We start from the raw sequence: 140,484 nt of genomic DNA, 5'->3' as shown, positions 1-140,484 counted from the left end.
GAAGAGAAAGAGGAGAGAAAGAGGGAGAGAAGAGAAAGAGGAGAGAAAGAGGAGAGAAGAGAAAGAGGAGAGAAGAGAAAGAGGAGAGAAGAGAAAGAGGAGAGAGGAAAGAGGAGAGAAGAGAAAGAGGAGAGAAGAGAAAGAGGAGGAGAAGAGAAAGAGGAGAGAAGAGAAAGAGGAGAGAAGAGAAAGAGGAGAGAAAGAGGAGAGAAGAGAAAGAGGAGAGAAGAGAAAGAGGAGAGAAGAGAGAAGGAGGAGAGAAGAGAAGAGGAGAGAGTGAGAAAGAGGAGAGAAGAGAAAGAGGAAGAGAAAGAGGAGAGAAAGAGGAGAGAAAGAGGAGAGAAGAGGAGAGAAGAGGAGAGAAAGAGGAGAGAAAGAGGAGAGAAAGTGGAGAGAAAGAGAGAAGAGGAGAGAAAGAGGAGAGAAGAGAAAGAGGAGAGAAAGAGGAGAGAAGAGAAAGAGGAGAGAAGAGAAAGAGGAGAGAAGAGAAAGAGGAGAGAAAGAGGAGAGAAGAGAAAGAGGAGAGAAGAGAAAGAGGAGAGAAGAGAAAGAGGAGAGAAGAGAAAGAGGAGAGAAGAGAAAGAGGAGAGAAGAGAAAGAGGAGAGAAGAGAAAGAGGAGAGAAGAGAAAGAGGAGAGAAGAGAAAGAGGAGAGAAGAGAAAGAGGAGAGAAGAGAAAGAGGAGAGAAGAGAAAGAGGAGAGAAGAGAAAGAGGAGAGAAGAGAAAGAGGAGAGAAGAGAAAGAGGAGAGAAGAGAAAGAGGAGAGAAGAGAAAGAGGAGAGAAGAGAAAGAGGAGAGAAGAGAAAGAGGAGAGAAGAGAAAGAGGAGAGAAGAGAAAGAGGAGAGAAAGAGGAGAGAAAGAGGAGAGAAAGAGGAGAGAAAGAGGAGAGAAAGAGGAGAGAAAGAGGAGAGAAAGAGGAGAGGAGAGAGAATATTTTTTTTGCACCCAGAAAGAAATTCGGGTTAAATCAGTGTTTGCAGGATCCGCCAGAGAAAAAAACGTTACAAGCTCCGTTTTGAAATTTTTGAGGATGGTGACGGACAGCAACTTTTGGCGGATCCTCACAAAAAATGGATGTAACGTACAGCAATCCGTCACGATCCGCCATTAATGCAAGTCAATGGGAAAAAAAACGGATCCTCAAAAAAAAATTGAGGATCCGTTTTTTTTCAAAACCTGGCGGATTGTGACTGATTGTAAAAAACGGAAGTGTGAAAGAGGCCTTAGGCAAAACCAATCCCCCCCTCTTCCTTAGGCCGCTGAAGCGTCTCCAACCTAATACAGGGATGCCTCTTCCTTAGGCCGCTGAAGCGTCTCCAACCTAATACAGGGATGCTGCTTCCCCCATAAAGAGTTGATCTGTTTAAATTTCCCACGAGGTATCCAAATAGGTGCATTGTGAAGTACATATAGTATCTTAGGCATGAGAATCATTTTAATGAGATTGACCCGTCCAACCACTGACAAGTGTAGTTTAGTCCAGGCCCCCACCTTCGCCTTGAGAACCCCCAGTACAAGAGTCAGATTCTTATGCAGATAGTCTGTAAACGGCGTAGAGACCCATATCCCTAAGTACTTAAATTGATCTGCCACTTTAAGCCTGCCCCCGCCTATGGCATCCCTCACCTCATCCACTACATCATCGACCTTAAGTAGAACTGATTTATTCCAGTTTATCACCAGCCCCGACAAGGATCCAAATTCCTCAATAAGCCGCATGGCATTCACCAGAGAAGTGAGTGGATCACCCATGAACAATAGTATATCGTCCGCATAGAGCGCTATCTTTTCCTCTATTGATCCATACGTGAACCCAGACACCCCGGTAGCTGCCGAATCTTTGCTGCCAGCGGTTCCACCGCCAAATCAAACAAAAGAGGGAAGAGTGGACACCCCTGTCTCGTCCCTCTGTGACCTTATAGTTTGGGATAGCTCCCCATTCACCCTGATTTTTGCTAACGGTTGCGCATACAGCAGTTGAACCCATGACAGAAATTGCAGACCAAAGCCCAAGCAGCGCAGAACCTGCCACAAATATCTCCACTCCACGCTATCGAAAGCCTTATGAGCATCTAAGGATGCAATAACCCTCTGACCGCAGTTGTCGGCCCACAGCTGCATATTTATAAAAGCCTTCTCAGGTGAACAGCTGTAGATCTGTCGGGCATAAAGTCGGACTGATCTGGATGTATCAACTTCGAGACACTCGTCAGCTGGTTCGCTAATAACTTGGCCAGAAGCTTAACATCTGTTGTGAGCAAAGAGATTGGGCGATATGACTCAGGCTGCTGTAGATCTTTATCCTCTTGCAGTATTACCACTATTATGGCTTCTCTCATTGAAGCTGGCAAAGTCCCTCTACACTTAGCATCCTCCAGTATCACTCTCAATCTGGGCACTAACACTTCCTCCATACCTTTATAAATTTCAGCTGGTAACCCGTCTAATCCTGGCACCTTCCCCCTTGACATTGACCCTAGTGCCCAGCTCAGCTCCTCGTCCGTGATAGGTGCCTCTAAGCTTTCCCTGTCAGCATCTCCCAATTTAGGCAGCCCAATCCCCTCCAAGAATGCCACAGTGTCTCCCACCGATGCTCCCACCCGAGACTATAAATCCACATAAAAGTCTGTGAAGACCCCTAAAATGTCAGGGGTCTCTGACACCTTCGTGCCATTTCCTGAAACCAATGAATGCACAAACGAGGTACCCCTCTGGGCAGAAGCAATCAGCGACAGCATGTGGCCCACCTGCTCCCCTTCCTGGTAATAAGCCAGTTGCTGAAACTCTCTTTTCCTCTCCACTCTTTCCAAAAGAGTTTTATCCATATTATTCTGAGCTTCCTTTAACCGTTTCCCAGCCTCTCGGGTACCAAGTAAAGCCATCTCATCTTCCGCTGCTCTCAGCCTTTCCGCCACTACTTTCTCTGCGTGTTTTGCCCGCCTCTTTCACCTGCTGATATCCCTAAACAGCAAACCCCTCAAATACACTTTCATGGCCTCCCATATAGTGGCTATATCTGCACTCCCATCATTAAATTCAAAAAACTACTCTACCTCCCGCTGTATACTCTTCTAAATCTACACTATACAACCAATTGGGATGTATTTTCCACTCTCCCCTGCACATGGCTTTTGTCCCTGCCGGCCGTCGCTCCACCTCTGTGATCCGAAACAGCCTGTGGCAGGTACCTCACATCCCCCACCATCGTGTCCATCATTCCTTTGCCGAGCTCCAAATCTATTATAGATAGGGTATCATGGGCAGGTGAATAACAAGAATACCCCTCTCTCCAACATGTCGCACTCTCCACAAATCAATCATGCCAATTTCCCGAACATACAGGGGTTGGACAAAATAATGGAAACACCTGGAAACATCCACAAAAGTTAGTTTAATATGGTGTAGGTCCACGTTTTGCAGCGAATACAGCCTCAATTCTCCAAGGTATGGATTCATACAAGGTGTGAATTGTTTCCAAAGGAATTTTAGCCCATTCTTCAGTTAAAACATCCTCCAGTTCTTTGAGCGACGATGGCTGCGGAAATCGACGTCTAACTTGAATCTCTAAAATCGGCCATAAATGCTCAATAATGTTGAGGTCTGGGGATTGTGGGGGCCAGATGAGATGCTCAACTTCATTAGAATGTTCCTCGTGCCATGCTTTAACGATTCTAGCTGTATGAATTGGTGCATTATCCTGAAAGATGGCGTTCTCCTCCGGGAACAGTGCTTGAACCATAGGATGCACTTGGTCGCCCAAAATGCCTAAATAATCTTGGCTGTTAATTCTTCCATGAAGGGATATCATTGGCCCGGTGGATCTCCACAAAATAGCACCCCAGATCATCACAGAACCTCCGCCATGTTTTAGGGTTGGGAGAAGGCAGTCTGGACAGAATGCTTCTTTCGGCTGTCTCCAAACGTACACTCGGCCGGAGGTCGGAAATAGGGTAAACGATGATTCGTCTGAGAATATCACGTTTCCACTGCTTGAGGGACCAATTCTGGAGGTTTCTACACCACTCTAAATGCTTGGAAACATTTGTCATTGAGAGCAGCAGTTCTCTAATTGCAGCTCTTCCATGGAATCCAGATTTGTGCAGCTCCCGACGAACAGTTTTCGTGGAAACTGGGTTCTGTAGGTGTTCATTGAGCTCAGCAGTGATTTTCGGAGCCGTGGTCTTGCGATCCTCTCTCACAATTCGCTTTAGAGTCCGACGGTCTCTCTCAGTCAACTTCGACTTTCGGCCGGACCTGTGCTTTGCTGCGGACGTTTTTCCTTCTCTTTCGAACGCAGTCATTACTTTGGAGACAGTACCTCTTGACACGCCAAGCATTCGGGCACTTTCTGTTACACTAGCGCCTGCCATACGAGCACCAACAATTTGGCCTCTGAAAATCCGAGAGGTCTGCCATTGGTATCAGGTTCTCATCAATGTCCTTACAATTCTGCAAAACAAACAGTTAATTTACATACACATCACATAACACAAATCAACTACAAAACATTACCATATGTCACGGTTTGTATGTTTATAACATGTTCGAAGATCATGATGCCAAAACGTTGTTTCCATTATTTTGTCCAACCCCTGTATGTACCAAATGCAGTAGCGTGACCTTCGGTCCTACTCAGCGTGTTTTCTTCTTGTCCCTGAAATCATCACAAATATTAAAGGTTCCCAATAATTAAGAGTGGCATCGACCTCCAACGTCCGACCAGCTCTAACACTTCCCTAATTTTCCTTCTGGAATAGGAAGGCGGAATGTACATGGCTGCCACACACATCAACACACCAAACACTCTAAATTTCACCACCACATTGTCCGTCCACATCCCCCTCCTCATATGCCCCCGCAGAGATCAGTACTGACACTCCCCTCTAATACGTAGAAAAGGTAGAATGATATGCTTTTGGTATCCAGTTCCTACGTAAACCGTCAACCTTCTCGTGCACCAAGTGTGTCTCAAGCAGGCATATCATTTAGGTTCACTGATCTCAAGCGTCCTGTAGAACCACCGCTTGTCTGGTCCTGTCTGATAGGCCTCTTACATTCCAACTCAATATTTTAATACGGTCCCCCATCACACCGCTCATCATTTTCCAGACTATCCTCACCCCTTAATACCAGCTGTCTAATCCCCCACCCTTTTGGAACCTTTTCTGAAATGCTTTGCAGCATACACAATGCCCCATGTGTCCATGATGCACCAAGTGCCTGTACTTGGTTTCAACATTCATTCTGCACCATTAGATCCTATATAGGGAATCTGGCTGTAGGCTCAACCCTTCTAAGCAATTGAAATGGGTCTGAATGTCAGACACTTGAGTAGAATCATAACTTGATATCTGCAATCCGATGTTTTATTCCAGAGAAATCCACATTTTTCTTATATGTAAGCAAGTCACTAAGAAGATCTATGGGCTGGACATAGATCTCCAAGAATTTGCCTCTAGAGATTGTAAATGAACATGAGTGTTACCAGTGAGACATGGGGCGGACTGTCAGCCATTACATTGGTAAAGTCCCCTTTTGTTTACAATAAAGCTCTGGAGGCAGATTCTCCTGGAGATCTATGCCTGTCCCATAGATCTAACAGTTCATTTACATGTTAATAAAAACGTGACTTCTCTGGCAGAAGACATCAGATGACCGATATCAAAGCATCATTTTATTTAAGTTCTATAACATGCATGCAATTGTGCATGGTTTAGAAGGGTTGATCTCACAGATTCCCTTTAAAAGGTTGTATGGGATTAGAAAATAATTGCCTTTCTGGGGATTAACATGAAAAATGTAGGACCCTTCTTATGCGTGTATGAGGAAAGAGGGAAAGATTCCAGACACTTCAATAAAGAGTCCAACCTTGTTACAATTTCAGTCTCCGTTGATCTCTGGCGAGAGATGCAGGAACATTTCTTCATGTATTACCACAGTTACCAATCAAGTCACTTCCGTAATTGACAACTTGGGCTTTATAGGAGCCAAAGATGGATGGATAATCATTAGGTGGGAAGGTACACACAACCAATTGGCCATGTGAAGAGTGCACCAGGCACCTGTGCTTGTTTTGCATATTTTTTTTTGTAGTAGCTAGAAAGATCCCAGAGATAAAAGACAATGAGGTGAGAAGAGTATTACTTTGATCACTCGAGCGGATGCCATATAGATGGTTAACCCCTTCACCCCCAAGGGTGGTTTGCACGTTCATGACCGGGCCAATTTTTACAATTCTGACCACTGTACATTTATGAGGTCATAACTCTGGAACGCTTCCATGGATCCCGGTGATTCTGACATTGTTTTCTCGTGACATATTGTACTTCATGATAGTGGTAAAATTTCATTCAAATAACTTGCGTTTATTTGTGAGAAAAACGGAAATTTGGTGAAAATTTTGAAAATTTCGCAATTTTCCAACTTTGAATTTTTATGCCCTTAAATCACAGAGATACAGCACACAAAAAACTTGATAACTAACATTTCCCACATGTTTACTTTACATCAGCACAATTTTGGAACCAAAATTTTTTTTTGTTAGGAAGTTATAAGGGTTAAAAGTTGACCAGCGATTTCTCATTTTTACAACACCATTTTATTTTTAGGACCACATCACATTTGAGGTCACTTTGAGGGGTCTATATGATAGAAAATACCCAAAAGTGACACCATTCTAAAAAACTGCACCCCTTAAGGTGCTCAAAACCACATTCAAGAAGTTTATTAACCCTTTAGGTGCGTCACAGGAATTTTTTTGAATATTTAAAAAAAATGAACATCTAACTTTTTTCACAAAAAAAATACTTCAGGTTCAATTTTTTTTATTTTACCAAGGGTAACAGGAGAAATTGGACTGCAAAAGTTATTGTGCAATTTGTCCTGAGTACGCTGATACCTGATATGTGGGGGGGAACGACTGTTTCGGCGCATGGCAGAGCTCAGAATGGAAGGAGCGCAGTTTGACTTTTTCAATGCAAAATTGGCTGGAATTCAGATCAGACGCCATGTCACGTTTGGAGAGTCCCTGATGTACCTAAACAGTGGAAACCCCCTACAAGTGACCCCATTTTGGAAACTAGACCCCCCAAGGAACTTATCTAGATATGTGGTGAGAACTTTGAACCCACAAGGGCTTTACAGAAGTTTATAACGTACAGCGGTACAATTGAAAAATCACATTTTTTCCACAAAAATGATCTTTTTACCCCAATTTTTATTTTCCCAAGGGTAACAGGACCCTAAAAGTTATTGTGCAATTTGTCCTGAGTACGCTGATACCCCACATGTGGGGGTAAACCACTATTTGGGCGCATGGCAGAGCTCGGAAGGGAAGCAGCGCCATTTGACGTTTTTGGCTGGAATTGAGATCGGACACCATGTCGCGATTGGAAAACCCCTGATGTACCTAAACAGTGGAAACCCCCCACAAATGACACCATTTTGGAAACTAGACCCCCCAAGGAACTTATCTAGATGTGTGGTGAGCACTTTGAACCCCCCCAGTGCTTCACAGAAGTTTATAATGCCCGGGCGTGAAAATAAAAAATTCGTATTTTTTCCACAAACCTGATCAATTAGTCGCCAATTTTTTTTATTTTCCCAAGGGTAACAGGAGAAATTGAACCCCAAAAGTTGTTGTCCAATTTGTCCTGAGTACGCTGACTCCCCATATGTGGGAGAAAACTACTGTATGGACACACGTCGGGGCTCGGAAGGGAAGTAGTGACGTTTTGGAATGCAGACTTTGAGGGAATGTTCTGCGGGTGTCATGTTGCCTTTGGAGAGCCCCTAATGTACCTAAACAGTGGAAATCCCCCACAAATGACACCATTTTGGAAACTAGACCCCCTAAGGAACTTATCTAGATGTGTGGTGAGCACTTTGAACCCCCAAGGGCTTCACAGAAGTTTATAATGCCCGGGCATGAAAATAAAAAAAATCATATTTTTTCCACAAACATGATCAATTAGTCCCCAATTTTTTCATTTTCCCAAGGGTAACAGGAGAAATTGGACCCCAAAAGTTGTTGTCCAATTTGTCATGAGTACGCTGACACCCCATATGTGGGAGAAAACTACTGTATGGACACACGTCGGGGCTCGGAAGGGAAGCAGTGACATTTTGGAATGCAGACTGATGGAATGGTCTGCGGGTGTCATGTGCGTTTGGAGAGCCCCTGATGTACCTAAACTATTGAAACTCCCCACAAGTGACCCCGTTTTCGACACTAGGCCCCCCCCATGGAACTTATCTAGATGTGTGGTGAGCACTTTGAACCCCCAAGTGCTTCACAGAAGTTTATAACGCTCAGGCGTGAAAATAAAAAAATCCTTTTTTTCCACAAAAATGATATTTTTGCCCCCAAATTTTTATTTTCCTAAGGGTAACAGGAGAAATTGGACCCCAAAAATTGTTTTGCAATTTGACCTGAGTAGGCCGATACCCTACATGTGGGGGTAAAACACTGTTTGGGCGCATGGCAGAGCTTGGAAGGGAAGGAGCACCATTTGACTTTTTCAACTCAGAATTGGCTGGAATTGAGATCAGACGCCATGTTGCATTTGGAGAGCCCCTGATGTGCCTAAACAGTGGAAACCCCCCAATTCTAAACTCCAACCCGAACCCCAACACACCCCTAACCCTAATCTCAGCCCTAACCCTAATGGAAATAAATACATTTTTTTTATTTTATTATTTTTCCCTAACTAAGGGGGTGATAACCAGGGCTGTGGAGTCGGTAAGCCACAGTTGCGACTCCGACTCCTGGATTTTATCCGGCTCCTTCATAAATGGCCAATTCATAACAAATTTACTGTTGTAAAATATTAAACATCGTGCTTATTCAGTTTCTCACCATCATATAAGTAATCAGACCACTTAGAGCAAAAACTACATTTATTAGAATACAATTAGAATATAGCAAATAACTTATAAACTTTTCTAAACTGTAAGTAAATATGCAATAAACACTTTTATGCAGTTAATAAGAAGAAATCTATAAATTTGTCCTCAGAAAAAGTATTGCCTCTGTCAGATCCTCCTTCATGGATGCCCTCAAATCTGATCTAATTATTTTGAGAGCAGAGAACAACCTCTCTACACTAACTTGTGTTGGTGGCAAAGCAGTAACCACTCGGGCAACATCTCTGACAATGTCAGGATACAGAGGAATCGCTTGTTGCACTGTTATTTTTGATGAACGGTCAAATTTCTCAATTTCTTTTAGTGCACATGAAAATTTCTGCTGAAATGTACTGGCTGTGTTCCTTGATGGGGATGACTCTTCTTCTATGCGGGAACGCTTTGCACGGTCCTTGTGATCCAAATATTTTTTGAAATTAAATTCTTCATCAGTTGATGATGAGGGTGAAGATGTGGCAGGACGACCAAATTCTTCTTGTTCCTCATGACTGTTCTGCAACCCTTTCATCCTTACTGCTATTTCAAACAGAGCTTCTTTTCCTTTAATTAGCTGTTGATCATCTAGAAGAATCCGATGCATTGGTTCTACATAAACAGCTGCCAAAAGAATGTTATTTTGTAATAGTAGCTCCTCTCTCCGTTTCATTGAGGTAGCAATGCCACTTGCAAATTAACCCTCCTCTTTGGGACAGGCGAAACATCAGGTTCTTCTACTCCTTTAAGAAAATACCTGGAGTTAAGTCCTCTGCTTGTAATTTTTTAGTCACTGTAAATGGGTGCTCTAGCAATTTTTCCAGCTCAGTCACCTGATTCCACTGACTTTCATTTAGCATCAGTTGAGGGTTAGCCATGTCTACAAGAAAGGTTTTCAGTTCAACCAAGCGCTGAATCATTAAGTACTGCCCCATCGTGTGGCTTGATCAATAATTGCCCCTTTTCCAGCACGTCTCTTCAAAATTGAGTCAACTTTAGGGGTTCTGGCAACAGTAGCCAATTTTCTCACCTTGCCAATCAGTGCAGCAGCATGTCCTTCTTGCAGACTGTCTCTTATAGCCAGCTGTAGCGTATGCACAACACAGCGCATGTGATGAATGAAAGAACATATTGACACAGTTCCAACAAGATCTAAACTATCATGTTGCTGTTCATCTGAAGCAACTTCAGTTTGCTCCTCAGTTACAATACTGTGTTCCTCTATTTCAAACATTTCTGTGTCTGTGGACCCAGAATGTTCTTCTAGCTGCTGGTCACCATCGTTACTCTCATTCATTAGCTTAATAGTACTTATCATATTTGAAGCATTGTCAGTTACGACAGAAAGAACTTGCTCTTTTTTAAGTTCATAGTCTTGCAGAACCTTTTCCACCAAGACCTGGAGAAACTCACTGGTGTGATGAGCTTTGGTGTCTTTTACTGCCAATGTCTTGGTAACTATTTCATTTTTGTCACAAACAAATCGGACATTGATGGCAAAATAGTTCACTCTGTGACGTGTGCAGGCATCCATTTTAAGAAACAGAAAGCGTCCCTTGATAGTTTTTTTAAGTTCTTCCTTTTGTTTAAAAGCTTCTTCGATTACTAATTTTCTAATACTCTCTCTCTCTCCAGAGAAACACCAAGCTTGCGGGCCATTTCCCCAGACACATAAAAGCTGGTCGTGAAAATAATGAAATAGGCACACTATCCTTTACAACAAGCTCTATGATCTGTTTTTTAAATGTATCTACTGTCATTGTCACAGTAACTTTGTCACTGACAAAATATCTTGCAACTGATGGCTGCAAAGTTCTCTGCTCCTTTGTTTGGCTGGAAGAGCTGGGCACTGGTTCATTGGTTTGGATGCAGTCTTTCTCATCCACTGCTTTCAGTACTTCTGGATGAAAGCGCTGTAAATGTCTCTTTAGATTAGAAGCTCTGGTAGGAGCATTTTTATCTTTGCCTGAATATGCACTCATCTTGGCTTCACAGCATTTTTCGTCTGGATCATTTGTCATACACTGACAGACATAATGTTTTCTATCTTGAGTGATGGTGAAATGTTCAAATACAACTGATTTAATGTGATGCTTGACATTCTCAGGTTTTTAATTCTGCAATCACAATCCAAATGACAATTGTTTTTCCTAAAAACAATTGTACAAAATTATTGCCAGGTCGTACAACTGATATAGTGGTCAGTAATACTGTTATTATTCCTCATGTACTCACAGTTAACTGATGCAAAGTTTGTTGAAAGGATAATACTTAGTTCTTACAGTCTTCCTCTTCTGAGTAGCAGGCAGCTGTGAGATGCTTGGAAGACGCACACCTAGTATGATCGAGTCTAGAGGAGGAGCTTTACTACTAAGAATTTGCAACACATTTTCACTTTCAGTTTCATACATTGTAAGTAGGGGGGTTGGGGCAGCATGAGGTTAACCAAGTATAAGATTAGATAAGGGCAGTGGAGAACAGTGACACACAAGAAGTAAGAAATGTCTATCTCCAGCAGAACTGCTTATCACTGTTGTTCATAGTTTGATAGAACATATATATTTGAGTAACATTTATAAAATTCATATGAAAGTTCAATTATGAAATATTAATACATTTTTTTTTAAAGCTGGAGTCGGTACATTTCTACCGACTCCGACCAAAACTAACTCCGACTCCACAGCCCTGGTGATAACGGGGGGTTTGATTTACTATTTATGACGGTTTTTGTTTGGCGGCTGTCACACGCTAAAAGACGCTTTTTATTGTAAAAATAGTTTTTGCAACACCACATATTGAGAGCTCTAATTTTTCCGTATTTTGACCCACAGAGTCATGTGAGGTCTTATTTTTTACGGGACGAGTTGACGTTTTTATTGGTACCATTTTCGGGCACGTGACATTTTTTGATCGCTTTTTATTCCGATTTTTGGGACGCAGAATGAACAAAAACCAGCGTTTCATGAATTTCTTTTGAGGGGAGTGCATTTACACCGTTACACGTGCGGTAAAATTGATAAAGCGGTTTTATTCTTCGGGTCAGTACGGTTACAGCGATACCTCATTTAGGTCGTTTTTTTGTGTTTTGGCGCTTTTATGCAATGAAAACTATTTTATATAAAAAAGTCTTAGTTACTCACCGGTTAACGGTATTTTTCGGAGTCCATGACAGCACCACCTGAGAGAGGGGATCCGCCCTTCAGGAACAGGAAACCTACAGATACAAAAGGGCGGCACCTCTCCCACGCATCAGTTGGATTACAGAGCACAAGAGGACCACAATGGTTAATAGCAAAATTTATACACAGTGTTTTTTATACAACTATTCCTTACTAGTGTACATATAAGAGAAAGAAGTGCATATCCAAAATTAAACTACAAAAGGGGGGGAATATACGGGTGCTGTCATGGACTCCGAAAAATACCGTTAACCGGTGAGTAACTAAGACTTTATTCGGTCGTCCATGACAGCACCACCTGAGAGATTTACAGAGAGTAATAACTATTTTAGGGAGGGACTACAGCCTGCAGTACCCTTATACCAAAAGAGAGGTCTGTGGAAGCACCCAAGTCTAGCCTATAATGATTATAAAAGGTGCTCGGAGAGGACCAAGTAGCCGCCTTACGTATCTGGTCAATGGAGACTTCTGATCTCTCGGCCCACGAGGACGCCATGGCTCTGGTGGAATGCGCCCTCAGTTTTGCAGGTGCCGGTCTGCCCTTTGAGGTGTATGCAATTGAAATAGCCTCTCTAATCCACCTAGCTAGTGTATTTTTTGACACTCTACAGCCTTTCCTGGGACCTTGATGGGAGATAAATAGGGCATTCTCCTTTTTCCAGGGGTCAGTAACCGCCAGATATTCTTTAAGGCATTCTCTAACATCTAAGGTGTGTAATTTCTCTTCCTTCTCATTAACTGGATTAGGGAGGAAGGATGGAAGGACTATTTCCTGTGTTCTATGAAAGCTAGAAACTACCTTCGGTAAGTACGCCGGGTCAGGTCTGAGTATTACCCTATCGTCCTTAAACTTTAAATAAGGAGGACGCCTAGATAATGCCTGGATGTCGCTTACTCTACGAGCTGCGGTTAGAGCTACCAGGAAGGCTACCTTGAGGGACAGGTTTTTTATAGCGGCTGATGAGATGGGTTCGAATGGAGCTTCTGTCATGGCTGTGAGGACTAGGTTCAAGTCCCATGGCATGAATCTATCCTTCACCACTGGCCTGGATCTACCTGCTGCCTTGATGAATCTACTGACCCAGTAATTACCCGCGATGTTGCAGCTAAAGAGGGCACCCAAGGCTGAATCTTGTACTTTGAGGGTACTAGTGGAGAGCCCCATTTCTAGACCTTTCTGAAGAAATTCTAAGATTTGATTTATAGGAGCCGAACCCCCAGCGACTACTCTAGAGTTCTTTAGGAATCTCTTCCAAATTCTGACATAGATCTTGGTAGTAGTGATCTTTCTACTTTTAAGTAGAGTGTCAACCAGGTCTGGGGAGAAGCCTTTATCTTTCAGCAGTGTCCGTTCAAACTCCACGCCGTCAGATGTAGGCCAGCCACCTGAGGATGAAAGACTGGGCCCTGGGATAGGAGATCCGGGATCTCCGGCAGGACCCAAGGATCGGACACTGACATGGTCCTGAGGCATGAGAACCAAGCCCTCCTGGGCCAAAACGGAGCGATCACTATAACTTTCGATCTGTCTCTCCTGATTTTCCTCACCACTAGAGGTAATAGCGATAGGGGAGGGAAGGCATATGATAGCCCGAAATCCCACTTTATCAGCAAGGAGTCTACCGCCAGGGGGTCTTCTCTGGGATTTAGTGAGCAAAATTGCCTTACTTTCCTGTTTTCCTTGGTGGCGAAGAGATCTATCTCTGGCAGTCCCCACTTCTGTACAATCAGGTCGAAGATAGAGTTTTTTAGGGACCATTCTCCTTGCCTTAAGAGATTGCGGCTCAGGAAATCTGCCGTGGTGTTTTCTTTCCCCTTTATATGTAGAGCTGTTAATGATAGAAAATGCTGCTCTGCTAGCTGTAACAGCCGTTCTGCTACAATCATCAGGGATTTGGAACGGGTCCCGCCTTGGTGGTTGATATACGCTACGGTGACCAGATTGTCGGAGAACACTCGCACATGATGGCCCTGTAGATACACAAGCAGTTCTTTAGCCGCCAGCTCTACTGCTGTCAATTCTTTCAAGTTGGATGACATCTCTATCTGATGATGCTCCCATAGGCCCTGGACCAGAATTTCCCCCATATGAGCCCCCCAACCGGAAGGGCTAGCATCCGTGGTGATTATGCGGGATATGTCATATTCCCAGGGAACCCCTCTGGATAAATTATTCTCGTCTAGCCACCATTCTAGGGACTCCCTTGTGTTTCGGGACAAGGTTAGCTGGCCCTCTAAGTAACCCCCAAGCATTTTTTGATGCCTTAAGACCTCGCCCTGTAGAGTTCTTGAATGAAACTGGGCCCACTGGACCGCCGGGATACAGGAGGAAAGTGAACCTAAAAGGGACATGGCTTTCCTGAGGGACATGGTCGGGTTATTGGAAGCGTTCAGGACCTGATAGTGTAGGCGAACCAGCTTCTCCGGGGGCAGACGGCATTCCTGTTTTTCAGAATCTAGGATGAGGCCCAAGAATTGTTGGATTCTCATCGGCTGTAACCGAGATTTTTTAATGTTAACCAGCCATCCTAACCGTTCTAGGGCAGACCTTGCCCTTTGTAGCTGTTGCAAACAATGGTTAGCCGTTTTCCCTACAATCAAGAAGTCATCTAAGTAGGGAACTACTAAAATGTCTGATTCACGTAGATGGGCCATAACTTCCGCTACTACTTTAGTAAACACACGGGGAGCGACTGCCACCCCAAAGGGGAGGGCCGCATACTGGAAATGTTGAACTGACCCATCTAACTGTACTGCCACTCTGAGAAAACTCTGATGATCTGCATGAATGGGTATATGGTAGTAGGCATCTTTCAAATCTAACACCACCATGAAGCAGTTTTGAAACAGTAATTTTATTGTTGAATTAATTGTTTCCATCTTAAATGGACGTGTGACCAGGAATTCATTGAGGGATTTAAGATTTATTATGGTCCTAAAGGAACTGTCTGGCTTGCGGACCAGGAACAAAGGGGAGTAGAAACCTTTCCCCCTTTCTTCCTCTGGAACTTTAGTTAGGACCTTTTTATGGCAAAGATCCCGAACTTCAGCTTCCAGGGCAGACTGTTCTGATGAGGATGACCTAAGAGGAGTGACCTTAAAACGATCTTGGGGAACCCGGGAGAATTCTAGTCGTAGGCCCGCAGCTACCACCCCCAGTATCCAGTTGCTATTAGAGATTAATGCCCAGGCCGGGTAGAAGGCAGCTAGTCTCCCCCCTACCAGAGCAACTAGTCATTGGGGCGGCTTTTTAGTGTCCCGTGCTGGACCTTCCTGGCGCCCCCCTCCTCCGAACATGAATCCAGTACCTCTCCTTTTGTCGTCCCATCTGCCCTGATCCCTGGACGGCCTCCTACGGAAATATCCTTTCCTGGTAAAGGGGCGTCTAAAAGGGGTTCGGCAGACTGGGGAACTTCTTTTTATCGTCCCCGGCCTTCTCTAAAAGTTCATCCAGGACGGGCCCAAACAGGTATTCGCCCTCACAAGGAATGGAACAGAGTCGAGATCTGGCCTGGATGTCTCCTGGCCAGCATTTTAACCAGAGAGCCCTTCGAGCTGCGTTGGATAAACCTGCGGTCCTAGCCGCCATCCCCGCAGAATCTGCTGACGCATCAGCCAGAAAAGCAGCAGCACTTTGGATAACTGGTAAAGCTTTTCGAATGTATGCTCTTGAGGTTCCATCCTTCAATTGGGAATCCAGCTGGTCCAGCCAGACCATCAAGGATCTGGCTGTACATGTGGCCGCTACCGCTGGTCTCAAGGCACCCGCTGACATCTCCCATGTTCCTTTCAGAAAAGAATCCGCTTTTTTATCTAGCGGGTCTTTTAAGGAGGCCATGTCATCGAAAGGTATGGAGGACTTTTTGGAGGCTTTGGCCACTGCCGCGTCCAGTTTAGGGGCCTTGTCCCATTTGGTTACCACTGGGTCATCAAACGGGTACCTTCGTTTGAAGGCAGGTGGCAAAGAACCTCTTTTTTCTGGCTTTTCCCATTCTCTATCTATTAGGTTCTGGACTTTATCATTCAACGGGAAGGATCTGCGCTTTCTGGGATCTAGGCCTCCGAACATCACGTCCTGTGCCGAAAGTTCCGGTTTTGTGTCTGCTACCCCCATGGTGGACCTTACTGCTTTAATTAACTTATCCATCTGGTCTAAGGGAAAGCAGAAACGGCTCGAGTCTTCCTCTGAAGATGATGAAGTGGAGGCCGGGGAATCTGAGGAGATATCGATTCCAGGTGCGGCCGAGGACTCTGAACCAGAGAGGTTAACATCTCTTCCCTTAGAGGAGTCTTTTTTAGATAGGGCCTTCATTTCTGTCCTGATTATCTCCCTCAGGCTTGTGGTGAAGTCCGGTGGTGAAGTCCGGTGTTTCTTCCTCCACCTGTATGGACGGGGAAGAGTGTAAGGGCCTGTCAATCTACCCCTAGGGTACCGTCCCCATCCAACCCCTACAGTTTGTCGCACGCATGGCTGACACAACTTTTTAGGGTGGCCGTCTGGCAAAGGGCAATTACAGAGGGCACATTCCCTGTGCTTCTGCTTCCCCGTAGCTTTCCTTGCCTGCGAAAGAACAAAATAAAACACTGCATCAGGGTACACTCACGGAGATCTCTTACCCATGCAGATGAGGCAGGTACCGGGTCACGGAGGGAGGCAGGAGGGTCCTTTAGCCTGGAGGAACTTCTGTGGCTTTGATCGCCCGTCCGTTTCTTCTTCTGCTGGCCACTCGCATGTGAATTCACTGTGGCCTGTTTCTCTGGGCGCTCCTGCGCCTCGTCCTGCTGCTCTGTGGGGGCTTCTGTCGAATCCATTGTTGGGCCTTCAGAAGCACCCCAGCAGCGTCACCTCCTGTGCTTTTAATGCCTCCCACAGAGTCCGGGTCGGCAGGGCTCTGGCGCGGCACCTCCCCCCGGGTCTCCCCCCCCCCCCCCCCCCGCGACTCCCCCCCCCCCCCCCCCCGCGACTCCCCCCATGCTCCATCCCCCCCCCCCCCGGGCACCGCCCCAGACCGCCGAGCACTGGCGGCGCATCCCGGAAAGCCGGCCGGCACCCGACTTCCGGTTTCGGCGTTCCCGGCCCCGCCCCTTCCGCTGCGCGATCAAGACCGCTGGAGCGCGCGGAAGGAGCCGGCACGGCGCCCCCACATGCGCCGACCTGCGCCCGCCGAACAGGCGCGACCGCCAGCCCCCGGCGAGAGAGAGGAGCAAGCGGAGACCGGGTGAATGCAACAGGAGGGGTTCCAGGGGTCATACATACCTTGTGCCGGCCCTATGGAGACGGCTGTCCACCGGACCCTCTGCTCCAACCACTGTCGTGGTGACCTACCCGGCCCCACCGTGGCGCATCCAGGGACCCGAGCTTGACCGAGGTAGGAGACCCCCCCCGCTACCTGGGTCGGTCAGCCGGCCTGGGAATCCCTCGACAACTCCATGATGGACCATCTGTAGGAAGTCCCGTCCTATAGGAACAGGAAACCAACTGATGCGTGGGAGAGGTGCCGCCCTTTTGTATCTGTAGGTTTCCTGTTCCTGAAGGGCGGATCCCCTCTCTCAGGTGGTGCTGTCATGGACGACCGAATAAATTATTTTTGCATCGCTTTATTCTGCGAGCTATAACTTTTTTATTTTTTTGCGGATGATGCTGTATGGCGGCTCATTTTTTGCGGGACAAGATGACGTTTTCAGCGGTACCATGGATATTTATATGCGTCTTTTTGATCGTGCGTTATTACACTTTTTGTTTGGCGGTATGATAAATCTTTTGCTTCGTTTTTTATTTTTATTTTTTAAGGGGTTCACTAAAGGGGTTAACTAGTGGGACAGTTTTATAGGGAGGGTCGTTACGGACGCGGCGATACCTAATGTGTACTTTTATTGTTTGTTTTTTTATTTCTAAAAAATGGATTTATTTGGGGGAATATTTTTTTTTCTTCTAATTTATTTGGCTTTTTTTTTTAATTTAACACATTTTTTTTTTTTTTAACTTTATTAAATAGTCCCAGGTGGGACATCACTGTCCTGTGACAGATCGCTGTCACAGGCACTGCAGAAGGCTTCCTCATGCCTGCGCTTTGCAGGCACTGAGGAAGCCAGCTTCCTGCAGGCCCCCGTCGCCATCTTGGATTCGGGGGCCTGCAGGAAAGGAGCCCCCGGCAGCAGCGCTGCACATTGCGCTGCCGTGGGGGGCTCAGGGAAGCACGGAGGGAGCCCCCTCCCTGCCGATGCTTCCCTTTAACCCCCGGTACACCGCGATCATGTTTGATCGCGGTGTGCAAGGGGTTAACGTGTCGGGGGCGGTTCGTGACTGCCCCTGACACATTGTGCCGGGTGTCAGCTGTGATAATCAGCTGACACCCGGCCGCGATCAGCGGCGCTCACCACGTGGGCGCCGCTGATCGCGGTAGACGTACTATCCCGTCCATGGGCATAGGGGCCCGGGTCCCATGGACGGGATAGTACGTCTCATGTCAGGAAGGGGTTAAAAGGACAACGGTCCCTTTCTAGACATCAGTAGGAAGCTAAATGATTACATAGTGCGTGCTAGTGATCGGCCATCACCGACTGGGTGTTTTTTTTTTTTAATGAATTGGAAAGGTGCAATGTCCTCAGAACATGGAGTATCTTCCCCTTCTCAAACCCTCGCAGCATCAGTTTCCCCAAAACCAGTCAGTGATGATCTCTGACTCGTAGAAGTATGACTATAAGTTGATCTCTTTCATCCATTAACCAGTCGCATTAAACATGAAAAAAAGTACTTTAATAGTTCATTAATATTACATATAAGTTCTAAAAAGGGAACAAAGCGGCAAATGACTTTAAGAAGCCTGGAGGAACTGACTTAAATTATATGTACAACCAGAAAGATCAGTCTGCAGTCAGTGCTATATACAGAATATACAAAATGACACGAGGATCTGTATAAGGAGAAGTCTGTAAAGAACGGATATGGTGGAGATGACACAAGAAAAGTCAAACAAAGTGGCTGAAATTGAACAATAATACGTGCAAAGGGAAACTACATCGACCTGACCGAACTCCTTCCCTACAAGCTCAAGTAGGTGTTAATGGTAGGTTTTAAACACCCCCCCCCTTGAAAACTCTGCACTTTCAGATTGGACACTTAGGGAAACTCACAATGTTTTATGCAGATCTCTGCAAAGAACCTGCATTAAAATAAAATCTACCATTTTTTTGTGCAAGTCTAGAATATTGGTCAAAGTTATTTTTTTTCCTTATAAATTTCTTGCATTGGAAAACAAAAATGCAAAATAAAAAAAATAAACAGTTGACGAGGCAATTTAAGCACACTCTCTCTCTCTCCCCATATGAACAGGAGTTTATAATCTCTCCTATTCCCTGAGGCGACAATACCCAAAAATAACAATACTGCTCTTGGTTTGAGGTATGTAATCAAAACTGCCTTTTAACATGGAGGTGACAAAAAAAAAAAAGTGATGATGAAGCAGTGAATTCATTACATATTACCTGTTGAGAGCAGACATACAATATTGGGCTCATTGCAGGGGGAAAAAACCAAAAAACTTCAGGTTTCAAAATATTTTGCTTCACACTTAAGAGGAGGCAGACATTTTTGGGGCCCAAGCAAATACAAAATTTAACCAAATATATAAATGGCTGGTACAATCTATAGACAGACCCTTTGTTAAAAAAGATAAGTGGACACCTGGTGGTACGTAAAGTACTATGTATATAGCAGCAAAAAGTCTAAGGTGAAGGGACTGCACTCAAGTTCGTAAAAAGAAATCCTATTCAGTTTCATTTAAAAATATCTCCAGAAATAGGAAAAAATACGTCCTGTAACAAGAAAGGCTTCACACCGGAGGCTTAACAAGAACCATCGTGAGGGGGAGACCTCCACCGGCACTGGAGATGTCGGAGAACACAGTTTGAGATCATGCCAAGTTTGTCCTGCATCTCGAATAGCTGGCTTCCCGAATACTTCCCCAACTCTTCTGGAGTAAAAAGTAGCGAAAGAGCATTGATCTGGGCCAAAATATCTGGAGTGGCTGATGCCTCGAGAACAGGTGCTGTAGCCGAAGCCTCTGGTAATTCTAGGATGGTGAGAAGCACAAATAGTGAATTAGTAAAAAAAACCAAAACAAAAAAACAAACACTAATCAATGAGAGGTCTACATTTGGCAACAATGCTTAAAAGGATTGTCAATTTTTCCATGGCATGCAAATGGAAGGATAAACTTAGCCCTTCCTGCCAGTGCAGATCACAGCATAGATCACTGCCGTGACAGGAAGAGAAAACGACCCTTTTTTGGTTACAAGACCACTAAGGCCTGTGATTAGCTACTGCGGAGGCATCTAAAGATGCAACCTCAAGGTTTGCTCGAAAACCAGTCAAAACCAATATGGCCCCTTATATGAAAAGGGTATGATAGTCTGCAGTGGTCATGACACGCCGGGAGCTGTAAATTTCCCCAGGACTGGAGAGCACGGAGGAGCCAGTCAGTCTGAACTCCGTACATCTGGCACATAATAGAGAAGTCTCTTTGATAGGGAATTTAAGATAGTGAGCCCCAATGGGGACAGTGCTAACATCTGTAAAGCGCAGTGGAATTAATGGAGCTATATAAATAAAATAAATACCCGTCTCAGCCTTCTCTTCATCATCAGCAGGTGCAGATTTTTCATCGACACAGTTAAGAGCTTTCTCTGCTTCCTCGAGAGCAGCAAATTCATCAAAACCTTTAGACTTGGTCTAAAAAAATAAATAAAAAAAATACAGAGGTGAGTTTATTCAGGTTCAGGATACGACAAACCAGCCTTCCTACTCACGCCCTGTATAAACCCTTACCTGCTGCTCATGGTAGGTTCGCAGGGCTTTCTTGACTGTAGAAATCTTTGGAGATCGGATTGGCAGAGTTTTTATTTCACATGGGGTTAGAGTACTAAGGTCGCCGATTGTTTTAATGTTTTTAGCACGAATCAGTTGTCCTACACCTCTTGCCCTTCAGAAAAAAAAATAAAGTAGATGTTTACAAGTAACTCCAGCTGAGTCCAGTACATATTCAACATCTCACTAGCAGTCTCAAACCCGTTTTCACGATCTGGAGAGTGGACAGACACATTCAGAGCGGATGCTGCAGTGATCACAGGGCTTAATTAGCTACCAAATTGGCTTAAAAAAATAAATAAATAAAAAAAAAAAAAAAAAAAAAAAAAAAAAAAAGTTTATACTTGCAACCTGGCTGTCCAAAAATTAAAGTTTACCTCCCATTAATCAACCAGAATTAGATAAAGCGCTGCAGTAATTCAAGACTTTTCCTACTTACATACAGAAAAGGACAATGCAGTCTGAGACCAATAACAGTATAGAGCAGAGATGGGAAAAAGTGGGGCCCATGGACTACATGCAGCTTTTTGGTTGCTCCGCTGCAGCCCACCAAATGGTACAGCCAAAGGGCTGAATACAGTGGCATCCTGCAGCATGCGACCGCCACTTGCCAGTCATCCACTTTCTTCCTTAGGGTGCAGACACCAGTGAATGCAGTGATGGAGCAGGAAACCTGCAGCTCCTTGTTCCATCATTCAGCCTCTGAGTCTGCTCAGCGGGTGCTAGAGGCTGGAGAGGTTTTATAAGCATATTCCTGGGGGGCTCAATCTTAGAGATATTGTCCAGTCAAAATCAACAAGTCTGCAGTCACTGTGTGATGCAGTTATGAATCCCCCCAGAGCACGCACTGAGCTGCAAGGATTCACCGGGTACTGGAGGGTTTGTATAGCGTTATACTTACTCCCGCCAAAGGGCGTGGCCTTGCTTCCATATACTTGTATGGAGCGAGGTCATGCCCTCTAGTCTGCCACATCACTAGACAGGGCACAGCCTCACTCGATGCAAGTGTATGGACCAAGACCATGCCCACTAGACAGGCCCTGGCCAGGAGGAACATACCGTCCAGTACTAGCTCAGAAACAGGCGAATCCCCCAATGTTAAATCTGCAGTCACTGCAAACCTATTAATTTGCACCGGACAACCCCTCAAACTACAACTTACCACATGTTGGAAGTAATCTGGGGCAATATGACATCTACAGGTGTTGTGCAGTTCATCAGAGCTGGGTAAACGCTCTCTTTGGGAGAAGGCATGGATTCCTTTGTCATTTCTGAAATCTAAAATAAGAGATCTAGCTAGTCAATAGAACGAGTCAACAACGCAAAAAAAAAAAAAAAAAAAAAAAAAAGGAAAATAAAGACCATATCCCAGGGACCTATACAATTACCACAATGCATGAATGAATGAAAGGAGCATAGCTATACAGTATATGTACATTTTTACAGCAAAGAAAAAAAACAAATGGAGATGAAATAAGAGCAGGATAGAAGCTGTGTTGATATGAGGAAACAAAGACATCAGTTCCCTAGCAACACATAGCCCATAGCCAGCCTATATTACAAGGAGAGACAATCACACAAAAAAGGGGGAGGGAATCAGAAACTTAGCAGGTTGCAAAGGGTAAATCAGGGGATCTTGAATAAGAACAAAGAAATGAAGATCAGAGTGAAAGTTAGTGCTATAGTCAGCCTCGTAGTGGCAGTACCATACACGCATAGTTTCCGGTGTCCCCCATTGAAGCGCTAGAGAAGTTAATCTGTCCCATGTGTCCATCGACGTTAATGAAATGTTCAAAATGGCATGTAAGATTTTATAGATAGTAACCTGCTTTATAGGAATATGTTTACATGGCATAAACTAATTGAGTTGCCATGGATTTTTCATGCATCTTTCACCTAAAGTGTGTGAATTTGCCACATAACGGGCATGAAGTAGACTAGCCGATGTTGGTTGAACAACTAGAAATCCTTCAGGGTGTAATCCACTACTATGAACCTTTTCCAAAGTTGCTCTTCAATAAAAAAAAATATTCAGTAGAAAATCTTATATCCATTGTTAAAAGGTAGTCATAAAAGTGCGATGCAATTTCATATCAGTAGGTAAAAGCAGAGATATTCACTACTCACCAAACTCTTCTTTGAGCTTTTAAATCCAAGCACCCTGGACCCAGGAGACACAAAGCCCTTGGTGGGAGTGGTGATAATCTGTATGGGAAAAATAGGTGGCATAAACAGCAAGAAATAAAAAGTGTAACGGAGGCTCGTTTTCATGGTTTTGTGTACCATGGGGGGATAAGTGGAAGAAAAATCTGTGTTGGGCCGTGTACATGCTTTAGTCACAGATCATAACCCCTCCCTTTATAGAAAGTTCAACACATCATTGCTGCAGGCTGTTTCCTAGTTTAGGGAAGGAAAATTGCTGACCCGTGTATGAGCAGATGCTTAAAAACATGACCTGTGTACACATCAATCTGCAAAAATGACAGCAAAATATTGCAATATGACGCCAGCTGATCACACCTTGAGGGAGCACTGGGCTGAAACATAAAAAATAAAACCCGATACATCTGTAAATCACTGAAAAAAGTACTGAAACTGCTCTAACCTTTGGTTGATTACCAGTTGAAAGTTTTAGGCTTCTTGACGCTGGAGAGGACGTATTCCTTACAACAGGGCTTCGTCGGTCAATATCATCCGCCAGCTCTTCCTGATATATTGGATCGGCAAAAGATACTCTCCGTATCTGCAAGAAAATAGGTATGGAAGTTTTAGAACGTTACATCAATCCTTGTTCTCTGAAATTCACCATTATGAAACCCACCTCTGATTAAGACTTAAGGAATGTCCAAACCCGGCCAAAACCCCACATAAGGCTAAGATGGGCTCCCTTGATTTTAGATACAACAGGGCACGGCAAAACCCAAGGACGTCAGGAACAGTCTGAAAACAAGCAATGCAAGTTACCTTGTTGATAGGAGATGGTGATTCAATTTCCTGCAGCCTCTTCAGCCCTTTCTTTAAAATACTTGTAGAAGGAGACGCAGATGGAGACCAACAGAAACTTCCACTTGGGCTATCGTTAGCCAGTACCATAGAGGTCAATCCTTTGGCTTTTGGTGGAGAATCAATGTTGGCACATCCTTCAACTAAATCTTCGAATACCATGTTCTCAGTCGTTTTTAGGGCCACAGTTTCATCAAGTTTCTCATCAGGCATCACATCTAGCTGGATCACACCACTATCACAGACAGTTTCCACGGGCTCTTCCATCTCTTCATGAAAATCAGTATTTTCAGTAACTACGCCAGTCTCATCTACAGGAATGGTTTGGTCTTCAACAACATCTTCAATGCCATTTAAGACTGTTTCAACATTTATTTCCTTATCCCCCTCATCTACTATTATAGCCTGACCATTTTCAAGGTCCTCCTCGGGATTTTCATCAGCCATGCTACTTGTAGGCTCGTCATTTACCTCTATATCAAAGGTTTTGTAGCCAGTGGTCTCTTGAGTAATCCCAAGGACTTCTATTTTCTTATCCTCATCTTTGTTTTCCACACTTGTCTTTACCAAAACCATAGACTCAGCCTTGACTTCCTTTGGACTTCCTGCCACCATGGTTTCATTAACACTGATTTCAGATGGAATCTCGCTGCCTTCAACATTCTTTGGTGGGACAAAAACTTGCGTTATTTCTTGTGTCTCGGCGGTGCTGTCATTTAAAGGAGCGATGGTCTGCTCTTGTTCTGATTCTGTTTCAGATGTGATCTCAGCAGCAGACTTGAAGAAAACTTGCTCATTTGCTAGTGGTGTGCTAATAGCGCACGGCCCGCAGAAGGTATCATTAAATTGCATGGACGTCGACATGTGCATCTTCTGATTATTTTCTTCAGGTTCCCCAGATTTTAAGTCTTTAGTTAACGACTCAAAACAACAGTCACAATTCTTAGACTTTCTAACCCTCTGACTTCTTTTATGGGAACAATTAATCATTTGGAGGTAACTCTGCGAGCTTTGAAAAACGTCAGAGACTACGGTTGAGAAGTCTCCTGCCGTTGGCTCTGTGATTAAGCTTTCCATGTCACCATCACTAACCTCAGTAGCATTTTTTGAAATTTCGTAGGTTTTGCAGCACTCTGCTGAACTTAACTCAGACTTCAGCTGAGTGTGCCCGTCTGGCTCCAACTTCAAAGATGACGCAGAATAATCTGAGACTAATGTGTATGTTTTATCATCACCGTCTCGGACACTGGAGAGTTCATCATGGGGTTTCAAAGTTATTTCTCTCTCGATTTGAGATAATTCATCCTTATTGGATCTTTCGATGCTTCGTGGTCTGCCCCTTCGCTTTCTTTTAACAGAGCCTTCCTGAGTTTCCGAAAGATCGGACTCCAAATTCTCCACAGGAGGTACAAGTTGTAAAGATCGTCTTGTTTTATATCGGGGTCCAACGTTAGTTTTTTCTTGACTTTCCTTGCTAGAATTAGAATCTGGAAGTTCCTCATCTTTATGAAAATTACTAGTTATTTTGTCACTACTATCATCATCTTCAGGAGTCCTAGAAATGTTCCAGTCGTCCTCAACCTCCATTTTCACAAGAAGGTCACTCTCTTGCCTCTTAGCCGTTTCTTGTGCTGTCGGCGTCTTTATGGCCATTTCTGGCTCTTCTTTCGTTTGGGTTCGATTTTCTGATTCATTCTCATTTTTCACAGCATCTAGTATTTCCGAATGCCTCCGGGAAGAACGTCTTAAGGTTATCTGATTTGTAGGTGTTTTCTGAGGGTGCCCTTTATTTTGGGCTTTGTCTTCGGCATCTGGCGGAGTGTTTTCCTTGGTGTCTACTTTGATAGATGCTAATGTTTTTCCTTTATTAGGCTCCTCGGCTTTTTCATCCATCTGTGAAGGTTGAGAATCTGGCACAATGTCACTTTCTTCCAGCTTACTGTTGACATTCACAGCCGCCTTACTAGACTTCTGGTTATCGTCTTCCAATGAAGAAATTTGACTTTCAGAAATTTCAGCAGCACGTGATGCTCTCGTTTCTCTCTTAGAGGCGGATTTCGTAACGTCCTTATGGTTTGGTTTTGTTGCTGGAGTTTGTGACATTTTTTTATTCTTCTCTAACTCTTCACAGTTTTCATTTTTAGTTGTATCAGCAGCTTCTTGGCTATCTGGAACCAAAATAACTTCTTTTGACTTTACAAACTTTTTGTTTGCCAAGGGGCTAAGACTACGATTTCCTGGACTATCAAATTTTTCTAGCGTGATGAAGGATTGTCTTCTGCTCAGTGCTGGGGGAGGAGTGCCTGAAACCATATCTGAAGAGGCAGAACCATTGCTTATATTGGATGGATTCTGAGCCTCATTTGTAGAATCATTAACGGTTTTGTCATCCTCCAACATCTCAACATCTACTCCTTCTCCTGCAGTTGTCTCTTCCTCAGTTGCCGCTTCAGATCTCTTCATTTCCTCAGCTTTTACTTCCTGCACAGAGTAAAATGTCACAAATAACTGTACAATACGGGCTGTTTCCTATTATCTGATAACTTTTTTTCTTTTTTTACACAAGTAATGACTATTACAAAGTAAGTGAGAACTACACATTTTGCTTATAATTAAGAGTTAGGTGATAAGTCATGGATCCCTGAGCGTTCACCTGCAAGGATTCCCAAATATCTGGGGCTCTGAAATGCCCTATTAGAATACATTGGTGGCCACTCCATTCAGTCTTTATGGAACAGCCGGATAAAGAGGAGGCCGAATTCTACTCATGCACAGACCCGGCTTTATTTCGATGGGACATTAAGAGTACCGTTCTTAGGGTGCTTGCAGATAAAGGAAAACCTACCTTTGCATCAGAAACTGATTCTTTCGGGTTGCCCAAAACGTCTGGTTTCTCTCTAAGGTGAAAAGAAATACAAGCTCAGCTTAACAAATGCATAAAGTCATCCAAGTAAAAGAATGTAAAAGAAAGTATGAAGACTCACAGCGAGGATTCCTGGCTTTGTGTATACTGCGTGAACAAGGTTGTGTCTTGAGATGCATCCAGATTGTTGTACATGGTGGGAATGTCAACCCTACAAAAAAGGGAGTTGGTATAAAGCTCAAAGTAAAACTCATTGTGAGAAAACTTTGGGATCTGTACTTCCAAACTTTAAATCTGCAGGTGTTACCGCTTTATGCAAACTTTGCAGTATGTCTCAAAGAATTCTGCTTCTACCTCCATTTATGAGCCATGTCTTCACTTTCCCCTCCACCCTGAACTCAATCAATAAAGCTCATCTGCATCTTGCTCAGACAAAATGGACTGCCAGAACAGTGAGGCATCAAGTTACTCCTCCTGCTATACAAAAAAAATGTCCACAGGACCAGGGAAGAAATATCAAAAGTGCAATCATATAATCTCTTTAAAAAATATGAAACTTTAATAAGTTGAGGTAAAAAACACCCCCCTAGTGCAATAACACAATTAACCTATATACAATAATAACCTACGATAGCCCTACACTAGCCTGCTATCCCTTCTTGACAGTGGAGGTTGGCACCCTAAAAGATATGATTTGGCGCCCCCACTCCGTGGCGGCTGTCCCAGACTCGCCCTAAATGACCCTTATAAAACTACAGGTGGGAAAACAACAAGCAAATAAGAGATGAAAGATAGTGCTTAATATAATACACAGGCTATTAATGTACAATGTATAAAAGACAGGCTACTACATGTAAACAGAGAAAACAGAGAAACCTCTTGTATAACCGATAATAGCAAGTCTTGTCTTTTTGGGTATTAATAGACCACAGAAAACAGATTCCATATGCATTATCAAATAAAGCCAAAAAAAACTCTGCAGTAAAATCAGAGAAGCACAGACAAGAGGTAAAAAAAAAAAAATAGCGTGGTTCAATAAAGGAACATCAGAATTATATCCATATTGGTTGCCATAGAAGGCAATGGATGATACCTATTGCCAAACAAAAAAATTTATAGAAACAGCTGGGGGTTAACCCAAACTTAGCTTCCAGCCTCGACGCATTTCCCCGTCCACACGGTTCATCAGGAGGCACAATAAGGAACCAGCCAATTCATGGATGTAAGGTGTCCAGATAGAGAGGTCACCTGTAGTTTATAAGGGTCATTTAGGGCGAGTCTGGGACAGCCGCCACGGAGTGGGGGCGCCAAATCGTATCTTTTAGGGTGCCAACCTCCACTGTCAGGAAGGGATAGCAGGCTAGTGTAGGGCTATCGTAGGTTATTATTGTATAGAGTTTTTTAATTGTGTTATTGCACTAGGGGGTGTTTTTTAGCTCAATTTATTAAAGTTTCATATTTTTAAAGGGATTATATGATTACTCCTCCTGCTATACTCTATGGAGAGAGGAAGACCTGGGTGAGGAAACCTGTAGTGCGACACACACAAAGATTGTGCAGAGCTTTTTAAAAATTCTTCTCATCCCAGAGCTGGATTCATATCTACACAGCTCGGCACTGCTGCATTACGTCGTCCATGCTGCTGCTTTGGTCTGTGTGCCTTGTAAGGAATGGAACATGAATACCTCATGTGTGTATGGAAGACCATAACAGCTAGTCTCTAGCTCAGTGAATTGCTAATTTTAATATGGCGTGAATAGGGGAAAACTGGCAAAAAAGCAGGACATAATGGACACATCTGTAGTCACAGGTTAGATTGTTTGGAAAAGTTACTTACAAGTATGGTTACCCTTCAAAAAGTTTTCTCAAAAAAATGTCATTAACTGATGTCTTTGACCCCTTTGAGGTCTTATGCATCGGGATACCAACATCATACAAGCCACAAACCTTTTTGTACGGAGAACTTCTTTCTGATGTTCAGTTAGTACCCGCTCTTTAGTTTCAGGAGGGATGAAAACGAAGTCAACGGATTTTTCCTCTTCTAAAAGCTTCTTTTTTGTGTTGGGAGAGGAGAAATCCAACTTCAACTGGAAAGAAGCAAACTGTCACTAGCTCAAAAACCTACAAACATATGATTTAAGTCAAGCAGGTTATATACCAGCATGTGTAGGATAAGGGTGAGCATAGAGCCTGCCAAATAATATATAAAAACCTTACACCAGACCTAAACATGCTTGTATATGTTGCTAGAAATAGGGGATTTGTGTGTACTCACCGTAAAATCCTTTTCTCCGAGTCAATCATTGGGGGGGACAGAGACTGTGGGTGTTATGCTGCTTGCCACTAGGAGGACTGTTGTGAGTTTTTTTCCCTTCACCAGTGAGGTCTGATGAACTCCCTCTTCTGGCGAAGGAAGGTAGTGAGGCAGATTACCAAACAGCTGAGCAGGTAGATGATGACTGGGTCACAGGAACTGATGACTGGATATAAGGCAGCCGATGCCCTGCTGCCTTGCCGGTGATTTTCCTGCTGGATTCTTGGAGACCAGTCTGATTTCTACTTCTCAAAGCTAAGTTTTGCTCTGCCTTTTGTACACTTTAGTTCTGGTTTTGTTTGCCTTGTTTTTTGGAGTTCAGCCATCCCCGGCCAGGGGTGAGCTGAATCCCAGTTTTGTCTCTGATCTGTTGATCTCTGGCTCTGTCTTCAGAATATACCTGAGTGCTGATATAGTCTTTTTGAAGCCTAGCGACTTCAGGGCCTGTTTTTCCTATCAGTCTGTTGGTTCATTTTTGGATAGGGTTTTTGCGGATTGCAGACAGCAGCTTTTCTATTCTGTCCTATTTAGTTAGCTTGGGCCCCATCATTTGCTCAACCCATCTGTGTTAGTGTTTTTTCATCTTGCTTCACAGTCATTATATGTTGGGAGCTGCCTATTGCTTTGGGGTCTGCTCTGGGGCAGTTTAGATTTCCCCTTTCTGTCTTTAGGCTAATTTAGTTCTCCGGCTGTGATCGAGGGGTCTAGGGCACCGTAGGAACCCCCCACGGCTACTGCTAGTTGTTGTGGATAGGTTCAGGGGTCTGCAATCCGATAGCCATTTTTGTTTTTTCCTCCTTCGGTGACTCATCCATAACAGAGGACACTAAGTAAACACAGAAAAAAGTGAACTCCTCCCCTGCAGTATACACCCTCTCGATGGCTGGGAATTCCCCAGTCCGGTGAAAAAAGCAGTAGGAGTATTAAACGAATGACAATAATAACTGTCAAAACCTAAAAATGCTACAGTGAGCCAATAGGCCAAACAGGGTGGGTGCTGTGTCCCCCAATGATTGGCTCGGAGAAAAGGATTTTACGGTGAGTACACAAAAATCCCCATTTCTCCTACACCTCATTGGGGACAAAGACCGTGGGATGTCCTAAAGCAGTCTCTGAGTGGGACTTCTGCTAATACCCCATGTACCACTGAGTTAACCCGTAGTACTGCCAATTGCAGGCTGCGTCTACCGAGAGCTGCATCCGCAGAAGCCTGAGAATGAATTAGGCAATGTTTGTAAAGGTAGGCAAACTGGACCAAGTCGCAGCCTCGGAGAGGCCTGAGAATGAATTTCGTCATTTCTTGTAAAAAAAGTTTGCAGACTGGACAAAGTCGCAGCCTTTCAGAACTGGTCTGCCGAGGCATGGTGCCGAATGGGCGAAGAGGCACCCACTGACCGGGTAGAGTGCGCCTTAATCCCAGCTGGGACAGGCGCGTTCCTGACACGGTAGGATTCCTGAATCGCATTCGAATCTACCTTGTTAGCGTTGCTTATGACGCGACTAGCCCTTTCCTATGCCCCTCTGGGAGCATGAACAGGGCATCTGACTTGTGGAATGGAATCATCCGCGAGGTGTACCGTTTCAGCGCCCTAACCACATCCAGGGTGTGGAGGGCCTTCTCGATGCGATGGACTGGCGCCGGAACAAAAAGGAAGGCAAAACAAATTCCTCGTTGAGATGGAAAGAGGAGAGGACCTTGGGCAGGAAGGACGGGGACATCCTGCGAACTACCTTTTCCTGATGAAAATGCAGAAAAGGAGAACGGCAGGACAGGACTGACAATTCCGAAACTCGTCTGATTGATGTAGTTGTCACTAGAAAGACTACCTTCCAAGAGAGGACAGACAGTGGCACGTCCTGCAGCAGTCCGAAAAGGAAGGCCCCGAGAACCAGGTTAAGGCCCCATGAGTGGCCTTGTATAAGGCCACTCATGGAAAACTCTTTGAATGAACGTCTTGACTTGAATCCTGGCGGTAAATTGGGAAAGCACCGACAAGGCCGAAATTTTGCCTTTGAGCAAGCAAAGCACGAGGCCTGATCGAAATAGAGATTGAAGGGATTCCAATATGGCCAGAATGGAAAACACCAGAGGTGATTGACCATGAACCTTGCCCACGAAAAAGAAGGTTGTCCAGATGCGGTGATATATGCGCAAGACCACAGGCTTCCTAGCACCAATCATGGTGGAGATCACGACGTGAGAGAACCCAGTCTGAGTTAAAAACCAGGATTCAACGGCCACGCCGTCAAAGACCGGGCCTCGGAGCTCTGGTGGTAAATCGGGCCCTGCGAGAGTAGGTCTATACGATCTGAAAGTTGCCAGGGGACGTCTGCGACCAGTTGTATTAGTTCTGCATACCATGCTCGGCACGGCCAATCTGGTGCAACACTAGGATCACTGGTACTCCCTCAGCTCTGATGATCTTGATGACCCTCGGAAGCAAGGGAAGGGGGGAGATGTACACGAGCCGGAAACAGTGCCATGGCAGAACTAAGCGTTCGCTCCGATGGCGCATGGATCGCACGATCGGGAAACGAACCGAGGAACCTTGTTCAGTCTTGAGGCCATGAGTGAAAGATTTCCAGATGAAGAGATCACTTCCCCGAGGCAATGCCTTGGTGACTGAGAAAATCTGCCTCCCAATTTTCCAAGCCCAGGATGTGGCTTGCTGAGATGGTCGAATGGTTGGTCTCTGCCCCATAGAATCATAGAATCGTAGAGTTGGAAGGGACCTCCTGGGCCATCTGGTCCAACCCCCTGCTCAAAGCAGGATTCGTTAAATCATCCCAGTTAGATGTCTGTCCAGCCTCTGTTTGAAGACTTCCATTGAAGGAGAACTCACCACTTCTCGTGGCAGCCTGTTCCACTCATTGATCACTCTGTCAAAAAGTTTTTTCTAATATCTAATCTGTGTCTCCTCCCATTCAGCTTCATCCCATTGCTTCTAGTCTTTCCTTGTGCAAATGAGAATAAAGTTGATCCTTCTACAATGTGACAGCCCTTTAGATATTTGTAGACAGCTATTAAAGTCTCCTCTCAGTCTTCTCTTTTGCAAACTAAACATTCCCAAATCCTGCAACCTTTCCTCATAAGACAGGGTTTGCAGACCGGTCACCATTCTGGTCGCTCTTTTCTGAACTTGCTCCAGTTTGTTGATGTCTTTTTTAAAATGTGGTGCCCAAAATTGGACACAATATTCCAGATGAGGTCTGACCAAAGAGGAGTAGAGGGAAATAATTACTTCACGTGATCTAGACTGTATGCTTCTGTTAATACATCCTAGAATTGCATTTGCCTTTTTTGCTGCTGCATCACACTGTTGACTCATATTCAGTCTGTGATCTATTAGTATACCCAAGTCTTTTTCACATGTGCTGTCACTTAGCCCTATTCCTCCCATTCTATATATGCTTTTTTCATTTTTATTGCCCAGATGTAGTACTTTGCATTTCTCCCTGTTAAAAACCATTCTGTTAGTTGCTGCCCACTTCTCCAGTTTATTTAAATCTTTTTGAATCCTCTCTCTCTCTTCTCTAGTATTAGCTATCCCTCCTAGCTTTGTGTCATCAGCAAATTTAATCAGTTTACCCTCAATTCCTTCATCTAAATCGTTGATAAAGATGTTGAACAATACAGGGCCCAGGACAGAGCCCTGTGGTACCCCACTTGAGACATTCTTCCAACTGGATGTGCAGCCATTTACGACCACTCTTTGGGTCCGATCACTAAGCCAGTTATGAATCCACCTAACAGTTGCCTTGTCCATTCCATACTTAGTCATTTTTTCAATAAGGATTGTATGAGAGACTTTGTCAAATGCTTTGCTGAAGTCAAGATATACTATATCTACAGCATTTCCTTGATCCACCCAATCAGTAATACCATCATAGAAGGAAATTAAATTAGTCTGACATGACTTATTAGTTACAAACCCATGCTGACTCTGTTTAATCACTTCATTCTTATCCAGGTATTGACATACATGTTGTTTAATAATTTGTTCAAAGATCTTTCCTGGTATAGAAGTCAGACTCACCGGCCTATAGTTGCCTGGGTCCACCTTCTTCCCCTTTTTGAAGATAGGAACAACATTTGCTCTTCTCCAGTCTTCTGGCACTTCTCCTGTTCTCCAATAATTTTCAAAGATTATGGAGAGGGGTTCAAAAATTTCTTCTGCTATCTCCTTCAGTACTCTGGGGTGTAATTCATCTGGACCTGGAGACTTGAATACATTTAGGTTAGCTAAGTGTTTCCTCACTATCTTTCTGTTTATAGATATCCTGGATTCTTCTATTCCCTTAATAGGACAGTGAATAACAGTTGATGTTACATTTCCTTTCTGAGAGAAAACAGATGCAAAATAGGAATTTAAAAGTTCAGCCTTCTCAACATCCTGTCTTACCATTTCATCATTTTCATCCTGTAAAAATCCTATAGCATCTTTGACTTTTCTTTTACTTTTGACATATCCCCAAAATCCTTTATTATTGCTTTTGACATCTCTTGCAAGCCTCAATTCATTTTCAGCTTTAGATAATCTGATTTGTGCCTTGCAGGTTCTGCAGACAGCATTATATTCTTCTTTAGATATGCCTCCTTCTTTCCATTTTATAAACATTTTTTGCTTCCTTTTTAGCATGTGCTTAAGTTCTGTGTTCATCCATCCTGGTTTCCTTAAATGCTTCCTATTCTTCCCTCTTTTCGGAATTGTTAACAACTGTGCTTTGAGAATTTCATTTTTCAAGATTTCCCATCCTTCCTGGACATTTTTGTCTTTAAGGATATCCAGCCATTGGATCCCTCCAATTCTCTGTCTGAATCCCTTAAAATCTGCCTTTCTGAAATCTAACCTTGACGTCTGAGTCTTCACAGGTCTTCCGCCTCTAGTTATCCAAAATTCTAAAATAGCATGGTCGCTACCTCCTAGGGTCCCAGCCACTTTTACCTCCTCAACCATTTCCTCCCTGTTTATAAGGATTAGATCCAAGGTAGCAGTTTCCCTTGTTTTCTCCTTTACCTTTTGGAAGATAAAGTTGTCAGCAAGAGAGGATAAGAATTTCCTTGACCTGTTAGTTTTGCCTGAGAGAGATTCCCAACAAATGTCTGGATAGTTGAAATCTCCCATGACAACTATGTCATATTTTTTGGAGAACTTGGCCATTTGATGCATAAAGAGTTCATCCATATCTTCAGCTTGCACAGGCGGCCTGTAGTAAATGCCTACAATGGTGTCCTTTCCATTGTTCTGTCCTTGTATTCTTACCCAAACAGTTTCCACAGAACTCCCAGTCTCTGAAGCTTCAATCTCTGTGCAGATATACGCATTTCTAACATACAATGCGACACCCCCTCCTCGTTTATCAAGTCTGTTTCTTGCAAATAAGTTGCATCCTTCTAGTCTTGTATTCCAATCATGTGTATTGTCCCACCAAGTTTCAGTGATTCCAATGACATCATATTTCTGTTCCTGTGTTAGTAGTTCCAATTCTCCTTGTTTGTTGCCCATGCTTTGTGCATTAGTATAGAAACATTTTAGTTTGTGATTGGTTTCTCTTTCTCCAATATTTTTTTTAATTAGATTCTTTCGTCTTTGTTCTTCCTTTCCACTTCTAATAGCAGAGTTCTCAGTAGCATTTGTCAGGTGTATGGCTTTTTCTGGTCTTTTGCTTCCCTTCCCATGTTGTTCTAGTTTAAAGCTCTCCTTACAAGTGTAGCAAGGCGACTTCCAAATACCTGCTTTCCAGTCTTCGTAAGGTGCACCCCATCTCTAGCAAGTAGTCCATCGTATAAGTAGTTCACTCCGTGATCCAGAAATCCAAATCGTTGCTGACGGCACCATCGACGTAGCCAGTTGTTCACCTGCAGAATCTTATTCCACCTCCTTGTTCCATGGCCATCCACTGGGAGGATGGAAGAGAAGACCACCTGCGCTCCCAGTTCTTTCACTTTCTTGCCTAAGTCTTCAAAGTCTCTGCAGATGGTTTCCAGGTCGTTTCTTGCGGTGTCATTTGTCCCCACATGTAGTAGCAGGAATGGGTAGTCATCTGTAGGTCTGAAGAGTCCTGATATCCTGTCAGACACATCTTTAATTTTTGCACCTGGAAGACAGCACATTTCTCTTGAAGTTATATCCGGTCTGCAGATAGCGGCCTCTGTTCCTCTCAACAGGGAATCCCCCATGACCACCACTCTCCGTTTCTTCTTCACAACATTTTTCTTTCTCCATCCAGGAGGACTCTGAAGGCGTACAAGGTTGCTGTTTGTTGGCAAAGTCTTATCCTGATGTATTTCTTCATCGTTTTCCTGCGTGAGAGCCTGGTACAGGTTTCTGAGCAGTATGGGTGCTGACTGCCTCCTGATCCTCCTGCTTCTCTGGGTCACATGTCTCCAATCCTCTGTTTCTTCAGGTGCACTTCGAATTTCTTCTCTTTCTGTAACATGAAGACATAATTCTGCTCTGTCCAAGAACTCTTCACCTTCCTTAATGATCTTCAACGTAGCTAACCTCTCTTCGAGATTTTGCAACTTTTCCTCCAACAGGGTCACAAGCTTGCATTTGTGGCATGTGAAGTTTGGCTTTTCCACTGGTAAATCTGTGAACATGTAGCAAGAAATGCAGATCACAAAATGGCTCCTGGCCTCTTCCATCTTGAGATTTCTTAAAAAGATGAAAGATGAGCCAAAATTCGGCGCGCGGTTTCTCCGATTTCCTCTTTTCAGCTGCAACGGCCAAAACCCAGTGATCGTTGAGCTCGCGGAGACTCTTCACTTATCCCAGAAGGCACTGGGAATATGCAAATGATCTCCTCAAGACTCTTCCTAACTAACTAACTTCGTGCATGGCCATCCTGTTCCGGGTTCCTCCCTGGTGGTTGATATACGCTACAACCGTGGCGTTGTCGGATTGAGACCCGATGGAGTGAGGTGAACACTCCGTAGAGCTAATGTATTGTTCGTGTCACCAAATGTTAATAGGGAGACGTGACTCTCGGGCAGACCAATGACCCTGTGCCGTGTGGCGACGAGAGACCGCACCCCAGCTGAGGAGACTTGTGCCAGTGGTTACTACCAACCATCTTAGAGGGGGTAAAGACCTCCCTTGATTCAGGGAGGACCTCAGTGTCCACCACCTGAGGGCTTGCCTGTCCCGCAGGGACAGAGGAATCCGACGATCCGGGGAGAAAGGGTTCTCGTTCCAAGCTAACAGCAAAGCATGTTGTAAAGGACGGAGGTGAAACGGTGGAAAACGGAACTGCTTCCATCTCTGTCACCATCCTTCCGAGAACTCTCATGGTGAAACGGATGGAGTGAGAAACTAGTCGAAAAAGAGACCACGCTGCTTGTTGTAAGGCTTGGGTCTCTCCTGAGGGAGGGTGGTGAACTTGCGGGAAGTGCGAGCCGGTCCTAGGAAAGACCTTTCAGTCTTCCACCTTAGGCGAGAAAGTATCTACGGTTATCCACAGATTCCTCACGGGCTGGAAGGGACGGACTGTTGATGAGCAGGTCGTCCAGATACGGTAACACTACCACTCTTGGAGAGTGAAGAATGGCCATGACAGCCGCCTTGACCTTGGTAAAAACCCTGGGAGCGGTGGCGAGTCCGAAGGACAAGCCAAGAACTGGAAGTGTTTCTCATGAGTTGCAAAACGCAGGAACTCCTGAAGGGACGGGCAGATCGGAACGTGAAGGTAAGCGTCCTTGATGTCCCTAGAATCCCTAGGCCTGGGTTTCCAAGAACGGTTAGGTCCGTATGATGTGAGAAGATCGAAAACGTGTCGGCTGTTGGTTGCAAAACAGCCCTTTTGCTGAGGAAGGAATTGACTCTCCGCCCTGGTAAAATCAGAAATGAGCCGGTCTAGTCTCTCTTCAAAGGACAACCCTTTTCAAAGGGGGGGGGGGGGGGGAGAAGTTAACGATCTTTTCGATGTAGCATGCGCCCACCAGCCACGGAGCCCTGGGGCTCTTCTAATGGAGATCACATTAGCGGCCGATTGAGCCGCGCAATTGGCGGTATCAAGAGAAGCGTCTACTGTTGTGAGTTCATTTTCCCCTTCACCTTTGATGTCTGATGAATGCCCTCTGCTGGTGAAGAGAGGTAGTGAAATTGATGGGGATGGGAAGAACCTGTTATTTGAACAGGCGGAGTGTGATTGGACATCTGGAATTTGTGAGTGGATATAAGGTAGCCGACGCCCTGCAGGGTTTGCTGGTGATCCTTTCTGCTCTGAGCTCTGGCATCCAGTTTTAGTTCCTGTCTACTAAAAGCGAAGTTTTTGCCCTGCTATTATTCCATGAGATTTTGTCTGGTTTCCTTAGTGTTTGTATTCAGCCAGTCCTGGTTGGTACTGGCTGAATTCCATTTTTGTCTCTGATCAGTTGATCTGTTTGCTGTTTTCAGAATATACCCGAGTGCTGACAGTGATTTTGAAGTCTAGCGACTTCAGGGCCTTTTTCCCTATCAGACGGTTGGGACATTTTTGTAGGGTTTTTGCGGATTGCAGCCAGCATCTTTTCTGTCCTGTCCCATCTAGTTAGTTGGGCCCCATTGTTTGCTCAGCCTGTCTGTGTTTGTGTTTTCATCTGTTTTTCACCGACAATACATGTTGGGGGCTGTCTATTGCTTTGGGGTAGTTTAGATTTCCCCTTTCCTTCTTTAGGCTTATGTAGGTCTCCGGCTGTGACGAGGGGTCTAGGGCACCGTAGGAAATCCCCCCCGGCTACTGTTAGCTGTGGTAAATAGGATCAGGGGTCTGCAATCCGAAAGCAACCAGCCTCTCCGGTTTTCTGGACTTAGCTTGTATTTTTGTTTCCTCCTCCTCCGGTGACTCATTCATAACAGTCTACTACAAAGACCGCTGCGTGAATCATCTGGCTGGCGACAGTGGTTGCCTGCAGAGAAGATTGGTGCCCTGGAATGAAATAATCAGGACTTCTGCCCAAGCGGCCATTGCCTTGGTGACCTAAAACTGCCACCAAGGATGGAGAAAAAAAAACACGCTCCTGAAGCTTCCAAATATTGAACGGCAGTCAATTTTGACGATCAGAGGGGTTTCTGACAGACACCCTCAGAAAACAGATAGGAGCGTTGTAGACGCAAGACGCGGTACAGGAAGGTTCACCGGAGGGAACTGTAATCAATCCTTCAATAGGTCTGTAGTATTTGGCCAGAGTATACTTTTGCCCAGTGAGCCACTTATGTGGCCAATCCCTATTTTACTGGACGCTGGTAAATAACAGCGCACACGCTTGTTCCATAAATGAGATGGAGTGTTGGAGCGGGAATAATTTCCTCGTCCAACTACAGAATCCTGTTGACTGATTCTATAAGAGAATCAAGCGACTCGATCAGTTGGGGGATTCTGAGGGGCTGACGCGTCAGATACGAATTCAGAGGCATGCTCGCTGTGAACCTCAGGAGAGGCGAGCGTCAGGAGTTGCTGATGCTGAAGCGCGAACGTGACTAGTGAACGCACCATGGGTCCGCTTTTTCAGAGACCTGACCATCCCTTGGACGAGTATGTCTCCTGACTTAAATAGTCCTTCCGGAGGTAGAATAGCCTGGGTCAGAGGTCTCCACCGACCGTGACAGGGCACAGGCGACTCAGGGGTACCAGGCGCAGGAAGCCCGTCAGCAGTCGCTGCGAGGGGCGTTGGGAGCGCAGGTCGGGGCGCAGGCCGTGCGGTCCGTGCATAACTGATTAGATTGTGCACTGGGTAGGGCAGCCTTGCAAGTGGTACACACTGTTAACGCGGTGTATTTCTTAACAGCCCGTATAGTCTTGTTCGAGAGATGCATAGCGCTCCAGAAAGAGTTAACGGCAGAGTCTGGCTGCAGAGAATGTGTCGGGAAGTGGTTAAGCTTTAATCTGAGGGCAGATGCAGCTTCCCCTGGTCCGGTGTTATGTCCCCCCGGGAGGAAAAGCGGTGGCCCTGTGGCGTCGCCCGGTATTCGGCTGCTCCTGCAAGGGGGTTAACTGCAGCAGAGGTAACAGACATGGCTCCCGAGGTTAAAATTGCACGTCTCGTTAGGAGCAAGAGGCGCCAAGAGAAGGGGGGCGGCGGCAATAGCAAGGGCGGCGCTATTCAAATTGCGGCCTAGTAGGCCGGAAAAGCAGGGGGCTCAATTTTTGGCATACCCGCGCCGGGGGCGGGGCTATTGAAATTGCAGCCTAGCAGGCCGGGGAAAGCCAGGGACTAAATTTCTGGGGCCATCTGAAAATGCTGAGCGTGCGGGGGGGCCGCGATGGGGCGCTGGTACGCCACCGCTGACGCTAAGTTAGCGCTTCTCCCGGGGGCAGGACCCAACCTCATACCTCAACTCCAGTGCCTAAGTCAGCGCCGAAGTCCATTCTTCTTATCCTCCTGGGCTGATGTAGCAGAGCTGGAGGAGTTCTTGAATATGGGGTGGGGGGATGCTCGATCGGTCCTCCCTCTGGGTAGGGGGACGGAGAGCTTAAAGAGGTATGCTCAATCGGTCCTCGCTCTGGGTAGGGGGACGGAGAGCTCTGGGGCCGATTCAGGGCATCCGAAAAAGCGCTGTTCAGGTCCTTCTCCATGCACTCCTGTGCGATCTTGTTGCGCTTGCCCTCGTATCCGATCAACCATCATGGGAACCATCGTCAGAGGAATCAGCCCCATTAGTCGCAGGAAAGGTACATGAAGGGTTACTCCACGTGCTTGCCTGTTGGTTCGGAGAGAGCGGGCCATAGAAAGGAACCGTCGCCCCCTTCACTCCGTTAATTAAAAAAAAGGAGATTTTTGTGTACTCACCGTAAAATATCTCTCTTAGCCTTTAATTGGGGGACACAGAACCGTGGGTGTTATGCTGCTGTCCACTAGGAGGCGACACTATGCATAATCTGAAACTTTGTCTCCTCCTCTGCAGTATACACCCCTGGACGGCGTCAGCCTTCTCCAGTTTTGTGCAAAAGCATTAGGAGGAAAATACCAGAAACATAACCATGCCTGTAAGAAGGCTACTATAAACGAGCTCAAACAACAATATGAGAACCCAACCGTAACAACGGCCCGCAAGGGCAACAGGGTGGGAGCTGTGTCCCCCAATTAAAGGCTAAGAGAAAGATTTTACGGAGAGTACACAAAAATCTCCTTTACTCTGTCGCCTTATTGGGGGACACAGAACCGTGGGACGTCCCAAAGAGGTCCCTGGGCGGGAAGCAGTGGACGAATATTGTGCTGACAGTCCCCTAGACTTGGGGTACTGCCGCCTGCAGGACCCGTCTACCCAGGCTCGCATCCGCTGAGGACTAGGTATGCACTCAATAGTGTTTTGTAAATGTGTGCAGGCTAGTCCAAGTGGCCGCCTTACACACTTGATGTGCCGAGGCTTGATGCCGAATGGCCCAAGAGGCCCCTACCGCCCGCGTAGAGTGTGCTGTGATACCGGCCGGAAGAGGAGAATTGTTGAGGCGGTAAGCATCTTGAATGGTGGACTTGATCCACCTAGCAAGGGTGGCTTTGGAAGCCGGTAGGCCCTTGCGAACGCCTTCTGGAAGAAGGAAAAGTGAATCAGACTTCCGGAAAGGAGCAGTCCTAGACACGTAAACACGCAATGCCCTGAGACAAGGTCAAGCGTATGCAGAGCCTTCTCCACCCTATGAACGGGAGCCGGGCAAAGGGACGGTAGTGAGATTTCCTCATTGAGGTGGAAGCTGGACACGACCTTCAGAAGGAAGGATGGTACTGTACGTAGAACCAACTTGTCCTGATGAAAAACCAGGAAGGGTTGTCTGCAGGAAAGAGCTGAAAGTTCAGACACCCTGCGTAGCGAGGTGATCGCCACCAGGAAAACCACTTTCTGTGATAGAAAGCGGAGTGAGACCTCCTTAAGGGGTTCAAAAGGAGGCGACTGTAGTGCTGTCAAGACCAGGTTGAGGTCCCACGTCTCCAACGGACGTTTGTAGGGGGGAACCAATCGGGAAACCCCTTGGAGAAAAGTCTTCACTTGCGGCTTGTTAGCAATACGCCTCTAAAAGAGCACTGAAAGCGCTGACACCTGGCTCTTCAGCGAGCCCAGGGATAGCCCGGCGTCCAGGCCTGACTGAAGGAAACCGAGGACCCTTGGAAGAGAAGAGGGGAGTGGGATCTGCCCACGAGATTTGCACCATGTGAAGAAAACCTTCCAGGTACGATAGTAAATCCTGGCTGAAGTTGGCTTTCGAGCCCTGATCATGGTTTTAACGACTTCCGGTGAAAAACCTGCTTGGGTCAAAACCCAGGTCTCAATGGCCACGCCGTCAAATTGAGAGCTCCTGAGTTCTGGTGGAAGAACGGGCCTTGTGACAGAAGGTCAGGACGTGTGGGGAGACGCCAGAGAGCATCTGCTGTGAGTTGCACGACGTCGGCATACCATGTACGCCTGGGCCAGACTGGAGCAATCAGGATGGTGGGAACTCCCTCTTGCTTGATCTTCCTCAGGACTCTGGAGATCAGGGGAAGAGGTGGAAAAAGGTACAGAAGCTGGAACTGGGTCCAGTCCTGAACCAGGGCATCTGCTCCGAGCAACCGCAGATCGCGCGTCCTGGCCATGAAATTGGGAACCTTGGCATTGAGATGGGATGCCATTAGAACCACGTCCGGGGTGCCCCAACGATGACAGATCTGACAGAAAACTTCGGGATGGAGAGACCACTCCCCCGAGTCCATTCCTTGTCGGCTGAGATAGTCGGCTTCCCAGTTGTCCACACCCGGAATGTGGACCGCAGAGAGTTCCGACCTCGCATTCTCCGCCCATTGTAGGATACGTGTTACTTCGGTCATCGCCTGGATGCTGCGGGTGCCGCCTTGATGGTTCATGTATGCCACTGCCGTGGCATTGTCCGACTGTACTCTGATATGAGAGTCTGCTAGCAAGTGATGGAAGGCTTTCAATGCCAGGAAGATGGCCCAGATTTCCAGGATGTTGATGGGCATGGTCGCTTCCATTGGTGACCACATGCCTTGCGCTCTGTGATGCAGGTGCACCACGCCCCAACCTATAAGGCTTGCGTCAGTGGTCAAAACCTTCCATTGACCGGAGAGAAAGGATTTTCCCCTTGCAAGCGAGGTTGGCTCGAGCCACCAGTGCAGGGACCTCCTGGTTTTTGCTGATAACCGGAACTCCCTGTTGAGGGAGAACGGATTCCTGTCCCAGGACTTGAGGATGGCCAGTTGGAAGGGGTCTGAGGTGAAACTGGGCAAACGGTACCGCCTCCATTGCTGCTGCCATCCTGCCAAGTACTCTCATGGCATACCGGAGAGATCTGGGGGACTTGCGGAGGAGTGTGTGAACTCCCAGACGGAGAGCCAGTGCCTTGTCTCTGGGGAGAATCACCAGACCCTTGGAGGTGTCGAATAACATCCCCAGGAAGGTCAGAGACTGACTCGGGGTAGTCGAGGACTTCTGTAAATTGACTAACCACCCCAGGCGCCTCAGAGTGTCGATTGTGATCGAGACGTTGACCTCGTAGTCCTTGAGGGTGGGGGCCTTGATGAGAAGGTCGTCCAGGTATGGAACGACTACTATGCCTCTGGAGTGCAGAACGTCCATGGTAGCTGCCATGACCTTTGTAAATGTTCTGGGAGCCGTGGCGAGACCGAACGCCAGGGAGCCACAAACTGGTAATGGTCTTGGTCGATTGCGAATCTGAGGAACCTCTGATGGGCGGGAGCAATCGGTATATGCAGGTATGTGTCCTGTATGTCTAAGGAGGCGAGATATTCTCCTTTTTCCATGGACGCAACGATTGACCGGAGGGATTCCATGCGAAAGTGACGAACTCGAACATACTTGTTGAGTTGCTTGAGGTCTAGTATGGGTCGGATGCTGCCTCCTTTCTTGGGCACCACGAACAGGTTGGAGTAGAACCCTCGGAAGCGCTCTTCTGCTGGGACCGGCACTATGACTCCTGCTTGCCGGAGGGAAGAAACCGCTTGACGGAAGGCCTGAGCTTTGAGCGGGGATTTTGGATGGACAGAGGGGAAAAACCTGTGCGGTGGGCTGGTAGTAAACTCGATATTGTATCCTGAAGACACTATTTCCTTGACCCACTTGTCGTCTGTAATAGGCAGCCAGACCTGCTGAAAGAGTAGCAGTCGTCCGCCTACAAGTGGGGTGTCTTCCGGAGGGCATGAGTCAAGATGAGGGAAAAGTGAGGTTTTCCTCCTTTAGATTTCGCTTGGCTTGCCTTTGATTGCCAGTTCCTGTCCGGCCTCTGTGCCGCACGTGTGTTGTCCCTGCGGGGGTGGGAACGACTACGGTTTTGTGCTGGGCGTGAGACGGACCAGCCTGAAGAATTCCGAAAGGATCGGAAACAAGATTGATTACGTCTTTTAAACGTGCGTTTTGGTCTTGAGGGAGGGAAGTACTTTTGCCCCCGGTAGCATTGGATATCATTGTATCCAGCTTTTCACCGAAAAGACGGCCACTGAAGTACGGGAGATTTGTTAGGGACTTTTTTGAGGCCGCATCCGCTTTCCATTCTCTTTAGCCAGAGAATACGCCGGATTGTGATGGCGTTTGATGCTATTGCCGCTACCCCTCTTGCAGAGTCCAATGCTGCATGGCAGGGCTGTGGAGTCGGAGTCGGTGCTCATTTTGGTGGAGTCGGAGTTGGAGTCGGTATAAAATGGACCGACTCCTAAAATATATAATAAATTGGGTACAGTAGTTCAATGCAGAATGTGCTGAATATTTTTTCATAGGAGTCTGGGAAAGTTATGAAATGTTCTATAAATGGCTGTTCTATTCCTGATCTAAGGCTACATTCACGCACAGCGTTTTTCCTGTGTTTTTTGAGGATACGTTTTTCAGCTGCAAAAGCTGATCATCTTTTTAAAAAACTGCATCACCTGAAAGGTTTTTGAGCTCATAGATAATGTTACTCAATAGCAAAAGCAGATTAGAAATCTGCTCTATCCATTTATCCATATCTGTCTATCCATATCGTATCTGTACCAAAAAGAATGAAACCCGGGTAGTACACCAATATATATTCTGTTCTAAATATCTTGATTATTGGATCATAAAAATGATTAAATGTATGAGGTTCACATTGTACTACAATAAATTTTTCACTTAAATATAAGCAATATATGTGGGAGTCGGAGTCGTGGAGTCGGTGTAAGGGAAATTGAGGAGTCGGAGTCGCAGGTTTGGCTTACCGACTCCACAGCCCTGCTGCATGGACCATGTAATCTGCCACCACTGCAATTTGCACCGCCTGGTCCGCCAGCTGAGGATTTGAGGCTTGAAGGCCCTTTTGCAAGAGATCAGCCCAGGCCATGATGGCCTTGGCTGCCCAAACTGAAGCAAATGCGGGAGCCAGAGAGGCACCTGCCGCTTCAAAGATTGAACGAGCCATGCGTTCAACCTGCCTGTCTGCTGTGTCCTTGAGGGTTGAACTGTCCGTCAGCGAGAGAAGCGTTTGTTCTGCTAGTCTAGAGACTGGAGGGTCCACTTCAGGCGGATCTGTCCAATCCTTGGTGTCTTTTTGTGGGAAGGGGTACTTTGCTTCCAAATACTTGCGATTGGCGAATTTCTCAGGCTGCGAAAAAAGCTTAGAAAGGATTTTTTGAAATTCCGGGTGATTAGGGAAGACCTTCGATGGTTTCTGAACACTTTCAAAGGAAATCTTGTGTTCTGGTGCATCCGGGGTTGGATCTGAAATGTCCAGCACCCGAAGGATGGAAGAGACTATATCCTCAACTATCGCAGTATTGCTAGGGGGACAAGGGAGCAGAGCGGTCTCTGTTTCGTTATCTGAGTTGGAGTCACATATGCCCTCTGAGTCTTGCGCATCGCTAAGGAGCTCCCTAGCGGGCGAACTAGAGCGGAGGTTTTCCCTGGTCTGGGATTGTGGAGATCCGCATTGTCTTTCCCTATCAGGGGACGGCCTCGGTGACCTGGAGCCACTGTGTCTCTCCCTGGAGGGGGAAGGCCTATTGCTATGTGAGGACGCAGATGAACGCGACCTGTGGGTCCTCTTACGCCTCGAACTGTCGGAAGCGCCCTGCACGTGAGACTGGACGTCCCTTTGCTAGGTAACGTTCATAGCCGAGACATGACCCTGCAGAGCCTGCAGTAGTGTGGAGGTCAGGTTATCTATAGACTGTCAGACTGCGACATCTGAGTTGCCCATTCCGGCAGTAGCGGTCGCAGAAGCGTTGGTAGGGACTTCTTGGGGTTCTGCTCTGGTTTTTTGGATACAGTCCCGGCAGTGCGTATACGTGCTGCCGCTGGGGAGAGTGACCTTGCAGGCTGTGCAGACTGCATAAAAGCAGTCTTGCCTGGTTCTTTTCTTTGAGCCTGACATAGTACCTAGGCTGATTAATAGAGGCCCTACAGGGGTATCTACGCAGAGGAAAAAGGAGTAGGAGAGCGCTATATGGTATAGGAATTCACAGCTGGAACCAAGGACCCAGCTGTGATCTTACCCCACCGGTGCTCCCCTTAGGTCCAGCGCTGATAAGCCCCACGTCCTGTGCCCCCCGGAGACTCTGTGCTGCCTTCCTCCAGGTGCAGCAAGATGGCCACTGGATTCTGAGGTGGAGAGGGAAGGGGGCGGAGAGCTGGAAAAGGGCGCGCTGAGCTATGTAAAAGCGCGCCCTTCCTGCCTCGATCCGCCCCTTCTATGACACTGCAGTGTCATTTTCGTCATCCGGGGGGCGGGGAAAAGGCGGCGGCTTCGGCTAGGCCGAAGCCGCGGTCTAAATTAGAGGCCTGATGCCCAGGAGGGCTCCAGAGCGGCACGGTAGTCCGGGAGGGGGTCGGATTTGCACCGGACCCCCCGGAATGGGCGACTGGCTAGCGGTGGGGGCAGCAGGGCTAGCGGTTCCTGTGTGGGGGGTCCCTGGAGCGCCATGGAGCCACTGCTGCTGCAGGGGCGTAGAAAGCCCTGTCTCTGCTGTGCCACGTCTGCCTGCACCCTCCCCCGGCAGGATCCCACAGCTGGTCTGGGGTCCCTGGTGCAAAATGCTGTCTGTACTCCGACCCTACTTGCGGCGTCTCAACCTAATGCCCCCTGCGGGGGTTAAGGGAGGGTGCGTCTTTCACCGTCAGGGGGTCTTCATCCTTGCCTCAACCTCAACTTCGGACCAGTACCCGAGGGACTGGGGAAGGAGCGACATGGGGAACATCTCCACTTCAACTGGGCACCCCTAAAAAGGGGGCCAAGGAAGGAGCCATGCCGGGAGTCTCGCTGGAGACCCACTTTTCTTCATCTGTTACGACAAAAGGAAAAAAAAAAAAAAGAAAAAAGGTGTGCCTCCTTGCGACACTAAGCAAAAACTGGAGAAGGCTGACGCCGTCCAGGGGTGTATACTGCAGAGGAGGAGATAAAGTTAATCTTTTTCAGATTATGCATAGTGTCGCCTACTAGTGGACAGCAGCATAACACCCACGGCTCTGTGTCCCCCAATAAGGCGACAGAGTAATAAAAATTTACAGAAAATTCAAAAATAAAAACGGTGGGGTCTGAAACCAGACCCAAGTGCCTCCTACAGACACTAAGCAAGAACTGGGGAATTCCCAGCCAGCGAGAGGATGTATACTGCAGGGGAGGAGTTCACTTTTTTCTGTGTTTACTTAGTGTCCTCCTAGTGGCAAGCAGCATAACACCCACAGTCTGTGTCCCTCAATGAGGCGTAGGAGAAAGTAACTTTAAATCACAGGTTTCCTTCATAGCTCAGAAAGTGCCATAAAAGACAGAAAAAAAAGGGCTACTTTGAGTCATAAGGTTTAACCCACAAGTTTCTTTACTCCTCTTTTCCATGTGTTTCTTTGTCCTTGCTTCCTTCACCCTGAATCTACAGTGTGCACATTATAATAAAAGAAAACCTTGGCAAGAATCGGTGTGTTAACTTGACTAGTACTGTCCTTTTTATATGCTTTAAAATTGTACTCTATATTTTGCAGGTTTACACAGAACCTGGGGCATCCAAAGCCTCCGCCATTTACCAGCTAAAGTGGAGTTAAAGTCATTGTGGCATAAAATTAAAAATCCACTGCAGACTAATATCATGCACAAGAAAAATAGTCTTTATTGGACAAATGATTTCATCTACTCAGTTGTAAGCAGGGCACAAAACATCAATATTGATACAAGACTGAATGACAGTCGTACATGTGTATTCACACAGTTTCTACTCTGCACCAGTGTCTGTGTGACTACACATAAAAGCTACGTCTCTCCAGGCACAAGAAAACATGCGAATACCAACACAAATAATTAAATGCCCCCCTTACCTTAGCTTGTGGTGTTTTAGTTGGCGTTCCTTTAAGTTCTTCAGCTTTGGCCAGTAAGGAATCTCTTTTTCCTGCAGACTTCACTTCTATTCCACTGATTTTCGTCCCCAGCTCAGAACTGTCCACCTACATCGGAAATGGAAAAAATTGAAAATTTTCACAAAAAGGGAAAATGTCACAAACGCTGAAGAATAAGAAAAATTAAGTGATACTGCATCCAGGCACATTTCAAAAGTCTCTTAAGGACTCGGGTAAGTGTCAGTAAATCAGATTCATAGAAGCAAGAGGGTTAATATGACACCACTGAAATGCAGTGAGGTCCCATAGGACGGGCACACGTACAAGGGGCTATGGTACTTCACTATGGAGCAGTAAGGACCGAAGTTAAGCAAGCTCTGGATACATAGCCAAGCCCTTACAGCAACCGGACATATAGATAGATGTTGTCTAAAGCCGGGTCCCTTTAAGTGAAAATCCACTTACATTATCAGAATATACACCATTTGATTCCTCCACTGGATTCGAGCAGGTAAAGCCGGGCAACAGAATTGGCGTTTTCAGCTTAACTTGGCTTAAAATTGGTCTGTTCAAAGAGAACACAAAACTAGTCAGAAACAATACATTCCCAAGTCTTAGGCTATGTGCACGCGCTGCGGATTGGTCTGCGGATTTCTATCTGCGGAACCGCAGGTAAAATGACCTGTGGTTTTACCTGCGGATTGGCCTGCGGTTTTGCCCTGCAGTTTATCACCTCTACAATGGAGAAGGTAAACCGCAGCAGAATCCGCAGAAAAGAATTGACATGTCACTTCTTTCTGCAGATTCAAAACCACAGCATGTGCACAGCAGATTGTTAATCCCATAGATTTACATGCAAAAACCGCAGTGTGTGAACATAACTCAACTTTTAGGCCATGATACATTTTGCCAATTTCCAAAGCCATAAATTTCATTTATATAAAAAAATTTAATAAACAGTTACATTTGTTGGATAAACAAATAAAAAAAAAGTCATACTTTAAGTCCTCGGGATACACCAACACAGCGGCCTTGGCAAACGAGCCATTCCAGAACTGCGTCACTTGATTCCTGAAAGTTTTAGTCTTGTGTAGAAATATGGCACAGAGTAGAGGTGAAAGTATTTCAAGCAGTTCATTATCATATGAGCCAGTATACCGGGAGCCGAGACAGGAAAGGACTTCGCCAAGGAGTTTATCCAGCTATAGAGATAGAAAATCTGAATTTAGGTGGGGCAATGCAAAGCATTTTTGCTGTAATCTTGGAGAAAAAAAAAAAAAAAAAAAAGCTTTAGAAAGTCACAATTGCTTCTGGAGTAAGATTTGCGGCGAGGCACACACAGACTCGCACCATTGCATGCCTCAATTGATTCATTAAGAGATGTGAACCTCTTAATGAATCAGGAGCGTCCGGCTCCAACACGCAACACCTCATCAAGGCCATTAAGAAAATAGTCAGCCTTGATGACTTGCCTCCAGAGTCTAATTTTTAAGACTCTGGCATTAACGATATCTCACCTTATTGCTGAGGCTGCTGTAAACTTTGGGCGATTCGGACCTGTAGAACAATACAAGTTGTTACTACCACAGCAGAAACTAGAAAAACGCTGACAGGGTCTAAAAAAGGTGGCTTTGCAGAAAATAGGACTGTGCCTTCATTAACCCCACGGCGACATCCGCCGTACGTGTAAAGCAGATGTGCCGACTTCCTGCTTGAAGACGGTAGATGAGTAACTGCTGCGCTCTGTACTTGCTCTGACATCTGAATCTTATAGAGAATGCTGTAAATTTTCACAGCTGCATTTCATGAGGCTAGAAACGGAGCAAGCAACCATTCTGTCACCCATCAACCTGTCCCATACTACCCATGGACAAATGTGTTTCTGGAAGGAAGTAGCCATGGGGTCCCCCCCCCCCAACCAAAATTTTTCATTCAAGACAGAAAAAGTCCTCAATTTCAGTATTGAAGTGACAGCCATTAATTGTGAGCGCTCCAGTCTAAGAGTATGTTTCCACGGTCAGGTTTGCTGCAAACAGTGGCAGCATCCAAATGATACAGCATAGTGGGGGGTATTTTATGAAATCCCATCTCCACTAGGCGTTCAAACATGCAGGCGGCAGGCCTGCGCATACGCACATGCAGAGCATCTTTATAGACCGCAGCAGGTCAATCTTGCGGAGATGCTAAGTCTCTGCAAGATAAATAGCACCGTTCTATGAATAGGATGCGGTATCACCACGCGTACAAAAGCATGCAGCGCTTTGAACGGAGCAGGCATCCACTGCATTCAAAACGCTGTCAATACGTAACGTGGAGACATACCCCAATAGTGAGAGATGCAGCTCGTTTGCAGCTGTTTAGGCCCAGCCTCAACCTCCACAACCAGGGTCACCCCTGTATCACGTTAGATTAATTTAGGCATTACTCACTTTGTTTTAGCATAGAATTTTGAGATGGGCTTTGTGAGTGATGAAAACACTGTCCTGAGAACCGATGGTAAACTGATGTGGCTGATGCAGGTGGACAGGCAGCTTATGATGGAGGAGCTGACAGCAGTCAGAGACGGGGAGCTGGCGTCTATCAGACTCTGATCAGAGCACAATGCGTGAAATCCTTCAATCAACTTCTCAAGTATCTTCAAGACAGAATGGAGGTTTCCTAGGGGTCCTTTCTTCTTCTTTGCCCAATCTGTTGGAGTGAGAGGACCTAAAAACAATATTTCTGGTTAACAAAAAAGTTTTAATTTCTTGGTGATCGAATGCCCGAGATTTCAATTTTCAATTTCTGTGACTGAAAATGATAACATTCATTTGAATAGGGCGGAATTGGCAATTATCGATAGTCCGTATTTTATTGGTTACAAAACATTGCTGTAGTGTATGCGAGATCATCATGTGAATGTCAAGCTACACAAGATCTATGCAGCTGCAGCCAAAGCCACAATTTACGGTCAGTTTGGATCAGTGAGTATGTGCCCTTAGGCTGTAGCCAAACCTGAAATGAAATTACATTCTGGAGACACAATAGTAGAGAAGAGGGGAAGAAAAAACAAAAACTTACTTTTCGTTTTGGGCTGGAATTTTGTACTATAAGGAGAAAAGTTCACACATTCCAGAATTACTCCCATGACTTGAACTAGTCGCTCCAAAAGTGGCAAATCCTATTTAAAAAAGAAAAAAAAAAAAAAAGAAAATCATCCAAATCCACAATATACTATAGGAATACAAAAAGTGGAACTGAACTACTCACCAATGCCTGATCCCCATAGGCAGCCAAAATTCGGGAGCAGAGTTCTTCACAACAGACGTTTTCGTCCGTGGTTGTGACCAGCGCAGCACAGCGGGAAAACGCTTTATACAACTCTAACCAGCCCCGCATCAAAGTCTTCATAGTGGGCTGCCGGGATGCAGAAGATTAATACAATTAAACCTGAAGTGTGTCCAAACAGTTTACAAATCATAAAAAAATTGGGCACTTACCTGAGGGATGTCTGCAACTGGAAAAATGTGGTTTATGGGCAGCATCAATGCACTGTGCAAAGCATTGAAGTTGTGCTCGAGGGCATCTCCTTGGTTCACTTCATTTGTCTAAATTGAGGGAAAAACAAAACAAAAAAAACAAAAAATAGAAGTTAGACTCTTTCAACCGGCATTTTTGGTCAAATGGGCCATACAGTAACCAATATTAATCAATGTGGTCCTTATGGGAAGGATTGGAACATAATGTATTTTCATACAATGACAGGCAGGCTCAGTAATTTCTGTGATCGTCTGAATTGGGGCTTATTCACAAGCAGAAAGCATTTTGCATACACAATGAATACTCACCTGATTAATCCTTTCCGTTAATGGGTTAATCACAATGCTCCACATTCGCCAAAGCAGCTCTTTATTTTCGACTAACTTTGCTCCTTGGTTCAACTCCTGGAGCACAGACTCACTGAATGCCAAAGGAGAGGTTGGACCTGAGAAGACGTAGGTCACCAAAGTTTCATAATTGACAAAGAATCTGAAAAAAAGGGAACATAAATTCAACTTAATGGAGCATTAATGGAAGCATGGCACAAGTTTTTCCTGTGACTAGGATAGAATTGTTCCTAGAGTTGCCAGATATTAGTGACTATGGACCCAATTTGGCATTTCTTCAGGTAGGCCATGCTGATCATGAGTGCGGTTTTACAGAACCCCCAACAACTTGCATTGCAATTTTACTTGACAGCAAAAGTTTGGTGCAGAACATAAATTCTGCAGATCTACTTGAGGACATATAAATGCCAATAAGAGCTGTAACCTACCTTTCTTCCTTTACACCATGTTCCAGAAGACCGGGGTGAAAATGCAACTGAATTAAAAACAGGGCAGGAGTCCCCTAAAAATACATTTAATTAGACCGGTACGAGTATCAAACACATTATAGTTTTCACAAACTGGTCTATGTAGACTCATAAGGGCCACAAATTGCACAGCACAATAGCGGATGAGCCCACTGTGCAATAAAAGACCACTAATCCTAATACCTCGACATCCATATGAAAAGGGGCATCTGAATGATTTTTTGAAGTCGCGTTCTACAGTCAGCACTGGCTACAAGGTTACACCAGCATAATATTTTAGTATAACCAATATCGACCTCATCATTCCTACTGCATTGTAGGTTTTTATCTGTTGCGGGGTGGGTATTGGGGTGTTGATCAGAAAAGGATTTTTGGTACTCACCGTAAAATCTTTCTTGGAGCCTTCACTGGGGGACACAGGTAACCAAGGGGTGTATGCTGCTGTCGCTAGGAGGCTGACACTATGCAAATAAAGTAAATAACTGGCTCCTCCTCCGTAGCATACACCCACTGACAGGCAAGAAGTACCTCAGTTAAGTGTTAAAGCAGTAGGAGAAGCAACCAACAAACTCCACATATGTACCGGCTCAACAACCAAGGCACGTAGGCCCAAAGCCAGTACAAACAAATAGGGAGGGTGCTGTGTCCCCCAATGAAGGCTCCAAGAAAGATTTTATGGTGAGTACCAAAAATCCTTCTTTATCGCTTCATTGGGGGACACAGGTAACCATGGGACGTCCTAAAGCAGTCCCCAAGGGTGGGAACGGAAGGAATGCAGAGAAAAAAAAAAAAAAAAAAAAAAAGGACTGAGGCTGGCCGGTGCGTAACCGCCGCCTGTAGCACCTTTCCATCCTAGGCCTGCATCGGACTAGACATAAGTATGACGTTTGTAAGACTTTGCTATAACATGCAAATATGACTAGGTCGCGGCCTTGCAACCTCTAAAGCCGAGCCCTAGCAAGAAACTGCCCCAGGATTTATCCAGAGTATGGACCGGAGAGGGGCAAGAAGGACCTAGAGAAGAAAGGACAATGTCTGCACTAATGTGGAATGATAAAGAAACGGAGGACGGCAGGATAATGCTGCCAACTCAGAACTCCCCTGATATCTCCACTTGTAGCCAATAAGGCTAATGGAACCAAATAGTAATACTTACACCACCTGAATCAGATCTTCAGAAACTGTCGTAGAAACTTGAGGATGCAGGTTCTCTCACCCAAAGCATGGCCAGAATGACCTGATGGGAAAAAACTCCAGTCCCTTTCAGAAGTAGGCTTCAAGGCCATGGCGTTAAACTTAAACGACTGTGAAACTGTGGCGGAGGAGAGGCCTTGCGAAGAATATCCGGACGGTCTGGAAAGCCCCAGGAGGTGTCCATGGGCATGTACGCCAGCTCCAGGTACCATGTCTCACTTAACAGCCTGTAGTTGTCAGGAGTACTGGAAACCCTTGACTTTTTTTTTTTTTTTTTTTGACTCTTGTGATTAAGGGAAGAGGAGGGACAGAAGCGGCATCTGAAACTGGGACCAAGGAATCACAAGTGCGTCGCAGCCGACAGCCATCGGATCCTGGAACCTGGTAACGTACCAGGGAACCTTTTGGTTCGTTCGAGAAGTCATTGGGTGGGCATCCGGAATGCCCTACCTCCGACAAATTTAGCCGAAGACTGCGGTATTGAGAGACTACTCGCCTGACGCTAACCCCCGATGATAAAAAAGTAGTCTACCCCTGGAATGTGGACGGCTGATATGGTGGGGACATGGTCGTCTGCCCAACGCAGCATCACTGCTATCTCTACCCTGATCCGTGAGTTGTGAGTCCCACATTGGTGGCTTATGTTCCAAAGATATACTGATTGGGAATTTAGACTGTGAGCCTCATCGTATGTAAGCCACAGCTGTGACAAAGTCCAACTGACTGCGGACTGGCTTGCCTGCGAAGATGGCAAGAAGAATTGCCTTGATCTCCAAGAGACAGATGGGGAGGAGGGTCTCATGAACATTCCAGCGACCTTGCGCTGAGAGAATGAGGAAGCCCGCTCCCCAACCCTGAAGACTGGCATCGATGTTGATGATCTGCCAAAAGAGCGGGAGAAAAGACCTCCTGTGCAGGGCAGAGACAGACAGTGTCCACGAAGAGAGGGACTGCTTCGCATTGAGAGGTAAAGGCACTGGCCGCTCCAGGGAACAGTCCAGGGATCACAATGCTCTTGTCACAGGTAGACCGGAGGGCCAATTGAAGAGGGCGCGGGTGTGAAGCTGGGCATAAGACAGTTTCTATGACCGCCGCCATGACCTCTTTGAAGACCGTGGTAGCGGATGCCAGGCTGAACTGGAGTGCCGTGAACTGGTAAAGATGGTCCTGTATCGCAAAACCGAAGGAACGTTCGATGCCGTACACAGAAGAAATGTGCAGGAAAGCATTTTGAATGTCCACAGAGTAAAGTAAGTCCCCCATCTCCATTGAGGGGAACACCGAGCGCAAGGACTCCGTTCTGAAGAGGCAAATCCGAAGGTGGCAATTCAACTGCTCGAGGTCAAAGATCGGGTAGAAACATTTTATTTATTTTTTTTTTGGGAGCACGAAGAGGTTTGAGTAGAAAACAGAAAACCGTTTGTGCGAAGGAACGGTTACAATGACACCTGAGCTTAGGCAGGGACGAGACAGCTTGGAGAACCCATGAGAGGGTTGAATTGGCGGGAAGGAGAGTGTCTTCCTGGGGGCAAAGAAAATTCCATCTTGTAGCCGGGTGTAACGATCTCCCTAACCCAGGCGTCGTCGACCGCCGACAACCAAGTCTCCGTGAAAAGAAGAAACCTGCCTTCCACCCTGGAAAGAATCCCAGGTAGGGATGACCCATCATTAGAGGAGAATCTGTGATAGGGGGATCTGGAAGACTTAGAGACGGGTCCTAGGCCTCCAGTGAGGAATAGCTTGAAGGAAGGTTTCCTTCTTTCCCCTTGTGCAGGAGAACGGTCCTGCTGTAAGGAACCGCCAGAGGAAAGGCAGAGAGGTGCTTTCACCTCTGGTGGAGTCAGAAGAGCTCTGGATCAGCTTGGTCTAAAAGAGCTAGATCTGATAGCTCCTCTGTAGGAACCGCTGCCATAATACCCCGGCGAAGAATCTTGGCCCAGGGCGATATGGCTTTCAGCACTCAAGTAGAGGTGAAATTAGGTCAGAGGGAAGTGCATGACACCTCTAAGGCAGATACAATTGAGGCCACAACTGTCTGTCCGTAACGTCCTTGAGAGACGCCGCATCAGGCCTGTACAGAACAGTTTGAGATGTTAAGCGTGAAAAAAGGCGGATCCACCTTAGGGGGATTGGACTAAATGCTGACAAGGTCTGAACTAAGAAGGTCTAGAATGTTCAGACGTTTTCGTCCCGGGAAGTGTTTGCCGAGAAGTTCCCAGTGTCTAGGTGGTAGCCTCAAACTCTGGGAAAAAATGCTGGAGGGACGTCTCACCGTCTGAATGAAACGGAGATGTCCTGAGCAGCCGCATGCTCCACTTTTACTTCAAGAGTTTGAATAGCCGAAATAAGGCTATCTACCAAGTCCCGCATCCTAGAAGTCTGATCCACCTCCAAGTCAGACTCTGACTGAAAAACTACATCCGACCCGACGTCCGCCTCTGAGGAGGAGGAACGGGTAGAGAGGGGTATTTTGGATGCCGCAGAGGGGCCCGGTGAACTGGATGAAGAGCTAGACAGAGTCCGCTTCCTAATTCCTTCTCCTGATCAGTCCCCTGTGAAGGTTGTGGTCGGGTGCATGCGAATCACCATGGGAGGTGTTCGGGGCACTGGTGGCAGCAGACAGATGTGGCATATATTCCAGGCCCTGTAAATTTTCTAGTTAGGTCCGATACTGACTGAGACCTGGCAACAGCCCACTCCGGAGGGAGGGGAGTGCATTCATCTAGAAAATTGAATCTACTGTCCGGCTGGAGACCGGCTGGGACATGGCAACAGCCCACTCTGGAGGGAGGGGAGTGCCGTCCTCCAGGCAGATGCCGAAGGACCTGGTCTCACTTTCCTTGTTCCATACCAGATATGTCCTTGTGGACATCGCAGACAGGTGCGTGTGAAACACCACAAAAGGTGTTCGGAGCACTGGTGGCAGTAGACTGATGCAAAAGGCGCTCCAGGACCTGGGTCGTGGACTATGAAACCTCTGTCAGGTCGGATAATGACAGACATGGCAGCAGCCCACTCCGGAGGGGGCGAGTGCTCTCGACCTGGACGTTAGGGACTGCTATAGGTCAGACACGGTGGAAAAGCTGCAGTACGGGCAAAAACAATGCAGACTGGTCAGAAGGCTACTGCTGTTATACAGAAGGTGGCCAAAGGGAGAGACGAAGATTGCTGCCGGGGATAGATAAGTCCCTATAAGGTAGAAAAAAGGAAAAACAGCCTGGGCTTGTCCTACCTGAACCCGAGATGGCGCTGTCGCTGCTCAGGCTGCAGTGTCTCCCAGATCTGGTGCCGGAATAGAGATGGATGCCTGCTGAGCCCACTAGAGATGCACAAATCTTCGTCAGCTGCTACAAACACTGCCTGCTGTGCCCTCTGGGTCCTGCGGCAGATGGTGACAGACCGTGCACAAATCCACAGATAGTGCATGATGTCAAACTTGCAGGCCTTGAGACGCTATACTGGGGTCGAGTCTTGGGTGACAGGGAGAGAGGGCTATAGAGGCCCACTCACTGACTAAAGAAAACAACGGGGCCATCGGGAGGGGGCATGTCTAAGCCCAAGGCGCACGCCGATTGGCCTGGTAATGCTCAGGGCGCGCACTGATTGGCGGAGGGACACTGACTGGCTTGAGGCTGGCAAGAGCGTGGTTACGTGGCCGGGAGAGAAGGCCCAAAGCCAGGGCTCAATTAGCAGAAGGAACCAGATAGGCCGCGCCATCTCAGGCTAATGTGCCGGCGAAAAACCAAAGAAAAAGAGCCCCTCCTAATGGCTGACACAGCGGGAGCACCAGTAGTTACCGGACCTGCCAGGGAGAGACAGGCACAGCGCCATGCTGCAGAGCGGTGGGCGTGATCCGGCCGGAGCTGCGCCAAGGGGCATGTCCGGCATAAAAGATGGCTAGGGAAACTAAACACGCCACGTGTCTGGTCAATAAAGGCGGCTGATAGGAGACATGCCGGAGAGGGGGGCATACACCTGACTTAAAATGGCCGAAGGGAATAAGAAAGCCTGCAAAATGCCGGGGCCGTGCGCTATGAGAAAAAAGGCGTGAAAATTGAACCTGTGGACCAGGGAGGGAAGAGGCTGTCTACAGCGGGGACCTACACAGGTAAACGGGGGAGCTGCTGCCGGAGGAAGCTGCTGTGGGGGGGCTCGCTGGCTTACCACCTGCTTGAATCCGGCTCCTCTTGATAGATGAGGATTGCATCAGGAGCCCTCGGAAGTGAGAGGGTCCTGGAAATGAAGATCCTCCTTCCCGTACCGTCTCCAGACGCTGCAGAAGACGGTATCGATCCCTTATTAAAAAGGGTGAAGGCCACCACCGGTGACCACCGTCTTCCTCTCAGCCCTCTTCCGAGGAGAGGGGTTAGGAGGGGATAAGGCAAGGACTGGCCACCGAGAGTCACCCTGAACCACCCCAAAAGGGAGACAGGGGACAAGTTCTGCCAGCGGGTCAGAGATTGGGCGATGCGGGTGACACCACACTGCTCTCTAGGTCGCTTAAATGTGGGAAAACAGGGTGAGCAATCTGCACCCTGTTACCCGACGAGCTGTATCTGAAAAACAAAGAAAAGGATTAAGTAGTTCACACAGAAACCTGTGAAAGAAAAAATACTGCAGATCTGGTGTTAGATCCAGGTCCGCCTCCTACAGACACTACACTGTAGCATACACCCCAGATACTTGGGGTGTATGCTACAGAGGAGGTGCCAGTTTTTTCACTTTATTTGCATAGTGTCAGCCTCCTATCGACAGCAGCATACACCCCATGGTTACCTGTGTCCCCCAATGAAGCGATAGAGAAATCAAAATTCAAAATCACTAAAAGAAATTGCTTCTACCTGCAATTTGAAAGCATTTTGCAACGCATCAATCCGACCCAAGTTAATACAGCACAGCATGGGGATCTTTAATCCCAGCCAATCTACAAGCCACAGCAATAGGGAGGGGTTTGATTTTAGAATTAGTGGTCCTTTACATTTAGGTGCAACTGATTTAATCCAGGTCGCACGGCTAATACTAAGTCTTACATTAAAAAGATCCATATTTGCCACCTGATAAGCTGCAGATGCCAGCACTTTCTGAGGAAGTCCCTTCATGGTGCATTCGAGCAGACTCTGGAAAAAGAAGCAAAGCTTGTAAGAAAACACTTACAATGCTGAAATGCATGAAGCAGGACGACCACGCATGTTCTGCACTCACCAGACTCTTCTCCATTTGAAGAGAATCAGATATGATAATGTTTTTCAAAGTTTGCAGCAAAAACGTCAGGACTTCTGAGCCTTGACGCTCTTTCTTGCTCCCTAAATCAGCAATAAGTAAAAGCTCGGTAACAAGGAAACAAATGTGAAGAGCACAGACAGGACATGTGCAAAGTTATTTTATTAAGCAGCGTTCAAGGGGTTGTAGATATCCAGGATAAGAAACATGGCTGATTTTACTAAAAACAGGATGTTGTGACTGATATCGAAGCTCAACTCTATTCACCTCCATGGAGATGAGTTGTTACAGTAGAGCCAAACCATGGTGAGGATAGCATATATGTCCAAAAAGAATAGGTGAAAAATCCCAGCGGACGTGACATTGTCACAGCACAGCTTCTGATGCAGAAGTCAGCTGTGGCAGACAACCCCTTTAAGTCATTTACCACAATATAAACTGCATATATTAATAAAATTGTCAGACTTAGTGAGGCTGGTGTACTTGCTATGAAAAATAAATTGTCAGAAAGGCTGTATTAACCCTTGGCTAAAGTGTCCAAGTACCTGTGTCCATTGAGGTTTTTACAAATTCTATCATGTCCTTCCACACAGCATGAAGAACAGCACCTGAAAAGGGGAGCATGAATGAAAACATGCAGGGCAGGATATTAAAAAATAAAATAAATAAATATGGATGAATGATTGTTGATTGGAGCAAAAGGAAATCTAGTTTACCTGAGGCATCTTTTCCTACGGTGATAAAGCCATCTTGTACTGCACCGAGAAGGCTGATGGCGTGCTTACTGAAGAAAGACGAGTTGCTGATCAGGCGATGCTGGAGCGGCTCTGCGGGTATTAATAATATCCGATTAACAATCAAATAATTATCAAGCTGAAAGATGAGCAGCAGGTCAACACTTACCTAAACTGAGCACAATCTTGTGTCGAGCAGCAAACGGAACCACCTCCGGACCCAGGAGGAAATGAAGCATCATCTCAACGCCCAAAAGGTGGACGGAGGGAAACGCAACACTCGCCAGAAGGCTGGAGTTTAAGTTTATCTTTGGGGTTGTTGGACTGCCGAAGGGAAAGCTTCCTAAAAAACAGAATGATAAGAGATCAAATAACACAGCTTTAAAATGTTCCTGTCTTCCTCCACCACCCCCACCTCCTCAATTCCACACGATAGCAAAGTACAAAAGGACTTCAAATTGCACTTTATGTATGTGTTGTCAAAAAATGGACTTGTGGTTACATGACCAACATCAGTTTTTTATTCTGCTAATGACGGCAATTAAAAGCACTCGTTTCATTGGGGGGGCACAGGAACCATGGGGTGCGCTGATGCCACCAGGAGTTTAACAATAAGAATTACAGAAGTCGGCTCCTCCACTGCAGAAAGTTTAGGCGAGTGTCATGAAGGAGGCACAGATCTGGGGCCCAAACTTGCTTCTACCTACGTTTTATTGTTTTGTTTCCATACCTAAAAAGAAGAGAGAACAAATTGTTCAGAGGGGAATGGCCTCTCTGAAATCCCAACATAAGACGGAGAGATGTCCACTAGGGTTCAGACCGTATCTTCTCTCATCTGGGTGGCAGGACCATGTATCTTCATGCAGTTGACAATCAGGTACCTGGAGGTCAGTCCTTGCATTTTGTCTCCTGCCCACCCACCGTGCACTGTACTAAGTGAAGACAGATCCAAGACCACAGAACCAAGACTACCGAGGCTCTCCTGGTTCCCTCGTCAGAATCAAGGTTTTAAATTTGGTCCCTGGCTTCTGTTGTAGCCTAGCCAGCTCCAGCAGGTCATGGCCTCATCCAACCAGGCTTGCATGTGGGCTCTTCTTGCGCTCAGGCTTGCCATCTTTTCCTTAAGCACGGATACCTGGTCAGAGGAAGCCTGCGACGGACTCTGCACATTCCTCAAACAGCTTAGCACTGTTCACTCCACAGAAGAGGTCACTTTCTCAGGATACAGAAGGCCATCTGCCTGCTCAGGGACTAATAGCCACAATAGGCCAGCAGCATTTAGCCCTCTGGGCACCAGTTTTCAAATCTGTTCTCACCTTCATTCTGTGTCTTACCCTCAAGAGGACTGCATATGCCAGCAAGCGTAACCTCCTGCTCACTCATTTAGCTTATGCTGCATGTAAGTAATAATCGCCAACAGTCCAAAATATCGCGATCTGCACCCTGCTTGCCCTCATCAATTCAGAATTACCCCCCAGAAATGAGAGTTCCCTACAATCTGCCCCGTATGGGCCATGACTCAGTTTCAATCAGTGCCCGTACGGTGCTGGGTGTCCCAGATGTTACTGATGGACCATCTCCTCTACTGTCTCATGTACTTTGACCACTTCCAATGGTGAGTCAGTCCCTCCAGCAGAGACCTCTATATAGCACATCGCACAGCGAATCAGCATCCTGGCCACCTCCTCGGACGAGTAGGTTCCACCACAGCATATACAGGCCACATGGCACTCTGATCATTCCTAGTAAGTCAGACCAACAACCAGTGACCCTTCACTATGCAGTCTACTTCAACGAGCGTCAAGAGTGCATACTTGTTCTTCCGGCACCATTATAGCCTATGGACCCGTCGGAGCATACGCCCGAATCCACTTTTGCAGGGTATCCAGACTAAAGAACAGTTGCTAGAACGCAATGTGAAAGTCCTAATCTCCCCCCCCCCCCCCCCCCAAAAGAAGACCCCACTGCATTGGGGAACTACAGCAGTGAATCAACAGTTGCCCTGTACACTTTTTAAGGAGAGCCAGTCCAGCAAACAGACCACCTCAGTGGCGTAAAGCACAGGTGATTCGGGTTGTAACCCAACCACTTCCCAACGCGAGTCAGTCCATTAACACAACACCCCTCATTGTGGCATATTGCATAGGTGAACCAGACAGTTCTCTGACCAAACCCCCCGTGTCAGATCAACAAACAGTGACTGCTCATCTTATGGAGTTTCCCACAGGCAAACTGCACAGTGCTGTGACCACTTCCTAGAGTCACATCCATCAGTGAGCTTCTCAGTGTGATGTATTCAGCAAATGTTCCTGGGCGCTTCTATAACCACTGTGAACCGGAGTCTATCCTCTGACAGATACCTTAAGGGCCTGTCATACTAAGCGATATCGCTAGCAATATCGCTGTAACTTGTGACGTTATAGCGATATTGCTAGCGATATCGCTGTGTCTGACACTTACCTACGACACGCTCCCCCGCTGGTTATCGCTGATCGCACGAGAACGTCCTGGACTGTTTCTCGTCGTCAGCTTCCTGTGGAGAGACGAGCGTGGAGCCAGGCGGGAGGACGCAGGATCGCCTAGTGTGACAGGTAAGTAGCGACCCCCGTCCCCAGCGATGTCGCTGGTGAGATCTGCCTGTGTGGCAGCTCACTAGCGACCACTTAGCAATGCACCAGTGATCCTGACCGCGTCATATCGCTGGTCGGGATCGCTGGTACATCGCCAAGTGTGACAGTACCCTTAGAGAAGTCTAGCAGTCCAGGTGGCCTTACTCCAGCTTTAATGATGGAGGTTAACAAGAGTGCAAATTCAAATTCAGACCCTAGAATGGCCCATTCCGCTAAAGTAAGGAATATGGGCGACTGCCTCACTGAAGTAGCTCATACTAACTCGCAGCTGATGGACTGTCATGTTACACATTAGTCCCTTCTAAAAGCATTTCTTGCATCTTTTTCCACAAATACAGGAGTACACAGAAGTCCTATTTTCAGTTAACTTCGTAGCCGCTGTTCTCGTGTACACCTTTTGTCGGCTTCTTCTTTCGGTTGATACCCAAATCCTTTACTTCTGTGGGAGCTGCACCTCTTTATTAAGCTCGACTTACAGATGCACCAATTTACTGACAAAGCCCCATCCTGTGGAGGTCAGCTCATACTCTTAGGTGGTATGCGCCTTACCCTAGCACTATTCTTTTAAGGGGTGCAAGTCTATCCTGATGATCCAAAAAAATGTAGACATTGTTTGCCAACATCTGCTGTGTGTTCTTCTCCGAAGGGTGGGGGAGGGTGCTTCCTTTTTGGGACCAATGGCGCATCCGTTTTGCCATTTCCTCAATTAAGTTTGGTTTGATCTGTCCCCGGACACACACAGCACCTACCTCTCCAATTTGCAACAGGTCATAGCTAAAGGCTTTGCCGTTCTATATATTAAACATCTGGCCTGCAGTCATCTCTATGGAGCGTATTGAAGAGAACATTCGTAAACCCATCATCTGACTGCTCCAATCAGTGGCAGCAAATTTATACATTTATGATCAGCAGACAAATTTAGTTTACAAAAATGGGTGCATTAGAAGTGCTTGACATAGATCAGATGTAGGAAACGCCCAAAAAAAAAAAACTCAATATAATTGGATGAGATAACAGGTAATTCCCACTTTGCACATCCAGTAACGATGAAGTGTATTACCTTTCTGTAGCGGCGTTGATGACACCAGACTCTGGTTAGCGGATCGTGACAGCGTTGAAGATTCTGCACTTAAAGCGCTCTGAAGGAGCGGTAGACAGACCTGAACAAAGAGGGACAATAGTCAAGAATCACATTTTTGTAAGTTTAGATTAATTTTAAGCAAAAGAAAAAATTTCTCATGCAATTATTTTTCTTGTTAACACTAAAGTATTGCAAACAAACAAATTTGGCCGATAATATAATTTAGTTACCTGCTCAAAGTGTGCAGGCATCTGAGCGCCAAGACGCATTAGCAGATACCACCAGACCTCGATTTTTGTGAGAGCCAAGAGCTCAGTCTTCACGTGGATGGAGCTCAGTGGCTGCATAAGTAGTTTCAGTCGCTTTGTACTGCAAAGTATATCTGAGGAAATGCAGAACATCACACGTGTGATTAAAACAAGTACATGAAACCTCAGCATTTACTATAATACCAGAAAGCCCATTTCCAGAAGAATCACAAGCTCACTAATAGGTGTTGTCCCCTTTCTAAATATTTTATGACGTACTTAAGCAAAACAAAAAAAAAAAAAAAAAACCATGAGATGTATTTACTCTCCCTGGGTCCCGCAATACCTCATCACATCAGACGAGCTACTGAGCTCAGTGATCGGCTGCAGTGCTGTACTCGGGAAGTGGGAATAAGTAAAAAACTTGCTTTCGGCCAGCACATTCAAAATCTTGCTTTATGTGGCAAGAAGGAGTGCGGGGGCTCAGGATCTGCGTTTTAGTGATCGCTGCGGCTGGCTGGAGAGAGGCTGGCTGCACTACTGCTGTATTAGATTACCTGGATTTAATGCAAAATTATCAATAAGACTTTTCCAAGCAATAAATGCTATTTTCTTCACGGCTGGGGTTCCACTTCGGAAACCAAGTTCTTCCAGCTGCAGCAAAGAGTTAATAAAGCTGCCGCTTCGATGCAATGTCTATGAGACAAAAATTTGACAATACATCACTGCAATCAATGATCACCCATCCACAGCTAACCCCAATGTTACCAGTCATTACCTTTCCCAACAGCTTCACAAACAAGGGCCACAGCTTCAGCACGTATGTCTCGTTCTTACAGGTGAAGAGTTTTTGGAGCTCTGCAATGATTTTCTATATGGAGAAATGGAAGGGATATTAGGTCAAGTAATAATGTATATGTATTTAACATTTGCAGAGGGTTCTGGATTACTCACAGAAGTCATGAGCTGTTCTGTTAGGGCTGACACTTCTTGTTGTTTCTGAAGTAACAGTGGTACTCCAATTTCCAGGACTGTTGCTGCTTTTATCCGAACTTTGGGTGCAGAGTGAACAACTAGTGGAATAATTAACTTGGCCCATCGAACAGCTTCCGAGGTCATCTGTGTCGGGGTCTGTTCCAAGAGCCTGAAACACGGTAAAGTTTTGGAATGATGTCTGTGCATAGTGTGATTGCAAATAGAGGAGCCCACATAGAAAGGAGATGTATTCGCCAAGGTCTACAGCAATTTATCTGTCACTCCCACAAAAATTCATTCACCAGCATTGTTCCATCAAAACAGGGGGACAACTGCTGACATTCGGTGGGTGCATCGTCAGTCAGACCCCCAACAATCTAGCATTTATCTATAAACTGACTACCATAACCCTTTTGGACAGAGGCAAAATAGTAATAGGAATGTGGTATATTACCCATATAGTATGTGCTAAATTGTGCCCCGGCCTCTTAGGGTCCATTTCCACAGACTGACTGGGGGTTCATTTGACTACCTGTTTACACAGGAAGATCAAAAGATCTATATTAAGATGCCACAATTCTCGCTAGCACAAGTTTTGTTTACAGAAGAAAATGCACTGACGAGATCGATTTTCTGGGCTGCAATAAAGATAATTTTTCTCCTTTAACCGTGAAACGACAACGCTCTTGCAGTGTAAATAAATGCCCCTTTAGTAGCAATGCCTGTGACTCAAGTGTGCAAGGATTTGGGCGCTCAATAAAGTACTTTAATGTTGAAAATGTTAAAAGGAATCATTATAAAGAAAGATTTGTTCTCTGATGCAAACAGGTTATTGGCCTTTGCCCCATACATAGACGTGTTGTATCCATGGAGCACAGACAGGGGAGGAGGGCTTCAAGCTTTCGACAGTAGTGGCCGCTTTGGAAAGAGAATGGATGAATGAAGAATGGATGTCACTAAATCTAGAGACTTCACGCAGCAAAATGTAGTCATGCTTCGTTCTGGAGCAGAATGACCCAAAATTTGATATCGTAGAAAGGAACATTTTTCCTCACCTTATAATGACGTTCAGTGCTTCATATACAATGACTAGTGACTGCACATCTTTAGTAAGTACGTTTTCTAATGTAGAAAGTATAAAAGGTACCTAAAAGACAGAGTAACTGCATTACAGTCCACGTCAGAAGTCATACTTAAAGGGATATTTCTAATATTCGCATAGACACTTACCACCATCCCAACTTCTTCTGGGGAGAAGTTTTGTTTAGAAATCACCCAAAGTGCTCTAGTGCAGGAGTTTTTATCTGAGGTTTTCACAGCAATACTATTTAGTGTAGACAGCAACTCTTGCACCCCAGATGCTACAAGAAAAACACAAGAGTGTTAGCGAGCATGATCATGAACCATATGGAGAGGTCAGGTCCATTAAGGCGCAGTGTGTCGGTTCCTACATTCAGTGTTAAGCTCTTGGCGAATGTTAAATAAAGGCGTCCATTTAGCTTATAGACCCAAAGGTGTCCTTTTGGCATCCACCAGGTGGTATACATTGGTATTGATTTATTTTTTACCTTTAGTAAAGCACAGCAAAATGACAATTTCTTATATGGTGATCTACAAGTTTCACGTTGTTTACGCGAGACATTCTACCAATAAAAAACATACGCAATGTGCAGAGGCCCTCCATTCACCACTATTTTATATACAAAAACAACTGATTTATATTTACAGGGAATCTGTCACCCCTTCTTTGAGATATCAATTAATGATATTCAATTGTGTGTCACATACGGATTCTGTTAGTACTTTTGCTTCCCCCTGATCCCGCACCTTTCATGCATAAATACCTTTTTATATCGGTTCAGATGTATGTAAACCGCCGAGGTCCGGTCCGATGGGTGGGGCTTATTCACCTGCTCCTCCCCGTCTTGCTCTACACAAGAAATGCGTAGAGCAAGGCGGGGGGGGGAAGCAGGTGAATAAGCCCCGCCCAGCGGCACTTTACATACATCTGAACCGATATAAAAAAAAAAAAGTATTTATGCATGAAAGGTGCGGGGTCAGTGGAAAGCAAAAGTACTAACAGAATCCTTATGTGACACAATTCAATATCATGATCTCTCAAAAAAGGGGTTACAGATTCCCTTTAAGGTTAGGCATTATTGATGAGCAAACACTCAAAAGGTGTTATCAGAGTATGCTTGGGTGCTAACAGAGTGCCTTGTTCTAGTCCCCACGGCTGCATGTCTCACGGCTGTTTGACAGCCGCAACAGATGCAGGGATTTCCTATGAAACAGGCAATCCCTGCATGTGTTGCAGCTGTCAAACAGTCATGAGACATGCAGCCGCAGGGACTCAAACATTATTGATGCACGCCAAAAAGACACTCGATTACTACCCGAGCATGCTCAAATAACACTTTGTCCGAGTATGTTCGCTCATCACCATTAGGCATGTATTTTGTGCTGGAGCTAACTTAATATGCATATATTTGCAGCTAAAAATACATTTCGCAATTGTGTTTCATTCTAACAATTCAGTCTGCAGCGTTCACCATATAACTGCATCATGGAAGTATGGAGCTATGAAATAATCCAAAACTGAGCCAGAAGGGAACTGAAGGTAACTTGATACATAGTCACTAAACAATGTTTGTTGGCTTTCACCCTCACCCCCTATAAGCCTTCACTTTTCTGTACGTGGCCTGCGTACCCAATCTTTAAACACTGGGTACGCAGGCTGTGCCGCAGTATGCGTCGTTTTGACAGTGCGGCGACACCCGTAGAATGCATCATGTTGGAATCTTATGCTGCCACCGCATCATCAAAACGACGTATGTGGCAGCATACGCATACTGCGGCACGGCCTGCATACCCAATGTTAAAGATAAGGTACACAGGCCGCATGCAGAAATGGGCAGAGATAACTGGAAGAGGCGTGGCTTCACTGAGGAAGTATGCAGCCCTCCGTCCGCAAATGTGAAACTAGCCTAACAGGAGCGGTATGGAACAAACTTCTACATCCAAGATCCTTTTTATTACTAACAAACTTTCCGTCCTTGCCATCAGCAAAACCTGACACCCTCTCTAACACAGCCTCCACACCCCCCACCCTAGCAGCAAGCATGGCGGATTAGTTTATTTTCTCCTGTCAGATAAGTTCTTTCACCCAAATCCCACTGCCACCCTGTTACCCTCCCTTCCTTTGAGGTGCACTCTGTGCGCATCTACTCCCCCACCAGCCTCCAACTGGCTGTCATTTACCGCCCGCGGCCAGCCACCACCTTCTTCGACCACTTCACCACCTAGTTAATTCATTTTCTCTCTGCTGACATCCCCACTATCACCATGGGTGACTTCAACATTCCCATTGACACTTCCATCTCAGCTGTCACTAAACGCTCTCACTTCCTTTTTCGGCCTCACTCCTTGTCTAACCTCTGTAGCTTTATCAAGAGATATCTGTGAGGGAAAGGGTCTCTGTAAATGGCAATTCAAAAGCACCAAAGGTTAGTCCGAGGGATGAAGGGATAAACCAGATACTGGTAAGATTGTGATGTCTTATGAAGTTATGCTGCAAAACAGCGCCATTTTGCAGCATAACTTCATAAGACATCACAATCTTACCAGTTTCTGGTTTATCCCTTGGACTAACCTTTGGTGCATTTGAATTGCCATTTAAAGAGACCCTTTCCCTCACAGATATCTCGATAAAGGCTGGTTGTCAGAACAAAACGTTGATTTTGATTATCTGGAATTCATCTGGGTCATTTTTTGTGTTAAACTTTTCATTGCAAGAAATATTTTGAATGTCGAAGTTTACATCCAACTATATTATACCTATTTAGTTCTGAGCAGCAGCGACTAGACGGTCGAGCACCTATTCTCTACTACAATTTTAACCTCTAACTCACCTCTCCCTTCTGACCATAACCTACTTACTCTTCCCTCTCCTGGTCCACAATCTGAATCTAGACCCCACAGACTTTCATAACCTTGCAGAAGTCTTAAACACCTTGATCCACACTCACTCTCTGAATTCCTTCTCCCTCTTACAGACATACCGGTAAGTTCCCTACACAATGCCGATGCCGCTTTATATAATACCACAATACCTGCAGCTCTCAAATCGGTCGCCCCTCTCTCACATACCAAAGCTCGCAAAATCAACCGACAACACTGGCACACCAGACTGACCAAAGAGCTGAGAGGGGCTACCAGGGTTGCTGAGTGGAGATGGAAAAGATCCCACTCCAACAAGCACTTCATCGCATTCAAACAGTCCCTCATTACTTTCAAGTCCACATTCACTGCAGCAAAACAAACCTACTTATCTCTCATATCCTCCCTGTCTCACAAACCCCCTAAACAGCTATTCAACACTTTCAGTTCTCTCCTCCATCCCCCAGCATCTCCTCCCTCTCCACTCATCTCAAACTTGCAAAAAACATAACGACTAAATACCCTGTATTCGTTATACAGCATTTGCTGATTACTGTCATGTTTTTTACTGCAGAGTATTGTTGCAAATTTGTCATTATGTTTTCTTGTGTTTCAGCCATTGGGTGGTGTGAGCATTGTCTGACCGACTTGTTCACACTTGTGCATGTCACATACGTTTTTAATCCGTTTTTTCCTTGCTCAGCATGGTTGGGAGACCCCATCCTCTCCTGTGTGACATGCACATAAATGAGCTGTCTTGCACCACAAGCCCATATGCTAGGAGGCGCCTGTCTGCATCCTGTTCATTTAGACACTGTTCACATGTTCAGGTTTTAAATACATTAGATAGGGACTGCTTCGTGAAGGGTTACCGTGACGTGGTGAACCGGCTTGGTATACATTTTTTGCAAATAACGTATCGACTAAATACCCTGTATTCGTTATACAGCACTTGCTGATTACTGTCATGTTTTTTTACTGCAGAGTATTTTTGCAAATTTGTCATTTTGTGTTTTCTTGTGTTTAAACCTTGTCAGACACCAGCAATAGACAGTGCAACACACACTACAGAAGATAAAATGTGCAAAAATTTTAAATGAAACCCAGTAGCAAAAATGACTTCTAGCACCAATTACATGCATTTTAGAAAAGAAAAAAAAAATTGTCCCCAAAAATTAACTTCTTTAACCCCTTCCCGACCTGTGACACAGCGTATGCGTCATGAAAGTCGGTGCCAATCCGACCTATGACGCATACCCCGTGTCATGAATTCAAAGCCCCCCCGCGGGTCGGGTGACCGGGGTCAATGAAAGGTCACCTGACCCGCAGATACAGGGGGCTTTGTAATTCACCACAGGGGGCGTGGCTTCGCCCCCACGTGGCTACGATCGCTCTGATTGGCTGTTAAAAGTGAAACAGCCAATCAGAGCGATAGTAATATTTCATCAATGAAAATTGATGAAATATTACAATCCAGCCATGGCCGATGCTGCAGTAGCATCGGACATGGCTGGAGACACCGATTTGACCCCCCCCCACCGGCGATCACCCCCCCGCCACTGAATGACAGCGGCGATCTGCCGCCGCTGTCATCATCTGCCCCCCCTCCCATTCCCTTCGCTCCCCGCCAGCTTCCGATTCCCCCCTCACCCCCGGCACCTTCCAAGTCCCCCCGTCGCTCCCGGTGTCCGGCGGGTCCGGTTCATGGGCGCCGCCATCTTAGAAAATGGCGGGCGCATGCGCAGTGCGCCAACCCGAATCTGCCGGCTGCAGATTCCATTATTTCATTTTGATCACTCTGAGTGATCAAAATGAAATAAAAAGTAAATGAACCCCCCGATTATCACCCCCATAGGTAGGCAGAACTAATAAAATAAAGAAAATATTTTTATTTTTCCGTCGGGGTCAGGGATGTGGTTGGGGTTAGGGTTGGAGTTAGAATTGAGGGGTTTCCACTGTTTAGCCACATCAGGGGGTCTCCAAACGCGACATGGTGCAACCTTTGATTCCAGCCAATTTTGCGTTCAAAAAGTCAAATGGTGCTCACTCCCTTCCAAGCCCCGACGTGTGCCCAAACAGTGGTTTACCCCCACATATGGGGTATCAGCGTACTCAGGAAAAATTGCACAACAACTTTTGGGGTCTAATTTCTCCTGTTACCCTTGGGAAAATAAAAAATTGGGGGCTAAAAAAATTATTTTTGTGGAAAAAAAAATGTTTTTTTCATTTTCATGTCTCTGCATTATAAACTTCTGTGAAGCACTTGGGGGTTGAAAGTGCTCACCATACATCTACATAAGTTCCTTGGAAGGTCTAGTTTCCAAAATGGGGTCACTTGTGGGGGGTTTCCACTGTTTAGGCACATCAGGGGCTCTGCAAACGTAATGACGACTGCAGACTATTCCATCAAAGTCTGCATTTCAAAACGTCACTACTTCCATTCCGAGCCCTGACGTGTGCCCAAACAATGGTTCCCCCACACATATGGGGTATCAGCGTACTCAGGACAAACTGGACAACAACTTTTGGGGTCCAATTTATCCTGTTACCCTTGTGGAAAAAAAAAATTGCGGGCTAAAAATCATTTTTTTTGAGGGAAAAAAATGATTTTTTATTTTCACGGCTCTGCGTTATAAACTTCTGTGAAGCACTTGGGGGTTCAAGGTGCTCACCATACATCTAGATAAGTTCCCTGGGGGGTCTAGTTTCCAAAATGGGGTCACTTGTGGGAGGTTTCTACTGTTTAGGCACACAGGGGCTCAGCAAATGTAACATGACGCCCGCAGACCATTCCATCAAAGTCAGCATTTCAAAATGTCACTACTTCCCTGCTGAGACCCGACGTGTGCCCAAACAGTGGTTTCCCCCCACATATGGGGTACCAGCGTACTCAGGACAAACTGGACAACAACTTTTGGGGTCCAATTTCTCCTGTTACCCCTGTGAAAATAAAAAATTGCGAGCTAAAAATTCGTTTTTTGAGGAAAAAAAAAAAGATTTTTTATTTTCATGGCTCTGCGTTACAATCTTCTGTGAAGCACTTTGGGGTTCAAGGTGCTCACCACACATCTAGGCAAGTTCCTTATGGGGTCTAGTTTCCAAAATGGGGTCACTTGTGGGGGGTTTCCACAGTTTAGGAACATCAAGGGCTCTGCAAATGTAACATGATGCCCGCAGACCATTCCATCAAAGTCAGCATACCAAAACGTCACTACTTCCCTTCCGAGCCCTGACGTGTGCCCATACAGTGGTCATCCCCCACATATGGGGTATCAGCGTACTCAGGACAAACTAGACAACAACTTTTGGTGTCCAATTTCTCCTGTTACCCTTGTGAAAAAAAAAAAAAATTGCAGACTTAAAAATTTTTTTTTAGGAAAAAAAAAAAAAAGATATTTTATTTTCACTGCTCTGCATTATAAACTTCTGTGAATCACCTGGGGGTTCAAAGTGCTCACTATGCATCTAGATAAGTTCCTTAGGGGGTCTAGTTTCCAAAATGGGGTCATTTGTGGGGGAGCTCCAAAGTTTAGGCACACTGGGGATCTCCAAACACGACATGGTGTCCGCTAACGATTGGAGCTAATTTTCCATTTCAAAGAGTCAAATGGCGCTCATTCCCTTCTGCGCCCTGCCGTGCACCCAAACAGTGCCCCCCCCCCACATATGGGGTACCAGCGTACTCAGGACAATCTGGACAACAACTTTTGTGGTCCAATTTCTCCTGTTACCCTTGTGAAAATAAAAAATAGCATGCTAAAAAATCATTTTTGAGAAAAAAAAAAAATGAATTTTTATTTTCACTGCTCTATGTTATAAACTTTTGTGAGGCACTTGGGGGTTCAAAGTGATCACTACACATCTAGATAAGTTCCATAAGGGGTCTAGTTACCAAAATGGTGTCACTTGTGGGGGATCTCCAATGTTTAGGCACACAGGGGCTCTCCAAACGCGACATGGTGTCCGATAACGATTGGAGCTAATTTTCCATTCAAAAAGTCAAATGGCGCTCCTTCCCTTCCGGACCCTGCCCTGCACCCAAACAGTGGTTTATGACCACATATGAGGTAATGGTGTGCTCAGGAGAAATTGCCCAACAAATTTTAGGATCCATTTTACCCTGTTGCCCATGTGAAAATGAAAAAATTGAGGCTAAAAGATAATTTTTGTGAAAAAAAAAACAGGATTTTTAGTTGCTTACCGTAAAATCTGTTTCTCTGAGCCTTCATTGGGGGACACAGAAACCATGGGTGTATGCTGCTGCCACTAGGAGGCTGACACTATGCAGAAAAAAAGTTAGCTCCTCCTCCGCAGTGTACACCCCTCCGACAGGAAGTAGGATGTTCAGTTAGTAAGAAAGCAGTAGGAGAAGCAATCTGTGAATGAGACAGAAACCACAGAAAACACAAACTCAAACTGTAACACTATAATACAGTAAAAGGCTGTTCAACTTGGGAGGGAGCTGTGTCCCCCAATGAAGGCTCAGAGAAACAGATTTTACGGTAAGCAACTAAAAATCCTGTTTTCTCTATCGCCTTATTGGGGGACACAGAAACCATGGGACGTCCCAAAGCAGTCCCCAAGGGGAGGGAACAGCGGACAACTCCCATCAGGACGAGGGACTCGCCATCGTCCCTTGCCAGGTCCACCTGCAAGATCTTTTTAAGCTCGGCATGGGCTCTGAAAAGCCTCGTGGGCCTATGGAGGACATATCCTCTGTAGAGGTGTCGGTCGAAGACCGAAAGAGCACCGCCAGGAGGACAAACACTGCCCGGGCAGGGTGTGTCGTATTCGGAGGAACGCAGTCTTTCCTGACCAGGTGATCTCACCATGCCAACCGGATTCAGCGATCAGCCGCTGACCAGGAGGTCGGAAGACCTCTACGCTTCAAGTCCAAACCTGATAAGAACCGTTGCTCTGGCTAGATAGCCTGATGAGAGAGCATCATAGAATCGTAGAGTTGGAAGGGACCTCCTGGGCCATCTGGTCCAACCCCCTGCTCAAAGCAGGATTCGCTAAATCATCCCAGTCAGATGTCTGTCCAGCCTCTGTTTGAAGACTTCCATTGAAGGAGAACTCACCACTTCTCGTGGCAGCCTGTTCCACTCATTGATCACTCTAACTGTCAAAAAGTTTTTTCTAATATCTAATCTGTGTCTCCTCCCATTCAGTTTCATCCCATTGCTTCTAGTCTTTCCTTGTGCAAATGAGAATAAAGTTGATCCTTCATGAAGGGTAAGTCCGAGGACACTGAATCATTGATCCACCGGAAGCACACCACAGCTGCTACAAACTCTCTGAGATCTCAGGAGTAGTTGAAAGTCTGAAAGGGAAGGCTACCAAATGAACAAGAAGATAATGAACCTGTCTGTTTTGAAAAACAAACAAAACCGAAATTTCCGAAGTTCTGAATAAATCAGGGCCTGGATAAAGGTTTCATGGAGCAAAGTAAAAATCTTGCGTTTCTCAGAAGGCGAATGCTGAACGCAGAAGTATTTTCCTGACCAAAAAACAAGGATGGACTCAATCCTAGATCCTCAGCGAGCCATGTTGAGGAAATGCACTGCAGAACAACGAGGTTAGCACGAGGAAAGGGGTCAGCTCACCCTTCTGGAGGCCTACTTAAACATTTGGTCTGGAGGAGCCAAACCGAAGGAACGGTAAGTTGGCGAGGGACATCTTTGGGGATAATTTCGTTTGTGAAACCGTAAGCCAAAAAAGGATCCTTAGATGGGAACGAGTCTGATGGACTCGGGAAGGTGTAAAACCATGTCCTCATTGCAAGAAAAAAGGTTTTTGGACAGAGAGAACGGTCAATTCTTCCAACCGGTCTCCAGAGAGAATGCTCTGATGAGCAAACTCGGCCACTCGAATATAGAACTTTGCAACCCGGTGGAGACGGGGCTAAGATATAGCGGCGGGTGCTTCCAAGGTTGAGCTTGGCAACTGCTGTGTGAGCTTGCCGTTGGTATCCCTGAGGGATGCCCGTCTAGGGGAGGAAGACCCGTAGTGGAGGTAACTGGAACCGGAGGGCATGTAGTCGCAGACGTAGTGAACTCTGCAAAACTCTCCGGAATGAAAAGATGTATTGAGGAGTCCCTTTGTTTAGAAACGGCTGAAGTCAGTTCTGCAGACTGAGATCAAAAGAAAGAAAATGAACAGTGTAGCAAGGAAAGTCCCTGAAAAAAATATGGAGTATGTCAACTGCAAAGAAAGCTTGCTCTAGGTAGATCACTTATACACTAGAAGACAACTAGGCTGATGAAAGGAAGATGAATCCTTCTGACGATGTAAATGACCAAATCCATGCTTGGTCCTCTGGAACCGGGAAGGAATTGCAGTGCGTAGACCCGTTTGCGGAGTCTAGGATAACACGCACCAGAGAATAACAGTGAAAGGATACGGTTCCAGCGGAAGGGAGAAACTCGTTATCACTAGATTCTCTATTAGATCCCGGACTGGATCAGGTTTCTACCCTGTCCGATGCTTGCGCAGAGTCAGATCCCCTTCCTGTCTGAGGTGGGATACTTGTTCCCGTCACGGTTGGAAGTCCCATCTCTGAGCTGCGGTAGGTTTTATCCGGGTGTCTGTAAAAAAGGATAGGTAAGTATCGACAATAAGGGGCTCAAGTATTGTGGTAGCTCAAGGCCCTCAGTATATACCAGACCCTAAAAGGTACTATTGGCCAATCATTAATAAGTATAACACACCAGGCAGTAAAGATGGCCTGCGGATAGTACTGTAAACTGACCAATTGAGTAGTTAGGAAAAGAATAATCAGAACGTGTGGACAAAACTCCTGCGGAGCAATTCACACTTAAGAGTCCAAAGCATGCCGCAGTAAACTGCGACGATCCGTACCGGACACAAGAGTGTCTAACCTACCTGAAGGTGGAGTATCTACTTATGCTGCTGCCGAGATCCGCTCCGCCTGTACGCGGTAGGGCCTAAATTTTAACTGATAACAACCCACAGATGTTATAGGCTATGGAATATGTAGATGACAGGTGTCCTTGACTCACCTGAAAGCGGTCTGTACCGCAGCTGCAGTCCACCAGAAGTAATACATACCGTCACCTTCCAGAGTGGTGATTAGACGGGAGCTTAGGCAGAAGTTGTAAAAGACCCTGAGGGGCGCGAGAGAAGGCGCCTTTGACTCACCTGACAATAGGACAGAAGAGCCGGACCGGTGTAGCCGATCAACCTCGGGTATGGTTGAGTTACCGGAAAGACGGCAAGTATCGAACAAACACGTCTGGAAGAGGTGTATGCATGTGCTCGATAGGAACCGAACACTGCTGCAATGGGACGCGAAGAACCTGAAGGCTGGAGCGTCTGACTTACCTGAATATGGTACAGAACACCAGTACCACTGCAGCGGTCAGCGAAGCCACGTCTCCCCTGAAGCACAGCACTTTCAACCACTGTACCTGGTAGATGGTGCGTCTGAAGCCTTGGTAGCGGATAACACCCAGCTGCAATCTGCCCCTATTATCTTGAGAGAACCCGAACAAGGGTATAGGAAAGAGCCAATTTTTGTTGCGTGATGGTCTGAATACCTGACGACATTAGGCAGAATCACAGCCTCTGGGATGCGGTCTAGGCCTGAATACCTGACGACATTAGGCAGAATAACAGTAATACGTGTAGTGTGCCGCACCACGAAGACTGTCCTGAGGTATAACTTGACCAGTCCGTTCTTTTGACTGTAGAACAGTAGGCCTAGAATCAGAGGGAGACTAAACTCTACTCTCTGTTGTGCGCCTTGGTCGCAACCTCTGGATCTGCTGGTTGTGGTCAGCATCTTACTACACTGACGCACAGCAGACAATTGCAGGGTAACACGGACTTGTATGAAGCTGAAAGTCCAGCCCAAACAGCAGACGTGAAGGGGTAGAGGCAGGCCTTTATACTGCTTAGAGCAGAGCAAAGTCAACGTCCGGAGGGCAGGAAAATGAAGGACTAATGCCTGGGTGCAGGGGATATGGACGCAGTTGTTATGCCGGGGCACCAGCATCCCTATGTGTGTCTGCCTATCATTCCAGTGAATGTACGGCTCTGGATTATTATTGAACCAGGATTGCACTGCTGTAGATTATTACCGGTTATAGGTAACTAATAAGACAGTGACTGAACGGCTTCAGAGCACTGAACGGTTTCATATTACCCTTACGTCTGTGACTGTACGGCACCAGGGTACTATTACGTCAGTGACTGTGCGGCTCCAGGGTACTCTTAAGCCTGTGACTATACGGCTCAGAGTACCATTTCCGTCAAACTGTGCGACTGCAGAGTACCATTGCGAGACTGTATGGCTGCAGAGTACTATTACGTCAGTGACTGTAACGCTCCCGAGTATCATTACATCAGTAACTGTTCGGCTGCAGAGAACCATTACGTGACTGAATGGCTGCAGAGTACTATTACGTCTGTGCATGTAACGCTCCTGAGTACCAATACGTCAGTAACTCTGCGGCTGCAAAGGACCAATACGAGACTGTATGGCTGCAGAGCACTATTACGTCAGAGACTGTAACGCTCCCAAGTATCATTACATCAGTAACTGTTCGGCTGCAGAGAACCATTACGTGACTGAATGGCTGCAGAATACTATTACGTCTGTGCCTGAAACGCTTCTGAGTATCAATACGTCAGTAACTGTGCGGCTGCAAAGTACCATTATGTGACTGTATGGCTGCAGAGTAGTATTACGACTGCAGAGTACTATTACATCAGGGACTGTAAGGCTCCGGAATATCATTACGTGAGTAACTGGGCACTGTAACGCTAGAGCCACTATTGATTGTACAGCCCAGGAGAACTTATTACGCCAATTACTGTTGTGCTCTACAGGATCTAATACCCGAGAAACTGTATCACTATAACGCATAGCAGAGGAGCCAATACCAAAGTAGGATAATCTGCCACATCTCTGGACCTGCCGATAGCGTGGGGCTGCTTAAATTTTACTGTAAGGGACTTGCGGTGACAAGGCCCGCGCTGCCCGCAGGCAGAAATCATTATCGGTGCGCTCACCCCCATATGGCCGCACAGGGCCCCCAGCTACCCACATTAGAAGAGGGGCGCTGTCCAGACCTCCACTCTGCACAGCCCGAGCGGGGGCGGATCTAACCGTGGACTCAGGGCGCAGGCAGGAATCATTACAGCAGGAAGATGGCGGCGATGTGTCTTCTCTGTGCGCCGCAAGGTAGCCGGACATAGGGCGGAGTTTGCGCCGGGAGCTGAAGAGAGACGGGCGGGAAAAAAGCCCGCCGGATACGAGAACGGGGGGGGCGGAGCTACCAAAGACTAGGCCGCAACTGAAGCCGGGGCCTAGATTAGACACAGGAGACCGCCGACGAAGGGGGGGGCGCGGAGGCCCGAAAAACCTGGAGCTATCCCCTGAATCCTACCGGAAAGGTCAGGTGCGGGGGGAAGCGGCGGGGCATGAGCCCCGCGCTGAGGGGAGCTGGCTGCTGCCCACCATCACCTATTCTGCTGAATAGGGTACGAGCTGGGGGAAGCCTGAAGTGATCTGCCGGCAGGAGATGAGCTCTTCACATGTGCGGCAGGAGAGCGGCCAGATGAGGGGAGGACTAGGCCCGATTAAGCCGGCCAAGACTAAAAGGGGTTTCCTCTTCTTTATCCCATCTTCTTATGCGAAGTTCTTTCCTAGGAAAAAATGGTACCTTGTCTCCCTGTGGTGTCCGACGTCCGGAAAAAGGTTTCAGGACGTCACGTCTCATCCAACAAACAGGCTCTGGTGGGCGAGTAGGTGGGAGACGAAGGGCCAGGACCGGGTCTGCCTCACCTAAGCACGCTTCTGTGCTAGGGGTCTGGGTCCTGCCGGCTAGACGTAAGAGGATACGGGGTGGCAGTACACGCCGTACTCCTAGTCTCTTGTGGGAGTACAGATGTGACTATTCACTCTGTATCCCTTCTGTACCTGAAAAGGAACGACGCACATTGAGGTAGATAGGGGTCTAATGAAAGACCCGTGTCCACCTCCTACTGACACTAAGCTAAACTGGGCATCCTACTTCCTGTCGGAGGGGTGTACACTGCGGAGGAGGAGCTAACTTTTTTTCTGCATAGTGTCAGCCTCCTAGTGGCAGCAGCATACACCCATGGTTTCTGTGTCCCCCAATAAGGCGATAGAGAAAGTACTTTTTTACAGATCAATTTGAGAAGCACCTGGGGGTTCAAAGTGATCACTATGCATCTAGATAAGTTCCTCGGGGGGGTCTAGTTTCCAAAATGGGGTCACTTGTGGGGGAGCTCCAGTGTTTAGGCACACAGCGACTCTCCAAACGCGACATGGCAACCGCTAAATATTCCAGCATATTTTCCATTCAAAAAGTCAAATGGTGCTCCTTCCCTTCTGAGCCCTGCCGTACGCCCAAACAGTGGTTTATGACCACATATGAGGTATCGGTGTACTCAGGGGAAATTGCCCAACAAATTTTAGGATCCATTTTATCCTGTTGCCCATGTGAAAATGAAAAAATTGATGCTGAAAGGAAATTTGTGTTGGAAAAATTAAAATGTCCATTTTTTCCTTCCATATTGCCTTAGCTGTTGTGAAACACCTGAAGGGTTAATAATCTTCTTGAATGTGGTTTTGAGTAGCTTGAGGGGTGCAGTTTTTAGAATGGTGTCACTTTTGGGTATTTTCTGCCATATAGACCCCTCAAAGTGACTTCAAATGTGAGGTGGTCCCTAAAAAAAATGGTTTTGTAAATTTTGTTGTAAAAATGAGAAATCGCTGGTCAACTTTTAACCCTTATAACTTCCTAACAAAAAAATATTTTGCTTCCAAAATTGTGCTGATGTAAAGTAGACATGTGGGAAATGTTATTTAGTAACTATTTTGTGTCACATCACTCTCTGGTTTAACAGAATAAAAATTCAAAATTTGAAAATTGCGAAATTTTCAAAATTTTCGCCAAATTTCTGATTTTTTCACAAATAAACGCAAAAATTATCGACCTAAATTTACCACTAACATGAAGCCCAATATGTCACGAAAAAACAATCTCAGAATCGCTAGGATGCATTGAAGCGTTCCAGAGTTATTACCTCATAAAGGGACTCTGGTCAGAATTGCAAAAAATGGCCAGGTCATTAAGGTCAAAATAGGCTGGGTCATGAAGGGGTTAAAGTCAGGGGTGTTTATAGGTTACACAATAGCTTTGTAGCTGTTATGTAACAGGAAAATAATAATAAGCCCTCAGTTATGTGCAGCTATAAGCAATACAATAAGTATCTTGTAACATACTAACCTGATATGCCAGATGCTATCGTACTATTAAAAACACAAAATCCCAGTGTCTGAAGTGCTGCATTACTGAGATCAGAGTGCTGGTGAGCGACATGTGCCTGAAAGAGAAGAGAAACAGATAATTATATGCATTTACATATGTAATGAGACATCACACAGTAAGGGAACCAGCAGACAAACAGACAAATCGTCCGCATTTCGCCTTTTTTTTTTTTTTGCAACTATGTGCAATCAATTATACACAAAGTGTACATGATCAATAGTTTCCTCGGGTTATAAAAGATCCAAGTGGCATCCAATTTTTACGGAAACATTTCTGTCTGGGATCCGACTTTTTCCACACACGCATAAATTTGAATGACACTCAGAAGCAAGCGGAATTGTTTAACTGAACAACCCTATTAAATAACAATGGTCAGGGTGCTGCATGACCCCCACCCCCCAAAAAAATAAATTGTACGACACATGGTCGGTAACAGGACTGTTTTGCTGAGCCAAACCAGTTACCTAAAAGGAATTACCAACAATTAAATGTATTACATATTACTTGGTACACTGTGAATTACTCGACCATGGAGGGGGTCTCAGCTTAAAAATGTCGAGTATATAGGCCTTATAGATTTTTTTTTTCCCCGACTTGTGTCACTTATGTGCAACTCAGGCTAGTTTCACACTAGCGTTTATTCGACGCAGCGCACGGCGCCGCTAAGTCCCGCCCCCTGCCCGCCCCATCCGGTCATCACCGCCTACTATCGCACATGGACACTTGCGATCTGCGCACCCTATCTTTAGAATAGGGTGCGCAGATCGTGCGCTAGTAGGATTTTGGCATGCGCTGTGCACTTTTGAAGGTGTGCCCCGAACGCAGCATGTTGCATTTCGGCGCGCACGGCGCACCTTCAAAAGTGTGCAGCGCACGCCAAAATCCTACTAGCGCACCCTATGCAAAAGATAGGGTGCGCAGATCGCAAGCGTCCATGTGCGATAGTAGGCGGCGATGACCGGATGGGGCGGGCAGGGAGCCAGTAGGGGGCGGGGATAAGCGGCGCCTTGCGCTGCGAACGCTAGTGTGAATCTAGCCTCAGTTGCAGTTTCTGAGGCATTATTTGACACATGGAAGGGTCATACCCTATACAGCTCTCACACCAGAAATCCGTGTTGCACCGCCTAATACATTATGTCGGTGTCATTTGGAATACCAGGACAAGAAATCATTTTATGTTCTCATTTTACCCATTAGTAGGTAAACTAATTCCCTTACCTTAAAAGACTCGCAAAGCCGTGAGAATTGTTTTCCAACCAGTGCTGTAAACTCTTTACCATCGTCTCCGCTTAGACGGCTAGATCAAGAAATGGATGAAAAATGAGCTGGATGTTTGACATATGCTCAGGCATGGAGAACGAGTGTCATGTGACCGCAAAACACTAACGGCAGTTTTCCTATTAAAAGACTTTAGAAAACACTAGCTGTAGAGCCCAGCCATAGTAACTAACTACGGTTAATTATAACAAATTATAATGAAAAAAAAAAAATAGATATAGATTATATATATCTATCTCTCTCTCTGAGTGTAGAGCCCCACCCACCCCGCATAGCCACATTTACTAATATCCCACATCATCCCGTCAGCCAAAGCTACCGGACTTCTACCACCAATATCTCACATCGTCCCATCAGCCAGAGCCACCGGACAATTACCACTAATATCCTACATCATCCCAACACAGCCGCCGGACTACTACCCCAGAACCAGAGCGCTGAGTGGATTTGCCCTAACTTCAATACCGGGGATCCTTTTAAGAGAGCCTGAGGTCAGAACCAAAGCGCTGAGTGGAACGGTCCTAACTTCCATACCGGGGATCCCTTTAAGAGAGGCCTGGCTTCAGAACCAGAGCGCTGATGGATTTGCCCTAACTTCCATACAGGAGATCCCTTTAAGAGAGCCTGGGGTCATTACCAGAGCATTTGAAGTCAATTGCTCCGACTTCCATACCAGGGATCCCTTTAAGAGAGGCCTGGGGTCAGAACCAAAGCGCAGAGTGGATTTGCCCTGACTTCCATACCGGAGATCCCTTAAAGAAAGGCCTGGGGTCAGTTCCACAGCGCTGGATGGATTTGCTGACTTCCATACCAATGATCCCTTTAAGAGGGAAGATGTGGCTATGGGAAAGAGCAGGGTTCCCCAACTCCAGTCCTCAAGGCCAACCAACAGATCATGTTTTCAGGAATTTCTTAGTATTGCTTAGGTGATAATTGCTGAAAACATGATCTGTTGGTGGGCCTTGAGTTGGGAAACCCTGGAATAGAAAATGTGTATATGGGCAGGGAGGGGGTGATCCATTTCTGTCATGTGCTCTCTGCTCCTTTCTGGGGGACAGACAATGGCTGGAGCTTATGTTCCCGGGGATGCTAGATTTCTCCCACCATGTCAGTGTCTGCTGAGGTGTTAAGTGGGAAAACTTGCTCATAGCAACCAATCACAGCTCAGCTTCTTTTAACCAGCTCTGGTGAATTGAGAGATGCTTAGTGATTGGTTGCAAGGCAAACTGTTGCTCATAGCAACCAATCACAGCTCAGCTTCTTTTGAACAGCTCTGGCGAAATGAAAGATGCTTTGTGATTGTGTGTATGACCAACCATTCATTTTTATATAGAGAGATTTCTACATCTATTTGAAAAAAAAAAAAATCCAAGAAAACGCCTTTACGTGCACACGATGGCAAGCCCAAAAGCAGATCCATTTCGCCACTTGTATGTTGGAATATCTGCCGCGGGCTCTAAGACTGCAATGATTCCCAATAGAAGTTTGCATATAACCCAGTAATCATCCACTCACTTGGCAATGGAGAGGTAGGCGTCTGTCTTTTCTGTGTGCGAGGTAGACGAGTCCTCCAAAGTCTCTAGTAAAGGCACCAACTGTGCCTCGTCTATAGTGGGAGCCATTTTTTTCCTGAAAATTAAAACAAAAATATTTAGAATCAAATATTAGAGTTCATCCTAAACGGTGCTAGATTTGAATGAGTTGTGCTGCAGTATCTGAAAGCAATGCAGACAAAGTATCGACATCTGAGTACTTGTACGTCGACATGGTGAATGTAGTGTGATCTGTGCTCAGGCACTGGAAGGACACAGCACTGCTCGAATTTAGGCTGTCATATGCCATGAACGTACATTATCTGCAGACCTGAGCAATGGAACCCACATCTCTAAAAAAGAGTGGGGTCCTGTCGTGCCCTGTCAGAAATGGAGAGTCACAAGTATGGAAGGTACAAGCATTGCCAAGTGGCCTCAGCAATTTTTGGAATTCCCATACTAATGGAGTGAGAGAAGTGCAGGAGGCCCCCTTTTGGAAGTAGAAACTACACTTGTATATACTGACTTCTACTAACCTCCTATGAGTGATATCTCCAACCTGACAGTCCCTTGATGCAGTCCTTTCTCCCCGCTTGAGTGGATTAAAGACCTCTCAACCTGTCAATCAAGACTACACTGCGGCATTAATTTAGCCACTGGATAACTTAATAAGTGTGGGGTCTGAGTGACGGGATCCGCCCAGATCAGTAGGAAGGGTCACTTATCCCAGTTAAAGTGGACCAGCCATGGACATGCTCCATTAATTACCTAGGGGGCTACTGAGCATTGCCACATTAAGAATTAATGGCATCCCTGATGCAAATTATAAATGGATGCACAGACCCCCAAAGCAATATTAGCTACTGTTCTATGGTATACCGCAGGGTTGTAGTCTTTTGGGCTGTATAGAATAACATGGTGCACACTGGGAAAGCTCAAAGTACAAGCTAAACAAATAAATAGGGTAACAGTAGCCAAATTTATGTACTTTTGGCCTCCACCCCTGGAGATAGATATATAATCCCACCCAATGATATCCTGTAAAGGGGGGGCGGGTAGAAGTCCTGTTTACAGTGATTTGCGCCCATATAATTAACTATATAAGAAGTCCATGAGCAATTTTTTGTTCTACGTTTACCGTGCAGTAAATGACGCGCTAACAATTTTCCAGGTCAGTATAATTATTGTCAATTTTATATAGTGTTATCATAATTAATTCAGTGGCTTAAAAAAAAAAAAAAAAAATTGAACTTACATATATTTTTATTTAAAAAAAATAAATAAATAATTCTCCTGTTGATGAAGCTGCATGAGGGCTTCTTTTATTTGCAGGGGAAGCTGCATTTTTTTATTGATACCATTTTGGCAGATGAGGAGGTGCGGTGACCAAAATACATCAATCCTGGCAGCAGGAGACTTTAGCAGCCCCAGTCTTCGCTCAGCCGGGACTGTGCTGTGTTTTAAGACGCTGATTGCAATGTTTCTATGCCTGCCCAATATGTATGGGGACAGTAATCATACGATCATCCAGCCCCTGTACAGATTGCACATCATTATTATTCATGGGGGGTGTGAGCTGCTGACTTTTTTCTGGCCACAGTTGTCGGCTAATCTCTGCCACGGGCCGACAACCAGGAACAAGCTGTATGAAGAAAGTGCACGTCATTTGTATTAAAGGGAATCTGTCACCTCATTTTTGCCCTATGAGATGCTGCCACCGCCATCAGGGGCTTATCCACAGCATTCTGTAATGCTGGAGATAAGCCCCCCAACGTAACCTGAAAGATAAGAAAAAAAAAAAAAAGAGTTGGATTATACTCACACGGGGATCCAGTCTGATGGGTGTTGCAGTCCGGTGCCTCCCATCTTCTAGCGATGACGTCCTCCTCCATACTTCTGCTGCGGCTCCTGCGCAGGCGTACTTTATTTTCCCTATTGAGGGCAGAGTACTGCAGTACGCAGGTGCCTGGAAAGGTCAGAGAGGTCCAGCGCCTGCTCACTGCAGTACTTTACTCTGCCCTCAACAGGGAATATAAAGTACGCTGGCGCAGGAGCCGCGGCAGAAGTAAGGAGGAGGACATTACAGAATGCTGTGGATAAGCCCCTGATGGTGGTGGCTGCATCTCATAGGGCAAAAATGAGGTGACAGATTCCCTTTAAGAGCCTCCTGATGGTAAACCCTCCAGGCTAAGCGCTGTCTAATCAAAATATAGATTTTTAAAAAAACATCACCAATGATTTAGCAAACAAGAAAGCAGATTCCAGCAGAAATCCAGCTTACCCACCTCCCAAAAATAAAACCCACCTGTCTGCACATACGATGCCGTTGTCATTCATGACAGCGCCAATAAAAGTGGACATCCCCTTTAAGGCTGTGTGCGCACGCTGCGGATTTTGCTGCAGTTCCGCAGCGGACCCCCAGCAGTTTTTGCTGTGGTGTAGAGTACCACGATTCCCTATGGGAATCAAAAACCGCAGTGCACACGGAGCGGAATTTTCCGCGCGGATTATCTGCGGTTTTCAATCTGCAGAAAGAATTGACATGTCAATTCTTTCTGCGGATTCTGCTGCGGTTTGTCATATCCATTGAGGAGATGAAAAAATGCAGGGCAAAACCGCAGAGCAATCCGCAGGTAAAACCGCAGGTATTTTGACCTGCGGTTTCACCTGCGGATTTTACAAAATCCGCGCGGATGAATTGCACCTAATCCGCAGCGTGTGCACACAGCCTAAGGGATGGAAGACAGAGCTGTCCCCTACCTGCTCCATGACAACACAGCGGAGGGCTACAGAGGACGGTCATGGCGGCTCTCAGAAGGCCCCTGGGTCTGGACCTAGGTCACAGGGGCTCACAGAACCCTGGAGCCAGGCGTGCTGAGACTTGTAGTACCACAAGCTCCAACCCAGGGCAGAGAATATCCTCTCCACGCTCCATGTCTGTCTGGCTGCCCACTCACTAACCATGGGGGCTGCTGCAGAACCTCTTTATCAGACTTGCATGTGGAGCAGTAAACATATCCCTCCCAACACAGTGAGGAGGAAGGTGGTCGACCCCTCACCCGTCCTTACATCGACGACGACCGAGGAGGCCTCACACTCCCCCGGTACACAGATTGGCCGCGGCCGCCGCGCTGATCCTCCGCTCTGCTCTCCTCCTGATTTACCCGCGCTCTGCTGGCTCCTCCCCCTCCAGCTCCCGCCGACTAAAATGGCGCCAGATTGGATAGAAAGCAGATTAGGTCACGTAATGGAGCGCCGAAGAGATCGATGAGTAATCCGTGCGGAAGCAAAGACTGAGGATAGTGGAGCGCAGAGCCGGTCGATTCAGAGGAAGCCAGCAGGCAGGTCGGTTAGTGGAATGCAGAACGAATCGATGGCCGTACAGGCCTGTTGCTTAGTAACATTGAAATTACAACACACTAAGAAAAAATCATAGAATGATGGAAATCACAGGATGGAGAGACACTAGTGAACGAACGTGCTGGGATAAGGTGTTATCTGAGCATGCTCAGGTGCTAACAGAGGCGTGCTCGAAAAATATGTTTGAGTGTCCGCAGCTCACTGGCGTAGCGTGGGGGGGCGGTCCGCCCCAGGCGGCATGTGTGTGGGGGCGGCGCGGCAGCAGCAATTCCACCCTGCAGTGCAGTGCAGCGGCGGGCAGGGAGCTATGCGATCACGGCAGCTCCGCTGCCTGCAAGAGTGAATAGCAGGAGCGGAGCGGCAAGGGTCCGTCCTGCTTCCTGCCCGGAGGCCGCGCTTCCTGTTTCACACAGAGGAGCGCCGCTGAATGACGTCATCATTCAGCGGCCGCTGCTGTGTGAGGGAGGAAGCGCGGGCGATGCTGCGGACAGGTGAGAGGAGAGAGGTGGTGTCTTGTGTGTATGTATGTATGTATGTCTGTGTGTGTGTGTGTGTGTCTGTGTGTATGATGGAGCAGGCAATGATGGGAGTGATGGTCTAGCAGGCAATGATGGGGTGATGGAGCAGACAATGATGGGGTGATGGAGCAGGCAATGATGGGGGTGATGGAGCAGGCAGTGATGGAGCAGGCAATGATAGGGTGATGGAGCAGGCAATTATGAGGGTGATGGAGCAGGCAATGATGGGGTGATGGAGCAGGCAATGATGGGGTGATGGAGCAGGCAATGATGGGGTGATGGAGCAGGCAATGATGGGGTGATGGAGCAGGCAATGAGGGGAGTGATGGAGCAGACAATGATGGGGTGATGGAGCAGGCAATTATGGGGTGATGGAGCAGACAATGATGGGGGTGATGGAGCAGGCAGTGATGGGGTGATGGAGCAGGCAATGAGGGGGGTGATGGAGCAGGCAGTGATGGGGTGATGGAGAAGGCAGTGATAGGGTGATGGAGCAGGCAATGATGGGGTGATGGAGCAGGCAATGATGGGGTGATGGAGCAGGCAATGATGGGGTGATGGAGCAGGCAATGAGGGGAGTGATGGAGCAGACAATGATGGGGTGATGGAGCAGGCAATTATGGGGTGATGGAGCAGACAATGATGGGGGTGATGGAGCAGGCAGTGATGGGGTGATGGAGCAGGCAATGAGGGGAGTGATGGGGGTGATGGAGCAGGCAGTGATGGGGTGATGGAGAAGGCAGTGATAGGGTGATGGAGCAGGCAATGATGGGGTGATGAAGCAGGCAATGAGGGGAGTGATGGGGGTGATGGAGCAGGCAATGATGGGGGTGATGGAGCAGGCAATGATGGGGTGATGGAGCAGGCAATGAGGGGAGTGATGGGGTGATGGAGCAGGCAGTGATGGGGTGATGGAGCAGGCAATGATGGGGGTGATGGAGCAGGCAATGATGGGGGTGATGGAGCAGGCAATGATGGGGTGATGGAGCAGGCAATGAGGGGAGTGATGGGGGTGATGGAGCAGGCAATGATGGGGGTGATGGAGCAGACAATTATGGGAGTGATGGAGCAGGCAGTGATGGGGTGATGGAGCAGACAATGATGGGAGTGATGGGGTGATGGAGCAGGCAGTGATGGGGTGATGGAGAAGGCAGTGATGGGGTGATGGAGCAGGCAATGATGGGGGTGATGGAGCAGGCAATGATGGGGTGATGGAGCAGACAATGATGGGAGTGATGGGGTGATGGAGCAGGCAATGATGGGAGTGATGGGGAGAAGGCACAGTGATGGGGTGATGGGGAGAAGACAATGATGGGGTGATGGTCGAGAGGGCAATGATGGGGTGGTGGGTGAGAATGCAATGATGGTGGTGGTGGAAAGGGCAATAAATGGGGGGGGTGGAGGAGGAGGAAATGATGGAGGTGGGGGAGAGGACAATAATGGGATGCGAGGGGAGGAGGACAATGAGGGGTGTGGGGGATTGGGATGGGAGGAAGGGGGACTTATAATGGCCTTAGGAACAGGGGGAGGTGGAGGAAGACATTATCGTTTATTATGTCTAACACAGTCCCTTAGTATATAGTGTACTCACTAATTCTGTATAACACCATCCTTAGTTACATAGTTTCCTCTTTTATTATGTATAACACCGCCCCTTATTACCTACCATCCTCTCTAGTTATATATGGTGCCGTCCCTTATTATATAGCTTCCTCTGCTGTTATGTATAGTGCTGTCTCTTACATAGTGTATTTTTGTTATTTTTGTTATTCACAGCGCCCTCTTTTATTACATGGTCCCCTCTCTTGTTAGATATAAAATGACTGCTGATCGAGGAGCCGGTGACCAGACGACCAGTCCATCAGCTCCTCCATTAGAAAGGAAGCTTTCCCATGCTCCATCAGCCATCATTGCATTATACAGCTAACAAGACAGGACGGTATGTAATAAAAAACAGGGCTCTATATAATCCAATATGTAAGGGACGGAACTGTACATAACAAGAGAAGGCACTGTGTATGGGACAGCAATATACATAATAAAGGAGACTATGTAATATATACCTGTATGTGTGTGTGTGGCTATATAATATCAATAATCTATCTATCTATATATATATATACACACACACGTAGCTTTGACGCCATAAAAGGAGGGGGGCCCGGACACATTTCTTGCACAGGGACCCCAAGCTGTCAGTGTCCGCCCCCTGTCCGCCAAAATAATTTGTACTTTCTGTTTTTTTTTCTGTCACATTATTAAAAATTATTATTAAAAAAAGCCATTAGGTCTTCATCCAGCATCATCAAGCTAATACATACATATATATAGAGAACTGCAAGAAGTTGAAAGTCTAGAAATTTAGAAATAATAGCAGAGTTAGTAGCAGACTAAAAATTAGATCTTTGAGTGTAGTGTGGGCTCTTCGGATGCTTCCGAATTATCAACGACCAAAGGGGCGGCAAATTTTTCGACCGCCCCGGGCGCCACAAACAGTTGCTACGCCACTGCCGCAGCTCCATGTCTCCCGGCTGATAGGCAATCCCTGCATGTGTTGCAGATGTCAAACCGCCGTGAGACATGCAGCCGCAGGGACTCAAACTTATTTTTCGAGCACGCCGAAGTCACTCGGTTAGCACTTGAGCATGCACGATCAGGCCACGCCGGCTGCTCACAGTAGCACAAGCAACGTGACCTGGCATTGTCGGGTTTAAAACCGTTTCATGGGACTTTGGAGCAATGGCTGCACCACTGGGTCCACATCCAAATCAATGTGACGCTGAGCTGTTAGTGCTGCGGGAATGAAGACCAGAGGGGTCCGGCCACCGTGCATGATGCCACCCGCACCCTATTCCCAGGAGTAGAAAGGCATGTTATGGTTGTGGTACCAATATTCAAAAAGGGGGTGTAAAAGGGAACCTGGAAACTATAGGCCGGTAAGCTAAACATCTGTTGTGGGTAAAATTTTTGAAGGGTTTCTAAGGGATACCATTATGGAATATCTCAATGTTAATAAATGTTTAACTCCATATCAACATGGATTTATGAAGGATCTCTCCTGTCAGACTAACCTGATCAGCTTCTATGAGGATGTAAGCTCTCAAATGGACCAAGGAGAATCATTGGATGTCATTTATCTCGACTTCTCTAAAGCATGTGACACTGTCCCACATAAAAGATTGGTAAGTAAGATGAGAAAGCTTGGGCTAGGGGAAAATATGTGTAGATGGGTAGGTAGCTGGCTTAGTGATAGAAAACAAAGAGTGGTTATTAATGGGGCATACTCAGATTGGGCCAGGGTTACTAGTGGGGGACCACAGGGTTCTGTATTGGGCCCCTACTATTTAATATATTTATTAATGATCTAGTGGATGGCTTACACAGTAAAATATCAGTATTGGCAGATGATACAAAACTATGTAAGGTCGTTAACACAAAGGAGGACAGTTTGCAACTACAGACAGACTTCAGTAAATTGGAGAATTGGGCTGAAAAATGGCAAATGAGGTTTAACACAGGTAAGTGTAAGGTTCTGCACATGGAAGGAGAAACAGAGGCTACAATTACTTACTAAATGGGAAACTGCTGGGGAAATCAGACATGGAAAAAGACTTCGGCATCATAGTCAATAAGAAGCTAAATTGGAGTGCCCAGTGTCAGGCAGCTGCCACCAAAGCAAATAGGGTCATGGGATGCATTAGAAGAGGTCTGGGGACACGAGACGAAAACATAATTCTCCCTCTGTACAAATCACTCGTCAGACCACACTTGGAGGATTGTGTGCAATTTTGGACGCCGGTGCTCAAGAAAGACATTACTGAACTTGAAAGGGTTCAAAGGCGGGCTACTAAAATGATAAATGGAGTTGGTTCACTACAATAACCAGAAAGGTTATCAAAATTAGGTCTATTTACTCTAGAAAAGAGAAGACTTAGGGGAGACCTAATATATATGTACAAGTATATCAGAGGGCAATACAGAGATCTCTCCAGTGAACTGTTTGTACCAAGGACTGTGACAAGATCAAGGGGGCATTCTCTTCGTTTGGAGGAAAGACAATTTCTGCACCAGCATAGAAGAGGGTTCTTCACGGTAAGAGCAGTGAGGCTCTGGAATTCTCTTCCTGAGGAAGTGGTGATGGCCAACTCACTGAATGAATGTAAGAAAGGAATGGAGGCTTTTCTTGTGAGTAACAGTATAGAAGGTTACGAATAACAGGATATTATAGGTAGATGGTTGACCCAGCTTTGGGGAAGGAACTTTTTTCCCTATGGAGAAAATTGGCTTCTACTCTGTGGGTTTTTTGCCTTCCCCAGGATCAACAATGCAGAACAGCTGCACTAAAAATAGGCTGAACTAGATGGACATAAGGTCTTCCTTCAGCCTTCAAAACTATGCAACTATGTAACTATGTTGCTTGTGCGACTGTGAGCAGCCTACGTGGCATATTCCATGGGTGCAGCATCTCTAGACTTGTCTCCCATCGAGTGTGTTTGGAACATCATTGGTCTGTGATTACACAGGAGCTGCCAGCAGTGGATCTTAATGATTTGCTCAAGTGCATTCAGCGTCACACAGCATTCCTACTACAGTTATTAAAGTGATTCTCCAAGAAATTTAAAAAATAAAATACATTTAAGTATTTAGAAATTTTAGTGAATACCTTTATTTAACAAAAGGGAAAGCTTTAGTTCGTGCACTGTCAGAATGTTAAATATGAGAGTTGCCATCTATAGCAGCCGTCCCAGTTGTGATGTAGTGAGACGGGTTGCGTTAGGACATCTGCTCGAGACAGCTGTTGGGTTTACCTTTCTAAGCATATGCAGCAGTGTAAGGGGATGTTTAGCTGCAGGTATGTACCATTTTATAATGACAGGTTCCGTTTAAAATGTGCCAAATTTATGTTATTGCTTCATACTTGTTGGTAAATTTAGTGCATCTTTAGACTGTCACACTAAGGTCCCGAATATACATTAGATGGCCGTTGTAAAGTAAAACTTGGCTCCTCCTCTGTTACTTGTGAGAAAGCTGCTGGCAGACATTTTTGGCGGCAGCTTATCTCAGGGAGAACAAAAGGATCAGCCATTAGAAATTCAACATCATTAGCCATCATACACATTAGATTGGATTTTACCAACTTTAGTCTAATATATATGAGGCACTAGCGGACACGGCCAGAAGAGGGCCCCTGAGCAAGAACAATATATGGGCCCTTTGCAGTCCAATAACTCATTACTGTATAATGCACATTTCCACTTATTGTCAGTAAGCCATAATCATCAACATTAATAGAAATAAACACATGAAATAGATCACTCTGTGTGTAATGACTCTATAGAATAGAGTCACTTTTTGCATTGAAGAACTGAAATAAATTAACTTTTGGATGATATTCTAATTTTGTGAGAAGCTCCTGTATATGAATTTATGACCTAAAAAGACACAGGGTGCTCCATCCCTTTTGGGCCAGATCGTTCAGTGAAACTATACTAATGGGGTTACGTTTGAACACAGAAGGAATAGCTCTATAAATTTTGGGGTCCATTTCCTCACCTCTCACTACTAAGTTCTAAAAATTTGTCCTAAAAATTATATGAAAAATTGAAATTTTAGTTTGAACTAAATCCTTTAACAAAATGTGGCTCAAAAGACTCATTAAACCCATCAATGAATTCTTTAGGGCAGGGTTCCCCAACTCCAGTCCTCAAGGCCCACCCGCAGATCATATTTTCAGGATTTCCTTAGTATTGCTCAGGTGATAATTGCTTCACCTGTGCAATACAAAGGAAATCCTGAAAACATGATCTGTTGGTGGGCCTTGAGGACTGGAGTTGGGGAACCCTGCTTTAGGGGGTGCAGTTTATAAAATGGGGTCTGTTGTGGGGTTCCTGCTGTTTTGACATGTCAAGAACTCTATTTCAGGCATATTTGTGTGCCAAAATTCAAAAAGTACTCCTTCCATTCCGAGCCCTGCCGTTGGTCCAAACAGGGTTTTTTGACCACATGTGGAGTATTACCACTCTCAGAAGAAAGTGGCTAACAAACTGAGTTGTCCATTTGTTTATGTTAACTCTTGCAAAAGTGAAAAAATTGGGGCTAAGAAAAAACATTTTTGTGAAAAAATTGAAATATTTCTATATGACGCCCTAATATTATCACATTACATTTTTTACCTGTGGGTTCAAAATCCTCACTATACTCCTGGATAAAATCTTTAAGGGGTGTATTTTCCAAAATGGAGTCAGTTGTGGGAGGATTTCCACTATTTAGGCGCATCAGGGGATCTCCAAACGCAACACGTCCGCTAATGATAACTGCAAAGTCTGCGTTGCATAAATTGAATGGTTCTCCTTCCTTTCCGAGCTTTGCCGTGCGCCCAAACAATAGTTTACCACCACATATGGGGTACCGGCGTATTCAGGAGAAATTGCCCAACAAACTGTATGGTGCATTTTCTCCTGTTACCCTTATGAGAATACAAAATATGGGGCTAAAGTAACATTTTTTGAGGGGAAAAATTTAAAATGTTCATTTTTTTCCATTCACAATCCATTAGTTCCTGTGAAGCACCTGAAGGGTTAATAGATGTCTTAATTGTGGTTTTAAGCACTTTGAGGGGTGAAGTTTTTAGAATAGTGTCAATTTGGGGTATTTTCTGCCGTATAAATCCTTCAAAGTCACTTCAAATCTGAGGTGGTCTAAAAAAAAAAAAAGGGATTTGTAAATTTTGTTGGAAATGTTATTTATTAACTATTTTGTGTGATATGATTGTCTGGGTTAAGGGCGTAAAAATTAAAAGTTTGAAAATAGCAAGGTTTTCAAATTTTTCACCAAATTTCCATTATTTATTTATTTATTATTTTTAAAATAATTGCAAGTCCTCCTATCACAGAACTTTTACCACCATCATGACGTTCCAGAGTTATTACCTCATAAAATGACACTGGTCAGGTCTTAAAATTAAAGGCCCGGTATTTAAAGTACAAAGTGGTTTGGTCCTTAAGGGGTTAAACTGTACTGTCGATTTATTTTTTAAATTATTGAAAAATAGTATTAAAAATTTATTAATTTTTATTACAACATTGTTGTACTTTGTTTCCTGGCACACTTTTACTTTTTCAGTTGCGTACTTCCTCTTTGGCAGAAATCTTGGAAGTTTTCTTTTCGTGTATTCTGTTGTAGAAGTGTTTTTATGAGCTTTGTATTGTGAATGTAACTTCAAATTTTGGTCCAAATTTTATGGTTTGGATCTGAAACTACAAGCTTTAATTTAGGAATATATTATTATATATTTACATTATTTTCATAGATATTAAACTGTCTTTAAAAAAGCCAACATCAAATAACAAATAAAGGGAGCGTGTTTTCGGAAGATTGATTAAATCAGTTTGTTTTTTTTACTTTAACCCCTTCACTACCAAGGGTGGTTTGCACGTTAACTCCCGGGCCAATTTTTACAATTCTGACCACTGTCCCTTTATGAGGTCATAACTCTGAAACGCTTCCATGGATCCCGGTGATTCTGACATTGTTTTCTCGTGACATATTGCAGTTTTTATTTTCCCAAGGGTAACAGGACCCTAAAAGTTATTCTGCAATTTGTCCTGAGTACGCTGATACCCCATATGTGGGTGTAAATGACTATTTGGGCGCATGGCAGAGCTCGGAAGGGAAGCAGCGCCATTTGACTTTTTTGGCTGGAATTGAGATCGGACACCATGTCGCGTTTGGAAAGCCCCTGATGTACCAAAACAGTGGAAACCCCCCACAAATGACACCATTTTGGAAACTAGACCCCCCAAGGAACATATCTAGCTGTGTGGTGAGAACTTTGAACCCCCAAGTGCTTCACAGAAGTTTATAACGCCCAGGCGTGAAAATAAAAAAAAATTTTTTTTCCACAAAAATGATATTTTTGCCCCAAAATTTTTATTTTCCTAAGGGCAACAGGAGAAATAGGACCCCAAAAGTTGTTTTGCAAATTGTCCTGAGTAGGCTGATACCCCATATGTGGGGGTAAAACACTGTTTGGGTGCATGGCAGAGCTTGGTAGGGAAGGAGCACCATTTGACTTTTTCAACGCAGAATTGGCTGGAATTGAGATCAGACGCCATGTTGCATTTGGAGAGCACCTGATGTGCGCAAATAGTGGAAACCCCCAATTCTAACCCTAACCCTAGCCCTAACCCTAGCCCTAGCCCTAATGGAAATAAATACATTTTTTAAATTTTATTATTTTTCCCTAACTAAGGGGGTGATGACGGGGGGTTTGATTTACTATTTATGCCGGTTTTTATGTTTGGCGGCTGTCGCACGCTAAAAGACACTTTTTATTGTAAAAATTGTTTTTGCATCACCACATATTGATAGCTATAATTTTTCCATATTTTGACCCACCGAGTCATGTGAGGTCTTATTTTTTGCGGGACGAGTTGACGCTTTTATTGGTATCATGTTCGGGCACGTGACATTTTTTGATCGCTTTTTATTTCGTTTTTTGGGACGCAGAATTTACAAAAACCAGCGTTTCATGAATTTCTTTTGGGTGGTGCGTTTACGCCGTTCTGGGTGTGGTAAAATTTATAATGCGGTTTTATTCTTCGGGTCAGTACGGTTACAGCGATACCTCATTTAGGTTTTTTTTATGTTTTGGCGCTTTTATGCAATGAAAACAATTTTATATAAAAAATAATTATTTTTGCATCACTTTATTCTGCGAGCTATAACTTTTTTATTTTTTCTCTGATGATGCTGTATGGCGGCTCGTTTTTTACGGGACAAGATGACGTTTTCAGCGGTACCATGGATATTTATATGCGTCTTTTTGTTCGCGCGTTATTGCACTTTATGTTCGGCGGTATGATAATAAATCATTATTTTTTGCTTCGTTTTTTATTTTTTAAGGGGTTCGCTTAAGGGTTAACTATTGGGACAGTTTTATAGGGCGGGTTGTTACGGACGCGGCGATACCAAATATGTGTACTTTTATTGTTGTTTTTTTTTTTATTTCCAAAAAATGAATTTATTGGGGAATATTTTTTTTTTTTAATTTATTTAGCGATTTTTTTAAAATTATTTTTACACTTTTTTTTTTTTTTTCTTTTTTTACTTTATTACAATGTCCCAGGGGGGACATAACTGTCCTGTGATATATCGCTGATCTGTCACATCACAGATCACTGTGACAGATCAGCGATCTGTCACAGGCACTGCACAGGCTTCCTCATGCCTGCGCTTTGCAGGCACTGAGGAAGCCAGCTTCCTGCAGGCCCCCGAAGGCCCCCGTCGCCATATTGGATCCGGGGACCTGCAGGAAAGGAGCCCCCCGCAGCAGCGCTGCACATTGCGCTGCTGTGGGGGGCTCAGGGAAGCACGGAGGGAGCCCCCTCCCTGCCGATGCTTCCCTTTAACCCCCGGTACACCGCGATCGTGTCCGTGATCGCCCCTGACACATTGTGCCGGGTGTCAGCTATGATAATTAGCTGACACTCGGCCGCGATCAGCGGCGCTCACCACGTGGGCGCCGCTGATCGCGGTGACGTAATATTCCATCCATGGTAATTATGGTCACATGGACGGAATATTACGTCAGTTGTAGGTAAGGGGTTAAGGGTATGTGCACACGTTCAGGAATTGGCAGCGCTTTGGACGCAGCTCATGTCCGCTCCGTCCAAAGCGCTGCCGGCTTTTGAACGCAGGTGAATCCACATGTGTTCATTGAACCGTGAGGAATCACCGCGCCCAATACATTGTACGGGTGAAATTTATCTTGCGGAGAGTGAGCGTCTCCGCAAGATGAAAAGACATGCTGCGGTCTGGAGAGACGCGCCGCATGTCTGTCTCCACCTGGGCACGCATAGTGGGCATGGAAGAAATCCCATCCACTATGATGTAACAAGTGGATCAAGTACGCAGCCCCCAACAAGGAGTGTTTACTGATCTTGTGCACATACAGTATATTAAAAGTATTTTTTAAATATTTGATTATAATTTTCTTTCCATTTTCCATATCAATCTTTATATTAAAAAAAATTTGAAATCTTTCAATTTGCACAACAGCCGCTAGGCCTAATACTAGACTTATGCTTCCTGTTCTGTACACATGATTTTTCAGCAGCCTCATTATCATCACAGACAGAATTACAATGACTGATAACACCTCTATATACAGTAGATAACACAGGATCCACCATTCACAGTAGGTGATGTCACAGCTCACCTCCTCCTCCTGTACAATGACAGATAACACCTCTATATACAGTAGATAACACAGAATTCACCATTCACAATAGTGGATGTCATAGCTCACCTCCTCCTGTACAATGACTGATAACACCTCTATATACAGTGGATAACACAAGATCCACCATTCACAGTAGGTGATGTTACAGCTCACCTCATCCTCCTGTACAATGATTGATAACACCTCTATATACAGTAGATAACCCAGGATCCACCATTCACAATAGCTGATGTCACAGCTCACCTCCTCCTCCTGTACAGTGACAGATAATACTGCTATATACAGTAGATAACACAGGATCCACCATTCACAATAGGTGATGTCACAGCTCTCCTCCTGTACAATGACTGATAACACCTCTATATACAGTAGATAACACAGGATCCACCATTCACAATAGCTGATGTCACAGCTCACCTCCTCCTCCTGTACAGTGACAGATAACACCTCTATATACAGTAGATAACACAGGATCCACCATTCACAGTAGGTGATATCACAGCTCACCTCCTCCTCCTGTACAATGACTGATAACACCTCTATATACAGTAGATAACACAGGATCCACCATTCACAGTAGGTGATGTCACAGCTCACCTCCTCCTCCTGTACAATGACTGATAACACCTCTATATACAGTAGATAACACAGGATCTACCATTCACAATAGTTGATGTCACAGCTCACCTCCTCCTCTTGTACAATGACTGATAACACCTCTATATACATATATTTCTGGAAGGAACCCAGTATGGCAGATATTGTTATAGGATGGGGCCCAGGATGGAGGGGGATTACTACAGGTAGAGGCCACAAGATGGGTGGGGAAAGGACCCAGGATGGGGAACTTTATACCATGAGGGGGACATTATTACCGGAAGGAGATAGAACAAGGAACAGTATTACAAGGAGGGGTGAATACACATGTTTTTATAGGTTTTAAAAATCGACAAGGGCCCGTACACCTGACCAACATGCAGGTGGGGGCCCAGCTCTGAATTTTGCACTGTATCCAATCAGCCTGTAGATATGCCACTGACCTTTTTCCTAGATTAGAGCATGCTCAGATAACGCTTCCGTACAAATAGGGTCTTGGTCATGAAGTAAGAGTTTAATATTAGGCCTAGTGGCCAGTGTGAAAATTGCAATATTTCTATTTAATATAGATCATAATATGAAAAATAATAAATTAACAAAAAAAGTAAACTAAAAATCTATATATATAAAAACATAAACTCCTAATTTACACAATAGGTAATTTTTTCATGAGATATTCTCATGAAAGGAATTTTGTCAAGAGCTTTATGGCTGCTAAAGCAGTATCCACATTGGGAAAATGACAAAACGTGCAAATTTACATTCTAGGCTGCTGAGAATACAAACAGCATTGAAGTCTTGCGCATGCACGGTGTGTTTCTGGCCTAGCACTCGCGCAGTATTCTCCCTACTGCAGGCAAAGACCTCGCTGATGTCAATGAGGATAGTGCCCACAGCAGTACGGTGCCTGACCCGGGCCAGGAATACATGGCACATGTGCAAGATCTCATTGTCAGTGATATAGCAGGTCTGTACACAGGATTTGCTATGGATAATCAGAGTACTTCCTGGGCTTGAGACCGCCCTCTGGGCACTTGCCAGATAATTTGCATAATGCATTTTTTTTTTCTATTAGTAATGCTGAATCTTATCTGCATCCAAAAAGTGTTTTAGTCCTATATCCCATGCTGTTCTTACTTTAGTCACCATAATGCTCCTGACAGACTCCTATTAAAGGGTTAATCCAGTTCCAACAAAAATTAAAGTTTTTGTATGTATGAAAGGTTATCGTTTTCCAAAATAGTTTTTGTATGATTTTTCCTCTATTTTCAAAATCTCTGCCTGCTGTTACTTAAATGGAATCTGTCAGCAGATTTTTGATTTGTAATCTGACGATAGCATGACGTAGGGGTTAAAACACTGAATTCAGCGATGTGTCACTTATTACACTGTGATCTATTTGCTTTTATCACTAGTTGATTATCGCTGCCTGGACTACAGCACACGTGACTGCTAGTCCGGCCACACCTCTTCCTATGATAAGCAGCTCACTGTCAATAGACAATGTCCATAGAGAGCTTGGTGAGGGCGGGATTAGCTTTCTGAACTCTGCTACATCTAAGAACTCCGATTGTGTCGCAACTGCTGCACCTAGTAAACTAAGTGATACATCACTGGAATCAGGTTCTCTGTCCCTACATCATGCTGCTATCAGATTACATAGCAAAAACCTGCTGAGAGACTCCCTTTAAAAAACACTCACTAAAGTATATAATGCATTGTCCATCACATGACCAAGATGCAACTTTTCTTAACGGGAAGTTCCGACCGAATGACAGCAAGCAGAGGTATTGAATATAGTATCAATATATTATAATAAATAGTATACAGGCAATGATCTTTATTTGCTAAAACTGTAATACTCAGATAATAGCTCTGTGTACGAACAGACGTCGGCTGCCGGGCCTCTCGTAATGAACGCGGTCACCGCAGTATGTAACATGGAAACTTGAAGAAGTCATCTATCAAAGTCGGCTGGACGCTAAGTGTTTCAGTCATCTCCCGTTCAAGTCGATTGGAGCTTTGCCCAGAACAGCCGGAGCGAGGACAGATGAATCACCACCACCATCGAAATCATTTCACTTGCTCTTTGCCTTTAGAAAACGCACTTTATAAAATATTTTATTTAATATCATAATGTATAAAGTCAGAGTTGGCTTCGGACGTAAAGTTTGAGTTCATTTCCGGGAAAGAGGACGGCTCCAGGGCTGTGTACTTGATTTGGAAGCCTCCTCCCGTGATGGATCCGTCCGACAAGAACTTTAACGTCATGACATTCCCTGAAACAGAAGTAGAAAAAATAATAATTAAAGAAAAAAAAAGGTCACTGGGAATGAGTAAGGACTGGTAATATTTTAACAACTCTGTTTGGGTGCAAATCTGCAGCCGTGATTAATTAGTACATGGAATTATAATTAATTGGTCCCGGAGACGGTTTCATAATGTATTCCCTACCTCCGGTGTGGGGCGGCGGCGGGGCACTGCTCTTTGGACAATATGGCAGTATTGTTTACTTTTGCATTCTGAATTGTAGAGTTATTTTCTACTAGACGTGGCACTTCTACCTCCTTAAAGGGGTTGTGTCCAGAACTTTGAATATTCATGACCTACCCTTAAGGTAGGTCATCAATATCAGATTGGTGAGGTCCTGGCACTCCCACAATGAGGTATTAGCAGGAGACAGTATACGGAGTCAGAGCAGCACAGAGCCATACGCTCTGTAGTGGTCGCTCTCAGGTACTGTAGATCACATTCACATCAAAGGGAGCTGAGCTGCAGTACCCATGAGCGGCCACTATGTAGTGAACGGAGCTATGCTGTTCCAGCTCCATACACTGCTTATTTCCGCTCGCTAACAGCTGATTGGTTGAGGTGCAAAGTCCTAGACAGGCCCTTCAATATGATGACTTCCAGTGGCGAGAATCTTCACGTTTGGTCTGGGGTCTGTATAAATAGCTGGTTTCAGCTTCGTATATGGTGGTCTTGGGGTCTTGTCTGGAGTATGTTAAATGTGTGGGAAGGGTCTGGTCTGGGATCTGTATACATCTGGGATGGGTCTGGTCTGGGGTCTGTATACATTGGGGAGGTGTTTGTTCTGGGGTCTCTATACGTTGAGGAGTGGTCTGGTGTCTGTACACAAGAGGTTTTCTTCTAAGACGCAGATAATGATGGGTCCGGTCTGTCATTTAGGGGGTCTAATGTGTGGTTTTCAATTGTTTAGGGGGTCTGATGGATGGTCTTTTATTTGTTTAAGAGGGTCTGGTATGTGGTCTGTAATTGTTATGGGGATCTTATGTGTGGTCGGTTATTGTTTAGGGGGTCTTATGTGTGGTTTGTAATTATCTAGGGTGTGTGGATTGTAATCATTTAGGGGTCCTATATGTGGTCTGTATTTATTAAAGGGAATCTGTCACCCCTTTTTTCGAATATGAGCTGCCGGAACCGACATCAGGGGCTTATCTACAGCATTCTGGAATGCTGTAGATAAGTCCCCGATGTAACCTGAAAGATAAGAAAAAAGAGTTAGATTATACTCATCGGGGGGGGGGGGTGGCGGTCCGGTCCGATGGGTGTCGCGGTCCGGCCCGGCGCCTCCCATCTTCATACAATGCCGTCCTCTTCTTTCCTTCCTGTCGTGGCTCCGGCGCAGGCGCACTGCTCTGCCCTTTTGAGAGCAGAGTCCTGCAGTGCTCAGGCGCCAGGAAAGTTCAGAGAGGTCCGGTGCCTGCGCTCTGCAGTATTCTGCTCTGTCCTCAACAGGGCAGAGCAGTGCGCCTGCGCCGGAGCCACGACAGGAAGATAAAAAGAGGACGTCATCGTATGAAGATGGGAGGCGCCGGACCGGATCGCGACACAGAATGCTGTAGATAAACCCCTGATGTCGATGCTGGCAGCTCATATTCGAAAAAAGGGGTGACAGATTCCCTTTAAGGGGGTCTTATGTGTGGTCTGTAATTATTTAGGGGTCTTATGTGTGGTATAATTGTTTTAAGGGGGTACGGGCGGTAGTTTAAGGGGGTCTGGTGTATAGTCTGTAGTTATTTACGGGGTCTGGTATTTGCGCTGTACTTAGTTTGGGGTGTCACGTACTATTTGTGTGTTTCATGTATAAACCCGGACCCCTCTCACAAGTTGGCAGGCATTCTTTCAGGACATGGTAGTTTTGCAAAACCTGGGAGATTCACACCTCGGAGACCACTTGTGTGGGGAATATTCTTTCTGGCCACTGAAGTTAATATGCCCTTCAGCAGCTAAAGGGGGCGAGTAGGAATAAGTTCAGCATTTATTATGGGGAGTATAATCTAGGTCCAATATAATATACCGTAAGCAGTATACATAGTGAACAGATATCTGATATTGGTGAACTGATGCACTGTATAACTAAAAGGAAGTTATGAACTAATCGTTATTGATACCTGTGCTGATGATGTCGTCGGGAAGCATATCGCCACAAAATCTGGGGAAATGAAGAGGCAATCCTGTTAGTTTTGTATTACCAGCTCTTGGGTATTACTGCTCGTTTCAGTCATTTATGCAGAATGCAGCTGTGAAAAAACGCCGCCCTTCATGGTGACGCGCTCCCCCTGTTTCGTCCATAGACCGAAAAGGAATGTCCACACAATTCTTCTCAGTCATTATTTCCCCTCCTGGTAAATGGTATACGTAGGATATTTATTATTATTATTATTATTTATTTATAAAGCACCATTGATTCCACGGAGCTGTACATGAGAAGGAGTTACATACAAAGTTACAGATATCACAGTAAACAAACTAACAATCACAGACTGATACAGAGGGGAGAGGACCCTGCCAGAATTTTAAAGGAAAGTAATTCATCCCCATTCTCTGACTGTTTATTCACTTCCATACAACCCCTCTATAGCACCTTTCCTGCCACCCGAAAAATTTAATAAATGCGGTTTAATATTGCCCCTCGCGGTATGACGGTAGGCAGTCCCATGTCCGTCACTGAGCCATGATTACTAGAGAGGAGAAAATCGATCTAATGTAAATTCGCTGGACGCATCGAATTCCAACAATTTGTGATTCAGTTTAGACGAATCACCCAAAAATTCCTACCTCCATTGTACACAAAGCAGAAGCCAGGGAAGGTTCACGTGACCTCAGGTGAAACTACTTGGGGTTCCTCATAACGCCTTGCAGTTATCACATTATATAGCATAGCACAATCAAGAAGGACTAACACAGCCTGTATAAAAGCCGGGGCAGGGAACGCAGCAGGTATTTAGTGGCAAATCTGGACTGTGGGAGGGTATCACAACTCACAGCTTAGCCATAGAGATATGGAGCAAAAGCCGTAATATACTGAATAAATATTACCAATAGTGTGTGACAGGTCCTTTCGCCAGTTTATTGATATTTAATGAGAAGTTTTCTTAAAATACATGGCAGGTTTTTTGTCGGGAACAATTTTTTCTTACAATAGTGTGTGACAAGACAGCATTCATAAACAGCTTTGATCCATTTTCTTTTAGCCATACATGCTGAGGTCGCTTTGACACTACTAAGACTTTTATTGCATTAAAGTGTTTAGTACAGTCATAGGAGACCTCAGAGTGTTACACACGTGTTCTCGGGGCAATTTAATGTTTTGCTGTATTTACAATTCACAGACAATCAGTTCACTGCAAACTACATTTTTGATGAAAAATTCAAAGGAACTGGATAATCTGAAATGACGGATCATCTCTTTTCTCTACCTGGGGCCCCTGTGTGTCTGGTAACACTGCTCTTTTGGGTCTCATTGACTCCAGCCATCCATATAACCAACTGGAATCGTGCATCTGCACAGATGAAGACGGGCATATACGCAATTCACTCTGCTCTGCTGAGGTTAGTGCAAAGTGATCCTCTGCGCACGCGCCGGAAGAGACGTCACCGATGTCAATCAGAGGTGGAGAGGCCGGCACACATGGTCTGTAAACATCCATCGAACCGCACAAAGCTCATCAGACCGGGTGGGACAATTTAAAGGGACAGCAGGGATGATGTTGAGGCTATGTAGAGAAGTGAACAAAAGGTATGGACATGGGGACAACCTGATGATAAGTTCCCCTTAAATGTAGCTGACTGTTGACTTTACTAATGTGCTACTATAGGTGGATGAAGGCCGATTGGGATTGATGGTAGTTCTATCTTGATGTATTTTTGTATACATTGTATGTTTGCCATTGTTGTGTCCATTGTGCACATTTTAGGTATGATTTACCTCCCCACTAAACCGTGGACGTCGTCATAGCTGTCGTATACTTCCAGGTAATCAGACAGGCAGTCGGTGTCTTCTTCAATATCCATCTCTAGAAACTGCAGTTGTATGGGCTGACCAATCTTAACCCGGATGTGCCAGTAACAGATTTGTTCATTCTCGTATTCGTTAGGATATCCTGGAGATTTAATAATTCTTTCTTGCTCTGTTAGCACCCCGCCACACTCCTTTGCTGGAGAAAAAGCAAGTAGATGTTGAGGAAAATCACTTATATATGAGACACTTAGGTGGTGTCAATCAGGTTAGGTGAGAGAGATTCAACAGCAGCAGGGAGGAGGGACACTGAGGATCTGTCAATCAGGGATATTAATTACTAGTGAGGTGGGGCACTAAGTCTTTCAATCAGGTTAAATGGGCAGAGATTTAGCAGCAGCAGGGAGGAGGGATGCTGAGGATCTGTCAATCAGGTTAGGAGGGTGGAGATTCAACAACAGAGAGGAGAGACACTGAGGACTTGTCAGTCATGATAAGGGGAGATACAGTAGAAGGGAGGAGGGGCACTGGGGAGCTGCTAATCATGTTAGGTGGATGGAGATTCAGCCGCAAAGAAGAGGGACACTGGGGAGCTATCAATCAGGTTAAATGGGGGAAATTCTTCAGTAAGAAGGCGGAACAGTGAGGAACTGTCAATTAGATTAGATTGGCATAGATTTAGCAGCAGTAGAGAAGAGGGACACTGAGGTTCTGTCAATTCAGTTAGGTGGGTGGAAATTCAGCAGTAGGGAGGAGAGACACCTAGGAGCTGCCTTTCAGGTTAAATGTGCAGAGATTCAGCAGCAGGGAGGTGGGACACTGAGGAGCTGTCAATGATGTTAAGTCGGGAGATTCAGCAGCAATGGGGAGGCAGGACAAGCTGTTAATCAGGTTAAGGGGAGATTCAGCAGCAGGGAGGAGAGACAATAAGGCGGTCAATCAGGTTAGGTGGAGGAGATACAGCAGGAAGGAGAGACACTAAGGAGCTGTCAGGCTAGGTAGAGGTTGAGTTAAATTTTCTTAAAGGATTATACAGGCATATAGACATGAATTTTCAAAGTAAATACATCAGACTGATCAGGTTTAAGAGATCTGTGTAATGTGTGCAGTCTACATTGTGAAATCTGATGATAGACCCTTTCTAAGCGAGACACCGTTTCATGAAATAATATTTTTGATGAAAGATCACTGAGTAGACTACCTGGATTATGAATACAGTAAAATTATATATAGAGAGAGTCACATAAAAGTTTAGGACTGTTTAGTTTGGGCAATTTCTGGGGGAACAGATGATGGTCTTTACTTTTTTGCAATTTTGAGAATCAAATTTTGGACGTTATGTGATTGTGTCACGTTTGCCTTAATACTGTACTTCATGCTGCTATACTTACTGTTATACACAGCTATTGAGTTAAGCAAGCACAGCTGCAGTGTAAAGCATGGGGATGGACATTACACATGTTTGAGCCTTTAATGAGACAGGACATGAATCTCAAACTTCAATAGTCTCCAATGTGGTTTAGTGACTATTGCTGTGCCCTAAGCCTATATACTGTATACACAGAACTTTTTGAGGCGTTTAAACACGGCAACATTTAATTACAAACTGCTTGAGCAATGGCTCTGATTTTAGAGAAGTTTTTCTTTTCCAGTAGTGTTTTGGAATTTGATTTTTCTGCAGCATTCTGATTGGGCAGTGTTTAGTTTAGAGTAGATTCTATCAGGATACGCTTCAAAGAAGTGACAATCAATAGTTTTTCCACCAGGTGTTCTTTGAAAACTTCTAAAGAAAAAAAAATCTTAAAATACTTCATAATAACAGGAAAGTGAATTTCCTGCATAAATGAATAGGAAGAGTTTTCCAATTGTTTTCGAGCACGATTTTAGAGAGGATCTACCATAAACAACGAAAATAAAAATTCCACAAGAAACTCTGTGAACATTACTTTACAGTTTATGCACACAATGCCTTTCTCAGGCGGATGTTGCCTGGAATCCTCCTGAAGAAGTGCGGCGAAACCCCCCCAAAATATGAACAGCAATTTTAAAATGACAGTTCTGTGCACTAATTCCATCGTATTTTACTTCTTTTAATCGTTTCAGAGTTCCGAAACCGAGAAGCTGTTATAAGAATTTAACATTTTCTATAGTGTCAAATCGAGATAAAAAAAATATGCCGGGGGCTGAGCTGCATCAAAAAATGATGGCAAAGCTACCAGGATGAAAAAAAACAACAGCACTTTCCTAAAGTGGTTTAGCCTAGAAAAAGTTGGCGCTGCCAGTTTCCCAGCGCGACAAAGACGTGTGCACATACCCTTATGAAGCAGAATTAAAAACCACCAAACCGTCCTGCCCAATACTAGCAACCAACAAATATCAATGTTTATTTAACATAACACATATATTGGAGCAATACTGTAAGTTTTTTTTTTCATGGACGTCAAGGCTTATGTTTCATAATCATGATCCCTGTGTTTTTGCTCATTACCCTTGTCATGTCATCATTTTCCAATCTTATTACATCATTAGCCATTGTTGTCCAATTGGCAGAACAGGCTTTTCACTTGCCATCTTAAGTTTTGCAATCTTGTTCCTGGCTTCATAATTCCGTATCCATTGTTATTGTAATTTCTTTTTACATCAGGTCAATTTCTTTACAAATATATGATGAAACTTTCAAGTGCCAAGATGGATGGTCGATGACCCGACAATTTTTTTTTTTAGTTTTTTTTTTTAGTTTTTGCTTCTCTGTTTTTTTTTTTTTTAGCAGCAGCACCGTTTTAGGCGGAAAAAGTCATATTTTTATTTTAGCACTGTTTTTGGGTGATAGATATAAGTGACCACATAATTTCTAAAATTTGCAATGCAATTAGAGAAAAAGCTATTTTTTGTTTAGTTGTTGTTGTTTTTGTTTATATTTTTTTTTACTGTTCACGTTTCACAACAAATGAACTGAATTGAGTGAATTTTTCCAAGTTTTTACAGTGGATACCTAATATGTGTAGGATTTTCTTTTAAATGTGTATTTAAAATGTATTTTATATATATAAAAAAAAGAATAAGGTTTCTACGTAATTCCTCATGGTGGGAACTTTTTATTATTTTATTACTTTTTTTTTGCAGATCTGTGCATGTGTGCGCATACATTATAATGTATATACATTTTATATCTATATAATACACATTATTACGTTACTTATATACTGTATTTATAGAAATGTATATATACACAAACAGGCATTAGTTTTGTTTTGTTTTTTTTACAAAAATTGTCCCCAAAGAAATCATAAAAGCATATATTTTTATTATTTATTGTCCATATTGTTTCCATCCAGGGAAAACTTTACCCCTTAGACCGTTTGGTTGAAACTTTTTCATCCAACCAAGCGGTCTGCAGTTTTCCCCTAATGAGTGATAGGAATGCTGAAACAGCTGTAGGCAGGTGGAATCGTGGTTGGTATTATACCCTACATCAACTGGCAAAGCTCGTTAAAAAGTTGATATTGACTTATTGAATTGCCAGTTTCAGTATTCGGTGCTAGAAACCCTGTTCTTTTCCTCTGTGAAGAGGCTTTTTGCATTTTCTTCCCATGGAAAATTGGCAAAACGTTTCATTACGCCATTATGGCTGTCTCTTTAAAGGAAATTTGGCACTTGACTCATGTTGCCCAAACCGCGGGCGTCATGAATCCGAGCCTGGCGGCACAATTACACCCAGGTATAATGTTCTCTGAAACTCGCCAGCATTTCAGAGAAAATATACTTTAAAGATTCAGCCGTAAAGCATCGGATTCAATACTAGTACGGCTCTGCCTCCGGCCGGCTCTTCCCAACGCTCCAAAAGGTGGTCAACAAGTTTCTCGTTATAGGAATCTTTTCAACCTAGAGATAAAAGGAATGGTAATGCCCAGTTGTCGTTTTTTCCCCATACATTTCCAGTAGGAATTGCAGAGGAAAAACACAATGTGATGTTCTAAGAACTGATGCACCGAGATGTATGAATTGGATTGATATCAGCTGACTGGGTAATTGACATTAATGGACTAATTTCCTAAAAGTTAAGCATCTCGATTAATCTCACTTTCTACTTATCTTACCATGCGGGTTGTAGCAGTAGACGTCCCATTTCTCGCTCTTGTTTAACCGGTAACCATAGTCAACGATGCCTTTTTTTCCGAATCCACAGTTGAATGTAGGCTTAACTATGGGATACCCCACTCTCCCCTTGTGTAGCCATCCTGCGGCGCAGATGTGAAACCCTGCAGGGTACAAACAATAGGACCTTATTGTACAGATTAAATGCGTTTTCCTAGTTTTTTTTCGGATGCAGCGAAGTTTAATTGCTTTTAATGGCTCGTAATTTCTTCCGCGGTTGCGTATAACATTAGACATCAAATGTTGGCGTGCCGGCTGCAATCCTCAGTCAATTTAACTTACTGTTTGCTCGGATTAACGGTACATATAAAACCACTTATATTGTGCGGATGGAATGGCCTTGGGGGGTTTATTGGATGTACGGTAAATGCAAACACAAGATGTTCGCTCTGTTTCAGAATACATCTATACACTTGATTTTATATGGAACTCGTTGAGTGCAAGTACAGAAAAATGTACCTAATCCCAAACCCAATAATCCAGAAATCCTGACAGCCTGACATTTGACCATAATAGTCCCAAATAAAATACAGTGGGGCAAAAAAGTATTTAGTCAGTCAGCAATAGTGCAAGTTCCACCACTTAAAAAGATGAGAGGCGTCTGTAATTTACATCATAGGTAGTCCTCAACTATGGGAGACAAACTGAGAAAAAAAAATCCAGAAAATCACATTGTCTGTTTTTTTTTCATTTTATTTGCATATTATGGTGGAAAATAAGTATTTGGTCAGAAACAAAATTTCATCTCAATACTTTGTGATATATCCTTTGTTGGCAATGACAGAGGTCAAACGTTTTCTGTAAGTCTTCACAAGGTTGCCACACACTGTTGTTGGTATGTTGGCCCATTCCTCCATGCAGATCTCCTCTAGAGCAGTGATGTTTTTGGCTTTTCGCTTGGCAACACGGACTTTCAACTCCCTCCAAAGGTTTTCTATAGGGTTGAGATCTGGAGACTGGCTAGGCCACTCCAGGACCTTGAAATGCTTCTTACGAAGCCACTCCTTCGTTGCCCTGGCGGTGTGCTTTGGATCATTGTCATGTTGAAATACCCAGCCACGTTTCATCTTCAATGCCCTTGCTGATGGAAGGAGGTTTGCACTCAAAATCTCACGATACATGGCCCCATTCATTCTTTCATGTACCCGGATCAGTCGTCCTGGCCCCTTTGCAGAAAAACAGCCCCAAAGCATGATGTTTCCACCACCATGCTTTACAGTAGGTATGGTGTTTGATGGATGCAACTCAGTATTCTTTTTCCTCCAAACACGACAAGTTGTGTTTCTACCAAACAGTTCCAGTTTGGTTTCATCAGACCATAGGACATTCTCCCAAAACTCCTCTGGATCATCCAAATGCTCTCTAGCAAACTTCAGACGGGCCCGGACATGTACAGGCTTAAGCAGTGGGACACGTCTGGCACTGCAGGATCTGAGTCCATGGTGGCGTAGTGTGTTACTTATGGTAGGCCTTGTTACATTGGTCCCAGCTCTCTGCAGTTCATTCACTAGGTCCCCCCGCGTGGTTCTGGGATTTTTGCTCACCGTTCTTGTGATCATTCTGACCCCACGGGGTGGGATTTTGCGTGGAGCACCAGATCGAGGGAGATTATCAGTGGTCTTGTATGTCTTCCATTTTCTAATTATTGCTCCCACAGTTGATTTCTTCACTCCAAGCTGGTTGGCTATTGCAGATTCAGTCTTCCCAGCCTGGTGCAGGGCTACAATTTTGTTTCTGGTGTCCTTTGACAGCTCTTTGGTCTTCACCATTGTGGAGTTTGGAGTCAGACTGTTTGAGGGTGTGCACAGGTGTCTTTTTATACTGATAACAAGTTTAAACAGGTGCCATTACTACAGGTAATGAGTGGAGGAAAGAGGAGACTCTTAAAGAAGAAGTTACAGGTCTGTGAGAGCCAGAAATCTTGATTGCTTGTTTCTGACCAAATACTTATTTTCCACCATAATATGCAAATAAAATGAAAAAAAAACAGACAATGTGATTTTCTGGATTTTTTTTTCTCAGTTTGTCTCCCATAGTTGAGGTCTACCTATGATGTAAATTACAGACGCCTCTCATCTTTTTAAGTGGTGGAACTTGCACTATTGCTGACTGACTAAATACTTTTTTTCCCCACTGTAAGTATGCGTAAAGAGGTTGTCTCACTTTACTCCTGCAGGAGCGCTCTGCTCCTCTGCCTTCTGGCTTCTTGCAAGCTGGGGGGGCAGAGTATTCTTGATGATTGACAGATTGGACCATAGCTGAGCCACCACCACGAACTGTGCGATCCCATAGTGCCAGCAGTGGTTAAGCATCATAAAAGCACAAGAGCACTGCAGTTAATCTGCTGCGGATCCGAGACAGCCTCCGAGCAGCTTGCAAGCATGCACTCCTTGACTAGGAAACCAGCCTCTGTAGAGGTGGCCGGTCGCCTTAGCAACGAGCTGTACATTATAGAATTAAAAATCTTTTGAGAACGGAGACGATTTTTCGATTTTTAGTAGGTCAATTGCAATGTTGCTTATTTTTACAACGCAGTTTGCTATTTTACCACTTTAAGATTACACAATCCCATTAAGACTAGGGTCACACGACCGGTCTCTCCACATCGGAGAAAAACGGACTGATGATTCCAACCAGACTCTGATCAGGGTAGCATCTGTTTTTCACAGACATGTTTTGAAAAAAGAAAGTTTTTCCACCTTCTCCAATCTGTCGGCCAGTGTAAATTGGACCACACTCTGATGTCATCTGAGTACGGTCCTTTTTTTTCCCCACGGACCCATAGACTTGCATTGCCGATTTTCATCTGACACCCGGATCAAAATTGGACATGGCTTCGATCTTTTTTTTTTCTTCCGCAGACCAGTCAATCCAAGGAAAAAAAATCAGACGTGTACAATCCCATAGAATATCATAGGCATGAGTGCTATCCGTGAAAAACACAGATAGCACTCGTCCGAGAAAATCAGTCGTGTGTATGAGCCCTGATGCAAATATCCTAAAGTCTGGAATTTTCCCTGATCTAGCATTTTAGAGGTCACAAAGATACCAAAATAATGGCAATTTTACTGTACAATGTTTCTGACTAACCTGTAAAATCTAGCTATAATAGAAATGATTCATCCAAAGTGGTAGATATTGGTGACTGTTCACACTACAGACCAGTGATCTCCAACCTGTGGCTTTTTAGCTATTGTGAAAGTACTACTTCTAGCATGATGAGAGGTGGTGAGCCTCAGGTTGAGGGCCACTGCTATAGACCGTGCCAATCAGGAATTTCCAGTACTCCTTATGCTAAAATAAAAAAAGTTGAATCCAAAGGCCTTATAATTGTTATTCTTAAAGGGTTTGTCCACTTTTGAGCATCTTTATACAGTTGATATATATGCAGTAGCTGTATATATTACATCTAGAGACGCTGTCACAGTTCTTCTGGTTGTCATTGGTAACAGTCAATAAGTATGTAGTCAGACGTCCCTTTAAATAGGTTTTTCCTTTATAGGAAGTAGTATGTTACTGGGATGGAAGGTCACTTCCAAAGTAGGTTGAGTGTCACTGCCGGGGCCCCATGATTCTCAGACTGAAGGGTCTACACCACTATTTTTGCAGCAGCCGAGCATCACTCTGTCACATCTGATAGAGGTACAACTCATTTACAGATGGACTGTCCGGCATAGGAATCCCACTGTTCAAATACCCTATTAGAAAATGTTACTATGGAGATTTCCTAATTGGGGACACTAAGATATTTGCATGGAGTGTGGCTAGAAAGAACACTTTTTACTCTGGAGGATATGGCCAGTCTTTGCATTACACAGACATTCGGTAGATTTCAATTTGAACTGTGCTCAGTAAGGGTACCGGCTCCCAACCGCAGCGATCCAACAATATAGGGAGACATATATTCAATGTAAAGCTCCATGAGAAAAAAAAAAGTCTGCAAAATAGCTCATAGCCAAATCAGAGACCTATCTGTAGACAGCACTGTTTCTGGGTTCTTGCCCCTCATCAGTAAAGAGAAGGGTACTTGGTTGGCTGAATGAGATGTCATACTGTGAATTTACACTAGAAAATATCAAATGCACCACTTATGAATAAATTATAAATATACAAAACTTTATTAAAAATAGGACACTATGTTAAAAAACAAGGATGGCAGTGGTATACCGACAGGCAGATACAAGGTTAATCAATAGGCACAGAACAATAGGACGCTATCTAAGTTGTGTCAGCAAGTCGCTTGGAAAAGTGCAAAGTGCATGGCACAAGTAACTAAAGTTATATAAGTGTAATTAATAAGGGACAAAGTGTCCATGTACATTAACACTAAAACTAAAGTCACACAGGGGTTAAACCGCTACAAGGCATAACAACAACCAAGCACACCATAATAACAAATAATATGTCCAGAACATTTACCTAAGAGGACCGTGGCTCTGCCCACCCCAACACACGTTTCGGCGCAGTGCCTGATTCCCCTTTAAATCAATGTGAGTCCCACCCTGCGATCAGCTTATTCTTAGGAAACCCGTCCAAGGTGGAAAATCCCTTTAAGATCTGAAGTGTTTGCATTTATGCCTATCCATAAACTTTAAATGGAGCGACAGCGCACATGCTGGACCGCCGCTCCGGCAGTATAAAGCAAATTACTAACAAATTTACATGTGATGGAGCGTTACTGAATAGTGGACGCTTGGGGAAGGGGCATAACCCCTTAACCCGAAATGTCAACTTTCACCACTTTATTCATCTCCTGTAAATTTCCTACCTGTGATTCCACCAAGAAGCCGAGCCTCAGGGGTTTTACTGTGTCTACATCCAGTATATCAAGCAAAAGTAATTCTGGTTTAACTTAGCACTAATTATGGTTTTCACAAGTTGTGAAAAAAAAAAAAAAACTTGGAAGTTGAGAGGAAGGTTTTTGTTTGCATGTCTGGCGTTTCAAGGGAAATGATCTCATATTAGTTGAGAAGTGTAAGAGCGCTATCACTTCTGTAATACACAATGCCATTATTAAACCCTTGCCAAAATTCAATGAATCGCAGATGTTTGGGGAAATGTTTCACCCTTCAGCTTTTTAGGGAAGATGTAAACACTTCATAGTTCACTGTTTGATGTTTGCTTTGTAATCATTGTTATTAAAGGGACAAATTATAAGGTGGTTTTAACGTGTTTCAAGCTAAATTTAATGTAAAGGCTATGTACATCTTTGCACAGATTTTTTTTTTTTTTTTTTTATTGTTCATGCGCATCCTATATGCAATCTTTTTAAATAGTCTTTATTTAAAAGGTTCTACCATTTTATTGGTGCATTCATTGATCTGCAAAAAAAAAACAAAACAGAAATTCATCAGAGCTCCTGCTCCCAATGGAGCTCTGTGCTACTGTCATGATCCAGACCGGGTTTTTCCTTTTCTCTCCTTTTTCCTTGTCTGGTCGTGTCAGGTTAATTTTTCTTTGCCTCGTTCTGGTTTCAGGTCTGCTATTTCGAGTGTAGCTGACTCTGGAGAACCCCTGGTTTGTCCTGCTGCATTTAGATAACTTTGCTTGTGTCTGTGTCCTCCGTTCCTGCCCGTCCCATCTCTTTGTGTCCTAGTGTGTTTGGATTCCCCGTTACTCAACTCGGCTTTGGCTCTGATAATGTGTCTTCCGTCTGATACCTCTTCTTCTGACGTCTCTGACCTGTTTGCTCTCCTCTGACTCTGCGTTTGTAATTCCCCTTTGTACTTTGCTACTCTCTGGTATCGACCCGGCTTGCTGACTATTCTGCTGCAATTTGGTGGTAGCCTCGCTGCAGTTCTGTAGTTCTGCTCTGTGCAGGACTTCTGTTCATTCTCCACTCTGCTGCCATCTAGTGGAGTTTGCACTACTCTGCAGCTACCTGCAGTGCGGCAGCATGACAGCTACCCCATCTCTTGTTTTCAGTGTTAGAGACAGCAGACGGGAATGGTTTGTATACAGATGTAAAAAGCAAAACGTAACTAGTTTTATGAAAAGCAAAAGAAAAACAGGAGAAAAACACATGAAGAGGAAATAAACGCAGGGTAGAATCTGTGCAGATAAATGATTAGTAAAGATAGGAGCATCCTGGATACACACAGATCTCTAATCCACCCTGTATTACTGGGAGGGACACTCCCACAAAATACAAATCAGAAACTTTGATCAGTCTGCAAACTACATGCTAGAGGGTCTGAAAATTTAATTAAAGAATAAAGATTGTAGACTAAGGCTTTAGCACAATTTTATTAACTAAAGGTAACCACTAATATGTGTAAAATAACTTTTTCTATGTCAAAGGTGTCCACAGCCTCTTTATATACTTTTTTTAATATAATCTTTATTTTTATATAGCGCTAACATATTCTTTACAGTTTTGCACACATTTTCATCACTGTCCCCAATGGGGGCTCACAATCTGAATTCCCTATCAGTATGTCTTTGGAGTGTGGGAGGAAACCGGAGTACCAGGAGGAAACCCACGCAAACACGGGGAGAACATACAAACTCCTTGCAGATGTTGTCCTTGGTGGGATTCGAACCCAGGACCCTTGCAGCGCTAACCACTAAGCCACCGTGCTGCCCAATATAAAAGTTGCACTGATGGCACAATGTCTCTGCCTGTCCCCGGTCCTGGCAGCTTCACCTACTGCATCATGTCTGACTCAGAGACAGAGAAGGACCAGTCCTTTTGTCCTTTTAACATAAGGTTTTTTTATTAATAGATTTTTTTCTATAAACAACACAATTTGTTTTGTGTCATTATTTTCTGAGATCTTTCACTTTTTTTTTTTATTTTCTATGTGGAGAGTGTTTTTTTTCTTTTCTGAGTAGACCTTTTTATTGGGGTACCTGTAGATTTTTGTTTGCTTTCTGTTCCATTGTTTTGGAGGGAGATCTGGTGACCTGAAAATGGCAATTCTGGTGGTTTTAGCTGTTTCTTTACAGCATTCACCGTTTAGGACAAATAGTTTTGGACTTTTATAGATGCTGTGACCCTAAAAATGCCTCATCTTTTACACATTGTGAAAAGAGTGTGATTTGAACTTTTTAAAATATTTTTATAAAGTGTCAAAACTAATTTTTGTCTATTTACGTATTTTTACACTGCGATTTCTGACACGTCCGCACTATTGCTTAATTTACTTACAAGACATGAAAAACCTGTTCTCATCTATGGGGGTCCCAGCAAGAAGACTTCTCAGCATTCATACAAATCCTGTGGATAGGTAATAATTTGGTGTTTGTTTAAGGTTTTTCTGCCCCTGAGGAAGCTGCTCAATACCAGCGATACGCACGGAGACCTTTGTTTCCTTCTTCTATATGATCTTTACCTGAACTCCACACAACTTCTAGACATTTGTATGAATTTCTCATGTTCTATTTATTGGATGTTTTATATTAGTGCTGGGATTCACTTGCTTAATAGTCTACAGTATTGGACATTAAATGCGGGGTTCTTTTCCAATTTTTTAGCTTTACCACATGCTAAAATGGAAATTTATTGTCTTTTTATTTGCTATTTCAAATACTGCATTTTTAAATAGTGTTTTTTCCTTGTTGTTCAATGTTGTTTGATTGTATAATAAAAGTTACTTTTTGCTGTGCCATTATTTATGTGGGTGTATCGTCTTTGTTTTTTTTTTCTTAGAAGGTTTTCCTACAATTACAAGTAAGTTTGAAATAAATTTCAGTAATAATCCAGAAATCCATAATCCGATGCCGAATTGAAGGATTTTTACATTAAATATTTCTCGGGTCACATTTGCCAAATGAGGCGGCTGAACTCATAGATGTCAACTTCTGATCATCATCAATTTCATGGCCTGATGTAGACTTGTGATTAGACCAGACACATTTATTGTAAGTTATTTAGTTGTCTAGTGGAGAATTGTCTGGTAAAGTCTGAACACTTTTTGTTCATTTTACTTATTTATTTTTTAGTTCTTGAAAGAACAGAACATGAAGTTACACATCACAGGTGGTCCTGTTATCATAGGGCGGAGGACAGTTCCTGTGACGTGCAGTATAGAACGGCATTAATTTAGTCACATTCATGTTATTTATCAGTGCCAACGAATTATTGAATTATTAATTTTTTTTTAGTTCATTAAAACAAGATGATTTCATGTTCTCTTTTTTTACCAAGAAAAAGTAGCAGAGCAGAATAGATTTACAAAACTAATATATTCTGGGGGTCAGAGGAAGAATTGCACAACTAGTCTGTACCCCTGCCGTAACATTGTTGAAGCATCGATTTTTAAAACTCATCTTTACTTTGTCACATAAGAGGGCGGGATGCCACCCATGAATGGAGCAGAGCAGAGAGACTGTTCACCCATGAATAGAGCAGAGCAGAGAGTCTCTCCACCCATGAATGGAACAGAGCAGAGAGTCTCTCCACCCATGAATGGAGTAGAGCAGAGAGTCCACCCATGAATGGAGTAGAGCAGAGAGTCTCTCCACCTATGAATGGAGCAGAGCAGAGAGTCTCTCCACCCATGAATGGAGCAGAGCAGAGAGTCTCTCCACTCATGAATAGAGCAGAGCAGAGAGTCTCTCCACCCATGAATAGAGCAGAGCAGAGAATCTCTCCACCCATGAATGGAGCAGAGCAGAAAGTCTCTCCACCCATGAATGGAGCAGAGCAGAGAGTCTCTCCACCCATGAATGGAGCAGAGCAGAGAGTCTCTCCACCCATGAATAGAGAAGAGCAGAGAGTCTCTCCACCCATGAATGGAGCAGAGAGTCTCTCCACCCATGAATGGAGCAGAGCAGAGAGTCTCTCCACCCATGAATAGAGCAGAGCAGAGAGTCTCTCCAGCCATGAATAGAGCAGAGCAGAGAGTCTCTCCAGCCATGAATAGAGCAGAGCAGAGAGTCTCTCCACCCATGAATGGAGCAGAGCAGAGAGTCTCTCCACCCATGAATACAGCAGAGCAGAGAGTCTCTCCACCTATGAATGGAGCAGAGCAGAGAGTCTCTCCACCCATGAATGGAGCAGAGCAGAGAGTCTCTCCACCCATGAATGCAGCAGAGCAGAGAGTCTCTCCACCCATGAATAGAACAGAGCAGAGAGTCTCTCCACCCATGAATTGAACAGAGCAGAGAGTCTCTCCACCCATGAATAGAGCAGAGCAGAGAGTCTCTCCACCCATGAATGGAGCAGAGCAGAGAGTCTCTCCACCCATGAATAGAGCAGAGAGTCTCTCCACCCATGAATGGAGCAGAGCAGAGAGTCTCTCCACCCATGAATAGAGCAGAGCAGAGAGTCTCTCCACCCATGAATAGAGCAGAGCAGAGAGTCTCTCCACCCATGAATGGAGCAGAGCAGAGAGTCTCTCCACCCATGAGTGGAGCAGAGCAGAGAGTCTCTCCACCCATGAATAGAGCAGAGCAGAGAGTATCTCCACCCATGAATAGAGCAGAGCCGAGAGTCTCTCCACCCATGAATGGAACAGAGCAGAGAGTCTCTCCACCCATGAATGGAGCAGAGCAGAGAGTTTCCACCCATGAAGATAACCGAAAAGGGAACTGGTCAATAAAATTTCAAGGGAGAGTTGTAGAATTTGTCTTCTAGTCCTGAGCTTATGTGGGAGGATGACTGATTGATCCAGATGAAGAAATGTGATAAGTAAAAAGAATATGGTAATGTGCTCAGAGATTTGTTATGTTGGCAAGGGTGTATTTGTGGTGGAATCAAACTTAAAGTCAAGGAAAGACGAACGCATAGCAATCAACTGTGTGATTAGTAGGAAAGTTTGCAGCACTTATTTTATTAAACCCTACCGTGACTTAAAGTGTGGTTGACAGCTAGGACAAACAGTTGGAAATGAGAGAAAGGAGCCAGAAATTCTGCTAATCACGGCACTGACATTTCCTCACAAACAGTTGTGCTGCTGAAAACAAGCCATCATCAATTAAAGTCATGGCATTCAGCAAACAGGGACAGTTTATTAAAGAGTAAGCACACTTTTAGTTATTTTTTTTCCCATGTTTTAGGTTGTTTAATTCTGAGCAGATTGATGAGGGTCCGAATCCTGAGACCAGACCCCCACCAATCGCTCCAAGGATGCTCAAGGACTGCAGAGTTCAGGAGACAGGAGCGCACACAGCAAAGTATGGACACCACTGTGTGTATGAGCTCTCCAGCATCTGTGCAACTTACTTCTTGGGCATCTTATGAGCGTTTAGTGCGGGGTCTTCAGATACGGACCCCCACTGGTCTGCTCAGAATTAGAAGGCCTGAAAAAAATTACTAAAAGTTTAGTTACTCTTTAAGTTCATTTATGTAATTGTATAACTTAATTTATGCCACAAGAACACCCGTTCATTCAAGGGAACAGAGATTGATAGTGGTTCAACACAAAATAGACCTTTAGGAACTATAGCAATCAGCAGATAAAGGGCCACAGTGCTGCAGGATGTGCAACATTCCCTTTTTTTGCTTACATTTGATCACCTGTATGGACAGTTGAATGGTGGATCCTGTGTTATCTACTGTTTATAGAGGTGTTATCAATCACTGAAGTGGAGGAGGAGGAGGTGAGCTGTAACACCACCTACAGTGAATGATGGATCCTGTGTTATCTACTGTATATAGAGGTGATATCAATCATTGTACAGAAAGAGAAGGAGGTGAGCTGTGACATCACCTACTGTGAATGGTGGATCCTGTGTTATCTACTGTATTGACAGGGAATTCTGTAATATCAATGTATTTCTGGGGTCTTACATGCATACTCTGTATATGAAAATGCTGTCTCATGATAATGATTACCTATAACCTTATTCTTCATAAGAAATTTTACGTGATGGATAAACTGTTTACTGCACCCAGTTGGACATTGAAACTACACGTCCACATATTAGGTAGATACTGGGGCCATGAATACTTAGTAAGACAGGTTAATGAGGCTAATGGAGCTATAACTGTCATGAGGATAGATTAATGAGAATGATATTGGGGTCTTGTGTAATTTACCCAAGACCTATTAAAGCTTTCAGCACGTCTACACAAATACTAATAATTAACAGCCGAGTACAATCTGATTGGTTAACGAATATGAATATGATTGGTTGGAAACATTTATGCTTACTGTTGAATGATCAATTCTCCAATGAAATGTGATGATGTAATGTTACCGCCTACTCGAATGAGCATATAAGCTACCTAATTAAATCAGGAAAGGGGGAACATCCTGCAGATACATACCCTGTCTCTGTGTGTGTTTGTTCTCCGCTACTCGAGTAGGCCTCAGACCATAATCTGGCAACCTTCCAGCATATCGATCTCCCATTGAGAGATAAAGATCAAATCACAAACTCATCAGTTGGCGTCCCTGGGTGGGCTGGTTACAACAGAAGACCCCAGTATCCTGAAATCCGGCACCCGCAGACTGACGGCCTAGAGGACACACAGATCAAAATCACCGGTGAAGGTAAGAGCCATTGATTCTTACAAATTCTGTGTCTCCCCTCTGCTAAATGCTCTGAACCGGCTTTTGGGGTACAGTATAGTCTGTCTTCTTACATACCAGCGCTAAGAACCGTAGAATATCCTTGTGATACATAATACGTATGCTGGAGGGAGAAACCTAAAAGCTGCTACGTATGATTGCGCATGAATGATTGAACCAACCTTGAGGGTACTAGGAATTCTTTACTGTGTTTTTGCCCCTTGGGAGCGTCTCTCCATGGTAACTGGCTTGCCAGGATTCATGTGAGGACACGTCTCTGGCGGCATACGCATAAAGAAGGCTGCGTACGTCCTCTCGGAGAGTGCTAGAGGTACTATTACGGTGTTAAAACGCCGTTACAGACAGGATAGGTCTATCCACCTTCTATTCTGTCTGATGCGCACAAACTGCCCTCTAATGGTGCTAAAGAACTTTGAGGTAATAGGGATTACATTAGCCTGCATATTAATGATAGCTTTAGTCTTCTGGTTGATAAATAAGATCTCTGAGTATACAAGGCTCAGCAGGTTTAGTTGAGGGAAAAGATTTTTACTGGGCTAATAAGAAAATTTGGGTCATATTAGTCTGCCTATAGTTAATTGGATTTGCTCTCTGGTTGATATATAGAATTGCTGAATACGCTAGGACTAATTGTAGAGAAGTGCCATCTCATACTGAGTACGTAGAGATTTAGTGTTAGATGACCAGGAGGGTCATGGCCAGACCACTAAATAGTTAACCTTCTTATCAAGGTTCCCATGGGTTTGATGCCTATCAACTGATCAGTTTCAGTTTAGGACACGCAAGTTCAAACATTGAGCGGGAACCTCATAAAACAACGGGATGCAGTCTATGTCGGCATAGATATTGCTAAGCAGGAGTGATAAAGAAGAAGTAGACTTGTTGAGATGTGGGCACACAGTAATAGCGTATATTAAGAGAATAAGTGAATAGCAACCAGAGAAAGAGGCAGATAGAGAGATACGGTCTAGGTGCGGCCTGTACATTGAGTTAGCGAAGTGCAGTCAGTACGGGTCCGCAAGCCATAGGCATTTTACACTTTAGGACAAGCCAGGAGAATTTTTCGCCCCAATACAGTCAAGTATCAACCAGAAAACATAGATAGGATTTTTAGCAGGAGCACCAGGAGGTGATAAGCTTAAGCAGTTAACAGTTTACTGAATCTGTGTGAAGGAATGTGAATGACCTTTGAGACTCTCTGCTGATAAGTGGAAGTGCATGATCTCATGTGTGAAATTCTGTTGTATTGCTTGCCGTGTGTGTGGGTGTGTGTGAGCCAGCTATTCCATGAGAAAATGTCGTGCCCTAATTGCACATTTGGATTAATGTTGCTTATATCTCCTGAAGGTTGGAGAATTGTCAAAATTATACCAGGAGGGTATATCCAACAGCTCACTGGTTTTGGATTTCTGTCAGACAGATTTCCAGAGTATAAAGTGTTTAGGCTCAATGTGCATGGTATTCCTGCAATTCCCTGGGTCGACGGAATTTCATTAAGTGACATAGAAAATTATAATCTTGTCAGATGTCCATTAAATAACGGGCAACCAGAGACGTACCTGGTTGAAGCGCAGCTTGCTGCTTTGCTCACTGGATTCACATTATAGCATAATACGTATTTGAAGAAGGTGTACAGCTAGTTTTTCATAATGTCAAGTTTTTTTTTTAAGAATGCATGTTGATAAGAAAGAAAAAAAAAAAAAGGAGAGGCAGATGGTTCAAGGTACAACGTTGCCTTTGACTTGAAGCAGTGTTAGATATCCATGGAAGGCAATTGTCAGGTAGTAAAGATAAGGAATGCTTTTAGTATGTGTTAGAAAGAGGAAAAGGAAAAAGAGAAGAAAAAAAAAAAAAAAGAGGAAATCCCGTTATATGTGTAATGGAAATCCACCACTCTGCCCCCTATTCGGTATTAATATGGTGATTTCCAAAGGGGGGGAGAAGAGAGGAGAGTCAGCTATTTTTAAATATTTTTAATCCATAAAGGTATCTCTCATTAATCTGGATTTTGAGTTTTTCTTTCCGGAAGGTCCAAGAACCTGGTTGTATGGCGATCACACAGCATGAGATAGTAGAAAGCAGAACCACTCCTCCCTCATAACTCTACAGGGGAGGTGGAGTTGACGGCACTCATTGAGGCGTTTAGGGGGCTTTAAGGTAAGCAAGACACCACATATACAAGTCATTGTTTTCAGGTGAACCCACAACTGCAGCCCCATATGGGGAGGAAAGGTCTTTTCTTACATCAACAGGCCCTGGAAGAGGTTGCCATAGTGGAAGTGAGGGTACATATGAGAAGGAACCCGTGGAGCACGAAGCAAACAAAGTGGCTGGGAATCAGCCAGAAGATCAAGGTACTGGGAGACCCCTGAGGCGCCTCCACTGGTCATGGTGAGCATTAAAGATAACCAGTTAGACTTAAGTATCTTACAGGCTCTGACTCGGTCACCAACCGGGGAAGAGACTGAAGTCTGGTCGGAAGCTGGAGCTCAGAACCGTGGATGGTGGGACAGTGGGTATGTTTGCCAAAATCCTTGCACCATGTGATGGCTCATGACTCAACGCACGTGAGTGAAGACAAAAACTATGTGCTCTGAAGAAAGATGCTGGGTCCACCTGTTTAGCTTTACATTAACATAGATTAGATGCGCACAACACAGATAGACTAGAAAGATGCCATAGACATACACGTGCGCCTGGGCCCTCCTATCCGTTTCAATGACTGCAGATTGACTTCATACAGGCTGCCCAAGGTAAGATGTATGAAGTATGTGCTCGTGTGTGTTGATCTCTTTTCAGGGGACTGGAGGCCTTCCTGATGTCAGAAGCTACCACAACTGAGGTACTCTCTTGTCCACATAGATGTTGTAACTATTTGACAACCCCTGCAGCAGGTCCGGAGTCCAAAAGGGACTCCCATTTGTGTACAAATAAGTTTTTGATTCTATTTTAGTTAATCCAGACATTGGTTGCTGACCAAAAGACACGAAGACCACTGGAGCCACTGGTTGATGGTCCCCGCTAAGCCACATCCGTAGAGTTAAACGGAAGACCGGTCTACACAAGCTACTATGAGGTCCTGGAGTGGAAGAATATGGGTCCTGTCCCTGATGATGTTGGCAGCTCTACTGCAAGAAGGACAACTGGACGAGACACTTCAGAACAGCACATCAGTAACCTTGTGGTTTGACACCAAGGCAGCAACAGCTACATTTAGGGTGGACTTGTGTCAGATAGTGAAGTGTCAATGGAATCTTAAATTTGGGAAGAAGAGTAGCAACCCCAATTATAAATATCTAACAGGAGTTGAAGGGGCGGTGGTATATATCTGTGTAACTAGACCTGGAAATGAGAACTGTAATTCTTGGTCAGATGCAGCTTGGAACACGGGAACTTCATGGGGGTATAAGCCAGAGGAAGCCATGACTCGTGTTAGTTCATCAGGAAAGCCTCTCCTCAAGAGGATGAATATTGCTGTACCCATTCCAAAATGGGGTTGTGATCCAGAGGTTTTGGACTGGAGATTCTCTTGCAATCCTCTCCTTATAACACTGGATGAACCCTCTCTTGGAGATGAAGGTCTCTATGTATTGGGACTGTATACCCCAGGTAGACAGGTTCAGCAGGGAACATTTTGGTTAAAAGCTGTTCCTGCACAGGACAAGGAACAAGAGGAGGACAAACCCCAAAGGTCAGGAGAAATGTTGGATGTTGATGGAATTGGAGAATTAGGCTATGAGGAGAAGTTAGCCGTAGAAACAGGCTACACAGAGAGGAATGAATGGTTGCTATGGATGAAGTATACTACAGAGCAAAATAACAAAACTGATTGTATTGCATGTGCAACCGCTAGGCCCCATTTAGGGACTATTCCCCTCAGATATTCAGAACAGGATCAAGTAGACTTACAGTGTATTCTAGCTTTGTATAATGCCACATATGACCCTAGTGATAATGTTCTGTGTCAATCTCTATCAGTCCGGTATCCAATAGCAAAAATTGATCAGGTACCACCTAGAGTTTATGCATATCCAGGTGACTACACTTGCTTCCTGAGAACAGGACCAGGAAGATGGGTAGGAAATCTACCTTCAGAGTTTTGTCACAACACCATCCCAATAAATACAGATACAGGAGGTTTTAAAGCCAGTTGGTTTCAAAACCAAACTATAGCAAGGAGTGACATATGGTGGTTATGTGGAGATATGAAATTGAGGCCTAGGTTGCCACCAGGTTGGGTTGGCAGCTGTGCTCTAGTTCAAGTGCTCATGCCATTTAAAATAATTTCATCAGAAGAGATTAAAGGAGGTGGAATGAATGTTGAAACCCTACACAGAAATAGAAGGTCAGTACCTGCTGGGTCCTTTGATCCTAGAGTTTATATAGACAATATAGGGGTACCCAGAGGGGTACCGGATGAGTACAAGGCCAGGAACCAGATAGCAGCAGGTTTTGAATCAATTTTCTTTTGGTGGGTGACAATTAATAAAAATGTGGATTGGATAAATTATATTTACTATAATCAGCAAAGGTTTATAAATTACACAAGGGATGCAGTAAAAGGGATAGCTGAACAATTAGGCCCAACTTCTTTAATGACACATCAGAATAGGATGGCTTTGGATATGTTGCTAGCGGAAAAAGGGGGCGTGTGCAAGATGTTTGGAACGTTTTGCTGTACCTTCATCCCCAATAATACAAGTCCAGATGGGAGTATCACCAAGGCGTTGGAGGGTCTTACATCCCTGTCCGAAGAATTGGCAGAAAATTCGGGTATCAACAATCCCTTCATGGACTGGTTGGAATCCTGGTTCGGTAGATGGAGTCATCTTGTGTCCAGCCTCCTCATCTCTCTGGCAGTAGTAGCAGCAGTACTTGTGACCTGTGGATGCTGCTGCATACCATGTATCAGAGGACTACTTCAAAGACTGATTGATGCGTCTATTACTAAAACTATGTATATTACAATGAAACCTTACAATAATGATTATGAGCAAATGGTTTGAGGTTGAGAATTAGATATGATCTCCCTTTCCCTATGGGGAATTCGGCAGAAGAAGGGTTAGGAAGTCCGACACTGGCATTAGGCCTTTGAATGTACCTATATGTGAATGGTAGAGTCATATCTGTTCTCAAAAGGGGGGACTGACAGGGAATTCTGTATGTCCTTTTAATATCAATGTATTTCTGGGGTCTTACATGCATACTCTGTATATGAAAATGCTGTCTCATGATAATGATTACCTATAACCTTATTCTTCATAAGAAATTTTACGTGATGGATAAACTGTTTACTGCACCCAGTTGGACATTGAAACTACACGTCCACATATTAGGTAGATACTGGGGCCATGAATACTTAGTAAGACAGGTTAATGAGGCTAATGGAGCTATAACTGTCATGAGGATAGATTAATGAGAATGATATTGGGGTCTTGTGTAATTTACCCAAGACCTATTAAAGCTTTCAGCACGTCTACACAAATACTAATAATTAACAGCCGAGTACAATCTGATTGGTTAACGAATATGAATATGATTGGTTGGAAACATTTATGCTTACTGTTGAATGATCAATTCTCCAATGAAATGTGATGATGTAATGTTACCGCCTACTCGAATGAGCATATAAGCTACCTAATTAAATCAGGAAAGGGGGAACATCCTGCAGATACATACCCTGTCTCTGTGTGTGTTTGTTCTCCGCTACTCGAGTAGGCCTCAGACCATAATCTGGCAACCTTCCAGCATATCGATCTCCCATTGAGAGATAAAGATCAAATCACAAACTCATCAGTATCTACTGTATATAGGTGTTATCAATCATTGTACAGGAGGAGAAGGAGGTGTAACATCACCTACTGTGAATGGGGGATCCAGTGTTATCTACTGTATATAGAGATGTTATCAATCATCGAAGAGGAGGAGGAGGTGAGCCGTAACATCACCTACTGTGAATGGTGGATACAGTGTTATCTACTGTATATAGAGATGTTATCAATCATTGAAGAGGAGGGGGAGGTGAGCTTTGACATCACCTATTGTGAATGGTGGATCCTGTGTTATCTACTGTATATAGAAGTGTTATCAATCATTGTACAGGAGGAGAAGGAGGTGAGCTGTAACATCACCTACTGTGAATGATGGATCCAGTGTTATCTACTGTATATAGAGATGTTATCAATCATTGAAGAGGAGGAGGAGGTGAGGTTTGACATCACCTATTGTGAATGGTGGATCCTGTGTTATCTACTGTGCATAGAAGTGTTACCTCTAATCCTGTCTCTGATGATAATGGAACTGCTGAAAACTCATCTCTACAGGACAGGAAGTGTGAGTCTAGTGGCTAGTTTGAAATTGCAAGATTTCTGATGTGAAAAAAAGTAAATTCTTAATAAATACATTTATCATCAAAATCCTGACTTAAACAATAATTTTAAGATAATTAATTCCCTTTAATACAAATGGCACAACAATTCTGTTACCCCTCAGTTGTAGAACTCTCCAAAATTACAGTTTTATGGACACAGGACTCTTCAAGTCACTTGATTACAAAACACACCTTTAACCAATAAAACAATTATAATGTTGTCATTTTGACTTCAAAAAACAATTTGAGCCCAAAATGTTCTCTGCCTCCAGAGAAGCACAAAGGCAAAGTAGTTTCATATTTTCCCATTTTAACTGCTGCAAATATATCAAATTTATAAATTGTGTACGTATCTGCAACCGATACGTTACCCTACGTGTTTGTATATAGAGATCCTGTGCATCTCTATGTGTTTCCTTGGTAACAGACTACAAACAAACTCTGCGTGTAGTCTGATCCTAAGTGCACTTATTTCCTTTTTTCTGTCCATTTTTTTCCTAACCCACAGTAGGAGAGGAGAAAAATTCTAAAACCACATAATAAATTTGCTGCATATGATAAATGATGCTTTTTACTGAATTTTAGATCATTTTGATGAGTAAACCTCCTCTATTGTTGCCTTGCCTTAGTTGTGTTATAATTGACATTTGGGATTTTAGTAATGGTCCCCAGCTCTTACCTATCTTTCTCGCTTCCTCCAGCTGATCGTATGTCGCAAGTTGACCCCCTTCGTATTCGCACACGGCTCTCGCCTCTCTGTAGGTGAGTTGGTATTTTCCATTTCTTGATTCTCGGTGATAGACTCCAGCTGCTTGTTCTGAGAAGCACAAGAACTCATTATTACGGGATTGTTAACTGTGTCTTTTCCAAGTTATTCATCCACCTCCAGCATCGCATATCATGTTCTACGGCACAGTAACGCCAAGAAACAGACAAAGCATTGATTTCACACACAGAAAGTTTTGGACAGCGGCCTGGGCACAAATCCACACTTTTTAGGAATAAAACCATATTTTGTTGCATGCGATCCAGATCTCAGCTCCAGGTATGACCTCCAGCATTGTTGTTCTAAAGTAAACAAAATGGTTAGTTCCTGTGGAGTCTAATCCATAACATAACGTTTTACGTGTCGTCGCATCACGGAATGATTCATATTCTTAAAAATTCTTTTGTTGAAGGCAGATATCTGGTTTAAATAAAACGCAGAATTAGGTTAAAGCCCGACTGTCTTATCCGGGGGTCGTCCTACAATGTTAGCCTCTATTTAGTTTTCTATAGTAAAGTCACGAGCTGCTCAAGTTGTCTTTCATTAAAATGTTCTCCTTCAGAGGAGCAACTCAGGTCACCACGAACTTCTCAGGTCTGTCTGTCTAATTCATAGAAGCTTTATTGGCAGGGCTCAATAGATATTAGTTTTGCCAAAGCACACGTACAGTAGGGATCGTGACTGTGTGGATGACGGATGAGACACATCTAGGGTGGGGACTATGGAAGTCCATGGCATGTCGTAGTTCTCTTTCTTGCAGCCTATGGCTACTCTCACATACTGCGCTGCTCTTCCCGCACTCACATACTGCGCTGCTCTTCCCGCACTCACATACTGCGCTGCTCTTCCCGCACTCACATACTGCGCTGCTCTTCCCGCACTCACATACTGTGCTGCTCTTCCCGCACTCACATACTGTGCTGCTCTTCCCGCACTCACATACTGCGCTGCTCTTCCCGTACTCACATACTGTGCTGCTCTTCCCGCACTCACATACTGTGCTGCTCTCTCCCCCACATTCACATACTGCACTGCTCTCCCCCCACACTCACATACTGCACTGCTCTCCCCCCGCAATTACATACTGCGCTGCTCTCCCCCCACACTCGCATACTGCACTGCTCTCCCCCCACACTCACATACTGCACTGCTCCCCCCCCACACTCACATACTGCGCTGCTCTCCCCCCACACTCACATACTGCGCTGCTCCCCCCCCACACTCACATACTGCGCTGCTCTCCCCCCACACTCACATACTGCGCTGCTCTCCCCCCACACTCACATACTGCACTGCTTTCCCCCCGCAATTACATACTGCACTGATCTCCCCCCACACTCACATACTGCGCTGCTCACCCCACATGCTCCCTTCCACACTCACATACTGCCCTGCTCCCCCCGCTCTCACATACTGCTCTGCTCTCCCCCCCACACTCACATACTGCCCTGCGCCCCCCCACTCTCACATACTGCGCTGCTCTCCTCCACACGCTCACATACTGTGCTGCTCTCTCACCCACGCTCACATACTGCTCTGCTCTCCCCCCACACTCACATACTGCCCTGCTCCCCCCCGCTCTCACATACTGCTCTGCTCTCCCCCCCACACTCACATACTGCCCTGCGCCCCCCACTCTCACATACTGCGCTGCTCTCCCGCGCTCACATACTGCACTGCTCTCCCCTGCGCTCACATACTGCACTGCTCTCCCCCTCACACTCACATACTGCCCTGCTCCCCCCCACTCTCAGATACTGCGCTGCTCTCCCCACACGCTCACATACTGCACTGCTCTCCCCTGCGCTCACATACTGCGCTGCTCTCCCCCCACTCACATACTGTCTTGCTCCCCTCCACGCTCACATACTGCGCTGCTCTCCCCTCCACACTCACATACTGTGCTGCTATTTCCCCTGCGCTCACATACTGAGCTGCTCTCTTCCACACGCTCACATACTGCTCTGCTCTCTCCCCCCGCAATCACATACTGTGCTGCTATTTCCCCTGCGCTCACATACTGCGCTGCTCCCCCCCACACTCACATACTGCCCTGCTCACCCCCACACTCACATACTGCCCTGCTCCCCCCCACTCTCACATACTGCCCTGCGCCCCCCCACTCTCACATACTGCCCTGCGCCCCCCCACTCTCACATACTGCGCTGCTCTCTTCCACACGCTCACATACTGTGCTGCTCTCTCACCCACGCTCACATACTGCTCTGCTCTCCCCCCACACTCACATACTGCCCTGCTCCCCACGCTCTCACATACTGCTCTGCTCTCCCCCCCACACTCACATACTGCCCTGCGCCCCCCCACTCTCACATACTGCGCTGCTCTCCCGCGCTCACATACTGCACTGCTCTCCCCTGCGCTCACATACTGCACTGCTCTCCCCCTCACACTCACATACTGCCCTGCTCCCCCCCACTCTCACATACTGCGCTGCTCTCCCCCCCACTCACATACTGCGCTGCTCTCCCCTCAACACTCACATACTGAGCTGCTCTCCCCGCGCTCACATACTGCCCTACTCTCCCCCTCACGCTCACATACTGCCCTACTCTCCCCCTCACGCTCACATACTGCGCTGCTCTCCCCCTCACGCTCACATAGTGCGCTGCTCCCCCCCCACGCTGACAGACTGCTCTCTCTCTCGCGCTCATATACTGCACTGCTCTCCCCCTCACGCTCACATACTGCACTGCTCTCCCCCTCACGCTCACATACTACACTGCTCTCCCCCTCACGCTCACATACTGCCCCCTACTCTCCCCCTCACGCTCACATAGTGCGCTGCTCTCCCCCCCACGCTGACAGACTGCTCTCTCTCTCGCGCTCATATACTGCACTGCTATCTTCACTGCGCTCTCTTCTTACCTGAGCAGTACAGAAGTTTTCTCTTCCTCCTTCATGGAGCTAAAATCCAGGATGAGATCTTAAAGTCTCCTGAAGTGAGTGTCCCTCACTGCTGAGTATTTGATGCAGTGTAGAATAAAGTGGGTCTCATCTCTCTATCTACCTTTTATCTGTCTGTCTTTTATCTATTTCTCTCTGTCCATCCAATATTTAATCTATTTATCTAACTAGTAACTAAAGGATACAGCAGCCTCTGTAAGCGCTAAGATGTCTCCAAACATTGAATACATGAAACCTGGATGCATTACTGCTACATGGAACTACTGATAAATTGAAGATACTTAGCGCACAATTTGGCCAATTCATCAGAGCCCATCAGCCATGACAAGGTGATCTTTCTTTGATGGGACCCTAAGCATTCATTTTATTTATTAAACATACATCTCCAGAGATAAAAGCCTACAAATATCCAGGGCAGATCAGATCCAGCATTAATTAAAAACCACCACTGGCTTCATTCAAACATCAGTATTTTTTACGCGCGAGAAAAATGGGCCAAGTTTCATCATTGATTTTCACCAGAGCATCATCAGAGTTTGGCTTTATTTTTATCAGTTTTTTTTACATGTAAAAAAAAATAAATAAATACATTTTCTTCATCTCCTCCTATCTCACAGTCCATGAAAAACAGAACAATATATGGATGGCATCCAAATGCTATCTGATTTTGTCTTGTACCTATAAACATGCATTGCCAATTTTGATACAAAGCTTGAGTCAATATCTGACTTGTCTCCGCGATTTTACGTGAAACGATTGCTCCTCGAAAAATCACAGATATATGATCGACTCCCTTCACCTTTAGGGCAACGACACACTGGCAAATTTTTCGTCCGAGAATCGGATCTTAAACCTTGCCCTGGCCGGCACCTCTCCTGACCTGAGCTTGACAGCGTGATGGATTACTATGCAGCTGTCATGCTCAGGTCAGGAGAGGTGCCGGCCAGGGCAAGGTTTACCATCTGATTCTCGTACGAAAAATTTGCCAGTGTGTCTCTGCCCTTATAGGTACAAATGCAATAAGTGTAAAACACAGTGAGCACTGGCATGAGAAAAACCTTACGTGTGAATGAGCCCTTAGACTGATAGGAGGAGGTCAAACAAACATGGAGGCAGTCATAGTGCAAGGAACCTCCTAACAGAATAAAGCCAGTCCACACCAAACTTTTTTTTATATACGTGGTGAAAAAAAATCCAGAAATTTGTAAAAAGAAAAAATTTGGTTTGTGTCTCCATTTACTGCATATTTTTTATTTTCTTATTTAATTTTTCTAATTTTTTACATTTATTAATCTGATCATTTGTTTTATATACTGCATTACCAATGTATTGTAATATACAGGGAAAATTATGGTCTCCTATTAAGTCCAGTCTGCGGCAACCCAACGGCACAGCAGCTACTGGAGCCAGCTCTGGTTGCTGCTGTTAGAGTTGGAGGATGGCGGTGATATAACACAGCTGCCGAGCCCTCTCCATATTCCCGTACCTGATATTTGAGGTACATGTATATCACGTGTTAGGCTGGTTTCACATTAGCGCTTTTTAAGCGCACGCACGGCCGGGGGTAGCTCCGCCCCCGAGCCGGCTCTCTGCCCGGCGTGCCCGCCCCTTGCTTGTAGCGCCGCCTCCTAGCGCACAGCGGCGCCTGCGATCGGCGCACCCTATCTTTAGCATAGGGTGCGCAGATCGTGCGCAGGCCGTGCACTAGTTGCGCTTTGACCTGCGCTGCGCACTTTTGACGGTGCGCGCCAAAATCCGAAAAGTTTGATTTTGGCGCGCACGGCGCACCGTCAAAAGTGCGCAGCGCAGGTCAAAGCGCAACTAGCGCACGGCCTGCGCACGATCTGTGCACCCTATGCTAAAGATAGGGTGCGCCGATCGCAGGCGCCGCTGTGCGCTAGGAGGCGGCGCTACAAGCAAGGGGCGGGCACGCCGGGCAGAGAGCCGGCTCGGGGGCGGAGCTACCCCCGGCCGTGCGTGCGCTTAAAAAGCGCTAATGTGAAACCAGCCTTAAGCAGGGGTTAATGCACATAGATGAAATTTGTAAAATCTTTTCCCCTTGCCTATTAGTGTAATCTTTTGCAAAATCTGTGCAAATCCGGAGGAAAATTCAACAGAAATTCCATCCCGCGTAGACTTTTCGGCATGTGTTCTAGCCCATAGATTGGTGTCCCGCTCAAAAAAACCAAACCTCGCCTTATGAGGAGCACATGCCCTGATAAACACCAGGCATTGTCTTCATGGGATTACCCCTTCATTGTGGTTCAGCTACACCTGCTATAAGTCAACGTGATTCTTCATCTAAAGTTGACGGTCGATGAGAAAATCATAACGGAAAAACGCAAAACCTCAATGGACAAGAGACAAAAGTTGTGTCATATTGGAGAATTCCTCAACGTGTGCAGCGATATTAAACATGTGTTGGATATTTGAGGCAGTATGAGATGGCGGGGGATAGGGTCTCTCGGGGACTGAACTCTTAAAGATTCCATTAGAAATGATTAAGAACAAATTGAAGACATAGCGGCAAACTTGGCAGCATGGGTACTGCTCCTTCCAGAGTCGGAGTTCATCTGCCGCTGTGACACGGTGCTACATTTTTGACTGATCAGGTCATATAGTCTAAGACATTATGAACACTAAGCTGCCAAATGTTTAGCTAAAGTTTAATAATAGACCAGCGTTTAGAACTCAAAATGGATGTGTCACCAGATTTCACAATACACGCGGCGTAAATTACTAAGAGCTGTCGTATAACTGATGGATCTGGTCTACTTAACTTGACAATCTATTTCAAAATGGTTGTATAATCCTTTGTGAAATATTCAACTCAATCTCCACACACCTATCCTGATTGACGACAGCTCCTCAATGACCCTCTTTGCTGCTGCTGAATAACCGCACACCTATCCTGATCGACGACAGCTCCTCAATGACCCTCTTTGCTGCTGCTGAATAACCTCACACCTATCCTGATTGACAGCTCCTTTTTGTCTATGCTCCTTGCTGAATTTCTGCGCACCTAGCCAAATTTTCAGCTCCTCAGTGTCCCTCCTCCCTGCTGCATATCCGTCCAGCTAGTCTAACTGACAGCTCCTCAGTGTCCCTCCTCCCTGCTGCATATCCGTCCAGCTAGTCTAACTGACAGCTCCTCTGTGTCCCACCTCCCTGCTTCTGCTGAGATCTCACACTGCTTAGTACAAGCTGCAACTGTCAGGGTGGATGGGTGGAGAGTAAATACAACTGTATATTTAAGCATGCTCTCTCTTTAGGTGAAGTTATAAAATATTAATTTTAATATAAAAATTATACATTCTGACATGGATTTTCAAATTAAGTACAGAAGACTCATCAGGTATAAGATCCATTGGATAATCCATGTATTGTGAAATCTAAGTACATTATGGCTGAAAATCTCTCATCAGGGCAAAGGTTATTGTGTAAGAGTGGGGAGGAGGTGAGCTGTGACATCACCTATTGTGTATGGTGGATCTTGTATTATCTACTGTATATACAGGAGTTATCAGTCATTGTACAGGAGGGGGAGGAGGTGAGTTGTGACATCACCTATTGTGAATGATGGATCTTGTATTATCTACTGTATATACAGGAGTTATCAGTCATTGTACAGGAGGGGGAGGAGGTGAGCTGTGACATCACCTATTGTGAATGATGAATCTTGTATTATCTACTGTATATAGAGGTGATACTTGGTTTTGTAATCCTTTCTTCAATGATAAACATTTATTTTGTACAGCAAAGGAAGAATGTGTCTATTATTAGGCCTAGCGTTCAGTGTGAAATTAGTGAGATTTCTGATAATTTGTTTATATAGTTAGTGATATGAACATTTTAATAAAAAAAATAATTTAACCTAAAATGCCTGATGTAACAAATAGGTATTTTTTTATGACATATTCCCTTTAAATAGATTTGCACAGTCAATAAATGAGCTTGAGGTATAAGGAGATATCTTTTGGCCAAACGCTCCAATCTGCTTGTAACCCCCCTCTATGAGGACACATCATGTGGACACTATGTAATAGTAGCTTTTGATCTTGTGGGGTCTTACCCACCACGTATTAAATAGTCAGCCATTTATGAATAGTTCTATAACAAAAGAAATGGTCGGCTGTGACGCTTTCGGCAAAATTAGTTGTTTCGGGTGCTGGAATCAACCAAATTCCAAAATGAAAGGGGCGAGACCACCAGTGTAATAATTCCATCTATAGCGCAGATCATACTGGGACATGTCCAGCTCCAGACTTTGAGACGGGAAACTTCTGGTGTTATATGTAGCACATATTATATTCTCCGTGTCTCCCAGGAGCGAGGTTTTCTGAGGTCTAATAATTGCTTGCAAACCGTAATCTGTCAATCATAACTCCACGAGGAATGTCGTGTTTTCTTATGGATAAATTAGATCCATTATTATGAAATAAAACATAATGAGCGTTACCTTCTTCCACCGCACAGGAAAGTTAATTTAGGTGATCACCATTCATTTCCTCATGCGGTTAAGAGAAACTCGCTAGGGAGGTTTGGGGGTCTACTGTACTCCACCACCGTAATCGCTCCAACAGAAATCTTATACCTTGGCTTACATGTCTGTTCTGTCTATTCATGGTCAATGTATAATTCAGTTTACATAGTCTGTGAATTGCAAAACATTACTGATTTCTTAAGAAACAAGTGTGGCGGTCCCTTAAAGGGGTTGTCCACACGATTTATTTAAAAAAAAAATAAAAACAGAATAATAAAAATAAATAATTCCTAACTTATAATTCCCTCACTGATCCTCTTCCATTACTGTTAAGCCTCCCCGCCGGTCTCTATAGATTCTGTTTTGGCTGGACAATATGTGAGGAATGCAACTAAATAAGACTGGCTTGGTACATCCAGTTCAGTGCCGATCGCCATGTGACTGCTGCAGGCAATCACCAGTCATTGGTTACAGCGCTCCTGTGCCGGTATGGCTGGAACATGAAATACAGAGATCGATGGGCGGCTCAGGCAGCTCTGGCAGAGGAGCTCTGGGGGATGATAACGTGTCTATACTTTACTTTGCAGAAATTTTAGAGATTTTGTGTGTAAAAAAAATAAATAAAAAATCAAGGTGGGCCACCCCTTGAATGCCTTTCTCCTGTTCATGGGCTGCAGCTAGAATTGTAGTGTAAGATGTACAGTATTTACCTTAAGTAATGAATTACCAGACAGACCATGGCTGAGAATGGCGGTGTTTTGGAGAAAATAGAAACCTACTTTTTGGGCCCACTCATTATTGCATTTGCGCCTTGTTTTTGTCCAGTTGTTGCTGTTTTTCACCTTTTTCATTAACACCCTGTTCTTCTTTTACTGATGCTTTTTCATTTTATATAGTATGTGTTCACCAGTTTGCGTTTTTTAATATGTTCATCATTGTAGCCAGGGTTCAGGTTTTCTGGATGGTTCACAAATTTCGAATGTTTAAAGAGTTTCAAATTTTTTTTGTGCAAATTTACTCGAGACCTTTCCTTGGAGGGATTTTATGTACTACTGAATTTTTTGAGCAGATTTTGTAAATTTTAGTGGAATGTGCAACCTTTTGGCTTTGAAGTCCAGAAATAGGTTAAAGACAAAAAAAAGAGTATTTTTTATTTTGCGCAAAATTAATGAACCACGTGCGTCATCTTCTAAGCGTTTGGGGGCAACAACGTCAACGATTGCAGCAAGGAAAAAAAAGGATTTAAAAAATGGTAATGATGAATGCTGTTTCAGAGAAAAGCTTGGAGATTTCTAATGATGGTGACTGTATCTGATTCATGCTGCTTGTCGTATTGGCAGCATCATTTCTTTGACAGCTTCTCTTTAATTTACATTGTTTTTCTTTTTTAGGTTGATTAACAAACATAGGGGTTTTAGCTTAAGCTGGAGTCACACATAGCGACTTACCAGCGATCCCGACAACGATATCAACATGTCAGGATCGCTGGTGAGTCGCTGTGTGATCGCTGGTGAGCTGCCAAACAGACAGCTTCACCAGTAATTAGCACAGCGATGCCGAGCGCCCGGCATCGCTGTGTTCGTTAGCGCTGATGCCATATCCCTGTAAAAAATTAGAATTAAAATAAAAAATATTGTTATTCTCACCTTCCGACGTCCCGCGCAGCCATCCTGCCTCTCTCCACACTCCGGTCCCAGTAATCCTTTGCGAGAATGACCGCGAGAATGTCACAGTCTCGCGGCAGCGCGACGTCTCGCGGTCATTCGTGCAAAGGATCACTGGGACCGGGAGCGTGGAGAGAGGCAGGATGGCTGCGCGGGACGTCGGAAGGTGAGAATAACAATATTTTTTATTTTTTTTATTATTTTTTACAGCTGATCGCTGGTCTCCCGCCTGTCACCCGCAGCGATGCGTGCTGGCCAGCGGGAGGCCAGCGACGAAAAATATGTCCAGAGGTTTCTTGCAGCGATCAGCGATACCGGCAGGGGGGCCGGTCGCTGATCGTTGTCACACACAGCGATCTCGCTGTTGTGTCACAAAAGTTGTGACTCAGCAGCGATCTCGCTACCGAGATTGCTATGTGTGACTCCCGCTTTCGATCTGGCAGAATATGACCTATCCTGTTCTAACATAATTATAATTATCAGTAGCACTGTATAGCTTGCCATAATGATAATGTGTGTATATATTGTAGGGTTTTCACTTACTTAGTTGCGGTTGAGATAGGCACAGGAAACGGTTTCATTAAAAAGTCCAGGCAGGTTTATTACAACTTCGTAAACCACTCAGCATAAGCAAACAAAAAGACAGCCTTATCAGGCACAGAGTGAAAAACAAAAAGTAAATAGTCCATATAGTAGTGCGGTTTCGCCTGCTCAGGTCAGTATCCTTTAACAAACACACTGGAGGTCTCCACACCTCCAGTCACAGACACTGAATGAGACACTCAGCCTCCATTTTATCTGCCATACCATGCCAACACCCCCCCCCCCCGGGGATCAGATATGTGAGCACACATGCGGGAGCATCCTTTCCCGAGCTAACATCATCAAATCTGCCAACCTCAACGATAAATACCTCCCCTCAAGGACCTGTGTGGCGACAATCTTGCGATATATATATATATATATATTTATATTTATATATAACTACATTAGTTATTTGTAGAAACCTGAACCAATACTCAACCGGAGTATGAAACAGTGACGAACAGTAGAGGTAATTAATCTTGCATTCCTCAATTGGGTTATGACCTCCCTGACAAAGCAACATAGCGAAACGCATGTCCAAGTGTTAATGAGGGGGAGCAGACCACATTATGTGACTTGCTTAGTATTGTTCATCCAGTTGATTTATTTTACTTTAGCTACTATGAATTGTTCCACTTTGAATACCTAATATATCTGCAGCTCGTGTCACTTTATACCTTATGGTATACTTTTTAGTCAGTGGTTCATTATTATTTTTCAGCCATTCTATTCTCCTATTTATTTTCCGGGCATTATTAATCATTAAATTATTAATTATTTTTATTTATTACCCAATTCTTCTATCACTGAGATATTGTGGCATAATTAATCATGGATACATTATCAAATTAACTAGCAGAGTTCATCAAATATTTGTTTATTTTCAATTAATCATGTAGTCTATGTGTGGTCTCTGTACCCTTATGATCTTTTATGGTCATTGAGATCTGAGTTTACCAAAAGTTTACTATAAGTTGTCATCCTACGTGATACTTGTACTTCATGGGGTTCATGTCATGTCTATAGGGAGTACACACTGCTAATAAATAGCATAACGTATGATCACGTCTGACTTTTTTCTTTTTTTTTTCATATAATAAGAAACCCCAAACTACATGTTTATATTCTAACTCTAAAAGGACGTGTTATCAATTACATAATAAATGAGATATAACATACAAAAAGATGAAAAAGGAAGCAGATAACGTTTAAAAAAAAAAATATTCAGCTTGCTTATTTAAAAAAAATAAAAATATAAAAACTCTTAAAAATAAATAAAAAAATTTCTAACATTGGAAAAATCTCAAAAACAGTCATGAACATAAATATTAAAAAATGACAATTGAATATGTGTGGAAATATTATATATGGGGGTTTGCAATGCTGCTGGACAAAAAGAAATCAAACAAAAGGAATCTGTATATTGCGCCAATTATTTAAATATATATTAAGCTCCTGGAAGACTTTGCAAATTAGTAATTCACATCAAAGCCAAATACATAAGGGTTTCATTGCTATGCATTGCTATGCGTTGTTGAAGTATTCTAAGGAACGCTTTAAGCTACGAATACATGGGCAAAAAAATGTATATTTTTCATATTTTTTTCTTTTATCAGGCATAGATAATGTAGGACCAGCGGTCCAAGGATGTCTTTGGGAAGAAGGACCTAATGGGATATTCCCCAGCATTATAGTAAGAGATCTACATAGGAAATCCATTGTTAGTTTCTTCCTTATTCTGGGACTTGTAGTTCCCCAGAGCCCTACAATGCATTTATCTGTGTGCTTCCTGAGACTTGTAGTTCCACAACGGCCAGAGTTCCCCCATCTCTCCTGCAGATGTTTTCAGATTACATTGAATTAATTGCTTACCTAGCCAGATGGAGTTGTGGAGTATTCCGTTCTTGAATCCCCATCCAAGAGCTTCATCCAAGTGCAAAGCAATGAGAAAGAGGAAAATGATTTTTTTCATGTTTCAGCAATTTAAGAGGAATTTCTTCCAAGGAAACTGACTACTCTCGCATCTGACAGAGCCCCTTCTGAAACATCTGGTCACCAGATCTTATAAAGCTTTTTTTTCCTGCCTACTGTGAGTTTAGTGAGCTTGGTCCAATTAAAGAAGCAGCTGTAGTATTTCACAATTAGAATGACGTCAGACTGTATAAGCAAGAAGAGGACGATGATGCTGATACTATACCTAATCGAGAGACTTACCATGTGGTTATGACTAGTTACGATCTGCGGGGGGAACATCGAACTTTACTGTAATATGTGTCAGTAGCAATTAACCTTCTTGTCTTAGATAACATGGGTTGCATAGATTGTGTTGACATATATAGTCTGCAGACATTACAGGCATGATATAGGACATGGGCAGGGCCATATTTTGAGTTTATGCTGCCCTAGGCACTTTTAGTGCTGCCTCCCCCATTGGTGAGTATGACTAATGCAGATGTGGCGCCCCTGAGGCTCAGTCGCCACAGAGGTACTACACCTTCTCCTAAGGTGTGGTGCCCCACCGTCTGGGTAAGTTGGGAACTCCTTTCCACGCTCCAACACTCACACCCCACACAGCAGGGTAGTTCTACACAACCACATTGCGACTCAGTGCTTAGAGAGTAGCAGAGCACCTCTGGTGGTTCCCTGCTTGGAACACTGGATGTGCTGGGAGGTGGGTGGAGTTGAGATCCATATAAAAGATTGGGAAGGTTTAGAATTACAGGTAAGTCTGTGAGGAGGCTGAGATCAGATCAGTCTGAGGTCAGTCGGGAGGAGGACAGTCAGGAGAGTCTGAGGATGGGTCCGAGAAGAAGGAGTGCTGCAGCTGCCTCAGTGATCTGAGCCAGCTGGCATGGGAAAGGGAAGAGAAGGAGAAAGACGTAGAACTGTAACCTAAGCAGCCATAAGGAAGAGAGCGACAAGTACGGAACGAAGGAGTAGAGAGAACAGAGAGGAGTCGTGGGTTGAAAGAGGAACCCTGCCCTGCCTATAGGTTCTCAGCGCAAGGCCGGGGCCCGGTCCCCGAGGTTGTATGGACACTTATGGTTCTGCAGCAGACAGGAGTAGTTGGCTGTAAATGCACTACTCCCATCCAAGACTTGGGGCACAACAGCAACTGTGTAGAGAGCCGGGACTCAGGAGAAGGGAGTCCCCGAAGCAGGTTACAGCTGTCTGCCATACAAGGAGAGTTCAAGGAAACATCTAGTAAGAGGCATTCCAGGGTAACTAAGTACTGGGGTGCTTCACACCACAAGGCGCTATAGAGGAGTCGTTCAGGAAGGTACATGTTGGCGGAGTGTTGGAGAGGAGAGCCCTGACTTGCCCGGGAGGTTGATTGAGTCTCTGCCCCAGAGGACACGGCACGGAGGCAGGCACCAGTGTGTACCACAAACTGTGAGTAAAGCTTTGAAACTGCAAGTCCTGGTGTCCTCCAGTCATTTGTGCGCTAACACCTTCAGCACCGCTACATCTGGGTACCAGCATCCACTCCATTCTGCGCCTCTCCTCATCCATTGCACCTACACTGCCCTGGGACTACAGCTCCACCTGTGGGGAGCTACACCATCTTTGCTGCACCACACCATCAGTCCCAGCGGATCTGCATGCAGCGTCGGCTTAACACCTCCCTTGCCGAACACCACAGGTGGCGTCACAAACTATTCCATTAACTACATCCCCCATTACTTGGGCGCCCAGGGCCACGGACCGGGTCACCGCTGCTGTGACACATCCCCCTGACACCGGCCCGGTACCAAGTACCCCACAGCCCTGGGAGGGCGACCCACAGACACTTAGGCTGTGTGCACACGCTGCGGGATTCTTCTGCGGATTTTTCCTTGCGGATTTGGGAAAACCCGCAGGTCAAAAGACCTGCGGTTTATCTGCGCATTAGCCTGTGGTCTTGCCCTGCGGTTTGACACCTGGACAATGGAGCAGGTGTAAAAGCGCTGCGGATTCCGCACAAAGAAGTGACATGCTGCGGATTAGAAATCCCATTGGATAACATTGTACTGTACAATGTCTTCGGAACTGCTGCGGAAAAACCGCTGCAGATCCGCAGCAGAATCCGCAGCGTGTGCACACAACCTTTGTGTTAGGAACGGCGGAACGCACTAAATAAAAATAAATAATAAAGTGCGTTCGCCACTCGGGGTCCACCGTGCAGTAGGCGTTACACTGCTGCTAGGTATTGACAGAGGAGCAATATGGCGGTATAATGCGCACGGGTTCAACTTCACCCGGAGTGCGCAGAGTGGGCTCTGTTCACACACAGAGGCGCCGCAACATAAACATACAAAATGCTGAACCTGTTAGTGACACAGGCCTCAGGTAAATGCACACACGGTATCTGGTCACAGGAGCAGGACCCAAGACAGAGGAGCTGCGTCCCTCTAGACCTACCGTGTGTGCGGCGTCGCTTCCGCGAGCGCCAAGAAGGGTTGCAACTGCAGCGCGGCGTAGTACACTGCCGCTCGACGACAAAGCCAGAAAGCAAGCGCAATGTCGGACGCTAGCGTAACGGTGCGGTGTGCACAGTGGCTTAAGGCTTGCCACTGACTGGCGCTGACTGCTAAACTAATTCCCTATCCACATGCGTAATATCAGAGGGAAGTGGTTTTATAATGAGTCAGTCACCAGAAACATACATTCGTCACCATTCACACATAGCAAGTATAGTCTATACTAGCGCATGGCCGAACGGTCATGCACGCTTTTTATAGCTGTGAGGGACCTTCCAGATCTCCGAGATGGACCAATGAGATCTGGAGCAGGACCTGGGCACATGACTCCCGATCTCCAATGGGAGATCGTCTCGTGAGCATGCCCAGTAGGAGCACAGAGGAACTTAGTTTCTGGAGCGGTCTGCTGCAAAGTAATCTCTGCAGTAGATAGACAGCAGGAGACCGCAGAATGTGAGGCTCTGGATTCCTGCAGAGCAGACGCAGAGACCTGACGCCTAACACTTTGGCTACTTTCACATCAGCGATTTTTGCCATTCTCCCTAGTGCAGCCATCTCCCCAGTGCAGCCATCTCCCCAGTGCAGCCATCTCCCCAGTGCAGCCATTTCCCCAGTGCAGCCATTTCCCCAGTGCAGCCATCTATCCAGTGCAGCCATCTCCCCAGTGCAGCCATCTCCCCAGTGCAGCCATCTCCCCAGTGCAGCCATCTCCCCAGTGCAGCCATCTCCCTAGTGCACCCG

The 140,484-nt window shown here is 44.9% G+C and overlaps 2 protein-coding genes and 1 long non-coding RNA gene across 5 annotated transcripts; 1 reads left to right on the top strand and 2 right to left on the bottom strand.

Moving 5' to 3' along the window:
* Positions 1 to 18,813: 18,813 nt before the first annotated feature.
* RIF1 (replication timing regulatory factor 1) lies at positions 18,814 to 85,094 on the bottom strand. 3 transcript variants are annotated; one of them, XM_073545608.1, is made up of 36 exons: positions 84,945 to 85,094; positions 81,859 to 81,972; positions 80,284 to 80,362; positions 79,024 to 79,120; positions 65,033 to 65,163; positions 64,858 to 64,949; positions 63,782 to 63,971; positions 63,606 to 63,698; positions 63,385 to 63,523; positions 62,810 to 62,961; positions 62,559 to 62,658; positions 59,038 to 59,211; positions 58,851 to 58,961; positions 58,680 to 58,742; positions 58,117 to 58,217; positions 57,945 to 58,031; positions 51,682 to 51,755; positions 51,215 to 51,395; positions 50,867 to 50,974; positions 50,637 to 50,783; positions 50,448 to 50,547; positions 49,817 to 50,093; positions 48,905 to 48,944; positions 48,387 to 48,589; positions 47,853 to 47,952; positions 47,370 to 47,495; positions 28,758 to 28,897; positions 26,932 to 27,021; positions 26,793 to 26,844; positions 23,909 to 26,428; positions 23,550 to 23,687; positions 23,072 to 23,149; positions 22,107 to 22,222; positions 20,906 to 21,059; positions 20,698 to 20,809; positions 18,814 to 20,150 (listed from the first exon to the last, which is right to left on the bottom strand). In XM_073545608.1, coding segments are annotated over exons 1-36 (6,708 nt in total). In that variant the 5' UTR covers positions 84,947 to 85,094; the 3' UTR covers positions 18,814 to 19,923. The 3 variants fall into 3 exon arrangements, with proteins under 3 accessions (XP_073401709.1, XP_073401711.1, XP_073401710.1); XM_073545610.1 differs by having other exon boundaries at positions 57,969 to 58,031; XM_073545609.1 differs by having other exon boundaries at positions 84,935 to 85,069.
* An 11,992-nt stretch (positions 85,095 to 97,086) lies between these two features.
* TNFAIP6 (TNF alpha induced protein 6) lies at positions 97,087 to 137,325 on the bottom strand. The gene is made up of 6 exons (XM_073545607.1): positions 137,156 to 137,325; positions 125,540 to 125,677; positions 106,953 to 107,114; positions 102,826 to 103,054; positions 101,009 to 101,049; positions 97,087 to 98,872 (listed from the first exon to the last, which is right to left on the bottom strand). Exons 1-6 carry the CDS (start codon positions 137,253 to 137,255, stop codon positions 98,715 to 98,717), a joined length of 828 nt encoding a protein of 275 aa, XP_073401708.1. The 5' UTR covers positions 137,256 to 137,325; the 3' UTR covers positions 97,087 to 98,714.
* On the top strand, positions 118,136 to 123,362 carry LOC141049314 (uncharacterized). Its single transcript, XR_012220329.1, has 2 exons — positions 118,136 to 118,451; positions 121,444 to 123,362. It is a non-coding gene; the product is annotated as an uncharacterized lncRNA (long non-coding RNA).
* Positions 137,326 to 140,484: the final 3,159 nt, after the last annotated feature.

The sequence above is a fragment of the Dendrobates tinctorius genome, unplaced genomic scaffold, assembly GCF_039654945.1.
Source record: "Dendrobates tinctorius isolate UK_male_01 unplaced genomic scaffold, ASM3965494v1 ptg000143l, whole genome shotgun sequence".
Taxonomy (NCBI): domain Eukaryota; kingdom Metazoa; phylum Chordata; class Amphibia; order Anura; family Dendrobatidae; genus Dendrobates; species Dendrobates tinctorius.
Note: the sequence above shows the minus strand (reverse complement) of the source record. Positions and strands in the feature narration are given on the sequence as shown.

What these genes read in the sequence shown, in the direction of transcription:
- TNFAIP6 (XM_073545607.1), bottom strand. Translation starts at nt 137,255, where the DNA reads ATGAAAAAAATCATTTTCCTCTTTCTCATTGCTTTGCACTTGGATGAA. An exon ending in GGAGGAAGCGAGAAAGATAG is followed by an intron (nt 107,115 to 125,539) that starts GTAAGAGCTGGG and finishes TGTACCCTGCAG; the next exon opens with GGTTTCACATCTGCGCCGCA. An exon ending in CTACTGCTACAACCCGCATG is followed by an intron (nt 103,055 to 106,952) that starts GTAAGATAAGTA and finishes CTTTTTCTCCAG; the next exon opens with CAAAGGAGTGTGGCGGGGTG.
- RIF1 (XM_073545608.1), bottom strand. An exon ending in ATTCCAGCCCAAAACGAAAA is followed by an intron (nt 50,094 to 50,447) that starts GTAAGTTTTTGT and finishes TATTGTTTTTAG; the next exon opens with GTCCTCTCACTCCAACAGAT. An exon ending in TGAAGAGAAGGCTGAGACGG is followed by an intron (nt 20,151 to 20,697) that starts GTATTTATTTTA and finishes TCACCATCCTAG; the next exon opens with AATTACCAGAGGCTTCGGCT.